Raw genomic sequence first — 137,666 nt, 5'->3', positions numbered from 1 at the left:
CCCGAACCTTTTAGTTCCTGAAGAGAAGTTCCTGAACCTTTTAGTTCTAAGAGAAGTCCCTGAACCTTTTAGTTCTTTGAAGAGATGTCTCTGAACCTTGTAGTTCCTGAAGAGAAGTCCATGAACCTTTTAGTTCTGTGAGGAGAAGTCCCTGAACCTTTTAGTTCTTGCAAGAGAAGTCCATGAACTTTTGAGTTCTAAGACGAGAAGTCCCTGAACCATTTAGTTCTGAGAAGAGAAGTCCCTGAACCTTTTCGTTCTATGAAGAGAAGTCCCTGAACCTTTTAGTTCCTGAAGAGAAGTTCCTGAACCTTTTAGTTCCTGAAGAGAAGTCCATGAACCTTTTAATTCTATGACGAGAATTCCCTGAACCTTTTAGTTCTTGGAAGAGAAGTCCCTGAACCTTTTAGTTCTGACAAGAGAAGTCCCTGAACCTTTTAGTTCTATGAAGAGAAGTCCCTCAAACTTTTGGTTCCTGAAGAGAAGTCCCTGAAACTTTTAGTTCTTGGAAGAGAAGTCCCTGAACCTTTTTGTTCTGAGAAGAGAAGTCCATGAACCTTTTAGTTCTATGAAGAGAAGTTCCTGAACCTTTTAGTTCCTGCAGAGAAGTCCCTGAACCTTTTATTTCTATGAAGAGAAGTCCCTGAACATTTTAGTTCCTGAAGAGAAGTCCATGAACCTTTTAGGTCTATGAAGAGAAGTCCCTGAACCTTTTAGTCCTGGGAAGAGAAGTTCCTGAACCTTTTAGTTCTGAGAAGAGAAGTCCCTGAACCTTTTAGTTCTATGAAGAGAAGTACCTGAACCTTTTAGTTCTGTGAAGAGAAGTCCCTGAACCTTTAAGTTCCTGAAGAGAAGTCCGTGAACCTTTTAGTTCTATGAAGAGATGTCCCTGAACCTTTTAGTTCCTGAAGAGAAGTCCCTGAACCTTTAGTTCTATGAGGAGAAGTCCCTGAACCTTTTAGTTCTATGAAGAGATGTCCCGGAACCTTTAGTTCTATAAAGAGATGTCCCTGAACCTTTTAGTTCCTGAAGAGAAGTCCCTGAACCTTTTAGTTCTATGAGGAGAAGTCCCTGAACCTTTTAGTTAAATGAAGAGAAGTCCCTGAACCTTTTAGTTCTAAGAAGAGAAGTCCCTGAAACTTTTAGTTCTTTGACGAAGAGTCCCTGAACCTTTTAGTTCCTGACGAGAAGTCCCTGAACATTTTAGATCTATGAAGAGAAGTCCCCGAACCTTTTAGTTCCTGAAGAGAAGTTCCTGAACCTTTTAGTTCTAAGAGAAGTCCCTGAACCTTTTAGTTCTTTGAAGAGATGTCTCTGAACCTTGTAGTTCCTGAAGAGAAGTCCATGAACCTTTTAGTTCTGTGAGGAGAAGTCCCTGAACCTTTTAGTTCTTGCAAGAGAAGTCCATGAACTTTTGAGTTCTAAGACGAGAAGTCCCTGAACCATTTAGTTCTGAGAAGAGAAGTCCCTGAACCTTTTCGTTCTATGAAGAGAAGTCCCTGAACCTTTTAGTTCCTGAAGAGAAGTTCCTGAACCTTTTAGTTCCTGAAGAGAAGTCCATGAACCTTTTAATTCTATGACGAGAATTCCCTGAACCTTTTAGTTCTTGGAAGAGAAGTCCCTGAACCTTTTAGTTCTGACAAGAGAAGTCCCTGAACCTTTTAGTTCTATGAAGAGAAGTCCCTCAAACTTTTGGTTCCTGAAGAGAAGTCCCTGAAACTTTTAGTTCTTGGAAGAGAAGTCCCTGAACCTTTTTGTTCTGAGAAGAGAAGTCCCTGAACCTTTTAGTTCTTGGAAGAGAAGTCCCTGAACCTTTTTGTTCTGAGAAGAGAAGTCCATGAACCTTTTAGTTCTATGAAGAGAAGTTCCTGAACCTTTTAGTTCCTGCAGTGAAGTCCCTGAACCTTTTATTAATATGAAGAGATGTCCCTGAACCTTTTAGTTCCTGAAGAGAAGTCCATGAACGTATTAGGTCTATGAAGAGAAGTCCCTGAACCGTTTAGTTCTGGGAAGAGACGTTCCTGAACCTTTTAGTTCTGACAAGAGAAGTCCCTGAACCTTTTAGTTCTATGAAGAGAAGTCCCTGAACCTTTTAGTTCCTGAAGAGAAGTCCCTGAACCTTTTAGTTCTTGGAAGAGAAGTCCCTGAACCTTTTAGTTCTGAGAAGAGAAGTCCCTGAACCCTTTAGTTCTTGGAAGAGAAGTCCCTGAACCTTTTTGTTCTGAGAAGAGAAGTCCATGAACCTTTTAGTTCTATGAAGAGAAGTTCCTGAACCTTTTAGTTCCTGCAGAGAAGTCCCTGAACCTTTTATTTCTATGAAGAGAAGTCCCTGAACATTTTAGTTCCTGAAGAGAAGTCCATGAACCTTTTAGGTCTATGAAGAGAAGTCCCTGAACCTTTTAGTCCTGGGAAGAGAAGTTCCTGAACCTTTTAGTTCTGAGAAGAGAAGTCCCTGAACCTTTTAGTTCTATGAAGAGAAGTACCTGAACCTTTTAGTTCTGTGAAGAGAAGTCCCTGAACCTTTGAGTTCCTGAAGAGAAGTCCGTGAACCTTTTAGTTCTATGAAGAGATGTCCCTGAACCTTTTAGTTCCTGAAGAGAAGTCCCTGAACCTTTAGTTCTATGAGGAGAAGTCCCTGAACCTTTTAGTTCTATGAAGAGATGTCCCGGAACCTTTAGTTCTATAAAGAGATGTCCCTGAACCTTTTAGTTCCTGAAGAGAAGTCCCTGAACCTTTTAGTTCTATGAGGAGAAGTCCCTGAACCTTTTAGTTATATGAAGAGTAGTCCCTGAACCTTTTAGTTCTGAGAAGTGAAGTCCATGAACCTTTTAGTTCTATGAAGAGAAGTCCCTGAACCTTTTAGTTCTATGAAGAGACTGAAACTTTTAGTTCTGAGAAGAGAAGTCCCTGAACCTTTTAGTTATATGAAGAGAAGTCCCTGAACCTTTTAGTTCTAAGAAGAGAAGTCCCTGAAACTTTTAGTTCTATGACGAAGAGTCCCTGAACCTTTTAGATCTATGAAGAGAAGTCCCCGAACCTTTTAGTTCCTGAAGAGAAGTTCCTGAACCTTTTAGTTCTAAGAGAAGTCCCTGAACCTTTTAGTTCTTTGAAGAGATGTCTCTGAACGTTGTAGTTCCTGAAGAGAAGTCCATGAACCTTTTAGTTCTGTGAGGAGAAGTCCCTGAACCTTTTAGTTCTTGCAAGTGAAGTCCATGAACTTTTGAGTTCTAAGACGAGAAGTCCCTGAACCATTTAGTTCTGAGAAGAGAAGTCCCTGAACCTTTTCGTTCTATGAAGAGAAGTCCCTGAACCTTTTAGTTCCTGAAGAGAAGTTCCTGAACCTTTTAGTTCCTGAAGAGAAGTCCATGAACCTTTTAATTCTATGACGAGAATTCCCTGAACCTTTTAGTTCTTGGAAGAGAAGTCCCTGAACCTTTTAGTTCTGACAAGAGAAGTCCCTGAACCTTTTAGTTCTATGAAGAGAAGTCCCTGAACCTTTTGGTTCCTGAAGAGAAGTCCCTGAAACTTTTAGTTCTTGGAAGAGAAGTCCCTGAACCTTTTTGTTCTGAGAAGAAAAGTCCCTGAACCTTTTAGTTCTTGGAAGAGAAGTCCCTGAACCTTTTTGTTCTGAGAAGAGAAGTCCATGAACCTTTTAGTTCTATGAAGAGAAGTTCCTGAACCTTTTAGTTCCTGCAGTGAAGTCCCTGAACCTTTTATTTCTATGAAGAGATGTCCCTGAACCTTTTAGTTCCTGAAGAGAAGTCCATGAACGTATTAGGTCTATGAAGAGAAGTCCCTGAACCGTTTAGTTCTGGGAAGAGACGTTCCTGAACCTTTTAGTTCTGAGAAGAGAAGTCCCTGAACCTTTTAGTTCTATGAAGAGAAGTACCTGCACCTTTTAGTTCCTGAAGAGAAGTTCCTGAACCGTTTAGTTCCTGAAGAGAAGTCCATGAACCTTTTAATTCTATGACGAGAATTCCCTGAACCTTTTAGTTCTTGGAAGAGAAGTCCCTTAACCTTTTAGTTCTGACAAGAGAAGTCCCTGAACCTTTTAGTTCTATGAAGAGAAGTACCTGAACCTTTTAGTTCTATGAAGAGAAGTCCCTGAACCTTTTAGTTCCTGAAGAGAAGTTCCTGAACCGTTTAGTTCCTGAAGAGAAGTCCATGAACCTTTTAATTCTATGACGAGAATTCCCTGAACCTTTTTGTTCTTGGAAGAGAAGTCCCTGAACCTTTTAGTTCTGACAAGAGAAGTCCCTGAACCTTTTAGTTCTATGAAGAGAAGTCCCTGAACCTTTTAGTTCCTGAAGAGAAGTCCCTGAACCTTTTAGTTCTTGGAAGAGAAGTCCCTGAACCTTTTAGTTCTGAGAAGGGAAGTCCCTGAACCTTTTAGTTCTATGAAGAGAAGTACCTGAACCTTTTAGTTCTATGAAGAGAAGTCCCTGAACCTTTTAGTTCTATGAAGAGAAGTACCTGAACCTTTTAGTTCTATGAAGAGAAGTCCCTGAACCGTTTAGTTCCTGAAGAGAAGTCCATGAACCTTTTAATTCTATGACGAGAATTCCCTGAACCTTTTTGTTCTTGGAAGAGAAGTCCCTGAACCTTTTAGTTCTGACAAGAGAAGTCCCTGAACCTTTTAGTTCTATGAAGAGAAGTCCCTGAACCTTTTAGTTCCTGAAGAGAAGTCCCTGAACCTTTTAGATCTATGAAGAGAAGTCCTCGAACCTTTTAGTTCCTGAAGAGAAGTTCCTGAACCTTTTAGTTCTAAGAGAAGTCCCTGAACCTTTTAGTTCTTTGAAGAGATGTCTCTGAACGTTGTAGTTCCTGAAGAGAAGTCCATGAACCTTTTAGTTCTGTGAGGAGAAGTCCCTGAACCTTTTAGTTCTTGCAAGAGAAGTCCATGAACTTTTGAGTTCTAAGACGAGAAGTCCCTGAACCATTTAGTTCTGAGAAGAGAAGTCCCTGAACCTTTTCGTTCTATGAAGAGAAGTCCCTGAACCTTTTAGTTCCTGAAGAGAAGTTCCTGAACCTTTTAGTTCCTGAAGAGAAGTCCATGAACCTTTTAATTCTATGACGAGAATTCCCTGAACCTTTTAGTTCTTGGAAGAGAAGTCCCTGAACCTTTTAGTTCTGACAAGAGAAGTCCCTGAACCTTTTAGTTCTATGAAGAGAAGTCCCTAAACCTTTTGGTTCCTGAAGAGAAGTCCCTGAAACTTTTAGTTCTTGGAAGAGAAGTCCCTGAACCTTTTTGTTCTGAGAAGAGAAGTCCCTGAACCTTTTAGTTCTTGGAAGAGAAGTCCCTGAACCTTTTTGTTCTGAGAAGAGAAGTCCATGAACCTTTTAGTTCTATGAAGAGAAGTTCCTGAACCTTTTAGTTCCTGCAGTGAAGTCCCTGAACCTTTTATTTCTATGAAGAGAAGTCCCTGAACCTTTTAGTTCCTGAAGAGAAGTCCATGAACCTTTTAGTTCTATGACGAAGAGTCCCTGAACCTTTTAGTTCCTGACGAGAAGTCCCTGAACCTTTTAGATCTATGAAGAGAAGTCCCCGAACCTTTTAGTTCCTGAAGAGAAGTTCCTGAACCTTTTAGTTCTAAGAGAAGTCCCTGAACCTTTTAGTTCTTTGAAGAGATGTCTCTGAACGTTGTAGTTCCTGAAGAGAAGTCCATGAACCTTTTAGTTCTGTGAGGAGAAGTCCCTGAACCTTTTAGTTCTTGCAAGAGAAGTCCATGAACTTTTGAGTTCTAAGACGAGAAGTCCCTGAACCATTTAGTTCTGAGAAGAGAAGTCCCTGAACCTTTTCGTTCTATGAAGAGAAGTCCCTGAACCTTTTAGTTCCTGAAGAGAAGTTCCTGAACCTTTTAGTTCCTGAAGAGAAGTCCATGAATCTTTTAATTCTATGAAGAGAAGTCCCCGAACCTTTTAGTTCCTGAAGAGAAGTTCCTGAACCTTTTAGTTCTAAGAGAAGTCCCCGAACCTTTTAGTTCCTGAAGAGAAGTTCCTGAACCTTTTAGTTCTAAGAGAAGTCCCTGAAACTTTTAGTTCTATGACGAAGAGTCCCTGAACCTTTTAGTTCCTGACGAGAAGTCCCTGAACCTTTTAGATCTATGAAGAGAAGTCCCCGAACCTTTTAGTTCCTGAAGAGAAGTTCCTGAACCTTTTAGTTCTAAGAGAAGTCCCTGAACCTTTTAGTTCTTGGAAGAGAAGTCCCTGAACCTTTTTGTTCTGAGAAGAGAAGTCCATGAACCTTTTAGTTCTATGAAGAGAAGTTCCTGAACCTTTTAGTTCCTGCAGTGAAGTCCCTGAACCTTTTATTTCTATGAAGAGAAGTCCCTGAACCTTTTAGTTCCTGAAGAGAAGTCCCTGAAACTTTTAGTTCTATGACGAAGAGTCCCTGAACCTTTTAGTTCCTGACGAGAAGTCCCTGAACCTTTTAGATCTATGAAGAGAAGTCCCCGAACCTTTTAGTTCCTGAAGAGAAGTTCCTGAACCTTTTAGTTCTAAGAGAAGTCCCTGAACCTTTTAGTTCTTTGAAGAGATGTCTCTGAACGTTGTAGTTCCTGAAGAGAAGTCCATGAACCTTTTAGTTCTGTGAGGAGAAGTCCCTGAACCTTTTAGTTCTTGCAAGAGAAGTCCATGAACTTTTGAGTTCTAAGACGAGAAGTCCCTGAACCATTTAGTTCTGAGAAGAGAAGTCCCTGAACCTTTTCGTTCTATGAAGAGAAGTCCCTGAACCTTTTAGTTCCTGAAGAGAAGTTCCTGAACCTTTTAGTTCCTGAAGAGAAGTCCATGAACCTTTTAATTCTATGACGAGAATTCCCTGAACCTTTTAGTTCTTGGAAGAGAAGTCCCTGAACCTTTTAGTTCTGACAAGAGAAGTCCCTGAACCTTTTAGTTCTATGAAGAGAAGTCCCTGAACCTTTTGGTTCCTGAAGAGAAGTCCCTGAAACTTTTAGTTCTTGGAAGAGAAGTCCCTGAACCTTTTTGTTCTGAGAAGAGAAGTCCCTGAACCTTTTAGTTCTTGGAAGAGAAGTCCCTGAACCTTTTTGTTCTGAGAAGAGAAGTCCATGAACCTTTTAGTTCTATGAAGAGAAGTTCCTGAACCTTTTAGTTCCTGCAGTGAAGTCCCTGAACCTTTTATTTCTATGAAGAGAAGTCCCTGAACCTTTTAGTTCCTGAAGAGAAGTCCATGAACCTTTTAGGTCTATGAAGAGAAGTCCCTGAACCTTTTAGTCCTGGGAAGAGAAGTTCCTGAACCTTTTAGTTCTGAGAAGAGAAGTCCCTGAACCTTTTAGTTCTATGAAGAGAAGTACCTGAACCTTTTAGTTCTGTGAAGAGAAGTCCCTGAACCTTTAAGTTCCTGAAGAGAAGTCCGTGAACCTTTTAGTTCTATGAAGAGATGTCCCTGAACCTTTTAGTTCCTGAAGAGAAGTCCCTGAACCTTTAGTTCTATGAGGAGAAGTCCCTGAACCTTTTAGTTCTATGAAGAGATGTCCCGGAACCTTTAGTTCTATAAAGAGATGTCCCTGAACCTTTTAGTTCCTGAAGAGAAGTCACTGAACCTTTTAGTTCTATGAGGAGAAGTCCCTGAACCTTTTAGTTATATGAAGAGTAGTCCCTGAACCTTTTAGTTCTGAGAAGAGAAGTCCATGAACCTTTTAGTTCTATGAAGAGAAGTCCCTGAACCTTTTAGTTCTATGAAGAGACTGAAACTTTTAGTTCTGAGAAGAGAAGTCCCTGAACCTTTTAGTTATATGAAGAGAAGTCCCTGAACCTTTTAGTTCTAAGAAGAGAAGTCCCTGAAACTTTTAGTTCTATGACGAAGATTCCCTGAACCTTTTAGATCTATGAAGAGAAGTCCCCGAACCTTTTAGTTCCTGAAGAGAAGTTCCTGAACCTTTTAGTTCTAAGAGAAGTCCCTGAACCTTTTAGTTCTTTGAAGAGATGTCTCTGAACGTTGTAGTTCCTGAAGAGAAGTCCATGAACCTTTTAGTTCTGTGAGGAGAAGTCCCTGAACCTTTTAGTTCTTGCAAGAGAAGTCCATGAACTTTTGAGTTCTAAGACGAGAAGTCCCTGAACCATTTAGTTCTGAGAAGAGAAGTCCCTGAACCTTTTCGTTCTATGAAGAGAAGTCCCTGAACCTTTTAGTTCCTGAAGAGAAGTTCCTGAACCTTTTAGTTCCTGAAGAGAAGTCCATGAACCTTTTAATTCTATGACGAGAATTCCCTGAACCTTTTAGTTCTTGGAAGAGAAGTCCCTGAACCTTTTAGATCTATGAAGAGAAGTCCCTGAACCTTTTGGTTCCTGAAGAGAAGTCCCTGAAACTTTTAGTTCTTGGAAGAGAAGTCCCTGAACCTTTTTGTTCTGAGAAGAGAAGTCCCTGAACCTTTTAGTTCTTGGAAGAGAAGTCCCTGAACCTTTTTGTTCTGAGAAGAGAAGTCCATGAACCTTTTAGTTCTATGAAGAGAAGTTCCTGAACCTTTTAGTTCCTGCAGTGAAGTCCCTGAACCTTTTATTTCTATGAAGAGATGTCCCTGAACCTTTTAGTTCCTGAAGAGAAGTCCATGAACGTATTAGGTCTATGAAGAGAAGTCCCTGAACCGTTTAGTTCTGGGAAGAGACGTTCCTGAACCTTTTAGTTCTGAGAAGAGAAGTCCCTGAACCTTTTAGTTCTATGAAGAGAAGTACCTGCACCTTTTAGTTCCTGAAGAGAAGTTCCTGAACCGTTTAGTTCCTGAAGAGAAGTCCATGAACCTTTTAATTCTATGACGAGAATTCCCTGAACCTTTTAGTTCTTGGAAGAGAAGTCCCTTAACCTTTTAGTTCTGACAAGAGAAGTCCCTGAACCTTTTAGTTCTATGAAGAGAAGTCCCTGAACCTTTTAGTTCCTGAAGAGAAGTCCCTGAACCTTTTTGTTCTTTGCAGAGAAGTCCCTGAACCTTTTAGTTCTGAGAAGAGAAGTCCCTGAACCCTTTAGTTCTTGGAAGAGAAGTCCCTGAACCTTTTTGTTCTGAGAAGAGAAGTCCATGAACCTTTTAGTTCTATGAAGAGAAGTCCCTGAACCTTTTAGTTCTGTGAAGAGAAGTCCCTGAGCCTTTTTGTTCTTTGCAGAGAAGTCCCTGAACCTTTTATTTCTATGAAGAGAAGTCCCTGAACCTTTTAGTTCTATGAAGAGAAGTCCCTGAACCTTTTAGTTCTATGAAGAGAAGTTCCTGAACCTTTTAGTTCCTGCAGAGAAGTCCCTGAACCTTTGATTTCTAAGAAGAGAAGTCCCTGAACCTTTTAGTTCCTGAAGAGAAGTCCATGAACCCTTTAGGTCTATGAAGAGAAGTCCCTGAACCTTTTAGTTCCTGAAGAGAAGTCCATGAACCTATTAGGTCTATGAAGAGAAGTCCCTGAACCTTTTAGTCCTGGGAAGAGAAGTTCCTGGACCTTTTAGTTCTATGAGGAGAAGTCCCTGAACCTTTTAGTTCTATGAAGAGTAGTCCCTGAACCATTTAGTTCTGAGAAGAGATGTCCATGAACCTTTTAGTTCTATGAAGAGAAGTCCCTGAACATTTTAGTTCTATGAAGAGACTGAACCTTTTAGTTCTGAGAAGAGAAGTCCCTGAACCTTTTAGTTATATGAAGAGAAGTCCCTGAACCTTTTAGTTCAAAGAAGAGAAGTCCCTGAACCTTTTAGTTCTATGAAGAGACTGAACCTTTTAGTTCTGAGAAGAGAAGTCCCTGAACCTTTTAGTTATATGAAGAGAAGTCCCTGAACCTTTTAGTTCCTGAAGAGAAGTTCCTGAAACTTTTAGTTCTAAGAGAAGTCCCTGAACCTTTTAGTTCTGAGAAGAGAAGTCCCTGAACCTTTTAGTTCTTGGAAGAGAAGTCCCTGAACCTTTTAGTTCTGACAAGAGAAGTCCCTGAACCTTTTAGTTCTATGAAGAGAAGTCCCTGAACCTTTTGGTTCCTGAAGAGAAGTCCCTGAACCTTTTAGTTCTTGGAAGAGAAGTCCCTGAACCTTTTAGTTCTTGGAAGAGAAGTCCCTGAACCTTTTTGTTCTTAGAAGAGAAGTCCCTGAACCTTTTTGTTCTGAGAAGAGAAGTCCATGAACCTTTTAGTTCTATGAAGAGAAGTTCCTGAACCTTTTAGTTCCTGCAGAGAAGTCCCTGAACCTTTTATTTCTATGAAGAGAAGTCCCTGAACCTTTTAGTTCCTGAAGAGAAGTCCATGAACCTTTTAGGTCTATGAAGAGAAGTCCCTGAACCTTTTAGTCCTGGGAAGAGAAGTTCCTGAACCTTTTAGTTCTGAGAAGAGAAGTCCCTGAACCTTTTAGTTCTATGAAGAGAAGTACCTGAACCTTTTAGTTCTGTGAAGAGAAGTCCCTGAACCTTTAAGTTCCTGAAGAGAAGTCCCTGAACCTTTTAGTTCTATGAAGAGATGTCCCTGAACCTTTTAGTTCCTGAAGAGAAGTCCCTGAACCTTTAGTTCTATGAGGAGAAGTCCCTGAACCTTTTAGTTCTATGAAGAGATGTCCCGGAACCTTTAGTTCTATAAAGAGATGTCCCTGAACATTTTAGTTCCTGAAGAGAAGTCCCTGAACCTTTTAGTTCTATGAGGAGAAGTCCCTGAACCTTTTAGTTATATGAAGAGTAGTCCCTGAACCTTTTAGTTCTGAGAAGAGAAGTCCATGAACCTTTTAGTTCTATGAAGAGAAGTCCCTGAACCTTTTAGTTCTATGAAGAGACTGAAACTTTTAGTTCTGAGAAGAGAAGTCCCTGAACCTTTTAGTTATATGAAGAGAAGTCCCTGAACCTTTTAGTTCTAAGAAGAGAAGTCCCTGAAACTTTTAGTTCTATGACGAAGAGTCCCTGAACCTTTTAGTTCCTGACGAGAAGTCCCTGAACCTTTTAGATCTATGAAGAGAAGTCCCCGAACCTTTTAGTTCCTGAAGAGAAGTTCCTGAACCTTTTAGTTCTAAGAGAAGTCCCTGAACCTTTTAGTTCTTTGAAGAGATGTCTCTGAACGTTGTAGTTCCTGAAGAGAAGTCCATGAACCTTTTAGTTCTGTGAGGAGAAGTCCCTGAACCTTTTAGTTCTTGCAAGAGAAGTCCATGAACTTTTGAGTTCTAAGACGAGAAGTCCCTGAACCATTTAGTTCTGAGAAGAGAAGTCCCTGAACCTTTTCGTTCTATGAAGAGAAGTCCCTGAACCTTTTAGTTCCTGAAGAGAAGTTCCTGAACCTTTTAGTTCCTGAAGAGAAGTCCATGAACCTTTTAATTCTATGACGAGAATTCCCTGAACCTTTTAGTTCTTGGAAGAGAAGTCCCTGAACCTTTTAGTTCTGACAAGAGAAGTCCCTGAACCTTTTAGTTCTATGAAGAGAAGTCCCTGAACCTTTTGGTTCCTGAAGAGAAGTCCCTGAAACTTTTAGTTCTTGGAAGAGAAGTCCCTGAACCTTTTTGTTCTGAGAAGAGAAGTCCCTGAACCTTTTAGTTCTTGGAAGAGAAGTCCCTGAACCTTTTTGTTCTGAGAAGAGAAGTCCATGAACCTTTTAGTTCTATGAAGAGAAGTTCCTGAACCTTTTAGTTCCTGCAGTGAAGTCCCTGAACCTTTTATTTCTATGAAGAGAAGTCCCTGAACCTTTTAGTTCCTGAAGAGAAGTCCATGAACCTTTTAGGTCTATGAAGAGAAGTCCCTGAACCTTTTAGTCCTGGGAAGAGAAGTTCCTGAACCTTTTAGTTCTGAGAAGAGAAGTCCCTGAACCTTTTAGTTCTATGAAGAGAAGTACCTGAACCTTTTAGTTCTGTGAAGAGAAGTCCCTGAACCTTTAAGTTCCTGAAGAGAAGTCCGTGAACCTTTTAGTTCTATGAAGAGATGTCCCTGAACCTTTTAGTTCCTGAAGAGAAGTCCCTGAACCTTTAGTTCTATGAGGAGAAGTCCCTGAACCTTTTAGTTCTATGAAGAGATGTCCCGGAACCTTTAGTTCTATAAAGAGATGTCCCTGAACATTTTAGTTCCTGAAGAGAAGTCCCTGAACCTTTTAGTTCTATGAGGAGAAGTCCCTGAACCTTTTAGTTATATGAAGAGTAGTCCCTGAACCTTTTAGTTCTGAGAAGAGAAGTCCATGAACCTTTTAGTTCTATGAAGAGAAGTCCCTGAACCTTTTAGTTCTATGAAGAGACTGAAACTTTTAGTTCTGAGAAGAGAAGTCCCTGAACCTTTTAGTTATATGAAGAGAAGTCCCTGAACCTTTTAGTTCTAAGAAGAGAAGTCCCTGAAACTTTTAGTTCTATGACGAAGAGTCCCTGAACCTTTTAGTTCCTGACGAGAAGTCCCTGAACCTTTTAGATCTATGAAGAGAAGTCCCCGAACCTTTTAGTTCCTGAAGAGAAGTTCCTGAACCTTTTAGTTCTAAGAGAAGTCCCTGAACCTTTTAGTTCTTTGAAGAGATGTCTCTGAACGTTGTAGTTCCTGAAGAGAAGTCCATGAACCTTTTAGTTCTGTGAGGAGAAGTCCCTGAACCTTTTAGTTCTTGCAAGAGAAGTCCATGAACTTTTGAGTTCTAAGACGAGAAGTCCCTGAACCATTTAGTTCTGAGAAGAGAAGTCCCTGAACCTTTTCGTTCTATGAAGAGAAGTCCCTGAACCTTTTAGTTCCTGAAGAGAAGTTCCTGAACCTTTTAGTTCCTGAAGAGAAGTCCATGAACCTTTTAATTCTATGACGAGAATTCCCTGAACCTTTTAGTTCTTGGAAGAGAAGTCCCTGAACCTTTTAGTTCTGACAAGAGAAGTCCCTGAACCTTTTAGTTCTATGAAGAGAAGTCCCTGAACCTTTTGGTTCCTGAAGAGAAGTCCCTGAAACTTTTAGTTCTTGGAAGAGAAGTCCCTGAACCTTTTTGTTCTGAGAAGAGAAGTCCCTGAACCTTTTAGTTCTTGGAAGAGAAGTCCCTGAACCTTTTTGTTCTGAGAAGAGAAGTCCATGAACCTTTTAGTTCTATGAAGAGAAGTTCCTGAACCTTTTAGTTCCTGCAGTGAAGTCCCTGAACCTTTTATTTCTATGAAGAGAAGTCCCTGAACCTTTTAGTTCCTGAAGAGAAGTCCATGAACCTTTTAGGTCTATGAAGAGAAGTCCCTGAACCTTTTAGTCCTGGGAAGAGAAGTTCCTGAACCTTTTAGTTCTGAGAAGAGAAGTCCCTGAACCTTTTAGTTCTATGAAGAGAAGTACCTGAACCTTTTAGTTCTGTGAAGAGAAGTCCCTGAACCTTTAAGTTCCTGAAGAGAAGTCCGTGAACCTTTTAGTTCTATGAAGAGATGTCCCTGAACCTTTTAGTTCCTGAAGAGAAGTCCCTGAACCTTTAGTTCTATGAGGAGAAGTCCCTGAACCTTTTAGTTCTATGAAGAGATGTCCCGGAACCTTTAGTTCTATAAAGAGATGTCCCTGAACATTTTAGTTCCTGAAGAGAAGTCCCTGAACCTTTTAGTTCTATGAGGAGAAGTCCCTGAACCTTTTAGTTATATGAAGAGTAGTCCCTGAACCTTTTAGTTCTGAGAAGAGAAGTCCATGAACCTTTTAGTTCTATGAAGAGAAGTCCCTGAACCTTTTAGTTCTATGAAGAGACTGAAACTTTTAGTTCTGAGAAGAGAAGTCCCTGAACCTTTTAGTTATATGAAGAGAAGTCCCTGAACCTTTTAGTTCTAAGAAGAGAAGTCCCTGAAACTTTTAGTTCTATGACGAAGAGTCCCTGAACCTTTTAGTTCCTGACGAGAAGTCCCTGAACCTTTTAGATCTATGAAGAGAAGTCCCCGAACCTTTTAGTTCCTGAAGAGAAGTTCCTGAACCTTTTAGTTCTAAGAGAAGTCCCTGAACCTTTTAGTTCTTTGAAGAGATGTCTCTGAACGTTGTAGTTCCTGAAGAGAAGTCCATGAACCTTTTAGTTCTGTGAGGAGAAGTCCCTGAACCTTTTAGTTCTTGCAAGAGAAGTCCATGAACTTTTGAGTTCTAAGACGAGAAGTCCCTGAACCATTTAGTTCTGAGAAGAGAAGTCCCTGAACCTTTTCGTTCTATGAAGAGAAGTCCCTGAACCTTTTAGTTCCTGAAGAGAAGTTCCTGAACCTTTTAGTTCCTGAAGAGAAGTCCATGAACCTTTTAATTCTATGACGAGAATTCCCTGAACCTTTTAGTTCTTGGAAGAGAAGTCCCTGAACCTTTTAGTTCTGACAAGAGAAGTCCCTGAACCTTTTAGTTCTATGAAGAGAAGTCCCTGAACCTTTTGGTTCCTGAAGAGAAGTCCCTGAAACTTTTAGTTCTTGGAAGAGAAGTCCCTGAACCTTTTTGTTCTGAGAAGAGAAGTCCCTGAACCTTTTAGTTCTTGGAAGAGAAGTCCCTGAACCTTTTTGTTCTGAGAAGAGAAGTCCATGAACCTTTTAGTTCTATGAAGAGAAGTTCCTGAACCTTTTAGTTCCTGCAGTGAAGTCCCTGAACCTTTTATTTCTATGAAGAGAAGTCCCTGAACCTTTTAGTTCCTGAAGAGAAGTCCATGAACCTTTTAGGTCTATGAAGAGAAGTCCCTGAACCTTTTAGTCCTGGGAAGAGAAGTTCCTGAACCTTTTAGTTCTGAGAAGAGAAGTCCCTGAACCTTTTAGTTCTATGAAGAGAAGTACCTGAACCTTTTAGTTCTGTGAAGAGAAGTCCCTGAACCTTTAAGTTCCTGAAGAGAAGTCCGTGAACCTTTTAGTTCTATGAAGAGATGTCCCTGAACCTTTTAGTTCCTGAAGAGAAGTCCCTGAACCTTTAGTTCTATGAGGAGAAGTCCCTGAACCTTTTAGTTCTATGAAGAGATGTCCCGGAACCTTTAGTTCTATAAAGAGATGTCCCTGAACCTTTTAGTTCCTGAAGAGAAGTCCCTGAACCTTTTAGTTCTATGAGGAGAAGTCCCTGAACCTTTTAGTTATATGAAGAGTAGTCCCTGAACCTTTTAGTTCTGAGAAGAGAAGTCCATGAACCTTTTAGTTCTATGAAGAGAAGTCCCTGAACCTTTTAGTTCTATGAAGAGACTGAAACTTTTAGTTCTGAGAAGAGAAGTCCCTGAACCTTTTAGTTATATGAAGAGAAGTCCCTGAACCTTTTAGTTCTAAGAAGAGAAGTCCCTGAAACTTTTAGTTCTATGACGAAGATTCCCTGAACCTTTTAGATCTATGAAGAGAAGTCCCCGAACCTTTTAGTTCCTGAAGAGAAGTTCCTGAACCTTTTAGTTCTAAGAGAAGTCCCTGAACCTTTTAGTTCTTTGAAGAGATGTCTCAGAACGTTGTAGTTCCTGAAGAGAAGTCCATGAACCTTTTAGTTCTGTGAGGAGAAGTCCCTGAACCTTTTAGTTCTTGCAAGAGAAGTCCATGAACTTTTGAGTTCTAAGACGAGAAGTCCCTGAACCATTTAGTTCTGAGAAGAGAAGTCCCTGAACCTTTTCGTTCTATGAAGAGAAGTCCCTGAACCTTTTAGTTCCTGAAGAGAAGTTCCTGAACCTTTTAGTTCCTGAAGAGAAGTCCATGAACCTTTTAATTCTATGACGAGAATTCCCTGAACCTTTTAGTTCTTGGAAGAGAAGTCCCTGAACCTTTTAGATCTATGAAGAGAAGTCCCTGAACCTTTTGGTTCCTGAAGAGAAGTCCCTGAAACTTTTAGTTCTTGGAAGAGAAGTCCCTGAACCTTTTTGTTCTGAGAAGAGAAGTCCCTGAACCTTTTAGTTCTTGGAAGAGAAGTCCCTGAACCTTTTTGTTCTGAGAAGAGAAGTCCATGAACCTTTTAGTTCTATGAAGAGAAGTTCCTGAACCTTTTAGTTCCTGCAGTGAAGTCCCTGAACCTTTTATTTCTATGAAGAGATGTCCCTGAACCTTTTAGTTCCTGAAGAGAAGTCCATGAACGTATTAGGTCTATGAAGAGAAGTCCCTGAACCGTTTAGTTCTGGGAAGAGACGTTCCTGAACCTTTTAGTTCTGAGAAGAGAAGTCCCTGAACCTTTTAGTTCTATGAAGAGAAGTACCTGCACCTTTTAGTTCCTGAAGAGAAGTTCCTGAACCGTTTAGTTCCTGAAGAGAAGTCCATGAACCTTTTAATTCTATGACGAGAATTCCCTGAACCTTTTAGTTCTTGGAAGAGAAGTCCCTTAACCTTTTAGTTCTGACAAGAGAAGTCCCTGAACCTTTTAGTTCTATGAAGAGAAGTCCCTGAACCTTTTAGTTCCTGAAGAGAAGTCCCTGAACCTTTTTGTTCTTTGCAGAGAAGTCCCTGAACCTTTTAGTTCTGAGAAGAGAAGTCCCTGAACCCTTTAGTTCTTGGAAGAGAAGTCCCTGAACCTTTTTGTTCTGAGAAGAGAAGTCCATGAACCTTTTAGTTCTATGAAGAGAAGTCCCTGAACCTTTTAGTTCTGTGAAGAGAAGTCCCTGAGCCTTTTTGTTCTTTGCAGAGAAGTCCCTGAACCTTTTATTTCTATGAAGAGAAGTCCCTGAACCTTTTAGTTCTATGAAGAGAAGTCCCTGAACCTTTTAGTTCTATGAAGAGAAGTTCCTGAACCTTTTAGTTCCTGCAGAGAAGTCCCTGAACCTTTGATTTCTAAGAAGAGAAGTCCCTGAACCTTTTAGTTCCTGAAGAGAAGTCCATGAACCCTTTAGGTCTATGAAGAGAAGTCCCTGAACCTTTTAGTTCCTGAAGAGAAGTCCATGAACCTATTAGGTCTATGAAGAGAAGTCCCTGAACCTTTTAGTCCTGGGAAGAGAAGTTCCTGGACCTTTTAGTTCTATGAGGAGAAGTCCCTGAACCTTTTAGTTCTATGAAGAGTAGTCCCTGAACCATTTAGTTCTGAGAAGAGATGTCCATGAACCTTTTAGTTCTATGAAGAGAAGTCCCTGAACATTTTAGTTCTATGAAGAGACTGAACCTTTTAGTTCTGAGAAGAGAAGTCCCTGAACCTTTTAGTTATATGAAGAGAAGTCCCTGAACCTTTTAGTTCAAAGAAGAGAAGTCCCTGAACCTTTTAGTTCTATGAAGAGACTGAACGTTTTAGTTCTGAGAAGAGAAGTCCCTGAACCTTTTAGTTATATGAAGAGAAGTCCCTGAACCTTTTAGTTCCTGAAGAGAAGTTCCTGAAACTTTTAGTTCTAAGAGAAGTCCCTGAACCTTTTAGTTCTGAGAAGAGAAGTCCCTGAACCTTTTAGTTCTTGGAAGAGAAGTCCCTGAACCTTTTAGTTCTGACAAGAGAAGTCCCTGAACCTTTTAGTTCTATGAAGAGAAGTCCCTGAACCTTTTGGTTCCTGAAGAGAAGTCCCTGAACCTTTTAGTTCTTGGAAGAGAAGTCCCTGAACCTTTTAGTTCTTGGAAGAGAAGTCCCTGAACCTTTTTGTTCTTAGAAGAGAAGTCCATGAACCTTTTAGTTCTATGAAGAGAAGTTCTTGAACCTTTTAGTTCCTGCAGTGAAGTCCCTGAACCTTTTATTTCTATGAAGAGAAGTCCCTGAACCTTTTAGTTCCTGAAGAGAAGTCCCTGAACCTTTTAGTTCTGGGAAGAGAAGTTCCTGAACCTTTTAGTTCTGAGAAGAGAAGTCCCTGAACCTTTTAGTTCTATGAAGAGAAGTACCTGAACCTTTTAGTTCTGTGAAGAGAAGTCCCTGAGCCTTTTTGTTCTTTGCAGAGAAGTCCCTGAACCTTTTATTTCTATGAAGAGAAGTCCCTGAACCTTTTAGTTCTATGAAGAGAAGTCCCTGAACCTTTTAGTTCTATGAAGAGAAGTTCCTGAACCTTTTAGTTCCTGCAGAGAAGTCCCTGAACCTTTGATTTCTAAGAAGAGAAGTCCCTGAACCTTTTAGTTCCTGAAGAGAAGTCCATGAACCCTTTAGGTCTATGAAGAGAAGTCCCTGAACCTTTTAGTTCCTGAAGAGAAGTCCATGAACCTATTAGGTCTATGAAGAGAAGTCCCTGAACCTTTTAGTCCTGGGAAGAGAAGTTCCTGAACCTTTTAGTTCTGAGAAGAGAAGTCCCTGAACCTTTTAGTTCTATGAAGAGAAGTACCTGAACCTTTTAGTTCTGTGAAGAGAAGTCCCTGGGCCTTTTAGTTCTTTGCAGAGAAGTCCCTGAACCTTTTATTTCTATGAAGAGAAGTCCCTGAACCTTTTAGTTCTATGAAGAGAAGTCCCTGAACCTTTTAGTTCCATGAAGAGAAGTTCCTGAACCTTTTAGTTCCTGAAGAGAAGTCCATGAACCTTTTAATTCTATGACGAGAATTCCCTGAACCTTTTAGTTCTTGGAAGAGAAGTCCCTGAACCTTTTAGTTCTGACAAGAGAAGTCCCTGAACCTTTTAGTTCTATGAAGAGAAGTCCCTGAACCTTTTAGATCTATGAAGAGAAGTCCCTGAACCTTTTAGTTCATGAAGAGAAATTCCTGAACCTTTTAGTACTAAGAGATGTCCCTGAACCTTTTAGTTCTTTGAAGAGATGTCTCTGCACCTTGTAGTTCCTGAAGAGAAGTCCATGAACCTTTTAGTTCTGTGAGGAGAAGTCCCTGAACCTTTTAGTTCTTGCAAGACAAGTCCATGAACTTTTGAGTTCTAAGACGAGAAGTCCCTGAACCATTTAGTTCTGAGAAGAGAAGTCCCTGAAGCTTTTCGTTCTATGAAGAGAAGTCCCTGAACCTTTTAGTTCCTGAAGAGAAGTCCCTGAACCTTTTAGTTCTTGGAAGAGAAGTCCCTGAACCTTTTAGTTCCTGAAGAGAAGTCCCTGAACCGTTTAGTTCCTGAAGAGAAGTCCATGAACCTTTTAATTCTATGACGAGAATTCCCTGAACCTTTTTGTTCTTGGAAGAGAAGTCCCTGAACCTTTTAGTTCTGACAAGAGAAGTCCCTGAACCTTTTAGTTCTATGAAGAGAAGTCCCTGAACCTTTTAGTTCCTGAAGAGAAGTCCCTGAACCTTTTAGTTCTTGGAAGAGAAGTCCCTGAACCTTTTAGTTCTGAGAAGGGAAGTCCCTGAACCTTTTAGTTCTTGGAAGAGAAGTCCCTGAACCTTTTTGTTCTGAGAAGAGAAGTCCATGAACCTTTTAGTTCTATGAAGAGAAGTTCCTGAACCTTTTAGTTCCTGCAGAGAAGTCCCTGAACCTTTTATTTCTATGAAGAGAAGTCCCTGAACCTTTTAGTTCCTGAAGAGAAGTCCATGAACCTTTTAGGTCTATGAAGAGAAGTCCCTGAACCTTTTAGTCCTGGGAAGAGAAGTTCCTGAACCTTTTAGTTCTGAGAAGAGAAGTCCCTGAACCTTTTAGTTCTATGAAGAGAAGTACCTGAACCTTTTAGTTCTGTGAAGAGAAGTCCCTGAACCTTTAAGTTCCTGAAGAGAAGTCCGTGAACCTTTTAGTTCTATGAAGAGATGTCCCTGAACCTTTTAGTTCCTGAAGAGAAGTCCCTGAACCTTTAGTTCTATGAGGAGAAGTCCCTGAACCTTTTAGTTCTATGAAGAGATGTCCCGGAACCTTTAGTTCTATAAAGAGATGTCCCTGAACATTTTAGTTCCTGAAGAGAAGTCCCTGAACCTTTTAGTTCTATGAGGAGAAGTCCCTGAACCTTTTAGTTATATGAAGAGTAGTCCCTGAACCTTTTAGTTCTGAGAAGAGAAGTCCATGAACCTTTTAGTTCTATGAAGAGAAGTCCCTGAACCTTTTAGTTCTATGAAGAGACTGAAACTTTTAGTTCTGAGAAGAGAAGTCCCTGAACCTTTTAGTTATATGAAGAGAAGTCCCTGAACCTTTTAGTTCTAAGAAGAGAAGTCCCTGAAACTTTTAGTTCTATGACGAAGAGTCCCTGAACCTTTTAGTTCCTGACGAGAAGTCCCTGAACCTTTTAGATCTATGAAGAGAAGTCCCCGAACCTTTTAGTTCCTGAAGAGAAGTTCCTGAACCTTTTAGTTCTAAGAGAAGTCCCTGAACCTTTTAGTTCTTTGAAGAGATGTCTCTGAACGTTGTAGTTCCTGAAGAGAAGTCCATGAACCTTTTAGTTCTGTGAGGAGAAGTCCCTGAACCTTTTAGTTCTTGCAAGAGAAGTCCATGAACTTTTGAGTTCTAAGACGAGAAGTCCCTGAACCATTTAGTTCTGAGAAGAGAAGTCCCTGAACCTTTTCGTTCTATGAAGAGAAGTCCCTGAACCTTTTAGTTCCTGAAGAGAAGTTCCTGAACCTTTTAGTTCCTGAAGAGAAGTCCATGAACCTTTTAATTCTATGACGAGAATTCCCTGAACCTTTTAGTTCTTGGAAGAGAAGTCCCTGAACCTTTTAGTTCTGACAAGAGAAGTCCCTGAACCTTTTAGTTCTATGAAGAGAAGTCCCTGAACCTTTTGGTTCCTGAAGAGAAGTCCCTGAAACTTTTAGTTCTTGGAAGAGAAGTCCCTGAACCTTTTTGTTCTGAGAAGAGAAGTCCCTGAACCTTTTAGTTCTTGGAAGAGAAGTCCCTGAACCTTTTTGTTCTGAGAAGAGAAGTCCATGAACCTTTTAGTTCTATGAAGAGAAGTTCCTGAACCTTTTAGTTCCTGCAGTGAAGTCCCTGAACCTTTTATTTCTATGAAGAGAAGTCCCTGAACCTTTTAGTTCCTGAAGAGAAGTCCATGAACCTTTTAGGTCTATGAAGAGAAGTCCCTGAACCTTTTAGTCCTGGGAAGAGAAGTTCCTGAACCTTTTAGTTCTGAGAAGAGAAGTCCCTGAACCTTTTAGTTCTATGAAGAGAAGTACCTGAACCTTTTAGTTCTGTGAAGAGAAGTCCCTGAACCTTTAAGTTCCTGAAGAGAAGTCCGTGAACCTTTTAGTTCTATGAAGAGATGTCCCTGAACCTTTTAGTTCCTGAAGAGAAGTCCCTGAACCTTTAGTTCTATGAGGAGAAGTCCCTGAACCTTTTAGTTCTATGAAGAGATGTCCCGGAACCTTTAGTTCTATAAAGAGATGTCCCTGAACCTTTTAGTTCCTGAAGAGAAGTCCCTGAACCTTTTAGTTCTATGAGGAGAAGTCCCTGAACCTTTTAGTTATATGAAGAGTAGTCCCTGAACCTTTTAGTTCTGAGAAGAGAAGTCCATGAACCTTTTAGTTCTATGAAGAGAAGTCCCTGAACCTTTTAGTTCTATGAAGAGACTGAAACTTTTAGTTCTGAGAAGAGAAGTCCCTGAACCTTTTAGTTATATGAAGAGAAGTCCCTGAACCTTTTAGTTCTAAGAAGAGAAGTCCCTGAAACTTTTAGTTCTATGACGAAGATTCCCTGAACCTTTTAGATCTATGAAGAGAAGTCCCCGAACCTTTTAGTTCCTGAAGAGAAGTTCCTGAACCTTTTAGTTCTAAGAGAAGTCCCTGAACCTTTTAGTTCTTTGAAGAGATGTCTCAGAACGTTGTAGTTCCTGAAGAGAAGTCCATGAACCTTTTAGTTCTGTGAGGAGAAGTCCCTGAACCTTTTAGTTCTTGCAAGAGAAGTCCATGAACTTTTGAGTTCTAAGACGAGAAGTCCCTGAACCATTTAGTTCTGAGAAGAGAAGTCCCTGAACCTTTTCGTTCTATGAAGAGAAGTCCCTGAACCTTTTAGTTCCTGAAGAGAAGTTCCTGAACCTTTTAGTTCCTGAAGAGAAGTCCATGAACCTTTTAATTCTATGACGAGAATTCCCTGAACCTTTTAGTTCTTGGAAGAGAAGTCCCTGAACCTTTTAGATCTATGAAGAGAAGTCCCTGAACCTTTTGGTTCCTGAAGAGAAGTCCCTGAAACTTTTAGTTCTTGGAAGAGAAGTCCCTGAACCTTTTTGTTCTGAGAAGAGAAGTCCCTGAACCTTTTAGTTCTTGGAAGAGAAGTCCCTGAACCTTTTTGTTCTGAGAAGAGAAGTCCATGAACCTTTTAGTTCTATGAAGAGAAGTTCCTGAACCTTTTAGTTCCTGCAGTGAAGTCCCTGAACCTTTTATTTCTATGAAGAGATGTCCCTGAACCTTTTAGTTCCTGAAGAGAAGTCCATGAACGTATTAGGTCTATGAAGAGAAGTCCCTGAACCGTTTAGTTCTGGGAAGAGACGTTCCTGAACCTTTTAGTTCTGAGAAGAGAAGTCCCTGAACCTTTTAGTTCTATGAAGAGAAGTACCTGCACCTTTTAGTTCCTGAAGAGAAGTTCCTGAACCGTTTAGTTCCTGAAGAGAAGTCCATGAACCTTTTAATTCTATGACGAGAATTCCCTGAACCTTTTAGTTCTTGGAAGAGAAGTCCCTTAACCTTTTAGTTCTGACAAGAGAAGTCCCTGAACCTTTTAGTTCTATGAAGAGAAGTCCCTGAACCTTTTAGTTCCTGAAGAGAAGTCCCTGAACCTTTTTGTTCTTTGCAGAGAAGTCCCTGAACCTTTTAGTTCTGAGAAGAGAAGTCCCTGAACCCTTTAGTTCTTGGAAGAGAAGTCCCTGAACCTTTTTGTTCTGAGAAGAGAAGTCCATGAACCTTTTAGTTCTATGAAGAGAAGTCCCTGAACCTTTTAGTTCTGTGAAGAGAAGTCCCTGAGCCTTTTTGTTCTTTGCAGAGAAGTCCCTGAACCTTTTATTTCTATGAAGAGAAGTCCCTGAACCTTTTAGTTCTATGAAGAGAAGTCCCTGAACCTTTTAGTTCTATGAAGAGAAGTTCCTGAACCTTTTAGTTCCTGCAGAGAAGTCCCTGAACCTTTGATTTCTAAGAAGAGAAGTCCCTGAACCTTTTAGTTCCTGAAGAGAAGTCCATGAACCCTTTAGGTCTATGAAGAGAAGTCCCTGAACCTTTTAGTTCCTGAAGAGAAGTCCATGAACCTATTAGGTCTATGAAGAGAAGTCCCTGAACCTTTTAGTCCTGGGAAGAGAAGTTCCTGGACCTTTTAGTTCTATGAGGAGAAGTCCCTGAACCTTTTAGTTCTATGAAGAGTAGTCCCTGAACCATTTAGTTCTGAGAAGAGATGTCCATGAACCTTTTAGTTCTATGAAGAGAAGTCCCTGAACATTTTAGTTCTATGAAGAGACTGAACCTTTTAGTTCTGAGAAGAGAAGTCCCTGAACCTTTTAGTTATATGAAGAGAAGTCCCTGAACCTTTTAGTTCAAAGAAGAGAAGTCCCTGAACCTTTTAGTTCTATGAAGAGACTGAACGTTTTAGTTCTGAGAAGAGAAGTCCCTGAACCTTTTAGTTATATGAAGAGAAGTCCCTGAACCTTTTAGTTCCTGAAGAGAAGTTCCTGAAACTTTTAGTTCTAAGAGAAGTCCCTGAACCTTTTAGTTCTGAGAAGAGAAGTCCCTGAACCTTTTAGTTCTTGGAAGAGAAGTCCCTGAACCTTTTAGTTCTGACAAGAGAAGTCCCTGAACCTTTTAGTTCTATGAAGAGAAGTCCCTGAACCTTTTGGTTCCTGAAGAGAAGTCCCTGAACCTTTTAGTTCTTGGAAGAGAAGTCCCTGAACCTTTTAGTTCTTGGAAGAGAAGTCCCTGAACCTTTTTGTTCTTAGAAGAGAAGTCCATGAACCTTTTAGTTCTATGAAGAGAAGTTCTTGAACCTTTTAGTTCCTGCAGTGAAGTCCCTGAACCTTTTATTTCTATGAAGAGAAGTCCCTGAACCTTTTAGTTCCTGAAGAGAAGTCCCTGAACCTTTTAGTTCTGGGAAGAGAAGTTCCTGAACCTTTTAGTTCTGAGAAGAGAAGTCCCTGAACCTTTTAGTTCTATGAAGAGAAGTACCTGAACCTTTTAGTTCTGTGAAGAGAAGTCCCTGAGCCTTTTTGTTCTTTGCAGAGAAGTCCCTGAACCTTTTATTTCTATGAAGAGAAGTCCCTGAACCTTTTAGTTCTATGAAGAGAAGTCCCTGAACCTTTTAGTTCTATGAAGAGAAGTTCCTGAACCTTTTAGTTCCTGCAGAGAAGTCCCTGAACCTTTGATTTCTAAGAAGAGAAGTCCCTGAACCTTTTAGTTCCTGAAGAGAAGTCCATGAACCCTTTAGGTCTATGAAGAGAAGTCCCTGAACCTTTTAGTTCCTGAAGAGAAGTCCATGAACCTATTAGGTCTATGAAGAGAAGTCCCTGAACCTTTTAGTCCTGGGAAGAGAAGTTCCTGAACCTTTTAGTTCTGAGAAGAGAAGTCCCTGAACCTTTTAGTTCTATGAAGAGAAGTACCTGAACCTTTTAGTTCTGTGAAGAGAAGTCCCTGGGCCTTTTAGTTCTTTGCAGAGAAGTCCCTGAACCTTTTATTTCTATGAAGAGAAGTCCCTGAACCTTTTAGTTCTATGAAGAGAAGTCCCTGAACCTTTTGGTTCCATGAAGAGAAGTTCCTGAACCTTTTAGTTCCTGAAGAGAAGTCCATGAACCTTTTAATTCTATGACGAGAATTCCCTGAACCTTTTAGTTCTTGGAAGAGAAGTCCCTGAACCTTTTAGTTCTGACAAGAGAAGTCCCTGAACCTTTTAGTTCTATGAAGAGAAGTCCCTGAACCTTTTAGATCTATGAAGAGAAGTCCCTGAACCTTTTAGTTCATGAAGAGAAATTCCTGAACCTTTTAGTACTAAGAGATGTCCCTGAACCTTTTAGTTCTTTGAAGAGATGTCTCTGCACCTTGTAGTTCCTGAAGAGAAGTCCATGAACCTTTTAGTTCTGTGAGGAGAAGTCCCTGAACCTTTTAGTTCTTGCAAGACAAGTCCATGAACTTTTGAGTTCTAAGACGAGAAGTCCCTGAACCATTTAGTTCTGAGAAGAGAAGTCCCTGAAGCTTTTCGTTCTATGAAGAGAAGTCCCTGAACCTTTTAGTTCCTGAAGAGAAGTCCCTGAACCTTTTAGTTCTTGGAAGAGAAGTCCCTGAACCTTTTAGTTCCTGAAGAGAAGTCCCTGAACCGTTTAGTTCCTGAAGAGAAGTCCATGAACCTTTTAATTCTATGACGAGAATTCCCTGAACCTTTTTGTTCTTGGAAGAGAAGTCCCTGAACCTTTTAGTTCTGACAAGAGAAGTCCCTGAACCTTTTAGTTCTATGAAGAGAAGTCCCTGAACCTTTTAGTTCCTGAAGAGAAGTCCCTGAACCTTTTAGTTCTTGGAAGAGAAGTCCCTGAACCTTTTAGTTCTGAGAAGGGAAGTCCCTGAACCTTTTAGTTCTTGGAAGAGAAGTCCCTGAACCTTTTTGTTCTGAGAAGAGAAGTCCATGAACCTTTTAGTTCTATGAAGAGAAGTTCCTGAACCTTTTAGTTCCTGCAGAGAAGTCCCTGAACCTTTTATTTCTATGAAGAGAAGTCCCTGAACCTTTTAGTTCCTGAAGAGAAGTCCATGAACCTTTTAGGTCTATGAAGAGAAGTCCCTGAACCTTTTAGTCCTGGGAAGAGAAGTTCCTGAACCTTTTAGTTCTGAGAAGAGAAGTCCCTGAACCTTTTAGTTCTATGAAGAGAAGTACCTGAACCTTTTAGTTCTGTGAAGAGAAGTCCCTGAACCTTTAAGTTCCTGAAGAGAAGTCCGTGAACCTTTTAGTTCTATGAAGAGATGTCCCTGAACCTTTTAGTTCCTGAAGAGAAGTCCCTGAACCTTTAGTTCTATGAGGAGAAGTCCCTGAACCTTTTAGTTCTATGAAGAGATGTCCCGGAACCTTTAGTTCTATAAAGAGATGTCCCTGAACATTTTAGTTCCTGAAGAGAAGTCCCTGAACCTTTTAGTTCTATGAGGAGAAGTCCCTGAACCTTTTAGTTATATGAAGAGTAGTCCCTGAACCTTTTAGTTCTGAGAAGAGAAGTCCATGAACCTTTTAGTTCTATGAAGAGAAGTCCCTGAACCTTTTAGTTCTATGAAGAGACTGAAACTTTTAGTTCTGAGAAGAGAAGTCCCTGAACCTTTTAGTTATATGAAGAGAAGTCCCTGAACCTTTTAGTTCTAAGAAGAGAAGTCCCTGAAACTTTTAGTTCTATGACGAAGAGTCCCTGAACCTTTTAGTTCCTGACGAGAAGTCCCTGAACCTTTTAGATCTATGAAGAGAAGTCCCCGAACCTTTTAGTTCCTGAAGAGAAGTTCCTGAACCTTTTAGTTCTAAGAGAAGTCCCTGAACCTTTTAGTTCTTTGAAGAGATGTCTCTGAACGTTGTAGTTCCTGAAGAGAAGTCCATGAACCTTTTAGTTCTGTGAGGAGAAGTCCCTGAACCTTTTAGTTCTTGCAAGAGAAGTCCATGAACTTTTGAGTTCTAAGACGAGAAGTCCCTGAACCATTTAGTTCTGAGAAGAGAAGTCCCTGAACCTTTTCGTTCTATGAAGAGAAGTCCCTGAACCTTTTAGTTCCTGAAGAGAAGTTCCTGAACCTTTTAGTTCCTGAAGAGAAGTCCATGAACCTTTTAATTCTATGACGAGAATTCCCTGAACCTTTTAGTTCTTGGAAGAGAAGTCCCTGAACCTTTTAGTTCTGACAAGAGAAGTCCCTGAACCTTTTAGTTCTATGAAGAGAAGTCCCTGAACCTTTTGGTTCCTGAAGAGAAGTCCCTGAAACTTTTAGTTCTTGGAAGAGAAGTCCCTGAACCTTTTTGTTCTGAGAAGAGAAGTCCCTGAACCTTTTAGTTCTTGGAAGAGAAGTCCCTGAACCTTTTTGTTCTGAGAAGAGAAGTCCATGAACCTTTTAGTTCTATGAAGAGAAGTTCCTGAACCTTTTAGTTCCTGCAGTGAAGTCCCTGAACCTTTTATTTCTATGAAGAGAAGTCCCTGAACCTTTTAGTTCCTGAAGAGAAGTCCATGAACCTTTTAGGTCTATGAAGAGAAGTCCCTGAACCTTTTAGTCCTGGGAAGAGAAGTTCCTGAACCTTTTAGTTCTGAGAAGAGAAGTCCCTGAACCTTTTAGTTCTATGAAGAGAAGTACCTGAACCTTTTAGTTCTGTGAAGAGAAGTCCCTGAACCTTTAAGTTCCTGAAGAGAAGTCCGTGAACCTTTTAGTTCTATGAAGAGATGTCCCTGAACCTTTTAGTTCCTGAAGAGAAGTCCCTGAACCTTTAGTTCTATGAGGAGAAGTCCCTGAACCTTTTAGTTCTATGAAGAGATGTCCCGGAACCTTTAGTTCTATAAAGAGATGTCCCTGAACCTTTTAGTTCCTGAAGAGAAGTCCCTGAACCTTGTAGTTCTATGAGGAGAAGTCCCTGAACCTTTTAGTTATATGAAGAGTAGTCCCTGAACCTTTTAGTTCTGAGAAGAGAAGTCCATGAACCTTTTAGTTCTATGAAGAGAAGTCCCTGAACCTTTTAGTTCTATGAAGAGACTGAAACTTTTAGTTCTGAGAAGAGAAGTCCCTGAACCTTTTAGTTATATGAAGAGAAGTCCCTGAACCTTTTAGTTCTAAGAAGAGAAGTCCCTGAAACTTTTAGTTCTATGACGAAGATTCCCTGAACCTTTTAGATCTATGAAGAGAAGTCCCCGAACCTTTTAGTTCCTGAAGAGAAGTTCCTGAACCTTTTAGTTCTAAGAGAAGTCCCTGAACCTTTTAGTTCTTTGAAGAGATGTCTCAGAACGTTGTAGTTCCTGAAGAGAAGTCCATGAACCTTTTAGTTCTGTGAGGAGAAGTCCCTGAACCTTTTAGTTCTTGCAAGAGAAGTCCATGAACTTTTGAGTTCTAAGACGAGAAGTCCCTGAACCATTTAGTTCTGAGAAGAGAAGTCCCTGAACCTTTTCGTTCTATGAAGAGAAGTCCCTGAACCTTTTAGTTCCTGAAGAGAAGTTCCTGAACCTTTTAGTTCCTGAAGAGAAGTCCATGAACCTTTTAATTCTATGACGAGAATTCCCTGAACCTTTTAGTTCTTGGAAGAGAAGTCCCTGAACCTTTTAGATCTATGAAGAGAAGTCCCTGAACCTTTTGGTTCCTGAAGAGAAGTCCCTGAAACTTTTAGTTCTTGGAAGAGAAGTCCCTGAACCTTTTTGTTCTGAGAAGAGAAGTCCCTGAACCTTTTAGTTCTTGGAAGAGAAGTCCCTGAACCTTTTTGTTCTGAGAAGAGAAGTCCATGAACCTTTTAGTTCTATGAAGAGAAGTTCCTGAACCTTTTAGTTCCTGCAGTGAAGTCCCTGAACCTTTTATTTCTATGAAGAGATGTCCCTGAACCTTTTAGTTCCTGAAGAGAAGTCCATGAACGTATTAGGTCTATGAAGAGAAGTCCCTGAACCGTTTAGTTCTGGGAAGAGACGTTCCTGAACCTTTTAGTTCTGAGAAGAGAAGTCCCTGAACCTTTTAGTTCTATGAAGAGAAGTACCTGCACCTTTTAGTTCCTGAAGAGAAGTTCCTGAACCGTTTAGTTCCTGAAGAGAAGTCCATGAACCTTTTAATTCTATGACGAGAATTCCCTGAACCTTTTAGTTCTTGGAAGAGAAGTCCCTTAACCTTTTAGTTCTGACAAGAGAAGTCCCTGAACCTTTTAGTTCTATGAAGAGAAGTCCCTGAACCTTTTAGTTCCTGAAGAGAAGTCCCTGAACCTTTTTGTTCTTTGCAGAGAAGTCCCTGAACCTTTTAGTTCTGAGAAGAGAAGTCCCTGAACCCTTTAGTTCTTGGAAGAGAAGTCCCTGAACCTTTTTGTTCTGAGAAGAGAAGTCCATGAACCTTTTAGTTCTATGAAGAGAAGTCCCTGAACCTTTTAGTTCTGTGAAGAGAAGTCCCTGAGCCTTTTTGTTCTTTGCAGAGAAGTCCCTGAACCTTTTATTTCTATGAAGAGAAGTCCCTGAACCTTTTAGTTCTATGAAGAGAAGTCCCTGAACCTTTTAGTTCTATGAAGAGAAGTTCCTGAACCTTTTAGTTCCTGCAGAGAAGTCCCTGAACCTTTGATTTCTAAGAAGAGAAGTCCCTGAACCTTTTAGTTCCTGAAGAGAAGTCCATGAACCCTTTAGGTCTATGAAGAGAAGTCCCTGAACCTTTTAGTTCCTGAAGAGAAGTCCATGAACCTATTAGGTCTATGAAGAGAAGTCCCTGAACCTTTTAGTCCTGGGAAGAGAAGTTCCTGGACCTTTTAGTTCTATGAGGAGAAGTCCCTGAACCTTTTAGTTCTATGAAGAGTAGTCCCTGAACCATTTAGTTCTGAGAAGAGATGTCCATGAACCTTTTAGTTCTATGAAGAGAAGTCCCTGAACATTTTAGTTCTATGAAGAGACTGAACCTTTTAGTTCTGAGAAGAGAAGTCCCTGAACCTTTTAGTTATATGAAGAGAAGTCCCTGAACCTTTTAGTTCAAAGAAGAGAAGTCCCTGAACCTTTTAGTTCTATGAAGAGACTGAACGTTTTAGTTCTGAGAAGAGAAGTCCCTGAACCTTTTAGTTATATGAAGAGAAGTCCCTGAACCTTTTAGTTCCTGAAGAGAAGTTCCTGAAACTTTTAGTTCTAAGAGAAGTCCCTGAACCTTTTAGTTCTGAGAAGAGAAGTCCCTGAACCTTTTAGTTCTTGGAAGAGAAGTCCCTGAACCTTTTAGTTCTGACAAGAGAAGTCCCTGAACCTTTTAGTTCTATGAAGAGAAGTCCCTGAACCTTTTGGTTCCTGAAGAGAAGTCCCTGAACCTTTTAGTTCTTGGAAGAGAAGTCCCTGAACCTTTTAGTTCTTGGAAGAGAAGTCCCTGAACCTTTTTGTTCTTAGAAGAGAAGTCCATGAACCTTTTAGTTCTATGAAGAGAAGTTCTTGAACCTTTTAGTTCCTGCAGTGAAGTCCCTGAACCTTTTATTTCTATGAAGAGAAGTCCCTGAACCTTTTAGTTCCTGAAGAGAAGTCCCTGAACCTTTTAGTTCTGGGAAGAGAAGTTCCTGAACCTTTTAGTTCTGAGAAGAGAAGTCCCTGAACCTTTTAGTTCTATGAAGAGAAGTACCTGAACCTTTTAGTTCTGTGAAGAGAAGTCCCTGAGCCTTTTTGTTCTTTGCAGAGAAGTCCCTGAACCTTTTATTTCTATGAAGAGAAGTCCCTGAACCTTTTAGTTCTATGAAGAGAAGTCCCTGAACCTTTTAGTTCTATGAAGAGAAGTTCCTGAACCTTTTAGTTCCTGCAGAGAAGTCCCTGAACCTTTGATTTCTAAGAAGAGAAGTCCCTGAACCTTTTAGTTCCTGAAGAGAAGTCCATGAACCCTTTAGGTCTATGAAGAGAAGTCCCTGAACCTTTTAGTTCCTGAAGAGAAGTCCATGAACCTATTAGGTCTATGAAGAGAAGTCCCTGAACCTTTTAGTCCTGGGAAGAGAAGTTCCTGAACCTTTTAGTTCTGAGAAGAGAAGTCCCTGAACCTTTTAGTTCTATGAAGAGAAGTACCTGAACCTTTTAGTTCTGTGAAGAGAAGTCCCTGGGCCTTTTAGTTCTTTGCAGAGAAGTCCCTGAACCTTTTATTTCTATGAAGAGAAGTCCCTGAACCTTTTAGTTCTATGAAGAGAAGTCCCTGAACCTTTTAGTTCCATGAAGAGAAGTTCCTGAACCTTTTAGTTCCTGAAGAGAAGTCCATGAACCTTTTAATTCTATGACGAGAATTCCCTGAACCTTTTAGTTCTTGGAAGAGAAGTCCCTGAACCTTTTAGTTCTGACAAGAGAAGTCCCTGAACCTTTTAGTTCTATGAAGAGAAGTCCCTGAACCTTTTAGATCTATGAAGAGAAGTCCCTGAACCTTTTAGTTCATGAAGAGAAATTCCTGAACCTTTTAGTACTAAGAGATGTCCCTGAACCTTTTAGTTCTTTGAAGAGATGTCTCTGCACCTTGTAGTTCCTGAAGAGAAGTCCATGAACCTTTTAGTTCTGTGAGGAGAAGTCCCTGAACCTTTTAGTTCTTGCAAGACAAGTCCATGAACTTTTGAGTTCTAAGACGAGAAGTCCCTGAACCATTTAGTTCTGAGAAGAGAAGTCCCTGAAGCTTTTCGTTCTATGAAGAGAAGTCCCTGAACCTTTTAGTTCCTGAAGAGAAGTCCCTGAACCTTTTAGTTCTTGGAAGAGAAGTCCCTGAACCTTTTAGTTCCTGAAGAGAAGTCCCTGAACCGTTTAGTTCCTGAAGAGAAGTCCATGAACCTTTTAATTCTATGACGAGAATTCCCTGAACCTTTTTGTTCTTGGAAGAGAAGTCCCTGAACCTTTTAGTTCTGACAAGAGAAGTCCCTGAACCTTTTAGTTCTATGAAGAGAAGTCCCTGAACCTTTTAGTTCCTGAAGAGAAGTCCCTGAACCTTTTAGTTCTTGGAAGAGAAGTCCCTGAACCTTTTAGTTCTGAGAAGGGAAGTCCCTGAACCTTTTAGTTCTTGGAAGAGAAGTCCCTGAACCTTTTTGTTCTGAGAAGAGAAGTCCATGAACCTTTTAGTTCTATGAAGAGAAGTTCCTGAACCTTTTAGTTCCTGCAGAGAAGTCCCTGAACCTTTTATTTCTATGAAGAGAAGTCCCTGAACCTTTTAGTTCCTGAAGAGAAGTCCATGAACCTTTTAGGTCTATGAAGAGAAGTCCCTGAACCTTTTAGTCCTGGGAAGAGAAGTTCCTGAACCTTTTAGTTCTGAGAAGAGAAGTCCCTGAACCTTTTAGTTCTATGAAGAGAAGTACCTGAACCTTTTAGTTCTGTGAAGAGAAGTCCCTGAACCTTTAAGTTCCTGAAGAGAAGTCCGTGAACCTTTTAGTTCTATGAAGAGATGTCCCTGAACCTTTTAGTTCCTGAAGAGAAGTCCCTGAACCTTTAGTTCTATGAGGAGAAGTCCCTGAACCTTTTAGTTCTATGAAGAGATGTCCCGGAACCTTTAGTTCTATAAAGAGATGTCCCTGAACATTTTAGTTCCTGAAGAGAAGTCCCTGAACCTTTTAGTTCTATGAGGAGAAGTCCCTGAACCTTTTAGTTATATGAAGAGTAGTCCCTGAACCTTTTAGTTCTGAGAAGAGAAGTCCATGAACCTTTTAGTTCTATGAAGAGAAGTCCCTGAACCTTTTAGTTCTATGAAGAGACTGAAACTTTTAGTTCTGAGAAGAGAAGTCCCTGAACCTTTTAGTTATATGAAGAGAAGTCCCTGAACCTTTTAGTTCTAAGAAGAGAAGTCCCTGAAACTTTTAGTTCTATGACGAAGAGTCCCTGAACCTTTTAGTTCCTGACGAGAAGTCCCTGAACCTTTTAGATCTATGAAGAGAAGTCCCCGAACCTTTTAGTTCCTGAAGAGAAGTTCCTGAACCTTTTAGTTCTAAGAGAAGTCCCTGAACCTTTTAGTTCTTTGAAGAGATGTCTCTGAACGTTGTAGTTCCTGAAGAGAAGTCCATGAACCTTTTAGTTCTGTGAGGAGAAGTCCCTGAACCTTTTAGTTCTTGCAAGAGAAGTCCATGAACTTTTGAGTTCTAAGACGAGAAGTCCCTGAACCATTTAGTTCTGAGAAGAGAAGTCCCTGAACCTTTTCGTTCTATGAAGAGAAGTCCCTGAACCTTTTAGTTCCTGAAGAGAAGTTCCTGAACCTTTTAGTTCCTGAAGAGAAGTCCATGAACCTTTTAATTCTATGACGAGAATTCCCTGAACCTTTTAGTTCTTGGAAGAGAAGTCCCTGAACCTTTTAGTTCTGACAAGAGAAGTCCCTGAACCTTTTAGTTCTATGAAGAGAAGTCCCTGAACCTTTTGGTTCCTGAAGAGAAGTCCCTGAAACTTTTAGTTCTTGGAAGAGAAGTCCCTGAACCTTTTTGTTCTGAGAAGAGAAGTCCCTGAACCTTTTAGTTCTTGGAAGAGAAGTCCCTGAACCTTTTTGTTCTGAGAAGAGAAGTCCATGAACCTTTTAGTTCTATGAAGAGAAGTTCCTGAACCTTTTAGTTCCTGCAGTGAAGTCCCTGAACCTTTTATTTCTATGAAGAGAAGTCCCTGAACCTTTTAGTTCCTGAAGAGAAGTCCATGAACCTTTTAGGTCTATGAAGAGAAGTCCCTGAACCTTTTAGTCCTGGGAAGAGAAGTTCCTGAACCTTTTAGTTCTGAGAAGAGAAGTCCCTGAACCTTTTAGTTCTATGAAGAGAAGTACCTGAACCTTTTAGTTCTGTGAAGAGAAGTCCCTGAACCTTTAAGTTCCTGAAGAGAAGTCCGTGAACCTTTTAGTTCTATGAAGAGATGTCCCTGAACCTTTTAGTTCCTGAAGAGAAGTCCCTGAACCTTTAGTTCTATGAGGAGAAGTCCCTGAACCTTTTAGTTCTATGAAGAGATGTCCCGGAACCTTTAGTTCTATAAAGAGATGTCCCTGAACCTTTTAGTTCCTGAAGAGAAGTCCCTGAACCTTTTAGTTCTATGAGGAGAAGTCCCTGAACCTTTTAGTTATATGAAGAGTAGTCCCTGAACCTTTTAGTTCTGAGAAGAGAAGTCCATGAACCTTTTAGTTCTATGAAGAGAAGTCCCTGAACCTTTTAGTTCTATGAAGAGACTGAAACTTTTAGTTCTGAGAAGAGAAGTCCCTGAACCTTTTAGTTATATGAAGAGAAGTCCCTGAACCTTTTAGTTCTAAGAAGAGAAGTCCCTGAAACTTTTAGTTCTATGACGAAGATTCCCTGAACCTTTTAGATCTATGAAGAGAAGTCCCCGAACCTTTTAGTTCCTGAAGAGAAGTTCCTGAACCTTTTAGTTCTAAGAGAAGTCCCTGAACCTTTTAGTTCTTTGAAGAGATGTCTCTGAACGTTGTAGTTCCTGAAGAGAAGTCCATGAACCTTTTAGTTCTGTGAGGAGAAGTCCCTGAACCTTTTAGTTCTTGCAAGAGAAGTCCATGAACTTTTGAGTTCTAAGACGAGAAGTCCCTGAACCATTTAGTTCTGAGAAGAGAAGTCCCTGAACCTTTTCGTTCTATGAAGAGAAGTCCCTGAACCTTTTAGTTCCTGAAGAGAAGTTCCTGAACCTTTTAGTTCCTGAAGAGAAGTCCATGAACCTTTTAATTCTATGACGAGAATTCCCTGAACCTTTTAGTTCTTGGAAGAGAAGTCCCTGAACCTTTTAGTTCTGACAAGAGAAGTCCCTGAACCTTTTAGTTCTATGAAGAGAAGTCCCTGAACCTTTTGGTTCCTGAAGAGAAGTCCCTGAAACTTTTAGTTCTTGGAAGAGAAGTCCCTGAACCTTTTTGTTCTGAGAAGAGAAGTCCCTGAACCTTTTAGTTCTTGGAAGAGAAGTCCCTGAACCTTTTTGTTCTGAGAAGAGAAGTCCATGAACCTTTTAGTTCTATGAAGAGAAGTTCCTGAACCTTTTAGTTCCTGCAGTGAAGTCCCTGAACCTTTTATTTCTATGAAGAGAAGTCCCTGAACCTTTTAGTTCCTGAAGAGAAGTCCATGAACCTTTTAGGTCTATGAAGAGAAGTCCCTGAACCTTTTAGTCCTGGGAAGAGAAGTTCCTGAACCTTTTAGTTCTGAGAAGAGAAGTCCCTGAACCTTTTAGTTCTATGAAGAGAAGTACCTGAACCTTTTAGTTCTGTGAAGAGAAGTCCCTGAACCTTTAAGTTCCTGAAGAGAAGTCCGTGAACCTTTTAGTTCTATGAAGAGATGTCCCTGAACCTTTTAGTTCCTGAAGAGAAGTCCCTGAACCTTTAGTTCTATGAGGAGAAGTCCCTGAACCTTTTAGTTCTATGAAGAGATGTCCCGGAACCTTTAGTTCTATAAAGAGATGTCCCTGAACCTTTTAGTTCCTGAAGAGAAGTCCCTGAACCTTTTAGTTCTATGAGGAGAAGTCCCTGAACCTTTTAGTTATATGAAGAGTAGTCCCTGAACCTTTTAGTTCTGAGAAGAGAAGTCCATGAACCTTTTAGTTCTATGAAGAGAAGTCCCTGAACCTTTTAGTTCTATGAAGAGACTGAAACTTTTAGTTCTGAGAAGAGAAGTCCCTGAACCTTTTAGTTAGATGAAGAGAAGTCCCTGAACCTTTTAGTTCTAAGAAGAGAAGTCCCTGAAACTTTTAGTTCTATGACGAAGATTCCCTGAACCTTTTAGATCTATGAAGAGAAGTCCCCGAACCTTTTAGTTCCTGAAGAGAAGTTCCTGAACCTTTTAGTTCTAAGAGAAGTCCCTGAACCTTTTAGTTCTTTGAAGAGATGTCTCTGAACGTTGTAGTTCCTGAAGAGAAGTCCATGAACCTTTTAGTTCTGTGAGGAGAAGTCCCTGAACCTTTTAGTTCTTGCAAGAGAAGTCCATGAACTTTTGAGTTCTAAGACGAGAAGTCCCTGAACCATTTAGTTCTGAGAAGAGAAGTCCCTGAACCTTTTCGTTCTATGAAGAGAAGTCCCTGAACCTTTTAGTTCCTGAAGAGAAGTTCCTGAACCTTTTAGTTCCTGAAGAGAAGTCCATGAACCTTTTAATTCTATGACGAGAATTCCCTGAACCTTTTAGTTCTTGGAAGAGAAGTCCCTGAACCTTTTAGTTCTGACAAGAGAAGTCCCTGAACCTTTTAGTTCTATGAAGAGAAGTCCCTGAACCTTTTGGTTCCTGAAGAGAAGTCCCTGAAACTTTTAGTTCTTGGAAGAGAAGTCCCTGAACCTTTTTGTTCTGAGAAGAGAAGTCCCTGAACCTTTTAGTTCTTGGAAGAGAAGTCCCTGAACCTTTTTGTTCTGAGAAGAGAAGTCCATGAACCTTTTAGTTCTATGAAGAGAAGTTCCTGAACCTTTTAGTTCCTGCAGTGAAGTCCCTGAACCTTTTATTTCTATGAAGAGATGTCCCTGAACCTTTTAGTTCCTGAAGAGAAGTCCATGAACGTATTAGGTCTATGAAGAGAAGTCCCTGAACCGTTTAGTTCTGGGAAGAGACGTTCCTGAACCTTTTAGTTCTGAGAAGAGAAGTCCCTGAACCTTTTAGTTCTATGAAGAGAAGTACCTGCACCTTTTAGTTCCTGAAGAGAAGTTCCTGAACCGTTTAGTTCCTGAAGAGAAGTCCATGAACCTTTTAATTCTATGACGAGAATTCCCTGAACCTTTTAGTTCTTGGAAGAGAAGTCCCTTAACCTTTTAGTTCTGACAAGAGAAGTCCCTGAACCTTTTAGTTCTATGAAGAGAAGTCCCTGAACCTTTTAGTTCCTGAAGAGAAGTCCCTGAACCTTTTTGTTCTTTGCAGAGAAGTCCCTGAACCTTTTAGTTCTGAGAAGAGAAGTCCCTGAACCCTTTAGTTCTTGGAAGAGAAGTCCCTGAACCTTTTTGTTCTGAGAAGAGAAGTCCATGAACCTTTTAGTTCTATGAAGAGAAGTCCCTGAACCTTTTAGTTCTGTGAAGAGAAGTCCCTGAGCCTTTTTGTTCTTTGCAGAGAAGTCCCTGAACCTTTTATTTCTATGAAGAGAAGTCCCTGAACCTTTTAGTTCTATGAAGAGAAGTCCCTGAACCTTTTAGTTCTATGAAGAGAAGTTCCTGAACCTTTTAGTTCCTGCAGAGAAGTCCCTGAACCTTTGATTTCTAAGAAGAGAAGTCCCTGAACCTTTTAGTTCCTGAAGAGAAGTCCATGAACCCTTTAGGTCTATGAAGAGAAGTCCCTGAACCTTTTAGTTCCTGACGAGAAGTCCATGAACCTATTAGGTCTATGAAGAGAAGTCCCTGAACCTTTTAGTCCTGGGAAGAGAAGTTCCTGGACCTTTTAGTTCTATGAGGAGAAGTCCCTGAACCTTTTAGTTCTATGAAGAGTAGTCCCTGAACCATTTAGTTCTGAGAAGAGATGTCCATGAACCTTTTAGTTCTATGAAGAGAAGTCCCTGAACATTTTAGTTCTATGAAGAGACTGAACCTTTTAGTTCTGAGAAGAGAAGTCCCTGAACCTTTTAGTTATATGAAGAGAAGTCCCTGAACCTTTTAGTTCAAAGAAGAGAAGTCCCTGAACCTTTTAGTTCTATGAAGAGACTGAACCTTTTAGTTCTGAGAAGAGAAGTCCCTGAACCTTTTAGTTATATGAAGAGAAGTCCCTGAACCTTTTAGTTCCTGAAGAGAAGTTCCTGAAACTTTTAGTTCTAAGAGAAGTCCCTGAACCTTTTAGTTCTGAGAAGAGAAGTCCCTGAACCTTTTAGTTCTTGGAAGAGAAGTCCCTGAACCTTTTAGTTCTGACAAGAGAAGTCCCTGAACCTTTTAGTTCTATGAAGAGAAGTCCCTGAACCTTTTGGTTCCTGAAGAGAAGTCCCTGAACCTTTTAGTTCTTGGAAGAGAAGTCCCTGAACCTTTTAGTTCTTGGAAGAGAAGTCCCTGAACCTTTTTGTTCTTAGAAGAGAAGTCCATGAACCTTTTAGTTCTATGAAGAGAAGTTCTTGAACCTTTTAGTTCCTGCAGTGAAGTCCCTGAACCTTTTATTTCTATGAAGAGAAGTCCCTGAACCTTTTAGTTCCTGAAGAGAAGTCCCTGAACCTTTTAGTTCTGGGAAGAGAAGTTCCTGAACCTTTTAGTTCTGAGAAGAGAAGTCCCTGAACCTTTTAGTTCTATGAAGAGAAGTACCTGAACCTTTTAGTTCTGTGAAGAGAAGTCCCTGAGCCTTTTTGTTCTTTGCAGAGAAGTCCCTGAACCTTTTATTTCTATGAAGAGAAGTCCCTGAACCTTTTAGTTCTATGAAGAGAAGTCCCTGAACCTTTTAGTTCTATGAAGAGAAGTTCCTGAACCTTTTAGTTCCTGCAGAGAAGTCCCTGAACCTTTGATTTCTAAGAAGAGAAGTCCCTGAACCTTTTAGTTCCTGAAGAGAAGTCCATGAACCCTTTAGGTCTATGAAGAGAAGTCCCTGAACCTTTTAGTTCCTGAAGAGAAGTCCATGAACCTATTAGGTCTATGAAGAGAAGTCCCTGAACCTTTTAGTCCTGGGAAGAGAAGTTCCTGAACCTTTTAGTTCTGAGAAGAGAAGTCCCTGAACCTTTTAGTTCTATGAAGAGAAGTACCTGAACCTTTTAGTTCTGTGAAGAGAAGTCCCTGGGCCTTTTAGTTCTTTGCAGAGAAGTCCCTGAACCTTTTATTTCTATGAAGAGAAGTCCCTGAACCTTTTAGTTCTATGAAGAGAAGTCCCTGAACCTTTTAGTTCCATGAAGAGAAGTTCCTGAACCTTTTAGTTCCTGAAGAGAAGTCCATGAACCTTTTAATTCTATGACGAGAATTCCCTGAACCTTTTAGTTCTTGGAAGAGAAGTCCCTGAACCTTTTAGTTCTGACAAGAGAAGTCCCTGAACCTTTTAGTTCTATGAAGAGAAGTCCCTGAACCTTTTAGATCTATGAAGAGAAGTCCCTGAACCTTTTAGTTCATGAAGAGAAATTCCTGAACCTTTTAGTACTAAGAGATGTCCCTGAACCTTTTAGTTCTTTGAAGAGATGTCTCTGCACCTTGTAGTTCCTGAAGAGAAGTCCATGAACCTTTTAGTTCTGTGAGGAGAAGTCCCTGAACCTTTTAGTTCTTGCAAGACAAGTCCATGAACTTTTGAGTTCTAAGACGAGAAGTCCCTGAACCATTTAGTTCTGAGAAGAGAAGTCCCTGAAGCTTTTCGTTCTATGAAGAGAAGTCCCTGAACCTTTTAGTTCCTGAAGAGAAGTCCCTGAACCTTTTAGTTCTTGGAAGAGAAGTCCCTGAACCTTTTAGTTCCTGAAGAGAAGTCCCTGAACCGTTTAGTTCCTGAAGAGAAGTCCATGAACCTTTTAATTCTATGACGAGAATTCCCTGAACCTTTTTGTTCTTGGAAGAGAAGTCCCTGAACCTTTTAGTTCTGACAAGAGAAGTCCCTGAACCTTTTAGTTCTATGAAGAGAAGTCCCTGAACCTTTTAGTTCCTGAAGAGAAGTCCCTGAACCTTTTAGTTCTTGGAAGAGAAGTCCCTGAACCTTTTAGTTCTGAGAAGGGAAGTCCCTGAACCTTTTAGTTCTTGGAAGAGAAGTCCCTGAACCTTTTTGTTCTGAGAAGAGAAGTCCATGAACCTTTTAGTTCTATGAAGAGAAGTTCCTGAACCTTTTAGTTCCTGCAGAGAAGTCCCTGAACCTTTTATTTCTATGAAGAGAAGTCCCTGAACCTTTTAGTTCCTGAAGAGAAGTCCATGAACCTTTTAGGTCTATGAAGAGAAGTCCCTGAACCTTTTAGTCCTGGGAGGAGAAGTTCCTGAACCTTTTAGTTCTGAGAAGAGAAGTCCCTGAACCTTTTAGTTCTATGAAGAGAAGTACCTGAACCTTTTAGTTCTGTGAAGAGAAGTCCCTGAACCTTTAAGTTCCTGAAGAGAAGTCTGTGAACCTTTTAGTTCTATGAAGAGATGTCCCTGAACCTTTTAGTTCCTGAAGAGAAGTCCCTGAACCTTTAGTTCTATGAGGAGAAGTCCCTGAACCTTTTAGTTCTATGAAGAGATGTCCCGGAACCTTTAGTTCTATAAAGAGATGTCCCTGAACATTTTAGTTCCTGAAGAGAAGTCCCTGAACCTTTTAGTTCTATGAGGAGAAGTCCCTGAACCTTTTAGTTATATGAAGAGTAGTCCCTGAACCTTTTAGTTCTGAGAAGAGAAGTCCATGAACCTTTTAGTTCTATGAAGAGAAGTCCCTGAACCTTTTAGTTCTATGAAGAGACTGAAACTTTTAGTTCTGAGAAGAGAAGTCCCTGAACCTTTTAGTTATATGAAGAGAAGTCCCTGAACCTTTTAGTTCTAAGAAGAGAAGTCCCTGAAACTTTTAGTTCTATGACGAAGAGTCCCTGAACCTTTTAGTTCCTGACGAGAAGTCCCTGAACCTTTTAGATCTATGAAGAGAAGTCCCCGAACCTTTTAGTTCCTGAAGAGAAGTTCCTGAACCTTTTAGTTCTAAGAGAAGTCCCTGAACCTTTTAGTTCTTTGAAGAGATGTCTCTGAACGTTGTAGTTCCTGAAGAGAAGTCCATGAACCTTTTAGTTCTGTGAGGAGAAGTCCCTGAACCTTTTAGTTCTTGCAAGAGAAGTCCATGAACTTTTGAGTTCTAAGACGAGAAGTCCCTGAACCATTTAGTTCTGAGAAGAGAAGTCCCTGAACCTTTTCGTTCTATGAAGAGAAGTCCCTGAACCTTTTAGTTCCTGAAGAGAAGTTCCTGAACCTTTTAGTTCCTGAAGAGAAGTCCATGAACCTTTTAATTCTATGACGAGAATTCCCTGAACCTTTTAGTTCTTGGAAGAGAAGTCCCTGAACCTTTTAGTTCTGACAAGAGAAGTCCCTGAACCTTTTAGTTCTATGAAGAGAAGTCCCTGAACCTTTTGGTTCCTGAAGAGAAGTCCCTGAAACTTTTAGTTCTTGGAAGAGAAGTCCCTGAACCTTTTTGTTCTGAGAAGAGAAGTCCCTGAACCTTTTAGTTCTTGGAAGAGAAGTCCCTGAACCTTTTTGTTCTGAGAAGAGAAGTCCATGAACCTTTTAGTTCTATGAAGAGAAGTTCCTGAACCTTTTAGTTCCTGCAGTGAAGTCCCTGAACCTTTTATTTCTATGAAGAGAAGTCCCTGAACCTTTTAGTTCCTGAAGAGAAGTCCATGAACCTTTTAGGTCTATGAAGAGAAGTCCCTGAACCTTTTAGTCCTGGGAAGAGAAGTTCCTGAACCTTTTAGTTCTGAGAAGAGAAGTCCCTGAACCTTTTAGTTCTATGAAGAGAAGTACCTGAACCTTTTAGTTCTGTGAAGAGAAGTCCCTGAACCTTTAAGTTCCTGAAGAGAAGTCCGTGAACCTTTTAGTTCTATGAAGAGATGTCCCTGAACCTTTTAGTTCCTGAAGAGAAGTCCCTGAACCTTTAGTTCTATGAGGAGAAGTCCCTGAACCTTTTAGTTCTATGAAGAGATGTCCCGGAACCTTTAGTTCTATAAAGAGATGTCCCTGAACCTTTTAGTTCCTGAAGAGAAGTCCCTGAACCTTTTAGTTCTATGAGGAGAAGTCCCTGAACCTTTTAGTTATATGAAGAGTAGTCCCTGAACCTTTTAGTTCTGAGAAGAGAAGTCCATGAACCTTTTAGTTCTATGAAGAGAAGTCCCTGAACCTTTTAGTTCTATGAAGAGACTGAAACTTTTAGTTCTGAGAAGAGAAGTCCCTGAACCTTTTAGTTATATGAAGAGAAGTCCCTGAACCTTTTAGTTCTAAGAAGAGAAGTCCCTGAAACTTTTAGTTCTATGACGAAGATTCCCTGAACCTTTTAGATCTATGAAGAGAAGTCCCCGAACCTTTTAGTTCCTGAAGAGAAGTTCCTGAACCTTTTAGTTCTAAGAGAAGTCCCTGAACCTTTTAGTTCTTTGAAGAGATGTCTCTGAACGTTGTAGTTCCTGAAGAGAAGTCCATGAACCTTTTAGTTCTGTGAGGAGAAGTCCCTGAACCTTTTAGTTCTTGCAAGAGAAGTCCATGAACTTTTGAGTTCTAAGACGAGAAGTCCCTGAACCATTTAGTTCTGAGAAGAGAAGTCCCTGAACCTTTTCGTTCTATGAAGAGAAGTCCCTGAACCTTTTAGTTCCTGAAGAGAAGTTCCTGAACCTTTTAGTTCCTGAAGAGAAGTCCATGAACCTTTTAATTCTATGACGAGAATTCCCTGAACCTTTTAGTTCTTGGAAGAGAAGTCCCTGAACCTTTTAGTTCTGACAAGAGAAGTCCCTGAACCTTTTAGTTCTATGAAGAGAAGTCCCTGAACCTTTTGGTTCCTGAAGAGAAGTCCCTGAAACTTTTAGTTCTTGGAAGAGAAGTCCCTGAACCTTTTTGTTCTGAGAAGAGAAGTCCCTGAACCTTTTAGTTCTTGGAAGAGAAGTCCCTGAACCTTTTTGTTCTGAGAAGAGAAGTCCATGAACCTTTTAGTTCTATGAAGAGAAGTTCCTGAACCTTTTAGTTCCTGCAGTGAAGTCCCTGAACCTTTTATTTCTATGAAGAGATGTCCCTGAACCTTTTAGTTCCTGAAGAGAAGTCCATGAACGTATTAGGTCTATGAAGAGAAGTCCCTGAACCGTTTATTTCTGGGAAGAGACGTTCCTGAACCTTTTAGTTCTGAGAAGAGAAGTCCCTGAACCTTTTAGTTCTATGAAGAGAAGTACCTGCACCTTTTAGTTCCTGAAGAGAAGTTCCTGAACCGTTTAGTTCCTGAAGAGAAGTCCATGAACCTTTTAATTCTATGACGAGAATTCCCTGAACCTTTTAGTTCTTGGAAGAGAAGTCCCTTAACCTTTTAGTTCTGACAAGAGAAGTCCCTGAACCTTTTAGTTCTATGAAGAGAAGTCCCTGAACCTTTTAGTTCCTGAAGAGAAGTCCCTGAACCTTTTAGTTCTTGGAAGAGAAGTCCCTGAACCTTTTAGTTCTGAGAAGAGAAGTCCCTGAACCCTTTAGTTCTTGGAAGAGAAGTCCCTGAACCTTTTTGTTCTGAGAAGAGAAGTCCATGAACCTTTTAGTTCTATGAAGAGAAGTTCCTGAACCTTTTAGTTCCTGCAGAGAAGTCCCTGAACCTTTTATTTCTATGAAGAGAAGTCCCTGAACATTTTAGTTCCTGAAGAGAAGTCCATGAACCTTTTAGGTCTATGAAGAGAAGTCCCTGAACCTTTTAGTCCTGGGAAGAGAAGTTCCTGAACCTTTTAGTTCTGAGAAGAGAAGTCCCTGAACCTTTTAGTTCTATGAAGAGAAGTACCTGAACCTTTTAGTTCTGTGAAGAGAAGTCCCTGAACCTTTAAGTTCCTGAAGAGAAGTCCGTGAACCTTTTAGTTCTATGAAGAGATGTCCCTGAACCTTTTAGTTCCTGAAGAGAAGTCCCTGAACCTTTAGTTCTATGAGGAGAAGTCCCTGAACCTTTTAGTTCTATGAAGAGATGTCCCGGAACCTTTAGTTCTATAAAGAGATGTCCCTGAACCTTTTAGTTCCTGAAGAGAAGTCCCTGAACCTTTTAGTTCTATGAGGAGAAGTCCCTGAACCTTTTAGTTAAATGAAGAGAAGTCCCTGAACCTTTTAGTTCTAAGAAGAGAAGTCCCTGAAACTTTTAGTTCTTTGACGAAGAGTCCCTGAACCTTTTAGTTCCTGACGAGAAGTCCCTGAACATTTTAGATCTATGAAGAGAAGTCCCCGAACCTTTTAGTTCCTGAAGAGAAGTTCCTGAACCTTTTAGTTCTAAGAGAAGTCCCTGAACCTTTTAGTTCTTTGAAGAGATGTCTCTGAACCTTGTAGTTCCTGAAGAGAAGTCCATGAACCTTTTAGTTCTGTGAGGAGAAGTCCCTGAACCTTTTAGTTCTTGCAAGAGAAGTCCATGAACTTTTGAGTTCTAAGACGAGAAGTCCCTGAACCATTTAGTTCTGAGAAGAGAAGTCCCTGAACCTTTTCGTTCTATGAAGAGAAGTCCCTGAACCTTTTAGTTCCTGAAGAGAAGTCCATGAACCTTTTAATTCTATGACGAGAATTCCCTGAACCTTTTAGTTCTTGGAAGAGAAGTCCCTGAACCTTTTAGTTCTGACAAGAGAAGTCCCTGAACCTTTTAGTTCTATGAAGAGAAGTCCCTCAAACTTTTGGTTCCTGAAGAGAAGTCCCTGAAACTTTTAGTTCTTGGAAGAGAAGTCCCTGAACCTTTTTGTTCTGAGAAGAGAAGTCCCTGAACCTTTTAGTTCTTGGAAGAGAAGTCCCTGAACCTTTTTGTTCTGAGAAGAGAAGTCCATGAACCTTTTAGTTCTATGAAGAGAAGTTCCTGAACCTTTTAGTTCCTGCAGTGAAGTCCCTGAACCTTTTATTAATATGAAGAGATGTCCCTGAACCTTTTAGTTCCTGAAGAGAAGTCCATGAACGTATTAGGTCTATGAAGAGAAGTCCCTGAACCGTTTAGTTCTGGGAAGAGACGTTCCTGAACCTTTTAGTTCTGAGAAGAGAAGTCCCTGAACCTTTTAGTTCTATGAAGAGAAGTACCTGCACCTTTTAGTTCCTGAAGAGAAGTTCCTGAACCGTTTAGTTCCTGAAGAGAAGTCCATGAACCTTTTAATTCTATGACGAGAATTCCCTGAACCTTTTAGTTCTTGGAAGAGAAGTCCCTTAACCTTTTAGTTCTGACAAGAGAAGTCCCTGAACCTTTTAGTTCTATGAAGAGAAGTCCCTGAACCTTTTAGTTCCTGAAGAGAAGTCCCTGAACCTTTTAGTTCTTGGAAGAGAAGTCCCTGAACCTTTTAGTTCTGAGAAGAGAAGTCCCTGAACCCTTTAGTTCTTGGAAGAGAAGTCCCTGAACCTTTTTGTTCTAAGAAGAGAAGTTCCTGAACCTTTTAGTTCCTGCAGAGAAGTCCCTGAACCTTTTATTTCTATGAAGAGAAGTCCCTGAACATTTTAGTTCCTGAAGAGAAGTCCATGAACCTTTTAGGTCTATGAAGAGAAGTCCCTGAACCTTTTAGTCCTGGGAAGAGAAGTTCCTGAACCTTTTAGTTCTGAGAAGAGAAGTCCCTGAACCTTTTAGTTCTATGAAGAGAAGTACCTGAACCTTTTAGTTCTGTGAAGAGAAGTCCCTGAACCTTTAAGTTCCTGAAGAGAAGTCCGTGAACCTTTTAGTTCCTGAAGAGAAGTCCCTGAACCTTTAGTTCTATGAGGAGAAGTCCCTGAACCTTTTAGTTCTATGAAGAGATGTCCCGGAACCTTTAGTTCTATAAAGAGATGTCCCTGAACCTTTTAGTTCCTGAAGAGAAGTCCCTGAACCTTTTAGTTCTATGAGGAGAAGTCCCTGAACCTTTTAGTTATATGAAGAGTAGTCCCTGAACCTTTTAGTTCTGAGAAGTGAAGTCCATGAACCTTTTAGTTCTATGAAGAGAAGTCCCTGAACCTTTTAGTTCTATGAAGAGACTGAAACTTTTAGTTCTGAGAAGAGAAGTCCCTGAACCTTTTAGTTATATGAAGAGAAGTCCCTGAACCTTTTAGTTCTAAGAAGAGAAGTCCCTGAAACTTTTAGTTCTATGACGAAGAGTCCCTGAACCTTTTAGATCTATGAAGAGAAGTCCCCGAACCTTTTAGTTCCTGAAGAGAAGTTCCTGAACCTTTTAGTTCTAAGAGAAGTCCCTGAACCTTTTAGTTCTTTGAAGAGATGTCTCTGAACGTTGTAGTTCCTGAAGAGAAGTCCATGAACCTTTTAGTTCTGTGAGGAGAAGTCCCTGAACCTTTTAGTTCTTGCAAGAGAAGTCCATGAACTTTTGAGTTCTAAGACGAGAAGTCCCTGAACCATTTAGTTCTGAGAAGAGAAGTCCCTGAACCTTTTCGTTCTATGAAGAGAAGTCCCTGAACCTTTTAGTTCCTGAAGAGAAGTTCCTGAACCTTTTAGTTCCTGAAGAGAAGTCCATGAACCTTTTAATTCTATGACGAGAATTCCCTGAACCTTTTAGTTCTTGGAAGAGAAGTCCCTGAACCTTTTAGTTCTGACAAGAGAAGTCCCTGAACCTTTTAGTTCTATGAAGAGAAGTCCCTGAACCTTTTGGTTCCTGAAGAGAAGTCCCTGAAACTTTTAGTTCTTGGAAGAGAAGTCCCTGAACCTTTTTGTTCTGAGAAGAAAAGTCCCTGAACCTTTTAGTTCTTGGAAGAGAAGTCCCTGAACCTTTTTGTTCTGAGAAGAGAAGTCCATGAACCTTTTAGTTCTATGAAGAGAAGTTCCTGAACCTTTTAGTTCCTGCAGTGAAGTCCCTGAACCTTTTATTTCTATGAAGAGATGTCCCTGAACCTTTTAGTTCCTGAAGAGAAGTCCATGAACGTATTAGGTCTATGAAGAGAAGTCCCTGTACCGTTTAGTTCTGGGAAGAGACGTTCCTGAACCTTTTAGTTCTGAGAAGAGAAGTCCCTGAACCTTTTAGTTCTATGAAGAGAAGTACCTGCACCTTTTAGTTCCTGAAGAGAAGTTCCTGAACCGTTTAGTTCCTGAAGAGAAGTCCATGAACCTTTTAATTCTATGACGAGAATTCCCTGAACCTTTTAGTTCTTGGAAGAGAAGTCCCTTAACCTTTTAGTTCTGACAAGAGAAGTCCCTGAACCTTTTAGTTCTATGAAGAGAAGTCCCTGAACCTTTTAGTTCCTGAAGAGAAGTCCCTGAACCTTTTAGTTCTTGGAAGAGAAGTCCCTGAACCTTTTAGTTCTGAGAAGAGAAGTCCCTGAACCCTTTAGTTCTTGGAAGAGAAGTCCCTGAACCTTTTTGTTCTGAGAAGAGAAGTCCATGAACCTTTTAGTTCTATGAAGAGAAGTTCCTGAACCTTTTAGTTCCTGCAGAGAAGTCCCTGAACCTTTAATTTCTATGAAGAGAAGTCCCTGAACATTTTAGTTCCTGAAGAGAAGTCCATGAACCTTTTAGGTCTATGAAGAGAAGTCCCTGAACCTTTTAGTCCTGGGAAGAGAAGTTCCTGAACCTTTTAGTTCTGAGAAGAGAAGTCCCTGAACCTTTTAGTTCTATGAAGAGAAGTACCTGAACCTTTTAGTTCTGTGAAGAGAAGTCCCTGAACCTTTAATTTCCTGAAGAGAAGTCCGTGAACCTTTTAGTTCTATGAAGAGATGTCCCTGAACCTTTTAGTTCCTGAAGAGAAGTCCCTGAACCTTTAGTTCTATGAGGAGAAGTCCCTGAACCTTTTAGTTCGATGAAGAGATGTCCCGGAACCTTTAGTTCTATAAAGAGATGTCCCTGAACCTTTTAGTTCCTGAAGAGAAGTCCCTGAACCTTTTAGTTCTATGAGGAGAAGTCCCTGAACCTTTTAGTTAAATGAAGAGAAGTCCCTGAACCTTTTAGTTCTAAGAAGAGAAGTCCCTGAAACTTTTAGTTCTTTGACGAAGAGTCCCTGAACCTTTTAGTTCCTGACGAGAAGTCCCTGAACATTTTAGATCTATGAAGAGAAGTCCCCGAACCTTTTAGTTCCTGAAGAGAAGTTCCTGAACCTTTTAGTTCTAAGAGAAGTCACTGAACCTTTTAGTTCTTTGAAGAGATGTCTCTGAACCTTGTAGTTCCTGAAGAGAAGTCCATGAACCTTTTAGTTCTGTGAGGAGAAGTCCCTGAACCTTTTAGTTCTTGCAAGAGAAGTCCATGAACTTTTGAGTTCTAAGACGAGAAGTCCCTGAACCATTTAGTTCTGAGAAGAGAAGTCCCTGAACCTTTTCGTTCTATGAAGCGAAGTCCCTGAACCTTTTAGTTCCTGAAGAGAAGTTCCTGAACCTTTTAGTTCCTGAAGAGAAGTCCATGAACCTTTTAATTCTATGACGAGAATTCCCTGAACCTTTTAGTTCTTGGAAGAGAAGTCCCTGAACCTTTTAGTTCTGACAAGAGAAGTCCCTGAACCTTTTAGTTCTATGAAGAGAAGTCCCTGAACCTTTTGGTTCCTGAAGAGAAGTCCCTGAAACTTTTAGTTCTTGGAAGAGAAGTCCCTGAACCTTTTTGTTCTGAGAAGAGAAGTCCATGAACCTTTTAGTTCTATGAAGAGAAGTTCCTGAACCTTTTAGTTCCTGCAGTGAAGTCCCTGAACCTTTTATTTCTATGAAGAGAAGTCCCGGAACCTTTAGGTCTATGAAGAGATGTCCCTGAACCTTTTAGTTCCTGAAGAGAAGTTCCTGAACCTTTTAGTTCCTGAAGAGAAGTCCATGAACCTTTTAATTCTATGACGAGAATTCCCTGAACCTTTTAGTTCTTGGAAGAGAAGTCCCTGAACCTTTTAGTTCTGACAAGAGAAGTCCCTGAACCTTTTAGTTCTATGAAGAGAAGTCCCTGAACCTTTTGGTTCCTGAAGAGAAGTCCCTGAACCTTTTAGTTCTTGGAAGAGACGTCCCTGAACCTTTTTGTTCTGAGAAGAGAAGTCCATGAACCTTTTAGTTCTATGAAGAGAAGTTCCTGAACCTTTTAGTTCCTGCAGAGAAGTCCCTGAACCTTTTATTTCTATGAAGAGAAGTCCCTGAACCTTTTAGTTCCTGAAGAGAAGTCCATGAACCTATTAGGTCTATGAAGAGAAGTCCCTGAACCTTTTAGTTCTGGGAAGAGAAGTTCCTGAACCTTTTAGTTCTGAGAAGAGAAGTCCCTGAACCTTTTAGTTCTATGAAGAGAAGTACCTGAACCTTTTAGTTCTGTGAAGAGAAGTCCCTGAACCTTTAAGTTCCTGAAGAGAAGTCCGTGAACCTTTTACTTCTATGAAGAGAAGTCCCTGAACCTTTAGTTCTATGAGAAGAAGTCCCTGAACCTTTAGTTCTATGAGGAGAAGTCCCTGAACCTTTTAGTTCTATGAGGAGAAGTCCCTGAACCTTTTAGTTACATGAAGAGTAGTCCCTGAACCTTTTAGTTCTATGAAGAGAAGTCCCTGAACCTTTTAGTTCTATGAAGAGACTGAACCTTTTAGTTCTGAGAAGAGAAGTCCCTGAACCTTTTAGTTATATGAAGAGAAGTCCCTGAACCTTTTAGTTCTAAGAAGAGAAGTCCCTGAAACTTTTAGTTCTATGACGAAGAGTCCCTGAACCTTTTAGTTCCTGACGAGAAGTCCCTGAACCTTTTAGATCTATGAAGAGAAGTCCCTGAACCTTTTAGTTCCTGAAGAGATGTTCCTGAACCTTTTAGTACTAAGAGAAGTCCCTGAACCTTTTAGTTCTTTGAAGAGATGTCTCTGAACCTTGTAGTTCCTGAAGAGAAGTCCATGAACCTTTTAGTTCTGTGAGGAAAAGTCCCTGAACCTTTTAGTTCTTGCAAGAGAAGTCCATGAACTTTTGAGTTCTAAGACGAGAAGTCCCTGAACCATTTAGTTCTGAGAAGAGAAGTCCCTGAACCTTTTCGTTCTATGAAGAGAAGTCCCTGAACCTTTTAGTTCCTGAAGAGAAGTTCCTGAACCGTTTAGTTCCTGAAGAGAAGTCCATGAACCTTTTAATTCTATGACGAGAATTCCCTGAACCTTTTAGTTCTTGGAAGAGAAGTCCCTGAACCTTTTAGTTCTGACAAGAGAAGTCCCTGAACCTTTTAGTTCTATGAAGAGAAGTCCCTGAACCTTTTAGTTCCTGAAGAGAAGTCCCTGAACCTTTTAGTTCTTGGAAGAGACGTCCCTGAACCTTTGAGTTCTGAGAAGAGAAGTCCCTGAACCTTTTAGTTCTTGGATGAGAAGTCCCTGAACCTTTTTGTTCTGAGAAGAGAAGTCCATGAACCTTTTAGTTCTATGAAGAGAAGTTCCTGAACCTTTTAGTTCTATGAAGAGAAGTTCCTGAACCTTTTAGTTCCTGCAGAGAAGTCCCTGAACCTTTTATTTCTATGAAGAGAAGTCCATGAACCTTTTAGGTCTATGAAGAGAAGTCCCTGAACCTTTTAGTCCTTGGAAGAGAAGTTCCTGAACCTTTTAGTTCTGAGAAGAGAAGTCCCTGAACCTTTTAGTTCTATGAAGAGAAGTACCTGAACCTTTTAGTTCTGTGAAGAGAAGTCCCTGAACCTTTAAGTTCCTGAAGAGAAGTCCGTGAACCTTTTAGTTCTATGAAGAGATGGCCCTGAACCTTTTAGTTCCTGAAGAGAAGTCCCTGAACCTTTAGTTCTATGAGGAGAAGTCCCTGAACCTTTTAGTTCTATGAAGAGATGTCCCGGAACCTTTAGTTCTATAAAGAGATGTCCCTGAACCTTTTAGTTCCTGAAGAGAAGTCCCTGAACCTTTTAGTTCTATGAGGAGAAGTCCCTGAACCTTTTAGTTATATGAGGAGTATTCCCTGAACCTTTTAGTTGTGAGAAGAGAAGTCCATGAACCTTTTAGTTCTATGAAGAGAAGTCCCTGAACCTTTTAGTTCTATGAAGAGACTGAAACTTTTAGCTCTGAGAAGAGAAGTCCCTGAACCTTTTAGTTATATGAAGAGAAGTCCCTGAACCTTTTAGTTCTAAGAAGAGAAGTCCCTGAAACTTTTAGTTCTATGACGAAGAGTCCCTGAACCTTTTAGTTCCTGACGAGAAGTCCCTGAACCTTTTAGATCTATGAAGAGAAGTCCCCGAACCTTTTAGTTCCTGAAGAGAAGTTCCTGAACCTTTTAGTTCTAAGAGAAGTCCCTGAACATTTTAGTTCTTTGAAGCGGTGTCTCTGAACCTTGTAGTTCCTGAAGAGAAGTCCATGAACCTTTTAGTTCTGTGAGGAGAAGTCCCTGAACCTTTTAGTTCTTGCAAGAGAAGTCCATGAACTTTTGAGTTCTAAGACGAGAAGTCCCTGAACCATTTAGTTCTGAGAAGAGAAGTCCCTGAACCTTTTCGTTCTATGAAGAGAAGTCCCTGAACCTTTTAGTTCCTGAAGAGAAGTTCCTGAACCTTTTAGTTCCTGAAGAGAAGTCCATGAACCTTTTAATTCTATGACGAGAATTCCCTGAACCTTTTAGTTCTTGGAAGAGAAGTCCCTGAACCTTTTAGTTCTGACAAGAGAAGTCCCTGAACCTTTAAGTTCTATGAAGAGAAGTCCCTGAACCTTTTGGTTCCTGAAGAGAAGTCCCTGAAACTTTTTGTTCTGAGAAGAGAAGTCCCTGAACCTTTTAGTTCTTGGAAGAGAAGTCCCTGAACCTTTTTGTTCTGAGAAGAGAAGTCCATGAACCTTTTAGTTCTATGAAGAGAAGTTCCTGAACCTTTTAGTTCCTGCAGTGAAGTCCCTGAACCTTTTATTTCTATGAAGAGATGTCCCTGAACCTTTTAGTTCCTGAAGAGAAGCTCATGAACCTATTAGGTCTATGAAGAGAAGTCCCTGAACCTTTTAGTTCTGGGAAGAGAAGTTCCTGAACCTTTTAGTTCTGAGAAGAGAAGTCCCTGAACCTTTTAGTTCTATGAAGAGAAGTACCTGAACCTTTTAGTTCTGTGAAGAGAAGTCCCTGAACCTTTAGTTCTATGAGGAGAAGTCCCTGAACCTTTAGTTCTATGAGGAGAAGTCCCTGAACCTTTTAGTTCTATGAAGAGAAGTCCCGGAACCTTTAGTTCTATGAAGAGATGTCCCTGAACCTTTTAGTTCCTGAAGAGAAGTTCCTGAACCTTTTAGTTCCTGAAGAGAAGTCCATGAACCTTTTAATTCTATGACGAGAATTCCCTGAACCTTTTAGTTCTTGGAAGAGAAGTCCCTGAACCTTTTAGTTCTGACAAGAGAAGTCCCTGAACCTTTTAGTTCTATGAAGAGAAGTCCCTGAACCTTTTGGTTCCTGAAGAGAAGTCCCTGAACCTTTTAGTTCTTGGAAGAGACGTCCCTGAACCTTTTTGTTCTGAGAAGAGAAGTCCATGAACCTTTTAGTTCTATGAAGAGAAGTTCCTGAACCTTTTAGTTCCTGCAGAGAAGTCCCTGAACCTTTTATTTCTATGAAGAGAAGTCCCTGAACCTTTTAGTTCCTGAAGAAAAGTCCATGAACCTATTAGGTCTATGAAGAGAAGTCCCTGAACCTTTTAGTTCTGGGAAGAGAAGTTCCTGAACCTTTTAGTTCTGAGAAGAGAAGTCCCTGAACCTTTTAGTTCTATGAAGAGAAGTACCTGAACCTTTTAGTTCTGTGAAGAGAAGTCCCTGAACCTTTAAGTTCCTGAAGAGAAGTCCGTGAACCTTTTAGTTCTATGAAGAGAAGTCCCTGAACCTTTAGTTCTATGAGAAGAAGTCCCTGAACCTTTAGTTCTATGAGGAGAAGTCCCTGAACCTTTTAGTTCTATGAAGAGATGTCCCGGAACCTTTAGTTCTATGAAGAGATGTCCCTGAACCTTTTAGTTCCTGAAGAGAAGTCCCTGAACCTTTTAGTTCTATGAGGAGAAGTCCCTGAACCTTTTAGTTACATGAAGAGTAGTCCCTGAACCTTTTAGTTCTGAGAAGAGAAGTCCATGAACCTTTTAGTTCTATGAAGAGAAGTCCCTGAACCTTTTAGTTCTATGAAGAGACTGAACCTTTTAGTTCTGAGAAGAGAAGTCCATGAACCTTTTAATTCTATGACGAGAATTCCCTGAACCTTTTAGTTCTTGGAAGAGAAGTCCCTTAACCTTTTAGTTCTGACAAGAGAAGTCCCTGAACCTTTTAGTTCTATGAAGAGAAGTCCCTGAACCTTTTAGTTCCTGAAGAGAAGTCCCTGAACCTTTTTGTTCTTTGCAGAGAAGTCCCTGAACCTTTTAGTTCTGAGAAGAGAAGTCCCTGAACCCTTTAGTTCTTGGAAGAGAAGTCCCTGAACCTTTTTGTTCTGAGAAGAGAAGTCCATGAACCTTTTAGTTCTATGAAGAGAAGTCCCTGAACCTTTTAGTTCTGTGAAGAGAAGTCCCTGAGCCTTTTTGTTCTTTGCAGAGAAGTCCCTGAACCTTTTATTTCTATGAAGAGAAGTCCCTGAACCTTTTAGTTCTATGAAGAGAAGTCCCTGAACCTTTTAGTTCTATGAAGAGAAGTTCCTGAACCTTTTAGTTCCTGCAGAGAAGTCCCTGAACCTTTGATTTCTAAGAAGAGAAGTCCCTGAACCTTTTAGTTCCTGAAGAGAAGTCCATGAACCCTTTAGGTCTATGAAGAGAAGTCCCTGAACCTTTTAGTTCCTGACGAGAAGTCCATGAACCTATTAGGTCTATGAAGAGAAGTCCCTGAACCTTTTAGTCCTGGGAAGAGAAGTTCCTGGACCTTTTAGTTCTATGAGGAGAAGTCCCTGAACCTTTTAGTTCTATGAAGAGTAGTCCCTGAACCATTTAGTTCTGAGAAGAGATGTCCATGAACCTTTTAGTTCTATGAAGAGAAGTCCCTGAACATTTTAGTTCTATGAAGAGACTGAACCTTTTAGTTCTGAGAAGAGAAGTCCCTGAACCTTTTAGTTATATGAAGAGAAGTCCCTGAACCTTTTAGTTCAAAGAAGAGAAGTCCCTGAACCTTTTAGTTCTATGAAGAGACTGAACCTTTTAGTTCTGAGAAGAGAAGTCCCTGAACCTTTTAGTTATATGAAGAGAAGTCCCTGAACCTTTTAGTTCCTGAAGAGAAGTTCCTGAAACTTTTAGTTCTAAGAGAAGTCCCTGAACCTTTTAGTTCTGAGAAGAGAAGTCCCTGAACCTTTTAGTTCTTGGAAGAGAAGTCCCTGAACCTTTTAGTTCTGACAAGAGAAGTCCCTGAACCTTTTAGTTCTATGAAGAGAAGTCCCTGAACCTTTTGGTTCCTGAAGAGAAGTCCCTGAACCTTTTAGTTCTTGGAAGAGAAGTCCCTGAACCTTTTAGTTCTTGGAAGAGAAGTCCCTGAACCTTTTTGTTCTTAGAAGAGAAGTCCATGAACCTTTTAGTTCTATGAAGAGAAGTTCTTGAACCTTTTAGTTCCTGCAGTGAAGTCCCTGAACCTTTTATTTCTATGAAGAGAAGTCCCTGAACCTTTTAGTTCCTGAAGAGAAGTCCCTGAACCTTTTAGTTCTGGGAAGAGAAGTTCCTGAACCTTTTAGTTCTGAGAAGAGAAGTCCCTGAACCTTTTAGTTCTATGAAGAGAAGTACCTGAACCTTTTAGTTCTGTGAAGAGAAGTCCCTGAGCCTTTTTGTTCTTTGCAGAGAAGTCCCTGAACCTTTTATTTCTATGAAGAGAAGTCCCTGAACCTTTTAGTTCTATGAAGAGAAGTCCCTGAACCTTTTAGTTCTATGAAGAGAAGTTCCTGAACCTTTTAGTTCCTGCAGAGAAGTCCCTGAACCTTTGATTTCTAAGAAGAGAAGTCCCTGAACCTTTTAGTTCCTGAAGAGAAGTCCATGAACCCTTTAGGTCTATGAAGAGAAGTCCCTGAACCTTTTAGTTCCTGAAGAGAAGTCCATGAACCTATTAGGTCTATGAAGAGAAGTCCCTGAACCTTTTAGTCCTGGGAAGAGAAGTTCCTGAACCTTTTAGTTCTGAGAAGAGAAGTCCCTGAACCTTTTAGTTCTATGAAGAGAAGTACCTGAACCTTTTAGTTCTGTGAAGAGAAGTCCCTGGGCCTTTTAGTTCTTTGCAGAGAAGTCCCTGAACCTTTTATTTCTATGAAGAGAAGTCCCTGAACCTTTTAGTTCTATGAAGAGAAGTCCCTGAACCTTTTAGTTCCATGAAGAGAAGTTCCTGAACCTTTTAGTTCCTGAAGAGAAGTCCATGAACCTTTTAATTCTATGACGAGAATTCCCTGAACCTTTTAGTTCTTGGAAGAGAAGTCCCTGAACCTTTTAGTTCTGACAAGAGAAGTCCCTGAACCTTTTAGTTCTATGAAGAGAAGTCCCTGAACCTTTTAGATCTATGAAGAGAAGTCCCTGAACCTTTTAGTTCATGAAGAGAAATTCCTGAACCTTTTAGTACTAAGAGATGTCCCTGAACCTTTTAGTTCTTTGAAGAGATGTCTCTGCACCTTGTAGTTCCTGAAGAGAAGTCCATGAACCTTTTAGTTCTGTGAGGAGAAGTCCCTGAACCTTTTAGTTCTTGCAAGACAAGTCCATGAACTTTTGAGTTCTAAGACGAGAAGTCCCTGAACCATTTAGTTCTGAGAAGAGAAGTCCCTGAAGCTTTTCGTTCTATGAAGAGAAGTCCCTGAACCTTTTAGTTCCTGAAGAGAAGTCCCTGAACCTTTTAGGTCTTGGAAGAGAAGTCCCTGAACCTTTTAGTTCCTGAAGAGAAGTCCCTGAACCGTTTAGTTCCTGAAGAGAAGTCCATGAACCTTTTAATTCTATGACGAGAATTCCCTGAACCTTTTTGTTCTTGGAAGAGAAGTCCCTGAACCTTTTAGTTCTGACAAGAGAAGTCCCTGAACCTTTTAGTTCTATGAAGAGAAGTCCCTGAACCTTTTAGTTCCTGAAGAGAAGTCCCTGAACCTTTTAGTTCTTGGAAGAGAAGTCCCTGAACCTTTTAGTTCTGAGAAGGGAAGTCCCTGAACCTTTTAGTTCTTGGAAGAGAAGTCCCTGAACCTTTTTGTTCTGAGAAGAGAAGTCCATGAACCTTTTAGTTCTATGAAGAGAAGTTCCTGAACCTTTTAGTTCCTGCAGAGAAGTCCCTGAACCTTTTATTTCTATGAAGAGAAGTCCCTGAACCTTTTAGTTCCTGAAGAGAAGTCCATGAACCTTTTAGGTCTATGAAGAGAAGTCCCTGAACCTTTTAGTCCTGGGAGGAGAAGTTCCTGAACCTTTTAGTTCTGAGAAGAGAAGTCCCTGAACCTTTTAGTTCTATGAAGAGAAGTACCTGAACCTTTTAGTTCTGTGAAGAGAAGTCCCTGAACCTTTAAGTTCCTGAAGAGAAGTCTGTGAACCTTTTAGTTCTATGAAGAGATGTCCCTGAACCTTTTAGTTCCTGAAGAGAAGTCCCTGAACCTTTAGTTCTATGAGGAGAAGTCCCTGAACCTTTTAGTTCTATGAAGAGATGTCCCGGAACCTTTAGTTCTATAAAGAGATGTCCCTGAACATTTTAGTTCCTGAAGAGAAGTCCCTGAACCTTTTAGTTCTATGAGGAGAAGTCCCTGAACCTTTTAGTTATATGAAGAGTAGTCCCTGAACCTTTTAGTTCTGAGAAGAGAAGTCCATGAACCTTTTAGTTCTATGAAGAGAAGTCCCTGAACCTTTTAGTTCTATGAAGAGACTGAAACTTTTAGTTCTGAGAAGAGAAGTCCCTGAACCTTTTAGTTATATGAAGAGAAGTCCCTGAACCTTTTAGTTCTAAGAAGAGAAGTCCCTGAAACTTTTAGTTCTATGACGAAGAGTCCCTGAACCTTTTAGTTCCTGACGAGAAGTCCCTGAACCTTTTAGATCTATGAAGAGAAGTCCCCGAACCTTTTAGTTCCTGAAGAGAAGTTCCTGAACCTTTTAGTTCTAAGAGAAGTCCCTGAACCTTTTAGTTCTTTGAAGAGATGTCTCTGAACGTTGTAGTTCCTGAAGAGAAGTCCATGAACCTTTTAGTTCTGTGAGGAGAAGTCCCTGAACCTTTTAGTTCTTGCAAGAGAAGTCCATGAACTTTTGAGTTCTAAGACGAGAAGTCCCTGAACCATTTAGTTCTGAGAAGAGAAGTCCCTGAACCTTTTCGTTCTATGAAGAGAAGTCCCTGAACCTTTTAGTTCCTGAAGAGAAGTTCCTGAACCTTTTAGTTCCTGAAGAGAAGTCCATGAACCTTTTAATTCTATGACGAGAATTCCCTGAACCTTTTAGTTCTTGGAAGAGAAGTCCCTGAACCTTTTAGTTCTGACAAGAGAAGTCCCTGAACCTTTTAGTTCTATGAAGAGAAGTCCCTGAACCTTTTGGTTCCTGAAGAGAAGTCCCTGAAACTTTTAGTTCTTGGAAGAGAAGTCCCTGAACCTTTTTGTTCTGAGAAGAGAAGTCCCTGAACCTTTTAGTTCTTGGAAGAGAAGTCCCTGAACCTTTTTGTTCTGAGAAGAGAAGTCCATGAACCTTTTAGTTCTATGAAGAGAAGTTCCTGAACCTTTTAGTTCCTGCAGTGAAGTCCCTGAACCTTTTATTTCTATGAAGAGAAGTCCCTGAACCTTTTAGTTCCTGAAGAGAAGTCCATGAACCTTTTAGGTCTATGAAGAGAAGTCCCTGAACCTTTTAGTCCTGGGAAGAGAAGTTCCTGAACCTTTTAGTTCTGAGAAGAGAAGTCCCTGAACCTTTTAGTTCTATGAAGAGAAGTACCTGAACCTTTTAGTTCTGTGAAGAGAAGTCCCTGAACCTTTAAGTTCCTGAAGAGAAGTCCGTGAACCTTTTAGTTCTATGAAGAGATGTCCCTGAACCTTTTAGTTCCTGAAGAGAAGTCCCTGAACCTTTAGTTCTATGAGGAGAAGTCCCTGAACCTTTTAGTTCTATGAAGAGATGTCCCGGAACCTTTAGTTCTATAAAGAGATGTCCCTGAACCTTTTAGTTCCTGAAGAGAAGTCCCTGAACCTTTTAGTTCTATGAGGAGAAGTCCCTGAACCTTTTAGTTATATGAAGAGTAGTCCCTGAACCTTTTAGTTCTGAGAAGAGAAGTCCATGAACCTTTTAGTTCTATGAAGAGAAGTCCCTGAACCTTTTAGTTCTATGAAGAGACTGAAACTTTTAGTTCTGAGAAGAGAAGTCCCTGAACCTTTTAGTTATATGAAGAGAAGTCCCTGAACCTTTTAGTTCTAAGAAGAGAAGTCCCTGAAACTTTTAGTTCTATGACGAAGATTCCCTGAACCTTTTAGATCTATGAAGAGAAGTCCCCGAACCTTTTAGTTCCTGAAGAGAAGTTCCTGAACCTTTTAGTTCTAAGAGAAGTCCCTGAACCTTTTAGTTCTTTGAAGAGATGTCTCTGAACGTTGTAGTTCCTGAAGAGAAGTCCATGAACCTTTTAGTTCTGTGAGGAGAAGTCCCTGAACCTTTTAGTTCTTGCAAGAGAAGTCCATGAACTTTTGAGTTCTAAGACGAGAAGTCCCTGAACCATTTAGTTCTGAGAAGAGAAGTCCCTGAACCTTTTCGTTCTATGAAGAGAAGTCCCTGAACCTTTTAGTTCCTGAAGAGAAGTTCCTGAACCTTTTAGTTCCTGAAGAGAAGTCCATGAACCTTTTAATTCTATGACGAGAATTCCCTGAACCTTTTAGTTCTTGGAAGAGAAGTCCCTGAACCTTTTAGTTCTGACAAGAGAAGTCCCTGAACCTTTTAGTTCTATGAAGAGAAGTCCCTGAACCTTTTGGTTCCTGAAGAGAAGTCCCTGAAACTTTTAGTTCTTGGAAGAGAAGTCCCTGAACCTTTTTGTTCTGAGAAGAGAAGTCCCTGAACCTTTTAGTTCTTGGAAGAGAAGTCCCTGAACCTTTTTGTTCTGAGAAGAGAAGTCCATGAACCTTTTAGTTCTATGAAGAGAAGTTCCTGAACCTTTTAGTTCCTGCAGTGAAGTCCCTGAACCTTTTATTTCTATGAAGAGATGTCCCTGAACCTTTTAGTTCCTGAAGAGAAGTCCATGAACGTATTAGGTCTATGAAGAGAAGTCCCTGAACCGTTTATTTCTGGGAAGAGACGTTCCTGAACCTTTTAGTTCTGAGAAGAGAAGTCCCTGAACCTTTTAGTTCTATGAAGAGAAGTACCTGCACCTTTTAGTTCCTGAAGAGAAGTTCCTGAACCGTTTAGTTCCTGAAGAGAAGTCCATGAACCTTTTAATTCTATGACGAGAATTCCCTGAACCTTTTAGTTCTTGGAAGAGAAGTCCCTTAACCTTTTAGTTCTGACAAGAGAAGTCCCTGAACCTTTTAGTTCTATGAAGAGAAGTCCCTGAACCTTTTAGTTCCTGAAGAGAAGTCCCTGAACCTTTTAGTTCTTGGAAGAGAAGTCCCTGAACCTTTTAGTTCTGAGAAGAGAAGTCCCTGAACCCTTTAGTTCTTGGAAGAGAAGTCCCTGAACCTTTTTGTTCTGAGAAGAGAAGTCCATGAACCTTTTAGTTCTATGAAGAGAAGTTCCTGAACCTTTTAGTTCCTGCAGAGAAGTCCCTGAACCTTTTATTTCTATGAAGAGAAGTCCCTGAACATTTTAGTTCCTGAAGAGAAGTCCATGAACCTTTTAGGTCTATGAAGAGAAGTCCCTGAACCTTTTAGTCCTGGGAAGAGAAGTTCCTGAACCTTTTAGTTCTGAGAAGAGAAGTCCCTGAACCTTTTAGTTCTATGAAGAGAAGTACCTGAACCTTTTAGTTCTGTGAAGAGAAGTCCCTGAACCTTTAAGTTCCTGAAGAGAAGTCCGTGAACCTTTTAGTTCTATGAAGAGATGTCCCTGAACCTTTTAGTTCCTGAAGAGAAGTCCCTGAACCTTTAGTTCTATGAGGAGAAGTCCCTGAACCTTTTAGTTCTATGAAGAGATGTCCCGGAACCTTTAGTTCTATAAAGAGATGTCCCTGAACCTTTTAGTTCCTGAAGAGAAGTCCCTGAACCTTTTAGTTCTATGAGGAGAAGTCCCTGAACCTTTTAGTTAAATGAAGAGAAGTCCCTGAACCTTTTAGTTCTAAGAAGAGAAGTCCCTGAAACTTTTAGTTCTTTGACGAAGAGTCCCTGAACCTTTTAGTTCCTGACGAGAAGTCCCTGAACATTTTAGATCTATGAAGAGAAGTCCCCGAACCTTTTAGTTCCTGAAGAGAAGTTCCTGAACCTTTTAGTTCTAAGAGAAGTCCCTGAACCTTTTAGTTCTTTGAAGAGATGTCTCTGAACCTTGTAGTTCCTGAAGAGAAGTCCATGAACCTTTTAGTTCTGTGAGGAGAAGTCCCTGAACCTTTTAGTTCTTGCAAGAGAAGTCCATGAACTTTTGAGTTCTAAGACGAGAAGTCCCTGAACCATTTAGTTCTGAGAAGAGAAGTCCCTGAACCTTTTCGTTCTATGAAGAGAAGTCCCTGAACCTTTTAGTTCCTGAAGAGAAGTCCATGAACCTTTTAATTCTATGACGAGAATTCCCTGAACCTTTTAGTTCTTGGAAGAGAAGTCCCTGAACCTTTTAGTTCTGACAAGAGAAGTCCCTGAACCTTTTAGTTCTATGAAGAGAAGTCCCTCAAACTTTTGGTTCCTGAAGAGAAGTCCCTGAAACTTTTAGTTCTTGGAAGAGAAGTCCCTGAACCTTTTTGTTCTGAGAAGAGAAGTCCCTGAACCTTTTAGTTCTTGGAAGAGAAGTCCCTGAACCTTTTTGTTCTGAGAAGAGAAGTCCATGAACCTTTTAGTTCTATGAAGAGAAGTTCCTGAACCTTTTAGTTCCTGCAGTGAAGTCCCTGAACCTTTTATTAATATGAAGAGATGTCCCTGAACCTTTTAGTTCCTGAAGAGAAGTCCATGAACGTATTAGGTCTATGAAGAGAAGTCCCTGAACCGTTTAGTTCTGGGAAGAGACGTTCCTGAACCTTTTAGTTCTGAGAAGAGAAGTCCCTGAACCTTTTAGTTCTATGAAGAGAAGTACCTGCACCTTTTAGTTCCTGAAGAGAAGTTCCTGAACCGTTTAGTTCCTGAAGAGAAGTCCATGAACCTTTTAATTCTATGACGAGAATTCCCTGAACCTTTTAGTTCTTGGAAGAGAAGTCCCTTAACCTTTTAGTTCTGACAAGAGAAGTCCCTGAACCTTTTAGTTCTATGAAGAGAAGTCCCTGAACCTTTTAGTTCCTGAAGAGAAGTCCCTGAACCTTTTAGTTCTTGGAAGAGAAGTCCCTGAACCTTTTAGTTCTGAGAAGAGAAGTCCCTGAACCCTTTAGTTCTTGGAAGAGAAGTCCCTGAACCTTTTTGTTCTAAGAAGAGAAGTTCCTGAACCTTTTAGTTCCTGCAGAGAAGTCCCTGAACCTTTTATTTCTATGAAGAGAAGTCCCTGAACATTTTAGTTCCTGAAGAGAAGTCCATGAACCTTTTAGGTCTATGAAGAGAAGTCCCTGAACCTTTTAGTCCTGGGAAGAGAAGTTCCTGAACCTTTTAGTTCTGAGAAGAGAAGTCCCTGAACCTTTTAGTTCTATGAAGAGAAGTACCTGAACCTTTTAGTTCTGTGAAGAGAAGTCCCTGAACCTTTAAGTTCCTGAAGAGAAGTCCGTGAACCTTTTAGTTCCTGAAGAGAAGTCCCTGAACCTTTAGTTCTATGAGGAGAAGTCCCTGAACCTTTTAGTTCTATGAAGAGATGTCCCGGAACCTTTAGTTCTATAAAGAGATGTCCCTGAACCTTTTAGTTCCTGAAGAGAAGTCCCTGAACCTTTTAGTTCTATGAGGAGAAGTCCCTGAACCTTTTAGTTATATGAAGAGTAGTCCCTGAACCTTTTAGTTCTGAGAAGTGAAGTCCATGAACCTTTTAGTTCTATGAAGAGAAGTCCCTGAACCTTTTAGTTCTATGAAGAGACTGAAACTTTTAGTTCTGAGAAGAGAAGTCCCTGAACCTTTTAGTTATATGAAGAGAAGTCCCTGAACCTTTTAGTTCTAAGAAGAGAAGTCCCTGAAACTTTTAGTTCTATGACGAAGAGTCCCTGAACCTTTTAGATCTATGAAGAGAAGTCCCCGAACCTTTTAGTTCCTGAAGAGAAGTTCCTGAACCTTTTAGTTCTAAGAGAAGTCCCTGAACCTTTTAGTTCTTTGAAGAGATGTCTCTGAACGTTGTAGTTCCTGAAGAGAAGTCCATGAACCTTTTAGTTCTGTGAGGAGAAGTCCCTGAACCTTTTAGTTCTTGCAAGAGAAGTCCATGAACTTTTGAGTTCTAAGACGAGAAGTCCCTGAACCATTTAGTTCTGAGAAGAGAAGTCCCTGAACCTTTTCGTTCTATGAAGAGAAGTCCCTGAACCTTTTAGTTCCTGAAGAGAAGTTCCTGAACCTTTTAGTTCCTGAAGAGAAGTCCATGAACCTTTTAATTCTATGACGAGAATTCCCTGAACCTTTTAGTTCTTGGAAGAGAAGTCCCTGAACCTTTTAGTTCTGACAAGAGAAGTCCCTGAACCTTTTAGTTCTATGAAGAGAAGTCCCTGAACCTTTTGGTTCCTGAAGAGAAGTCCCTGAAACTTTTAGTTCTTGGAAGAGAAGTCCCTGAACCTTTTTGTTCTGAGAAGAAAAGTCCCTGAACCTTTTAGTTCTTGGAAGAGAAGTCCCTGAACCTTTTTGTTCTGAGAAGAGAAGTCCATGAACCTTTTAGTTCTATGAAGAGAAGTTCCTGAACCTTTTAGTTCCTGCAGTGAAGTCCCTGAACCTTTTATTTCTATGAAGAGATGTCCCTGAACCTTTTAGTTCCTGAAGAGAAGTCCATGAACGTATTAGGTCTATGAAGAGAAGTCCCTGTACCGTTTAGTTCTGGGAAGAGACGTTCCTGAACCTTTTAGTTCTGAGAAGAGAAGTCCCTGAACCTTTTAGTTCTATGAAGAGAAGTACCTGCACCTTTTAGTTCCTGAAGAGAAGTTCCTGAACCGTTTAGTTCCTGAAGAGAAGTCCATGAACCTTTTAATTCTATGACGAGAATTCCCTGAACCTTTTAGTTCTTGGAAGAGAAGTCCCTTAACCTTTTAGTTCTGACAAGAGAAGTCCCTGAACCTTTTAGTTCTATGAAGAGAAGTCCCTGAACCTTTTAGTTCCTGAAGAGAAGTCCCTGAACCTTTTAGTTCTTGGAAGAGAAGTCCCTGAACCTTTTAGTTCTGAGAAGAGAAGTCCCTGAACCCTTTAGTTCTTGGAAGAGAAGTCCCTGAACCTTTTTGTTCTGAGAAGAGAAGTCCATGAACCTTTTAGTTCTATGAAGAGAAGTTCCTGAACCTTTTAGTTCCTGCAGAGAAGTCCCTGAACCTTTAATTTCTATGAAGAGAAGTCCCTGAACATTTTAGTTCCTGAAGAGAAGTCCATGAACCTTTTAGGTCTATGAAGAGAAGTCCCTGAACCTTTTAGTCCTGGGAAGAGAAGTTCCTGAACCTTTTAGTTCTGAGAAGAGAAGTCCCTGAACCTTTTAGTTCTATGAAGAGAAGTACCTGAACCTTTTAGTTCTGTGAAGAGAAGTCCCTGAACCTTTAATTTCCTGAAGAGAAGTCCGTGAACCTTTTAGTTCTATGAAGAGATGTCCCTGAACCTTTTAGTTCCTGAAGAGAAGTCCCTGAACCTTTAGTTCTATGAGGAGAAGTCCCTGAACCTTTTAGTTCGATGAAGAGATGTCCCGGAACCTTTAGTTCTATAAAGAGATGTCCCTGAACCTTTTAGTTCCTGAAGAGAAGTCCCTGAACCTTTTAGTTCTATGAGGAGAAGTCCCTGAACCTTTTAGTTAAATGAAGAGAAGTCCCTGAACCTTTTAGTTCTAAGAAGAGAAGTCCCTGAAACTTTTAGTTCTTTGACGAAGAGTCCCTGAACCTTTTAGTTCCTGACGAGAAGTCCCTGAACATTTTAGATCTATGAAGAGAAGTCCCCGAACCTTTTAGTTCCTGAAGAGAAGTTCCTGAACCTTTTAGTTCTAAGAGAAGTCACTGAACCTTTTAGTTCTTTGAAGAGATGTCTCTGAACCTTGTAGTTCCTGAAGAGAAGTCCATGAACCTTTTAGTTCTGTGAGGAGAAGTCCCTGAACCTTTTAGTTCTTGCAAGAGAAGTCCATGAACTTTTGAGTTCTAAGACGAGAAGTCCCTGAACCATTTAGTTCTGAGAAGAGAAGTCCCTGAACCTTTTCGTTCTATGAAGCGAAGTCCCTGAACCTTTTAGTTCCTGAAGAGAAGTTCCTGAACCTTTTAGTTCCTGAAGAGAAGTCCATGAACCTTTTAATTCTATGACGAGAATTCCCTGAACCTTTTAGTTCTTGGAAGAGAAGTCCCTGAACCTTTTAGTTCTGACAAGAGAAGTCCCTGAACCTTTTAGTTCTATGAAGAGAAGTCCCTGAACCTTTTGGTTCCTGAAGAGAAGTCCCTGAAACTTTTAGTTCTTGGAAGAGAAGTCCCTGAACCTTTTTGTTCTGAGAAGAGAAGTCCATGAACCTTTTAGTTCTATGAAGAGAAGTTCCTGAACCTTTTAGTTCCTGCAGTGAAGTCCCTGAACCTTTTATTTCTATGAAGAGAAGTCCCGGAACCTTTAGGTCTATGAAGAGATGTCCCTGAACCTTTTAGTTCCTGAAGAGAAGTTCCTGAACCTTTTAGTTCCTGAAGAGAAGTCCATGAACCTTTTAATTCTATGACGAGAATTCCCTGAACCTTTTAGTTCTTGGAAGAGAAGTCCCTGAACCTTTTAGTTCTGACAAGAGAAGTCCCTGAACCTTTTAGTTCTATGAAGAGAAGTCCCTGAACCTTTTGGTTCCTGAAGAGAAGTCCCTGAACCTTTTAGTTCTTGGAAGAGACGTCCCTGAACCTTTTTGTTCTGAGAAGAGAAGTCCATGAACCTTTTAGTTCTATGAAGAGAAGTTCCTGAACCTTTTAGTTCCTGCAGAGAAGTCCCTGAACCTTTTATTTCTATGAAGAGAAGTCCCTGAACCTTTTAGTTCCTGAAGAGAAGTCCATGAACCTATTAGGTCTATGAAGAGAAGTCCCTGAACCTTTTAGTTCTGGGAAGAGAAGTTCCTGAACCTTTTAGTTCTGAGAAGAGAAGTCCCTGAACCTTTTAGTTCTATGAAGAGAAGTACCTGAACCTTTTAGTTCTGTGAAGAGAAGTCCCTGAACCTTTAAGTTCCTGAAGAGAAGTCCGTGAACCTTTTACTTCTATGAAGAGAAGTCCCTGAACCTTTAGTTCTATGAGAAGAAGTCCCTGAACCTTTAGTTCTATGAGGAGAAGTCCCTGAACCTTTTAGTTCTATGAGGAGAAGTCCCTGAACCTTTTAATTACATGAAGAGTAGTCCCTGAACCTTTTAGTTCTATGAAGAGAAGTCCCTGAACCTTTTAGTTCTATGAAGAGACTGAACCTTTTAGTTCTGAGAAGAGAAGTCCCTGAACCTTTTAGTTATATGAAGAGAAGTCCCTGAACCTTTTAGTTCTAAGAAGAGAAGTCCCTGAAACTTTTAGTTCTATGACGAAGAGTCCCTGAACCTTTTAGTTCCTGACGAGAAGTCCCTGAACCTTTTAGATCTATGAAGAGAAGTCCCTGAACCTTTTAGTTCCTGAAGAGATGTTCCTGAACCTTTTAGTACTAAGAGAAGTCCCTGAACCTTTTAGTTCTTTGAAGAGATGTCTCTGAACCTTGTAGTTCCTGAAGAGAAGTCCATGAACCTTTTAGTTCTGTGAGGAAAAGTCCCTGAACCTTTTAGTTCTTGCAAGAGAAGTCCATGAACTTTTGAGTTCTAAGACGAGAAGTCCCTGAACCATTTAGTTCTGAGAAGAGAAGTCCCTGAACCTTTTCGTTCTATGAAGAGAAGTCCCTGAACCTTTTAGTTCCTGAAGAGAAGTTCCTGAACCGTTTAGTTCCTGAAGAGAAGTCCATGAACCTTTTAATTCTATGACGAGAATTCCCTGAACCTTTTAGTTCTTGGAAGAGAAGTCCCTGAACCTTTTAGTTCTGACAAGAGAAGTCCCTGAACCTTTTAGTTCTATGAAGAGAAGTCCCTGAACCTTTTAGTTCCTGAAGAGAAGTCCCTGAACCTTTTAGTTCTTGGAAGAGACGTCCCTGAACCTTTGAGTTCTGAGAAGAGAAGTCCCTGAACCTTTTAGTTCTTGGATGAGAAGTCCCTGAACCTTTTTGTTCTGAGAAGAGAAGTCCATGAACCTTTTAGTTCTATGAAGAGAAGTTCCTGAACCTTTTAGTTCTATGAAGAGAAGTTCCTGAACCTTTTAGTTCCTGCAGAGAAGTCCCTGAACCTTTTATTTCTATGAAGAGAAGTCCATGAACCTTTTAGGTCTATGAAGAGAAGTCCCTGAACCTTTTAGTCCTTGGAAGAGAAGTTCCTGAACCTTTTAGTTCTGAGAAGAGAAGTCCCTGAACCTTTTAGTTCTATGAAGAGAAGTACCTGAACCTTTTAGTTCTGTGAAGAGAAGTCCCTGAACCTTTAAGTTCCTGAAGAGAAGTCCGTGAACCTTTTAGTTCTATGAAGAGATGGCCCTGAACCTTTTAGTTCCTGAAGAGAAGTCCCTGAACCTTTAGTTCTATGAGGAGAAGTCCCTGAACCTTTTAGTTCTATGAAGAGATGTCCCGGAACCTTTAGTTCTATAAAGAGATGTCCCTGAACCTTTTAGTTCCTGAAGAGAAGTCCCTGAACCTTTTAGTTCTATGAGGAGAAGTCCCTGAACCTTTTAGTTATATGAGGAGTATTCCCTGAACCTTTTAGTTGTGAGAAGAGAAGTCCATGAACCTTTTAGTTCTATGAAGAGAAGTCCCTGAACCTTTTAGTTCTATGAAGAGACTGAAACTTTTAGCTCTGAGAAGAGAAGTCCCTGAACCTTTTAGTTATATGAAGAGAAGTCCCTGAACCTTTTAGTTCTAAGAAGAGAAGTCCCTGAAACTTTTAGTTCTATGACGAAGAGTCCCTGAACCTTTTAGTTCCTGACGAGAAGTCCCTGAACCTTTTAGATCTATGAAGAGAAGTCCCCGAACCTTTTAGTTCCTGAAGAGAAGTTCCTGAACCTTTTAGTTCTAAGAGAAGTCCCTGAACATTTTAGTTCTTTGAAGCGGTGTCTCTGAACCTTGTAGTTCCTGAAGAGAAGTCCATGAACCTTTTAGTTCTGTGAGGAGAAGTCCCTGAACCTTTTAGTTCTTGCAAGAGAAGTCCATGAACTTTTGAGTTCTAAGACGAGAAGTCCCTGAACCATTTAGTTCTGAGAAGAGAAGTCCCTGAACCTTTTCGTTCTATGAAGAGAAGTCCCTGAACCTTTTAGTTCCTGAAGAGAAGTTCCTGAACCTTTTAGTTCCTGAAGAGAAGTCCATGAACCTTTTAATTCTATGACGAGAATTCCCTGAACCTTTTAGTTCTTGGAAGAGAAGTCCCTGAACCTTTTAGTTCTGACAAGAGAAGTCCCTGAACCTTTAAGTTCTATGAAGAGAAGTCCCTGAACCTTTTGGTTCCTGAAGAGAAGTCCCTGAAACTTTTTGTTCTGAGAAGAGAAGTCCCTGAACCTTTTAGTTCTTGGAAGAGAAGTCCCTGAACCTTTTTGTTCTGAGAAGAGAAGTCCATGAACCTTTTAGTTCTATGAAGAGAAGTTCCTGAACCTTTTAGTTCCTGCAGTGAAGTCCCTGAACCTTTTATTTCTATGAAGAGATGTCCCTGAACCTTTTAGTTCCTGAAGAGAAGCTCATGAACCTATTAGGTCTATGAAGAGAAGTCCCTGAACCTTTTAGTTCTGGGAAGAGAAGTTCCTGAACCTTTTAGTTCTGAGAAGAGAAGTCCCTGAACCTTTTAGTTCTATGAAGAGAAGTACCTGAACCTTTTAGTTCTGTGAAGAGAAGTCCCTGAACCTTTAGTTCTATGAGGAGAAGTCCCTGAACCTTTAGTTCTATGAGGAGAAGTCCCTGAACCTTTTAGTTCTATGAAGAGAAGTCCCGGAACCTTTAGTTCTATGAAGAGATGTCCCTGAACCTTTTAGTTCCTGAAGAGAAGTTCCTGAACCTTTTAGTTCCTGAAGAGAAGTCCATGAACCTTTTAATTCTATGACGAGAATTCCCTGAACCTTTTAGTTCTTGGAAGAGAAGTCCCTGAACCTTTTAGTTCTGACAAGAGAAGTCCCTGAACCTTTTAGTTCTATGAAGAGAAGTCCCTGAACCTTTTGGTTCCTGAAGAGAAGTCCCTGAACCTTTTAGTTCTTGGAAGAGACGTCCCTGAACCTTTTTGTTCTGAGAAGAGAAGTCCATGAACCTTTTAGTTCTATGAAGAGAAGTTCCTGAACCTTTTAGTTCCTGCAGAGAAGTCCCTGAACCTTTTATTTCTATGAAGAGAAGTCCCTGAACCTTTTAGTTCCTGAAGAAAAGTCCATGAACCTATTAGGTCTATGAAGAGAAGTCCCTGAACCTTTTAGTTCTGGGAAGAGAAGTTCCTGAACCTTTTAGTTCTGAGAAGAGAAGTCCCTGAACCTTTTAGTTCTATGAAGAGAAGTACCTGAACCTTTTAGTTCTGTGAAGAGAAGTCCCTGAACCTTTAAGTTCCTGAAGAGAAGTCCGTGAACCTTTTAGTTCTATGAAGAGAAGTCCCTGAACCTTTAGTTCTATGAGAAGAAGTCCCTGAACCTTTAGTTCTATGAGGAGAAGTCCCTGAACCTTTTAGTTCTATGAAGAGATGTCCCGGAACCTTTAGTTCTATGAAGAGATGTCCCTGAACCTTTTAGTTCCTGAAGAGAAGTCCCTGAACCTTTTAGTTCTATGAGGAGAAGTCCCTGAACCTTTTAGTTACATGAAGAGTAGTCCCTGAACCTTTTAGTTCTGAGAAGAGAAGTCCATGAACCTTTTAGTTCTATGAAGAGAAGTCCCTGAACCTTTTAGTTCTATGAAGAGACTGAACCTTTTAGTTCTGAGAAGAGAAGTCCATGAACCTTTTAGTTCTATGAAGAGAAGTCCATGAACCTTTTAGTTCTATGAAGAGATGTCCATGAACCTTTTAATTCTATGACGAGAATTCCCTGAACCTTTTAGTTCTTGGAAGAGAAGTCCCTGAACCTTTTAGTTCTGACAAGAGAAGTCCCTGAACCTTTTAGTTCTATGAAGAGAAGTCCCTGAACCTTTTAGTTCCTGAAGAGAAGACCCTGAACCTTTTAGTTCTTGGAAGAGACGTCCCTGAACATTTTAGTTCTGAGAAGAGAAGTCCCTGAACCTTTTAGTTCTTGGAAGAGAAGTCCCTGAACCTTTTTGTTCTGAGAAGAGAAGTCCATGAACCTTTTAGTTCTATGAAGAGAAGTTCCTGAACCTTTTAGTTCCTGCAGAGAAGTCCCTGAACCTTTTATTTCTATGAAGAGAAGTCCCTGAACCTTTTAGTTCCTGAAGAGAAGTCCATGAACCTTTTAGGTCTATGAAGAGAAGTCCCTGAACTTTTTAGTCCTTGGAAGAGAAGTTCCTGAACCTTTTAGTTCTGAGAAGAGAAGTCCCTGAACCTTTTCGTTCTATGAAGAGAAGTCCCTGAACCTTTTAGTTCCTGAAGAGAAGTTCCTGAACCTTTTAGTTCCTGAAGAGAAGTCCATGAACCTTTTAATTCTATGACGAGAATTCCCTGAACCTTTTAGTTCTTGGAAGAGAAGTCCCTGAACCTTTTAGTTCTGACAAGAGAAGTCCCTGAACCTTTTAGTTCTATGAAGAAAACTGAAAAACTGAATTTCCCCTCGCGGGATTAATACAGTATATGAAAAAAAAAAAAAAAAAAAAAAAAAAAAAAAAAAAAAAAAAATTATATGAAGAGAAGTCCCTGAACCTTTTAGTTCTAAGAAGAGAAGTCCCTGAACCTTTAGTTCTATGAGGAGAAGTCCCTGAACCTTTAGTTCTATGAGGAGAAGTCCCTGAACCTTTTAGTTCTATGAAGAGAAGTCCCGGAACCTTTAGTTCTATGAAGAGATGTCCCTGAACCTTTTAGTTCTATGAGAAGTCCCTGAACCTTTTAGCTCTATGAAGAGTAGTCCCTGAACCTTTTAGTTCGGAGAAGAGAAGTCCATGAACCTTTTAGTTCTATGAAGAGAAGTCCCTGAACCTTTTAGTTCTATGAAGAGACTGAACCTTTTAGTTCTGAGAAGAGAAGTCCCTGAACCTTTTAGTTATGGGCGGCAGTAGCTCAGTCTGTAGGGACTTGGGTTGGGAACCGGAGGGTCGCCGGATCAAGTCCCGTCACGGACCAAGTCCGGAAATTGGTCTGGTAGCTGGAGAGGTGCCAGTCCACTTCCTGAGCATTGCCGAGGTGCCCCTGAGCAAGGCACCGAACCCCAACAACTGCTCTGGGGCGCTCTCTGTGGGCAGCCCCCTCACTCTGAGACCTCTCCATTAATGCAGAGTGAAAACTGAAAACTGAATTTCCCCTCGCGGGATTAATGAAGTATATGAAAAAAAAAAAAAAAAAAAAAAGTTATATGAAGAGAAGTCCCTGAACCTTTTAGTTCTAAGAAGAGAAGTCCCTGAACCTTTTAGTTCTTTGAAGAGATGTCTCTGAACCTTTTAGTTCCTGAAGAGAAGTCCATGAACCTTTTAGTTCTAACACGAGAAGTCCCTGAACCATTTAGTTCTGAGAAGAGAAGTCCCTGAACCTTTTCGTTCTAAGAAGAGAAGTCCCTGAACCTTTTCGTTCTATGAAGAGAAGTCCCTGAACCTATAGCTCTATGAAGAGAAGTCCCTGAACCTTTTAGTTCTATGAAGAGACGTCCCTGAACCTTTTAGTTCTGAGAAGAGAAGTCCCTGAACCTTTTAGTTCCTGAAGAGAAGTCCGTGAACCTTTTAGTTCTATGAAGAAAACTGAAAAACTGAATTTCCCCTCGAGGGATTAATAAAGTATATGAAAAAAAAAAAAAAAAAAAAAAAAAGTTATATGAAGAGAAGACCCTGAACCTTTTAGTTCTAAGAAGAGAAGTCCCCGAACCTTTTGTTCTATGAGGAGAAGTCCCTGAACCTTTAGTTCTATGAGGAGAAGTCCCTGAACCTTTTAGTTCTATGAAGAGAAGTCCCGGAACCTTTAGTTCTATGAAGAGATGTCCCTGAACCTTTTAGTTCCTGAAGAGAAGTCCCTGAACCTTTTAGTTCTATGAGAAGTCCCTGAACCTTTTAGTTCTATGAAGAGTAGTCCCTGAACCTTTTAGTTCTGAGAAGAGAAGTCCCTGAACCTTTTAGTTCTAAGAAGAGAAGTCCCTGAAACTTTTAGTTCTATGACGAAGAGTCCCTGAACCTTTTAGTTCCTGAAGAGAAGTTCCTGAACCTTTTAGTTCTAAGAGAAGTCCCTGAACCTTTTAGTTCTTTGAAGAGAAGTCCCTGAACCTTTTCGTTCTGAGAAGAGAAGTCCCTGAACCTTTTCGTTCTATGAAGAGAAGTCCCTGAACCTTTTAGTTCCTGAAGAGAAGTTCCTGAACCTTTTAGTTCCTGAAGAGAAGTCCATGAACCTTTTAATTCTATGACGAGGATTCCCTGAACCTTTTAGTTCTTGGAAGAGAAGTCCCTGAACCTTTTAGTTCTTGGAAGAGAAGTCCCTGAACCTTTTAGTTCTGACAAGAGAAGTCCCTGAACCTTTTAGTTCTTGGAAGAGAAGTCCCTGAACCTTTTTGTTCCTGAAGAGAAGTCCATGAACCTTTTAGGTCTATGAAGAGAAGTCCCTGAACCTTTTAGTCCTGGGAAGAGAAGTTCCTGAACCTTTTAGTTCTGAGAAGAGAAGTCCCTGAACCTTTTAGTTCTGTGAAGAGAAGTAACTGAACCTTTTAGTTCTGTGAAGAGAAGTCCCTGAACCTTTAAGTTCCTGAAGAGAAGTCTGTGAACCTTTTAGTTCTATGAAGAGAAGTCCCTGAACCTTTAGTTCTATGAGGAGAAGTCCCTGAACCTTTAGTTCTATGAGGAGAAGTCCCTGAACCTTTTAGTTCTATGAGGAGAAGTCCCTGAACCTTTTAGTTCTATGAAGAGTAGTCCCTGAACCATGTAGTTCTGAGAAGAGATGTCCATGAACCTTTTAGTTCTATGAAGAGAAGTCCCTGAACCTTTTAGTTCTATGAAGAGACTGAACCTTTTAGTTCTGAGAAGAGAAGTCCCTGAACCTTTTAGTTATATGAAGAGAAGTCCCTGAACCTTTTAGTTCTAAGAAGAGAAGTCCCTGAAACTTTTAGTTCTATGACGAAGAGTCCCTGAAACTTTTAGTTCCTGACGAGAAGTCCCTGAACCTTTTAGATCTATGAAGAGAAGTCCCTGAACCTTTTAGTTCCTGAAGAGAAGTTCCTGAAACTTTTAGTTCTAAGAGAAGTCCCTGAACCCTTTAGTTCTGAGAAGAGAAGTCCCTGAACCTTTTAGTTCTTGGAAGAGAAGTCCCTGAACCTTTTAGTTCTGACAAGAGAAGTCCCTGAACCTTTTAGTTCTATGAAGAGAAGTCCCTGAACCTTTTTGTTCTGAGAAGAGAAGTCCATGAACCTTTTAGTTCTATGAAGAGAAGTTCCTGAACCTTTTATTTCTATGAAGAGAAGTCCCTGAACCTTTTAGTTCCTGAAGAGAAGTCCCTGAACCTATTAGGTCTATGACGAGAAGTCCCTGAACCTTTTAGTTCTGGGAAAAGAAGTCCCTGAACCTTTTATTTCTATGAAGAGAAGTCCCTGAACCTTTTAGTTCTATGAAGAGAAGTCCCTGAACCTTTTAGTTTGATGAAGAGAAGTTCCTGAACCTTTTAGTTCCTGCAGAGATGTCCCTGAACCTTTTAGTTCTATGAAGAGTAGTCCCTGAACCATATAGTTCTGAGAAGAGATGTCCATGAACCTTTTAGTTCTATGAAGAGAAGTCCCTGAACCTTTTAGTTCTATGAAGAGACTGAACCTTTTAGTTCTGAGAAGAGAAGTCCCTGAACCTTTTAGTTATATGAAGAGAAGTCCCTGAACCTTTTAGTTCTAAGAAGAGAAGTCCCTGAAACTTTTAGTTCTATGACGAAGAGTCCCTGAAACTTTTAGTTCCTGACGAGAAGTCCCTGAACCTTTTAGATCTATGAAGAGAAGTCCCTGAACCTTTTAGTTCCTGAAGAGAAGTTCCTGAAACTTTTAGTTCTAAGAGAAGTCCCTGAACCCTTTAGTTCTGAGAAGAGAAGTCCCTGAACCTTTTAGTTCTTGGAAGAGAAGTCCCTGAACCTTTTAGTTCTGACAAGAGAAGTCCCTGAACCTTTTAGTTCTATGAAGAGAAGTCCCTGAACCTTTTTGTTCTGAGAAGAGAAGTCCATGAACCTTTTAGTTCTATGAAGAGAAGTTCCTGAACCTTTTATTTCTATGAAGAGAAGTCCCTGAACCTTTTAGTTCCTGAAGAGAAGTCCATGAACCTATTAGTTCTGGGAAAAGAAGTCCCTGAACCTTTTATTTCTATGAAGAGAAGTCCCTGAACCTTTTAGTTCTATGAAGAGAAGTCCCTGAACCTTTTAGTTTGATGAAGAGAAGTTCCTGAACCTTTTAGTTCCTGCAGAGATGTCCCTGAACCTTTTATTTCTATGAAGAGAAGTCCCTGAACCTTTTTTTTCCTGAAGAGAAGTCCATGAACCTTTTAGGTCTATGAAGAGAAGTCCCTGAACCTTTTAGTTCCTGAAGAGAAGTCCATGAACCTATTAGGTCTATGAAGAGAAGTCCCTGAACCTTTTAGTTCTGGGAAGAGAAGTTCCTGAACCTTTTAGTTCTGAGAAGAGAAGTCCCTGAACCTTTTTGTTCTATGGAGAGAAGTACCTGAACCTTTTAGTTCTGTGAAGAGAAGTCCCTGGGCCTTTTAGTTCTTTGCAGAGAAGTCCCTGAACCTTTTATTTCTATGAAGAGAAGTCCATGAACCTATTAGGTCTATGAAGAGAAGTCCCTGAACCTTTTAGTTCTGGGAAGAGAAGTTCCTGAACCTTTTAGTTCTGAGAAGAGAAGTCCCTGAACCTTTTAGTTCTAAGAAGAGAAGTCCCTGAAACTTTTAGTTCTATGACGAAGAGTCCCTGAACCTTTTAGTTCCTGACGAGAAGTCCCTGAACCTTTTAGATCTATGAAGAGAAGTCCCTGAACATTTTAGTTCCTGAAGAGAAGTTCCTGAACCTTTTAGTTCTAAGAGAAGTCCCTGAACCTTTTAGTTCTTTGAAGAGATGTCTCTGAACCTTGTAGTTCCTGAAGAGAAGTCCATGAACCTTTTAGTTCTGTGAGGAGAAGTCCCTGAACCTTTTAGTTCTTGCAAGAGAAGTCCATTAACTTTTGAGTTCTAAGACGAGAAGTCCCTGAACCATTTAGTTCTGAGAAGAGAAGTCCCTGAACCTTTTAGTTCTTGGAAGAGAAGTCCCTGAACCTTTTAGTTCTATGAAGAGAAGTCCCTGAACCTTTTGGTTCCTGAAGAGAAGTCCCTGAACCTTTTAGTTCTTGGAAGAGAAGTCCCTGAACCTTTTAGTTCTTGGAAGAGAAGTCCCTGAACCTTTTTGTTCTGAGAAGAGAAGTCCATGAACCTTTTAGTTCTATGAAGAGAAGTTCTTGAACCTTTTAGTTCCTGCAGTGAAGTCCCTGAACCTTTTATTTCTATGAAGAGAAGTCCCTGAACCTTTTAGTTCCTGAAGAGAAGTCCATGAACCTATTAGGTCTATGAAGAGAAGTCCCTGAACCTTTTAGTTCTGGGAAGAGAAGTCCCTGAGCCTTTTTGTTCTTTGCAGAGAAGTCCCTGAACCTTTTATTTCTATGAAGAGAAGTCCCTGAACCTTTTAGTTCTATGAAGAGAAGTCCCTGAACCTTTTAGTTCTATGAAGAGAAGTTCCTGAACCTTTTAGTTCCTGCAGAGAAGTCCCTGAACCTTTTATTTCTAAGAAGAGAAGTCCCTGAACCTTTTAGTTCCTGAAGAGAAGTCCATGAACCCTTTAGGTCTATGAAGAGAAGTCCCTGAACCTTTTAGTTCCTGAAGAGAAGTCCATGAACCTATTAGGTCTATGAAGAGAAGTCCCTGAACCTTTTAGTCCTGGGAAGAGAAGTTCCTGAACCTTTTAGTTCTGAGAAGAGAAGTCCCTGAACCTTTTAGTTCTATGAAGAGAAGTACCTGAACCTTTTAGTTCTGTGAAGAGAAGTCCCTGGGCCTTTTATTTCTTTGCAGAGAAGTCCCTGAACCTTTTATTTCTATGAAGAGAAGTCCCTGAACCTTTTAGATCTATGAAGAGAAGTCCCTGAACCTTTTAGTTCATGAAGAGAAGTTCCTTAACCTTTTAGTACTAAGAGAAGTCACTGAACCTTTTAGTTCTTTGAAGAGATGTCTCTGCACCTTGTATTTCCTGGAAGAGAAGTCCATGAACCTTTTAGTTCTGTGAGGAGAAGTCCCTGAACCTTTTAGTTCTTGCAAGAGAAGTCCATGAACTTTTGAGTTCTAAGACGAGAAGTCCCTGAACCATTTAGTTCTGAGAAGAGAAGTCCCTGAACCTTTTCGTTCTATGAAGAGAAGTCCCTGAACCTTTTAGTTCCTGAAGAGAAGTCCATGAACCTTTTAATTCTATGACGAGAATTCCCTGAACCTTTTAGTTCTTGGAAGAGAAGTCCCTGAACCTTTTAGTTCTATGAAGAGAAGTCCCTGAACCTTTTAGTTCTGAGAAGAGAAGTCCCTGAACCTTTTAGTTCTTGGAAGAGAAGTCCCTGAACCTTTTTGTTCTGAGAAGAGAAGTCCATGAACCTTTTTGTTCCTGAAGAGAAGTCCATGAACCTTTTAGGTCTATGAAGAGAAGTCCCTGAACCTTTTAGTCCTGGGAAGAGAAGTTCCTGAACCTTTTAGTTCTGAGAAGAGAAGTCCCTGAACCTTTTAGTTCTATGAAGAGAAGTACCTGAACCTTTTAGTTCTGTGAAGAGAAGTCCCTGAACCTTTAAGTTCCTGAAGAGAAGTCCGTGAACCTTTTAGTTCTATGAAGAGATGTCCCTGAACCTTTTAGTTCCTGAAGAGAAGTCCCTGAACCTTTAGTTCTATGAGGAGAAGTCCCTGAACCTTTTAGTTCTTGCAAGAGAAGTCCATGAACTTTTGAGTTCTAAGACGAGAAGTCCCTGAACCATTTAGTTCTGAGAAGAGAAGTCCATGAACCTTTTAGTTCTATGAAGAGATGTCCCGGAACCTTTAGTTCTATAAAGAGATGTCCCTGAACCTTTTAGTTCCTGAAGAGAAGTCCCTGAACCTTTTAGTTCTATGAGGAGAAGTCCCTGAACCTTTTAGTTATATGAAGAGTAGTCCCTGAACCTTTTAGTTCTGAGAAGAGAAGTCCATGAACCTTTTAGTTCTATGAAGAGAAGTCCCTGAACCTTTTAGTTCTATGAAGAGACTGAAACTTTTAGTTCTGAGAAGAGAAGTCCCTGAACCTTTTAGTTATATGAAGAGAAGTCCCTGAACCTTTTAGTTCTAAGAAGAGAAGTCCCTGAAACTTTTAGTTCTATGACGAAGAGTCCCTGAACCTTTTAGTTCCTGACGAGAAGTCCCTGAACCTTTTAGATCTATGAAGAGAAGTCCCCGAACCTTTTAGTTCCTGAAGAGAAGTTCCTGAACCTTTTAGTTCTAAGAGAAGTCCCTGAACCTTTTAGTTCTTTGAAGAGATGTCTCTGAACGTTGTAGTTCCTGAAGAGAAGTCCATGAACCTTTTAGTTCTGTGAGGAGAAGTCCCTGAACCTTTTAGTTCTTGCAAGAGAAGTCCATGAACGTTTGAGTTCTAAGACGAGAAGTCCCTGAACCATTTAGTTCTCAGAAGAGAAGTCCCTGAACCTTTTCGTTCTATGAAGAGAAGTCCCTGAACCTTTTAGTTCCTGAAGAGAAGTTCCTGAACCTTTTAGTTCCTGAAGAGAAGTCCATGAACCTTTTAATTCTATGACGAGAATTCCCTGAACCTTTTAGTTCTTGGAAGAGAAGTCCCTGAACCTTTTAGTTCTGACAAGAGAAGTCCCTGAACCTTTTAGTTCTATGAAGAGAAGTCCCTGAACTTTTTGGTTCCTGAAGAGAAGTCCCTGAAACTTTTAGTTCTTGGAAGAGAAGTCCCTGAACCTTTTTTGTTCTGAGAAGAGAAGTCCCTGAAACTTTTAGTTCTTGGAAGAGAAGTCCCTGAACCTTTTTGTTCTGAGAAGAGAAGTCCATGAACCTTTTAGTTCTATGAAGAGAAGTTCCTGAACCTTTTAGTTCCTGCAGTGAAGTCCCTGAACCTTTTATTTCTATGAAGAGATGTCCCTGAACCTTTTAGTTCCTGAAGAGAAGTCCATGAACCTATTAGGTCTATGAAGAGAAGTCCCTGAACCTTTTAGTTCTGGGAAGAGACGTTCCTGAACCTTTTAGTTCTGAGAAGAGAAGTCCCTGAACCTTTTAGTTCCATGAAGAGAAGTACCTGAACCTTTTAGTTCCTGAAGAGAAGTTCCTGAACCGTTTAGTTCCTGAAGAGAAGTCCATGAACCTTTTAATTCTATGACGAGAATTCCCTGAACCTTTTAGTTCTTGGAAGAGAAGTCCCTTAACCTTTTAGTTCTGACAAGAGAAGTCCCTGAACCTTTTAGTTCTATGAAGAGAAGTCCCTGAACCTTTTAGTTCCTGAAGAGAAGTCCCTGAACCTTTTAGTTCTTGGAAGAGAAGTCCCTGAACCTTTTAGTTCCTGAAGAGAAGTCCCTGAACCTTTTAGTTCTTGGAAGAGAAGTCCCTGAACCTTTTTGTTCTGAGAAGAGAAGTCCATGAACCTTTTAGTTCTATGAAGAGAAGTTCCTGAACCTTTTAGTTCCTGCAGAGAAGTCCCTGAACCTTTTATTTCTATGAAGAGAAGTCCCTGAACCTTTTAGTTCCTGAAGAGAAGTCCCTGAACCTTTTAGTTCTATGAAGAGAAGTACCTGAACCTTTTAGTTCTGTGAAGAGAAGTCCCTGAACCTTTAAGTTCCTGAAGAGAAGTCCGTGAACCTTTTAGTTCTATGAAGAGATGTCCCTGAACCTTTTAGTTCCTGAAGAGAAGTCCCTGAACCTTTAGTTCTATGAGGAGAAGTCCCTGAACCTTTTAGTTCTATGAAGAGATGTCCCGGAACCTTTAGTTCTATAAAGAGATGTCCCTGAACCTTTTAGTTCCTGAAGAGAAGTCCCTGAACCTTTTAGTTCTATGAGGAGAAGTCCCTGAACCTTTTAGTTAAATGAAGAGAAGTCCCTGAACCTTTTAGTTCTAAGAAGAGAAGTCCCTGAAACTTTTAGTTCTTTGACGAAGAGTCCCTGAACCTTGTAGTTCCTGACGAGAAGTCCCTGAACCTTTTAGATCTATGAAGAGAAGTCCCCGAACCTTTTAGTTCCTGAAGAGAAGTTCCTGAACCTTTTAGTTCTAAGAGAAGTCCCTGAACCTTTTAGTTCTTTGAAGAGATGTCTCTGAACCTTGTAGTTCCTGAAGAGAAGTCCATGAACCTTTTAGTTCTGTGAGGAGAAGTCCCTGAACCTTTTAGTTCTTGCAAGAGAAGTCCATGAACTTTTGAGTTCTAAGACGAGAAGTCCCTGAACCATTTAGTTCTGAGAAGAGAAGTCCCTGAACCTTTTCGTTCCTGAAGAGAAGTTCCTGAACCTTTTAGTTCCTCAAGAGAAGTCCATGAACCTTTTAATTCTATGACGAGAATTCCCTGAACCTTTTAGTTCTTGGAAGAGAAGTCCCTGAACCTTTTAGTTCTGACAAGAGAAGTCCCTGAAACTTTTAGTTCTTGGAAGAGAAGTCCCTGAACCTTTTAGTTCTGAGAAGAGAAGTCCATGAACCTTTTAGTTCTATGAAGAGAAGTTCCTGAACCTTTTAGTTCCTGCAGTGAAGTCCCTGAACCTTTTATTTCTATGAAGAGATGTCCCTGAACCTTTTAGTTCCTGAAGAGAAGTCCATGAACCTATTAGGTCTATGAAGAGAAGTCCCTGAACCTTTTAGTTCTGGGAAGAGACGTTCCTGAACCTTTTAGTTCTGAGAAGAGAAGTCCCTGAACCTTTTAGTTCTATGAAGAGAAGTACCTGAACCTTTTAGTTCTGTGAAGAGAAGTCCCTGAACCTTTAGTTCTATGAGGAGAAGTCCCTGAACCTTTAGTTCTATGAGGAGAAGTCCCTGAACCTTTTAGTTCTATGAAGAGAAGTCCCGGAACCTTTAGTTCTATGAAGAGATGTCCCTGAACCTTTTAGTTCCTGAAGAGAAGTTCCTGAACCTTTTAGTTCCTGAAGAGAAGTCCATGAACCTTTTAATTCTATGACGAGAATTCCCTGAACCTTTTAGTTCTTGGAAGAGAAGTCCCTGAACCTTTTAGTTCAGACAAGAGAAGTCCCTGAACCTTTTAGTTCTATGAAGAGAAGTCCCTGAACCTTTTGGTTCCTGAAGAGAAGTCCCTGAACCTTTTAGTTCTTGGAAGAGACGTCCCTGAACCTTTTTGTTCTGAGAAGAGAAGTCCATGAACCTTTTAGTTCTATGAAGAGAAGTTCCTGAACCTTTTAGTTCCTGCAGAGAAGTCCCTGAACCTTTTATTTCTATGAAGAGAAGTCCCTGAACCTTTTAGTTCCTGAAGAGAAGTCCATGAACCTATTAGGTCTATGAAGAGAAGTCCCTGAACCTTTTAGTTCTGGGAAGAGAAGTTCCTGAACCTTTTAGTTCTGAGAAGAGAAGTCCCTGAACCTTTTAGTTCTATGAAGAGAAGTACCTGAACCTTTTAGTTCTGTGAAGAGAAGTCCCTGAACCTTTAAGTTCCTGAAGAGAAGTCCGTGAACCTTTTAGTTCTATGAAGAGAAGTCCCTGAACCTTTAGTTCTATGAGAAGAAGTCCCTGAACCTTTAGTTCTATGAGGAGAAGTCCCTGAACCTTTTAGTTCTATGAAGAGATGTCCCGGAACCTTTAGTTCTATGAAGAGATGTCCCTGAACCTTTTAGTTCCTGAAGAGAAGTCCCTGAACCTTTTAGTTCTATGAGGAGAAGTCCCTGAACCTTTTAGTTACATGAAGAGTAGTCCCTGAACCTTTTAGTTCTGAGAAGAGAAGTCCATGAACCTTTTAGTTCTATGAAGAGAAGTCCCTGAACCTTTTAGTTCTATGAAGAGACTGAACCTTTTAGTTCTGAGAAGAGAAGTCCATGAACCTTTTAGTTCTATGAAGAGAAGTCCATGAACCTTTTAGTTCTATGAAGAGATGTCCATGAACCTTTTAATTCTATGACGAGAATTCCCTGAACCTTTTAGTTCTTGGAAGAGAAGTCCCTGAACCTTTTAGTTCTGACAAGAGAAGTCCCTGAACCTTTTAGTTCTATGAAGAGAAGTCCCTGAACCTTTTAGTTCCTGAAGAGAAGTCCCTGAACCTTTTAGTTCTTGGAAGAGACGTCCCTGAACCTTTTAGTTCTGAGAAGAGAAGTCCCTGAACCTTTTAGTTCTTGGAAGAGAAGTCCCTGAACCTTTTTGTTCTGAGAAGAGAAGTCCATGAACCTTTTAGTTCTATGAAGAGAAGTTCCTGAACCTTTTAGTTCCTGCAGAGAAGTCCCTGAACCTTTTATTTCTATGAAGAGAAGTCCCTGAACCTTTTAGTTCCTGAAGAGAAGTCCATGAACCTTTTAGGTCTATGAAGAGAAGTCCCTGAACCTTTTAGTCCTTGGAAGAGAAGTTCCTGAACCTTTTAGTTCTGAGAAGAGAAGTCCCTGAACCTTTTAGTTCTATGAAGAGAAGTACCTGAACCTTTTAGTTCTGTGAAGAGAAGTCCCTGAACCTTTAAGTTCCTGAAGAGAAGTCCGTGAACCTTTTAGTTCTATGAAGAGATGTCCCTGAACCTTTTAGTTCCTGAATAGAAGTCCCTGAACCTTTAGTTCTATGAGGAGAAGTCCCTGAACCTTTTAGTTCTATGAAGAGATGTCCCGGAACCTTTAGTTCTATAAAGAGATGTCCCTGAACCTTTTAGTTCCTGAAGAGAAGTCCCTGAACCTTTTAGTTCTATGAGGAGAAGTCCCTGAACCTTTTAGTTATATGAAGAGTATTCCCTGAACCTTTTAGTTCTGAGAAGAGAAGTCCATGAACCTTTTAGTTCTATGAAGAGAAGTCCCTGAACCTTTTAGTTCTATGAAGAGACTGAAACTTTTAGTTCTGAGAAGAGAAGTCCCTGAACCTTTTAGTTATATGAAGAGAAGTCCCTGAACCTTTTAGTTCTAAGAAGAGAAGTCCCTGAAACTTTTAGTTCTATGACGAAGAGTCCCTGAACCTTTTAGTTCCTGACGAGAAGTCCCTGAACCTTTTAGATCTATGAAGAGAAGTCCCCGAACCTTTTAGTTCCTGAAGAGAAGTTCCTGAACCTTTTAGTTCTAAGAGAAGTCCCTGAACATTTTAGTTCTTTGAAGCGGTGTCTCTGAACCTTGTAGTTCCTGAAGAGAAGTCCATGAACCTTTTAGTTCTGTGAGGAGAAGTCCCTGAACCTTTTAGTTCTTGCAAGAGAAGTCCATGAACTTTTGAGTTCTAAGACGAGAAGTCCCTGAACCATTTAGTTCTGAGAAGAGAAGTCCCTGAACCTTTTCGTTCTATGAAGAGAAGTCCCTGAACCTTTTAGTTCCTGAAGAGAAGTTCCTGAACCTTTTAGTTCCTGAAGAGAAGTCCATGAACCTTTTAATTCTATGACGAGAATTCCCTGAACCTTTTAGTTCTTGGAAGAGAAGTCCCTGAACCTTTTAGTTCTGACAAGAGAAGTCCCTGAACCTTTTAGTTCTATGAAGAGAAGTCCCTGAACCTTTTGGTTCCTGAAGAGAAGTCCCTGAAACTTTTAATTCTTGGAAGAGAAGTCCCTGAACCTTTTTGTTCTGAGAAGAGAAGTCCCTGAACCTTTTAGTTCTTGGAAGAGAAGTCCCTGAACCTTTTTGTTCTGAGAAGAGAAGTCCATGAACCTTTTAGTTCTATGAAGAGAAGTTCCTGAACCTTTTAGTTCCTGCAGTGAAGTCCCTGAACCTTTTATTTCTATGAAGAGATGTCCCTGAACCTTTTAGTTCCTGAAGAGAAGCTCATGAACCTATTAGGTCTATGAAGAGAAGTCCCTGAACCTTTTAGTTCTGGGAAGAGAAGTTCCTGAACCTTTTAGTTCTGAGAAGAGAAGTCCCTGAACCTTTTAGTTCTATGAAGAGAAGTACCTGAACCTTTTAGTTCTGTGAAGAGAAGTCCCTGAACCTTTAGTTCTATGAGGAGAAGTCCCTGAACCTTTAGTTCTATGAGGAGAAGTCCCTGAACCTTTTAGTTCTATGAAGAGAAGTCCCGGAACCTTTAGTTCTATGAAGAGATGTCCCTGAACCTTTTAGTTCCTGAAGAGAAGTCCCTGAACCTTGTAGTTCTATGAGAAGTCCCTGAACCTTTTAGTTCTATGAAGAGTAGTCCCTGAACCTTTTAGTTCTGAGAAGAGAAGTCCATGAACCTTTTAGTTCTATGAAGAGAAGTCCCTGAACCTTTTAGTTCTATGAAGAGACTGAACCTTTTAGTTCTGAGAAGAGAAGTCCCTGAACCTTTTAGTTATGGGCGGCAGTAGCTCAGTCTGTAGGGACTTGGGTTGGGAACCGGAGGGTCGCCGGTTCAAGTCCCGGCACGGACCAAGTCAGGTAATTGGTCTGGTAGATGGAGAGGTGCCAGTCCACTTCCTGAGCATTGCCGAGGTGCCCCTGAGCAAGGCACCGAACCCCAACAACTGCTCTGGGGCGCTCTCTGTGGGCAGCCCCCTCACTCTGAGACCTCTCCATTAATGCAGAGTGAAAACTGAAAACTGAATTTCCCCTCGCGGGATTAATGAAGTATATGAAAAAAAAAAAAAAAAAAAAAGTTATATGAAGAGAAGTCCCTGAACCTTTTAGTTCTAAGAAGAGAAGTCCCTGAAACTTTTAGTTCTATGACGAAGAGTCCCTGAACCTTTTAGATCCTGAAGAGAAGTCCCTGATCGTTTTAGATCTCTGAAGAGAAGTCCCTGAACCTTTTAGTTCCTGAAGAGAAGTTCCTGAACCTTTTAGTTCTAAGAGAAGTCCCTGAACCTTTTAGTTCTGAGAAGAGAAGTCCCTGAACCTTTTCGTTCTGAGAAGAGAAGTCCCTGAACCTTTTCGTTCTATGAAGAGAAGTCCCTGAACCTTTTAGTTCCTGAAGAGAAGTTCCTGAACCTTTTAGTTCCTGAAGAGAAGTCCATGAACCTTTTAATTCTATGACGAGGATTCCCTGAACCTTTTAGTTCTTGGAAGAGAAGTCCCTGAACCTTTTAGTTCTTGGAAGAGAAGTCCCTGAACCTTTTAGTTCTGACAAGAGAAGTCCCTGAACCTTTTAGTTCTTGGAAGAGAAGTCCCTGAACCTTTTTGTTCCTGAAGAGAAGTCCATGAACCTTTTAGGTCTATGAAGAGCAGTCCCTGAACCTTTTAGTCCTGGGAAGAGAAGTTCCTGAACCTTTTAGTTCTGAGAAGAGAAGTGCCTGAACCTTTTAGTTCTGTGAAGAGAAGTAACTGAACCTTTTAGTTCTGTGAAGAGAAGTCCCTGAACCTTTAAGTTCCTGAAGAGAAGTCTGTGAACATTTTAGTTCTATGAAGAGAAGTCCCTGAACCTTTAGTTCTATGAGGAGAAGTCCCTGAACCTTTAGTTCTATGAGGAGAAGTCCCTGAACCTTTTAGTTCTATGAAGAGATGTCCCGGAACCTTTAATTCTATGAAGAGATGTCCCTGAACCTTTTAGTTCCTGAAGAGAAGTCCCTGGACCTTTTAGTTCTATGAGGAGAAGTCCCTGAACCTTTTAGTTCTATGAAGAGTAGTCCCTGAACCATTTAGTTCTGAGAAGAGATGTCCATGAACCTTTTAGTTCTATGAAGAGAAGTCCCTGAACCTTTTAGTTCTATGAAGAGACTGAACCTTTTAGTTCTGAGAAGAGAAGTCCCTGAACCTTTTAGTTATATGAAGAGAAGTCCCTGAACCTTTTAGTTCTAAGAAGAGAAGTCCCTGAACCTTTTAGTTCTATGAAGAGACTGAACCTTTTAGTTCTGAGAAGAGAAGTCCCTGAACCTTTTAGTTATATGAAGAGAAGTCCCTGAACCTTTTAGTTCCTGAAGAGAAGTTCCTGAAACTTTTAGTTCTAAGAGAAGTCCCTGAACCTTTTAGTTCTGAGAAGAGAAGTCCCTGAACCTTTTAGTTCTTGGAAGAGAAGTCCCTGAACCTTTTAGTTCTGACAAGAGAAGTCCCTGAACCCTTTAGTTCTATGAAGAGAAGTCCCTGAACCTTTTGGTTCCTGAAGAGAAGTCCCTGAACCTTTTATTTCTATGAAGAGAAGTCCCTGAACCTTTTAGTTCTTGGAAGAGAAGTCCCTGAACCTTTTTGTTCTGAGAAGAGAAGTCCATGAACCTTTTAGTTCTATGAAGAGAAGTTCTTGAACCTTTTAGTTCCTGCAGTGAAGTCCCTGAACCTTTTATTTCTATGAAGAGAAGTCCCTGAACCTTTTAGTTCCTGAAGAGAAGTCCCTGAACCTTTTAGTTCTGGGAAGAGAAGTTCCTGAACCTTTTAGTTCTGAGAAGAGAAGTCCCTGAACCTTTTAGTTCTATGAAGAGAAGTACCTGAACCTTTTAGTTCTGTGAAGAGAAGTCCCTGAGCCTTTTTGTTCTTTGCAGAGAAGTCCCTGAACCTTTTATTTCTATGAAGAGAAGTCCCTGAACCTTTTAGTTCTATGAAGAGAAGTCCCTGAACCTTTTAGTTCTATGAAGAGAAGTTCCTGAACCTTTTAGTTCCTGCAGAGAAGTCCCTGAACCTTTGATTTCTAAGAAGAGAAGTCCCTGAACCTTTTAGTTCCTGAAGAGAAGTCCATGAACCCTTTAGGTCTATGAAGAGAAGTCCCTGAACCTTTTAGTTCCTGAAGAGAAGTCCATGAACCTATTAGGTCTATGAAGAGAAGTCCCTGAACCTTTTAGTCCTGGGAAGAGAAGTTCCTGAACCTTTTAGTTCTGAGAAGAGAAGTCCCTGAACCTTTTAGTTCTATGAAGAGAAGTACCTGAACCTTTTAGTTCTGTGAAGAGAAGTCCCTGGGCCTTTTAGTTCTTTGCAGAGAAGTCCCTGAACCTTTTATTTCTATGAAGAGAAGTCCCTGAACCTTTTAGTTCTATGAAGAGAAGTCCCTGAACCTTTTAGTTCCATGAAGAGAAGTTCCTGAACCTTTTAGTTCCTGAAGAGAAGTCCATGAACCTTTTAATTCTATGACGAGAATTCCCTGAACCTTTTAGTTCTTGGAAGAGAAGTCCCTGAACCTTTTAGTTCTGACAAGAGAAGTCCCTGAACCTTTTAGTTCTATGAAGAGAAGTCCCTGAACCTTTTAGTTCTTGGAAGAGAAGTCCCTGAACCTTTTAGTTCTGACAAGAGAAGTCCCTGAACCTTTTAGTTCTATGAAGAGAAGTCCCTGAACCTTTTGGTTCCTGAAGAGAAGTCCCTGAACCTTTTAGTTCTTGGAAGAGAAGTCCCTGAACCTTTTAGTTCTTGGAAGAGAAGTCCCTGAACCTTTTTGTTCTGAGAAGAGAAGTCCATGAACCTTTTAGTTCTATGAAGAGAAGTTCTTGAACCTTTTAGTTCCTGCAGTGAAGTCCCTGAACCTTTTATTTCTATGAAGAGAAGTCCCTGAACCTTTTAGTTCCTGAAGAGAAGTCCCTGAACCTTTTAGTTCTCGGAAGAGAAGTTCCTGAACCTTTTAGTTCTGAGAAGAGAAGTCCCTGAACCTTTTAGTTCTATGAAGAGAAGTACCTGAACCTTTTAGTTCTGTGAAGAGAAGTCCCTGAGCCTTTTTGTTCTTTGCAGAGAAGTCCCTGAACCTTTACTTCTATGAAGAGAAGTCCCTGAACCTTTTAGTTCTATGAAGAGAAGTCCCTGAACCTTTTAGTTCTATGAAGAGAAGTTCCTGAACCTTTTAGTTCCTGCAGAGAAGTCCCTGAACCTTTGATTTCTAAGAAGAGAAGTCCCTGAACCTTTTAGTTCCTGAAGAGAAGTCCATGAACCCTTTAGGTCTATGAAGAGAAGTCCCTGAACCTTTTAGTTCCTGAAGAGAAGTCCATGAACCTATTAGGTCTATGAAGAGAAGTCCCTGAACCTTTTAGTCCTGGGAAGAGAAGTTCCTGAACCTTTTAGTTCTGAGAAGAGAAGTCCCTGAACCTTTTAGTTCTATGAAGAGAAGTACCTGAACCTTTTAGTCCTGTGAAGAGAAGTCCCTGGGCCTTTTAGTTCTTTGCAGAGAAGTCCCTGAACCTTTTATTTCTATGAAGAGAAGTCCCTGAACCTTTTAGTTCTATGAAGAGAAGTCCCTGAACCTTTTAGTTCCATGAAGAGAAGTTCCTGAACCTTTTAGTTCCTGAAGAGAAGTCCATGAACCTTTTAATTCTATGACGAGAATTCCCTGAACCTTTTAGTTCTTGGAAGAGAAGTCCCTGAACCTTTTAGTTCTGACAAGAGAAGTCCCTGAACCTTTTAGTTCTATGAAGAGAAGTCCCTGAACCTTTTAGATCTATGAAGAGAAGTCCCTGAACCTTTTAGTTCATGAAGAGAAATTCCTGAACCTTTTAGTACTAAGAGAAGTCCCTGAACCTTTTAGTTCCTGAAGAGAAGTCCCTGAACCTTTTAGTTCTTGGAAGAGAAGTCCCTGAACCTTTTAGTTCTGAGAAGGGAAGTCCCTGAACCTTTTAGTTCTTGGAAGAGAAGTCCCTGAACCTTTTTGTTCTGAGAAGAGAAGTCCATGAACCTTTTAGTTCTATGAAGAGAAGTTCCTGAACCTTTTAGTTCCTGCAGAGAAGTCCCTGAACCTTTTATTTCTATGAAGAGAAGTCCCTGAACCTTTTAGTTCCTGAAGAGAAGTCCATGAACCTTTTAGGTCTATGAAGAGAAGTCCCTGAACCTTTTAGTCCTGGGAAGAGAAGTTCCTGAACCTTTTAGTTCTGAGAAGAGAAGTCCCTGAACCTTTTAGTTCTATGAAGAGAAGTACCTGAACCTTTTAGTTCTGTGAAGAGAAGTCCCTGAACCTTTAAGTTCCTGAAGAGAAGTCCGTGAACCTTTTAGTTCTATGAAGAGATGTCCCTGAACCTTTTAGTTCCTGAAGAGAAGTCCCTGAACCTTTAGTTCTATGAGGAGAAGTCCCTGAACCTTTTAGTTCTTGCAAGAGAAGTCCATGAACTTTTGAGTTCTATGAAGAGATGTCCCGGAACCTTTAGTTCTATAAAGAGATGTCCCTGAACCTTTTAGTTCCTGAAGAGAAGTCCCTGAACCTTTTAGTTCTATGAGGAGAAGTCCCTGAACCTTTTAGTTATATGAAGAGTAGTCCCTGAACCTTTTAGTTCTGAGAAGAGAAGTCCATGAACCTTTTAGTTCTATGAAGAAAAGTCCCTGAACCTTTTAGTTCTATGAAGAGACTGAAACTTTTAGTTCTGAGAAGAGAAGTCCCTGAACCTTTTAGTTCTAAGAAGAGAAGTCCCTGAAACTTTTAGTTCTATGACGAAGAGTCCCTGAACCTTTTAGTTCCTGACGAGAAGTCCCTGAACCTTTTAGATCTATGAAGAGAAGTCCCCGAACCTTTTAGTTCCTGAAGAGAAGTTCCTGAACCTTTTAGTTCTAAGAGAAGTCCCTGAACCTTTTAGTTCTTTGAAGAGATGTCTCTGAACGTTGTAGTTCCTGAAGAGAAGTCCATGAACCTTTTAGTTCTGTGAGGAGAAGTCCCTGAACCTTTTAGTTCTTGCAAGAGAAGTCCATGAACGTTTGAGTTCTAAGACGAGAAGTCCCTGAACCATTTAGTTCTCAGAAGAGAAGTCCCTGAACCTTTTCGTTCTATGAAGAGAAGTCCCTGAACCTTTTAGTTCCTGAAGAGAAGTTCCTGAACCTTTTAGTTCCTGAAGAGAAGTCCATGAACCTTTTAATTCTATGACGAGAATTCCCTGAACCTTTTAGTTCTTGGAAGAGAAGTCCCTGAACCTTTTAGTTCTGACAAGAGAAGTCCCTGAACCTTTTAGTTCTATGAAGAGAAGTCCCTGAACTTTTTGGTTCCTGAAGAGAAGTCCCTGAAACTTTTAGTTCTTGGAAGAGAAGTCCCTGAACCTTTTTTGTTCTGAGAAGAGAAGTCCCTGAACCTTTTAGTTCTTGGAAGAGAAGTCCCTGAACCTTTTAGTTCTTGGAAGAGAAGTCCCTGAACCTTTTAGTTCTGACAAGAGAAGTACCTGAACCTTTTAGTTCTTGGAAGAGAAGTCCCTGAACCTTTTTGTTCCTGAAGAGAAGTCCATGAACCTTTTAGGTCTATGAAGAGAAGTCCCTGAACCTTTTAGTCCTGGGAAGAGAAGTTCCTGAACCTTTTAGTTCAGAGAAGAGAAGTGCCTGAACCTTTTAGTTCTGTGAAGAGAAGTAACTGAACCTTTTAGTTCTGTGAAGAGAAGTCCCTGAACCTTTAAGTTCCTGAAGAGAAGTCTGTGAACCTTTTAGTTCTATGAAGAGAAGTCCCTGAACCTTTAGTTCTATGAGGAGAAGTCCCTGAACCTTTAGTTCTATGAGGAGAAGTCCCTGAACCTTTTAGTTCTATGAAGAGATGTCCCGGAACCTTTAGTTCTATGAAGAGATGTCCCTGAACCTTTTAGTTCCTGAAGAGAAGTCCCTGGACCTTTTAGTTCTATGAGGAGAAGTCCCTGAACCATTTAGTTCTGAGAAGAGATGTCCATGAACCTTTTAGTTCTATGAAGAGAAGTCCCTGAACCTTTTAGTTCTATGAAGAGACTGAACCTTTTAGTTCTGAGAAGAGAAGTCCCTGAACCTTTTAGTTATATGAAGAGAAGTCCCTGAACCTTTTAGTTCTAAGAAGAGAAGTCCCTGAACCTTTTAGTTCTATGAAGAGACTGAACCTTTTAGTTCTGAGAAGAGAAGTCCCTGAACCTTTTAGTTATATGAAGAGAAGTCCCTGAACCTTTTAGTTCCTGAAGAGAAGTTCCTGAAACGTTTAGTTCTAAGAGAAGTGACTGAACCTTTTAGTTCTAAGAAGAGAAGTCCCTGAACCTTTTAGTTCTTGGAAGAGAAGTCCCTGAACCTTTTAGTTCTGACAAGAGAAGTCCCTGAACCTTTTAGTTCTATGAAGAGAAGTCCCTGAACCTTTTGGTTCCTGAAGAGAAGTCCCTGAACCTTTTAGTTCTTGGAAGAGAAGTCCCTGAACCTTTTAGTTCTTGGAAGAGAAGTCCCTGAACCTTTTTGTTCTGAGAAGAGAAGTCCATGAACCTTTTAGTTCTATGAAGAGAAGTTCTTGAACCTTTTAGTTCCTGCAGTGAAGTCCCTGAACCTTTTATTTCTATGAAGAGAAGTCCCTGAACCTTTTAGTTCCTGAAGAGAAGTCCCTGAACCTTTTAGTTCTGGGAAGAGAAGTTCCTGAACCTTTTAGTTTTATGAAGAGAAGTACCTGAACCTTTTAGTTCTGTGAAGAGAAGTCCCTGAGCCTTTTTGTTCTTTGCAGAGAAGTCCCTGAACCTTTTATTTCTATGAAGAGAAGTCCCTGAACCTTTTAGTTCTATGAAGAGAAGTCCCTGAACCTTTTAGTTCTATGAAGAGAAGTTCCTGAACCTTTTAGTTCCTGCAGAGAAGTCCCTGAACTTTTGATTTCTAAGAAGAGAAGTCCCTGAACCTTTTAGTTCCTGAAGAGAAGTCCATGAACCCTTTAGGTCTATGAAGAGAAGTCCCTGAACCTTTTAGTTCCTGAAGAGAAGTCCATGAACCTATTAGGTCTATGAAGAGAAGTCCCTGAACCTTTAGTTCTATGAGGAGAAGTCCCTGAACCTTTAGTTCTATGAGGAGAAGTCCCTGAACCTTTTAGTTCTATGAAGAGATGTCCCGGAACCTTTAGTTCTATGAAGAGATGTCCCTGAACCTTTTAGTTCCTGAAGAGAAGTCCCTGGACCTTTTAGTTCTATGAGGAGAAGTCCCTGAACCTTTTAGTTCTATGAAGAGTAGTCCCTGAACCATTTAGTTCTGAGAAGAGATGTCCATGAACCTTTTAGTTCTATGAAGAGAAGTCCCTGAACCTTTTAGTTCTTGGAAGAGAAGTCCCTGAACCTTTTTGTTCTGAGAAGAGAAGTCCATGAACCTTTTAGTTCTATGAAGAGAAGTTCTTGAACCTTTTAGTTCCTGCAGTGAAGTCCCTGAACCTTTTATTTCTATGAAGAGAAGTCCCTGAACCTTTTAGTTCTGGGAAGAGAAGTTCCTGAACCTTTTAGTTTTATGAAGAGAAGTACCTGAACCTTTTAGTTCTGTGAAGAGAAGTCCCTGAGCCTTTTTGTTCTTTGCAGAGAAGTCCCTGAACCTTTTATTTCTATGAAGAGAAGTCCCTGAACCTTTTAGTTCTATGAAGAGAAGTCCCTGAACCTTTTAGTTCTATGAAGAGAAGTTCCTGAACCTTTTAGTTCCTGCAGAGAAGTCCCTGAACTTTTGATTTCTAAGAAGAGAAGTCCCTGAACCTTTTAGTTCCTGAAGAGAAGTCCATGAACCCTTTAGGTCTATGAAGAGAAGTCCCTGAACCTTTTAGTTCCTGAAGAGAAGTCCATGAACCTATTAGGTCTATGAAGAGAAGTCCCTGAACCTTTAGTTCTATGAGGAGAAGTCCCTGAACCTTTAGTTCTATGAGGAGAAGTCCCTGAACCTTTTAGTTCTATGAAGAGATGTCCCGGAACCTTTAGTTCTATGAAGAGATGTCCCTGAACCTTTTAGTTCCTGAAGAGAAGTCCCTGGACCTTTTAGTTCTATGAGGAGAAGTCCCTGAACCTTTTAGTTCTATGAAGAGTAGTCCCTGAACCATTTAGTTCTGAGAAGAGATGTCCATGAACCTTTTAGTTCTATGAAGAGAAGTCCCTGAACCTTTTAGTTCTATGAAGAGACTGAACCTTTTAGTTCTGAGAAGAGAAGTCCCTGAACCTTTTAGTTATATGAAGAGAAGTCCCTGAACCTTTTAGTTCTAAGAAGATAAGTCCCTGAACCTTTTAGTTCTATGAAGAGACTGAACCTTTTAGTTCTGAGAAGAGAAGTCCCTGAACCTTTTAGTTATATGAAGAGAAGTCCCTGAACCTTTTAGTTCCTGAAGAGAAGTTCCTGAAACTTTTAGTTCTAAGAGAAGTCCCTGAACCTTTTAGTTCTGAGAAGAGAAGTCCCTGAACCTTTTAGTTCTTGGAAGAGAAGTCCCTGAACCTTTTAGTTCTGACAAGAGAAGTCCCTGAACCTTTTAGTTCTATGAAGAGAAGTCCCTGAACCTTTTGGTTCCTGAAGAGAAGTCCCTGAACCTTTTAGTTCTTGGAAGAGAAGTCCCTGAACCTTTTAGTTCTTGGAAGAGAAGTCCCTGAACCTTTTTGTTCTGAGAAGAGAAGTCCATGAACCTTTTAGTTCTATGAAGAGAAGTTCTTGAACCTTTTAGTTCCTGCAGTGAAGTCCCTGAACCTTTTATTTCTATGAAGAGAAGTCCCTGAACCTTTTAGTTCCTGAAGAGAAGTCCCTGAACCATTTAGTTCTGGGAAGAGAAGTTCCTGAACCTTTTAGTTCTATGAAGAGAAGTACCTGAACCTTTTAGTTCTGTGAAGAGAAGTCCCTGAGCCTTTTTGTTCTTTGCAGAGAAGTCCCTGAACCTTTTATTTCTATGAAGAGAAGTCCCTGAACCTTTTAGTTCTATGAAGAGAAGTCCCTGAACCTTTTAGTTCTATGAAGAGAAGTTCCTGAACCTTTTAGTTCCTGCAGAGAAGTCCCTGAACTTTTGATTTCTAAGAAGAGAAGTCCCTGAACCTTTTAGTTCCTGAAGAGAAGTCCATGAACCCTTTAGGTCTATGAAGAGAAGTCCCTGAACCTTTTAGTTCCTGAAGAGAAGTCCATGAACCTATTAGGTCTATGAAGAGAAGTCCCTGAACCTTTTAGTCCTGGGAAGAGAAGTTCCTGAACCTTTTAGTTCTGAGAAGAGAAGTCCCTGAACCTTTTAGTTCTATGAAGAGAAGTACCTGAACCTTTTAGTTCTGTGAAGAGAAGTCCCTGGGCCTTTTAGTTCTTTGCAGAGAAGTCCCTGAACCTTTTATTTCTATGAAGAGAAGTCCCTGAACCTTTTAGTTCCATGAAGAGAAGTTCCTGAACCTTTTAGTTCCTGAAGAGAAGTCCATGAACCTTTTAATTCTATGACGAGAATTCCCTGAACCTTTTAGTTCTTGGAAGAGAAGTCCCTGAACCTTTTAGTTCTGACAAGAGAAGTCCCTGAACCTTTTAGTTCTATGAAGAGAAGTCCCTGAACCTTTTAGATCTATGAAGAGAAGTCCCTGAACCTTTTAGTTCATGAAGAGAAATTCCTGAACCTTTTAGTACTAAGAGAAGTCCCTGAACCTTTTAGTTCTTTGAAGAGATGTCTCTGCACCTTGTAGTTCCTGAAGAGAAGTCCATGAACCTTTTAGTTCTGTGAGGAGAAGTCCCTGAACCTTTTAGTTCTTGCAAGAGAAGTCCATGAACTTTTGAGTTCTAAGACGAGAAGTCCCTGAACCATTTAGTTCTGAGAAGAGAAGTCCCTGAAGCTTTTCGTTCTATGAAGAGAAGTCCCTGAACCTTTTAGTTCCTGAAGAGAAGTTCCTGAACCGTTTAGTTCCTGAAGAGAAGTCCATGAACCTTTTAATTCTATGACGAGAATTCCCTGAACCTTTTTGTTCTTGGAAGAGAAGTCCCTGAACCTTTTAGTTCTGACAAGAGAAGTCCCTGAACCTTTTAGTTCTATGAAGAGAAGTCCCTGAACCTTTTAGTTCCTGAAGAGAAGTCCCTGAACCTTTTAGTTCTTGGAAGAGAAGTCCCTGAACCTTTTAGTTCTGAGAAGGGAAGTCCCTGAACCTTTTAGTTCTTGGAAGAGAAGTCCCTGAACCTTTTTGTTCTGAGAAGAGAAGTCCATGAACCTTTTAGTTCTATGAAGAGAAGTTCCTGAACCTTTTAGTTCCTGCAGAGAAGTCCCTGAACCTTTTATTTCTATGAAGAGAAGTCCCTGAACCTTTTAGTTCCTGAAGAGAAGTCCATGAACCTTTTAGTTCATGAAGAGAAATTCCTGAACCTTTTAGTACTAAGAGAAGTCCCTGAACCTTTTAGTTCTTTGAAGAGATGTCTCTGCACCTTGTAGTTCCTGAAGAGAAGTCCATGAACCTTTTAGTTCTGTGAGGAGAAGTCCCTGAACCTTTTAGTTCTTGCAAGAGAAGTCCATGAACTTTTGAGTTCTAAGACGAGAAGTCCCTGAACCATTTAGTTCTGAGAAGAGAAGTCCCTGAAGCTTTTCGTTCTATGAAGAGAAGTCCCTGAACCTTTTAGTTCCTGAAGAGAAGTTCCTGAACCGTTTAGTTCCTGAAGAGAAGTCGATGAACCTTTTAATTCTATGACGAGAATTCCCTGAACCTTTTTGTTCTTGGAAGAGAAGTCCCTGAACCTTTTAGTTCTGACAAGAGAAGTCCCTGAACCTTTTAGTTCTATGAAGAGATGTCCCTGAACCTTTTAGTTCCTGAAGAGAAGTCCCTGAACCTTTTAGTTCTTGGAAGAGAAGTCCCTGAACCTTTTAGTTCTGAGAAGGGAAGTCCCTGAACCTTTTAGTTCTTGGAAGAGAAGTCCCTGAACCTTTTTGTTCTGAGAAGAAAAGTCCATGAACCTTTTAGTTCTATGAAGAGAAGTTCCTGAACCTTTTAGTTCCTGCAGAGAAGTCCCTGAACCTTTTATTTCTATGAAGAGAAGTCCCTGAACCTTTTAGTTCCTGAAGAGAAGTCCATGAACCTTTTAGGTCTATGAAGAGAAGTCCCTGAACCTTTTAGTCCTGGGAAGAGAAGTTCCTGAACCTTTTAGTTCTGAGAAGAGAAGTCCCTGAACCTTTTAGTTCTATGAAGAGAAGTACCTGAACCTTTTAGTTCTGTGAAGAGAAGTCCCTGAACCTTTAAGTTCCTGAAGAGAAGTCCGTGAACCTTTTAGTTCTATGAAGAGATGTCCCTGAACCTTTTAGTTCCTGAAGAGAAGTCCCTGAACCTTTAGTTCTATGAGGAGAAGTCCCTGAACCTTTTAGTTCTTGCAAGAGAAGTCCATGAACTTTTGAGTTCTATGAAGAGATGTCCCGGAACCTTTAGTTCTATAAAGAGATGTCCCTGAACCTTTTAGTTCCTGAAGAGAAGTCCCTGAACCTTTTAGTTCTATGAGGAGAAGTCCCTGAACCTTTTAGTTATATGAAGAGTAGTCCCTGAACCTTTTAGTTCTGAGAAGAGAAGTCCATGAACCTTTTAGTTCTATGAAGAGAAGTCCCTGAACCTTTTAGTTCTATGAAGAGACAGAAACTTTTAGTTCTGAGAAGAGAAGTCCCTGAACCTTTTAGTTATATGAAGAGAAGTCCCTGAACCTTTTAGTTCTAAGAAGAGAAGTCCCTGAAACTTTTAGTTCTGTGACGAAGAGTCCCTGAACCTTTTAGTTCCTGACGAGAAGTCCCTGAACCTTTTAGATCTATGAAGAGAAGTCCCCGAACCTTTTAGTTCCTGAAGAGAAGTTCCTGAACCTTTTAGTTCTAAGAGAAGTCCCTGAACCTTTTAGTTCTTTGAAGAGATGTCTCTGAACGTTGTAGTTCCGGAAGAGAAGTCCATGAACCTTTTAGTTCTGTGAGGAGAAGTCCCTGAACCTTTTAGTTCTTGCAAGAGAAGTCCATGAACGTTTGAGTTCTAAGACGAGAAGTCCCTGAACCATTTAGTTCTCAGAAGAGAAGTCCCTGAACCTTTTCGTTCTATGAAGAGAAGTCCCTGAACCTTTTAGTTCCTGAAGAGAAGTTCCTGAACCTTTTAGTTCCTGAAGAGAAGTCCATGAACCTTTTAATTCTATGACGAGAATTCCCTGAACCTTTTAGTTCTTGGAAGAGAAGTCCCTGAACCTTTTAGTTCTGACAAGAGAAGTCCCTGAACCTTTTAGTTCTATGAAGAGAAGTCCCTGAACTTTTTGGTTCCTGAAGAGAAGTCCCTGAAACTTTTAGTTCTTGGAAGAGAAGTCCCTGAACCTCTAAGTTCCTGAAGAGAAGTCCGTGAACCTTTTAGTTCTATGAAGAGATGTCCCTGAACCTTTTAGTTCCTGAAGAGAAGTCCCTGAACCTTTAGTTCTATGAGGAGAAGTCCCTGAACCTTTTAGTTCTTGCAAGAGAAGTCCATGAACTTTTGAGTTCTATGAAGAGATGTCCCGGAACCTTTAGTTCTATAAAGAGATGTCCCTGAACCTTTTAGTTCCTGAAGAGAAGTCCCTGAACCTTTTAGTTCTATGAGGAGAAGTCCCTGAACCTTTTAGTTATATGAAGAGTAGTCCCTGAACCTTTTAGTTCTGAGAAGAGAAGTCCATGAACCTTTTAGTTCTATGAAGAGAAGTCCCTGAACCTTTTAGTTCTATGAAGAGACTGAAACTTTTAGTTCTGAGAAGAGAAGTCCCTGAACCTTTTAGTTATATGAAGAGAAGTCCCTGAACCTTTTAGTTCTAAGAAGAGAAGTCCCTGAAACTTTTAGTTCTGTGACGAAGAGTCCCTGAACCTTTTAGTTCCTGACGAGAAGTCCCTGAACCTTTTAGATCTATGAAGAGAAGTCCCCGAACCTTTTAGTTCCTGAAGAGAAGTTCCTGAACCTTTTAGTTCTAAGAGAAGTCCCTGAACCTTTTAGTTCTTTGAAGAGATGTCTCTGAACGTTGTAGTTCCTGAAGAGAAGTCCATGAACCTTTTAGTTCTGTGAGGAGAAGTCCCTGAACCTTTTAGTTCTTGCAAGAGAAGTCCATGAACGTTTGAGTTCTAAGACGAGAAGTCCCTGAACCATTTAGTTCTCAGAAGAGAAGTCCCTGAACCTTTTCGTTCTATGAAGAGAAGTCCCTGAACCTTTTAGTTCCTGAAGAGAAGTTCCTGAACCTTTTAGTTCCTGAAGAGAAGTCCATGAACCTTTTAATTCTATGACGAGAATTCCCTGAACCTTTTAGTTCTTGGAAGAGAAGTCCCTGAACCTTTTAGTTCTGACAAGAGAAGTCCCTGAACCTTTTAGTTCTATGAAGAGAAGTCCCTGAACTTTTTGGTTCCTGAAGAGAAGTCCCTGAAACTTTTAGTTCTTGGAAGAGAAGTCCCTGAACCTTTTTTGTTCTGAGAAGAGAAGTCCCTGAACCTTTTAGTTCTTGGAAGAGAAGTCCCTGAACCTTTTAGTTCTTGGAAGAGAAGTCCCTGAACCTTTTAGTTCTGACAAGAGAAGTCCCTGAACCTTTTAGTTCTTGGAAGAGAAGTCCCTGAACCTTTTTGTTCCTGAAGAGAAGTCCATGAACCTTTTAGGTCTATGAAGAGAAGTCCCTGAACCTTTTAGTCCTGGGAAGAGAAGTTCCTGAACCTTTTAGTTCAGAGAAGAGAAGTGCCTGAACCTTTTAGTTCTGTGAAGAGAAGTAACTGAACCTTTTAGTTCTGTGAAGAGAAGTCCCTGAACCTTTAAGTTCCTGAAGAGAAGTCTGTGAACCTTTTAGTTCTATGAAGAGAAGTCCCTGAACCTTTAGTTCTATGAGGAGAAGTCCCTGAACCTTTAGTTCTATGAGGAGAAGTCCCTGAACCTTTTAGTTCTATGAAGAGATGTCCCGGAACCTTTAGTTCTATGAAGAGATGTCCCTGAACCTTTTAGTTCCTGAAGAGAAGTCCCTGGACCTTTTAGTTCTATGAGGAGAAGTCCCTGAACCTTTTAGTTCTATGAAGAGTAGTCCCTGAACCATTTAGTTCTGAGAAGAGATGTCCATGAACCTTTTAGTTCTATGAAGAGAAGTCCCTGAACCTTTTAGTTCTATGAAGAGACTGAACCTTTTAGTTCTGAGAAGAGAAGTCCCTGAACCTTTTAGTTATATGAAGAGAAGTCCCTGAACCTTTTAGTTCTAAGAAGAGAAGTCCCTGAACCTTTTAGTTCTATGAAGAGACTGAACCTTTTAGTTCTGAGAAGAGAAGTCCCTGAACCTTTTAGTTATATGAAGAGATGTCCCTGAACCTTTTAGTTCCTGAAGAGAAGTTCCTGAAACTTTTAGTTCTAAGAGAAGTCCCTGAACCTTTTAGTTCTGAGAAGAGAAGTCCCTGAACCTTTTAGTTCTTGGAAGAGAAGTCCCTGAACCTTTTAGTTCTGACAAGAGAAGTCCCTGAACCTTTTAGTTCTATGAAGAGAAGTCCCTGAACCTTTTGGTTCCTGAAGAGAAGTCCCTGAACCTTTTAGTTCTTGGAAGAGAAGTCCCTGAACCTTTTAGTTCTTGGAAGAGAAGTCCCTGAACCTTTTTGTTCTGAGAAGAGAAGTCCATGAACCTTTTAGTTCTATGAAGAGAAGTTCTTGAACCTTTTAGTTCCTGCAGTGAAGTCCCTGAACCTTTTATTTCTATGAAAAGAAGTCCCTGAACCTTTTAGTTCCTGAAGAGAAGTCCCTGAACCTTTTAGTTCTGGGAAGAGAAGTTCCTGAACCTTTTAGTTCTATGAAGAGAAGTACCTGAACCTTTTAGTTCTGTGAAGAGAAGTCCCTGAGCCTTTTTGTTCTTTGCAGAGAAGTCCCTGAACCTTTTATTTCTATGAAGAGAAGTCCCTGAACCTTTTAGTTCTATGAAGAGAAGTCCCTGAACCTTTTAGTTCTATGAAGAGAAGTTCCTGAACCTTTTAGTTCCTGCAGAGAAGTCCCTGAACTTTTGATTTCTAAGAAGAGAAGTCCCTGAACCTTTTAGTTCCTGAAGAGAAGTCCATGAACCCTTTAGGTCTATGAAGAGAAGTCCCTGAACCTTTTAGTTCCTGAAGAGAAGTCCATGAACCTATTAGGTCTATGAAGAGAAGTCCCTGAACCTTTAGTTCTATGAGGAGAAGTCCCTGAACCTTTAGTTCTATGAGGAGAAGTCCCTGAACCTTTTAGTTCTATGAAGAGATGTCCCGGAACCTTTAGTTCTATGAAGAGATGTCCCTGAACCTTTTAGTTCCTGAAGAGAAGTCCCTGGACCTTTTAGTTCTATGAGGAGAAGTCCCTGAACCTTTTAGTTCTATGAAGAGTAGTCCCTGAACCATTTAGTTCTGAGAAGAGATGTCCATGAACCTTTTAGTTCTATGAAGAGAAGTCCCTGAACCTTTTAGTTCTATGAAGAGACTGAACCTTTTAGTTCTGAGAAGAGAAGTCCCTGAACCTTTTAGTTATATGAAGAGAAGTCCCTGAACCTTTTAGTTCTAAGAAGAGAAGTCCCTGAACCTTTTAGTTCTATGAAGAGACTGAACCTTTTAGTTCTGAGAAGAGAAGTCCCTGAACCTTTTAGTTATATGAAGAGAAGTCCCTGAACCTTTTAGTTCCTGAAGAGAAGTTCCTGAAACTTTTAGTTCTAAGAGAAGTCCCTGAACCTTTTAGTTCTGAGAAGAGAAGTCCCTGAACCTTTTAGTTCTTGGAAGAGAAGTCCCTGAACCTTTTAGTTCTGACAAGAGAAGTCCCTGAACCTTTTAGTTCTATGAAGAGAAGTCCCTGAACCTTTTGGTTCCTGAAGAGAAGTCCCTGAACCTTTTAGTTCTTGGAAGAGAAGTCCCTGAACCTTTTAGTTCTTGGAAGAGAAGTCCCTGAACCTTTTTGTTCTGAGAAGAGAAGTCCATGAACCTTTTAGTTCTATGAAGAGAAGTTCTTGAACCTTTTAGTTCCTGCAGTGAAGTCCCTGAACCTTTTATTTCTATGAAGAGAAGTCCCTGAACCTTTTAGTTCCTGAAGAGAAGTCCCTGAACCATTTAGTTCTGGGAAGAGAAGTTCCTGAACCTTTTAGTTCTATGAAGAGAAGTACCTGAACCTTTTAGTTCTGTGTAGAGAAGTCCCTGAGCCTTTTTGTTCTTTGCAGAGAAGTCCCTGAACCTTTTATTTCTATGAAGAGAAGTCCCTGAACCTTTTAGTTCTATGAAGAGAAGTCCCTGAACCTTTTAGTTCTATGAAGAGAAGTTCCTGAACCTTTTAGTTCCTGCAGAGAAGTCCCTGAACTTTTGATTTCTAAGAAGAGAAGTCCCTGAACCTTTTAGTTCCTGAAGAGAAGTCCATGAACCCTTTAGGTCTATGAAGAGAAGTCCCTGAACCTTTTAGTTCCTGAAGAGAAGTCCATGAACCTATTAGGTCTATGAAGAGAAGTCCCTGAACCTTTTAGTCCTGGGAAGAGAAGTTCCTGAACCTTTTAGTTCTGAGAAGAGAAGTCCCTGAACCTTTTAGTTCTATGAAGAGAAGTACCTGAACCTTTTAGTTCTGTGAAGAGAAGTCCCTGGGCCTTTTAGTTCTTTGCAGAGAAGTCCCTGAACCTTTTATTTCTATGAAGAGAAGTCCCTGAACCTTTTAGTTCTATGAAGAGAAGTCCCTTAACCTTTTAGTTCCATGAAGAGAAGTTCCTGAACCTTTTAGTTCCTGAAGAGAAGTCCATGAACCTTTTAATTCTATGACGAGAATTCCCTGAACCTTTTAGTTCTTGGAAGAGAAGTCCCTGAACCTTTTAGTTCTGACAAGAGAAGTCCCTGAACCTTTTAGTTCTATGAAGAGAAGTCCCTGAACCTTTTAGTTCATGAAGAGAAATTCCTGAACCTTTTAGTACTAAGAGAAGTCCCTGAACCTTTTAGTTCTTTGAAGAGATGTCTCTGCACCTTGTAGTTCCTGAAGAGAAGTCCCTGAACCTTTTAGTTCTATGAAGAGAAGTCCCTGAACCTTTTGGTTCCTGAAGAGAAGTCCCTGAACCTTTTAGTTCTTGGAAGAGAAGTCCCTGAACCTTTTAGTTCTTGGAAGAGAAGTCCCTGAACCTTTTTGTTCTGAGAAGAGAAGTCCATGAACCTTTTAGTTCTATGAAGAGAAGTTCTTGAACCTTTTAGTTCCTGCAGTGAAGTCCCTGAACCTTTTATTTCTATGAAGAGAAGTCCCTGAACCTTTTAGTTCCTGAAGAGAAGTCCCTGAACCTTTTAGTTCTGGGAAGAGAAGTTCCTGAACCTTTTAGTTCTGAGAAGAGAAGTCCCTGAACCTTTTAGTTCTATGAAGAGAAGTACCTGAACCTTTTAGTTCTGTGAAGAGAAGTCCCTGAACCTTTTAGTTCTATGAAGAGAAGTTCCTGAACCTTTTAGTTCCTGCAGAGAAGTCCCTGAACCTTTGATTTCTAAGAAGAGAAGTCCCTGAACCTTTTAGTTCCTGAAGAGAAGTCCATGAACCCTTTAGGTCTATGAAGAGAAGTCCCTGAACCTTTTAGTTCCTGAAGAGAAGTCCATGAACCTATTAGGTCTATGAAGAGAAGTCCCTGAACCTTTTAGTCCTGGGAAGAGAAGTTCCTGAACCTTTTAGTTCTGAGAAGAGAAGTCCCTGAACCTTTTAGTTCTATGAAGAGAAGTACCTGAACCTTTTAGTTCTGTGAAGAGAAGTCCCTGGGCCTTTTAGTTCTTTGCAGAGAAGTCCCTGAACCTTTTATTTCTATGAAGAGAAGTCCCTGAACCTTTTAGTTCTATGAAGAGAAGTCCCTGAACCTTTTAGTTCCATGAAGAGAAGTTCCTGAACCTTTTAGTTCCTGAAGAGAAGTCCATGAACCTTTTAATTCTATGACGAGAATTCCCTGAACCTTTTAGTTCTTGGAAGAGAAGTCCCTGAACCTTTTAGTTCTGACAAGAGAAGTCCCTGAACCTTTTAGTTCTATGAAGAGAAGTCCCTGAACCTTTTAGTTCTTGGAAGAGAAGTCCCTGAACCTTTTAGTTCTGACAAGAGAAGTCCCTGAACCTTTTAGTTCTATGAAGAGAAGTCCCTGAACCTTTTGGTTCCTGAAGAGAAGTCCCTGAACCTTTTAGTTCTTGGAAGAGAAGTCCCTGAACCTTTTAGTTCTTGGAAGAGAAGTCCCTGAACCTTTTTGTTCTGAGAAGAGAAGTCCATGAACCTTTTAGTTCTATGAAGAGAAGTTCTTGAACCTTTTAGTTCCTGCAGTGAAGTCCCTGAACCTTTTATTTCTATGAAGAGAAGTCCCTGAACCTTTTAGTTCCTGAAGAGAAGTCCCTGAACCTTTTAGTTCTCGGAAGAGAAGTTCCTGAACCTTTTAGTTCTGAGAAGAGAAGTCCCTGAACCTTTTAGTTCTATGAAGAGAAGTACCTGAACCTTTTAGTTCTGTGAAGAGAAGTCCCTGAGCCTTTTTGTTCTTTGCAGAGAAGTCCCTGAACCTTTACTTCTATGAAGAGAAGTCCCTGAACCTTTTAGTTCTATGAAGAGAAGTCCCTGAACCTTTTAGTTCTATGAAGAGAAGTTCCTGAACCTTTTAGTTCCTGCAGAGAAGTCCCTGAACCTTTGATTTCTAAGAAGAGAAGTCCCTGAACCTTTTAGTTCCTGAAGAGAAGTCCATGAACCCTTTAGGTCTATGAAGAGAAGTCCCTGAACCTTTTAGTTCCTGAAGAGAAGTCCATGAACCTATTAGGTCTATGAAGAGAAGTCCCTGAACCTTTTAGTCCTGGGAAGAGAAGTTCCTGAACCTTTTAGTTCTGAGAAGAGAAGTCCCTGAACCTTTTAGTTCTATGAAGAGAAGTACCTGAACCTTTTAGTCCTGTGAAGAGAAGTCCCTGGGCCTTTTAGTTCTTTGCAGAGAAGTCCCTGAACCTTTTATTTCTATGAAGAGAAGTCCCTGAACCTTTTAGTTCTATGAAGAGAAGTCCCTGAACCTTTTAGTTCCATGAAGAGAAGTTCCTGAACCTTTTAGTTCCTGAAGAGAAGTCCATGAACCTTTTAATTCTATGACGAGAATTCCCTGAACCTTTTAGTTCTTGGAAGAGAAGTCCCTGAACCTTTTAGTTCTGACAAGAGAAGTCCCTGAACCTTTTAGTTCTATGAAGAGAAGTCCCTGAACCTTTTAGATCTATGAAGAGAAGTCCCTGAACCTTTTAGTTCATGAAGAGAAATTCCTGAACCTTTTAGTACTAAGAGAAGTCCCTGAACCTTTTAGTTCCTGAAGAGAAGTCCCTGAACCTTTTAGTTCTTGGAAGAGAAGTCCCTGAACCTTTTAGTTCTGAGAAGGGAAGTCCCTGAACCTTTTAGTTCTTGGAAGAGAAGTCCCTGAACCTTTTTGTTCTGAGAAGAGAAGTCCATGAACCTTTTAGTTCTATGAAGAGAAGTTCCTGAACCTTTTAGTTCCTGCAGAGAAGTCCCTGAACCTTTTATTTCTATGAAGAGAAGTCCCTGAACCTTTTAGTTCCTGAAGAGAAGTCCATGAACCTTTTAGGTCTATGAAGAGAAGTCCCTGAACCTTTTAGTCCTGGGAAGAGAAGTTCCTGAACCTTTTAGTTCTGAGAAGAGAAGTCCCTGAACCTTTTAGTTCTATGAAGAGAAGTACCTGAACCTTTTAGTTCTGTGAAGAGAAGTCCCTGAACCTTTAAGTTCCTGAAGAGAAGTCCGTGAACCTTTTAGTTCTATGAAGAGATGTCCCTGAACCTTTTAGTTCCTGAAGAGAAGTCCCTGAACCTTTAGTTCTATGAGGAGAAGTCCCTGAACCTTTTAGTTCTTGCAAGAGAAGTCCATGAACTTTTGAGTTCTATGAAGAGATGTCCCGGAACCTTTAGTTCTATAAAGAGATGTCCCTGAACCTTTTAGTTCCTGAAGAGAAGTCCCTGAACCTTTTAGTTCTATGAGGAGAAGTCCCTGAACCTTTTAGTTATATGAAGAGTAGTCCCTGAACCTTTTAGTTCTGAGAAGAGAAGTCCATGAACCTTTTAGTTCTATGAAGAAAAGTCCCTGAACCTTTTAGTTCTATGAAGAGACTGAAACTTTTAGTTCTGAGAAGAGAAGTCCCTGAACCTTTTAGTTCTAAGAAGAGAAGTCCCTGAAACTTTTAGTTCTATGACGAAGAGTCCCTGAACCTTTTAGTTCCTGACGAGAAGTCCCTGAACCTTTTAGATCTATGAAGAGAAGTCCCCGAACCTTTTAGTTCCTGAAGAGAAGTTCCTGAACCTTTTAGTTCTAAGAGAAGTCCCTGAACCTTTTAGTTCTTTGAAGAGATGTCTCTGAACGTTGTAGTTCCTGAAGAGAAGTCCATGAACCTTTTAGTTCTGTGAGGAGAAGTCCCTGAACCTTTTAGTTCTTGCAAGAGAAGTCCATGAACGTTTGAGTTCTAAGACGAGAAGTCCCTGAACCATTTAGTTCTCAGAAGAGAAGTCCCTGAACCTTTTCGTTCTATGAAGAGAAGTCCCTGAACCTTTTAGTTCCTGAAGAGAAGTTCCTGAACCTTTTAGTTCCTGAAGAGAAGTCCATGAACCTTTTAATTCTATGACGAGAATTCCCTGAACCTTTTAGTTCTTGGAAGAGAAGTCCCTGAACCTTTTAGTTCTGACAAGAGAAGTCCCTGAACCTTTTAGTTCTATGAAGAGAAGTCCCTGAACTTTTTGGTTCCTGAAGAGAAGTCCCTGAAACTTTTAGTTCTTGGAAGAGAAGTCCCTGAACCTTTTTTGTTCTGAGAAGAGAAGTCCCTGAACCTTTTAGTTCTTGGAAGAGAAGTCCCTGAACCTTTTAGTTCTTGGAAGAGAAGTCCCTGAACCTTTTAGTTCTGACAAGAGAAGTCCCTGAACCTTTTAGTTCTTGGAAGAGAAGTCCCTGAACCTTTTTGTTCCTGAAGAGAAGTCCATGAACCTTTTAGGTCTATGAAGAGAAGTCCCTGAACCTTTTAGTCCTGGGAAGAGAAGTTCCTGAACCTTTTAGTTCAGAGAAGAGAAGTGCCTGAACCTTTTAGTTCTGTGAAGAGAAGTAACTGAACCTTTTAGTTCTGTGAAGAGAAGTCCCTGAACCTTTAAGTTCCTGAAGAGAAGTCTGTGAACCTTTTAGTTCTATGAAGAGAAGTCCCTGAACCTTTAGTTCTATGAGGAGAAGTCCCTGAACCTTTAGTTCTATGAGGAGAAGTCCCTGAACCTTTTAGTTCTATGAAGAGATGTCCCGGAACCTTTAGTTCTATGAAGAGATGTCCCTGAACCTTTTAGTTCCTGAAGAGAAGTCCCTGGACCTTTTAGTTCTATGAGGAGAAGTCCCTGAACCTTTTAGTTCTATGAAGAGTAGTCCCTGAACCATTTAGTTCTGAGAAGAGATGTCCATGAACCTTTTAGTTCTATGAAGAGAAGTCCCTGAACCTTTTAGTTCTATGAAGAGACTGAACCTTTTAGTTCTGAGAAGAGAAGTCCCTGAACCTTTTAGTTATATGAAGAGAAGTCCCTGAACCTTTTAGTTCTAAGAAGAGAAGTCCCTGAACCTTTTAGTTCTATGAAGAGACTGAACCTTTTAGTTCTGAGAAGAGAAGTCCCTGAACCTTTTAGTTATATGAAGAGAAGTCCCTGAACCTTTTAGTTCCTGAAGAGAAGTTCCTGAAACGTTTAGTTCTAAGAGAAGTGACTGAACCTTTTAGTTCTAAGAAGAGAAGTCCCTGAACCTTTTAGTTCTTGGAAGAGAAGTCCCTGAACCTTTTAGTTCTGACAAGAGAAGTCCCTGAACCTTTTAGTTCTATGAAGAGAAGTCCCTGAACCTTTTGGTTCCTGAAGAGAAGTCCCTGAACCTTTTAGTTCTTGGAAGAGAAGTCCCTGAACCTTTTAGTTCTTGGAAGAGAAGTCCCTGAACCTTTTTGTTCTGAGAAGAGAAGTCCATGAACCTTTTAGTTCTATGAAGAGAAGTTCTTGAACCTTTTAGTTCCTGCAGTGAAGTCCCTGAACCTTTTATTTCTATGAAGAGAAGTCCCTGAACCTTTTAGTTCCTGAAGAGAAGTCCCTGAACCTTTTAGTTCTGGGAAGAGAAGTTCCTGAACCTTTTAGTTTTATGAAGAGAAGTACCTGAACCTTTTAGTTCTGTGAAGAGAAGTCCCTGAGCCTTTTTGTTCTTTGCAGAGAAGTCCCTGAACCTTTTATTTCTATGAAGAGAAGTCCCTGAACCTTTTAGTTCTATGAAGAGAAGTCCCTGAACCTTTTAGTTCTATGAAGAGAAGTTCCTGAACCTTTTAGTTCCTGCAGAGAAGTCCCTGAACTTTTGATTTCTAAGAAGAGAAGTCCCTGAACCTTTTAGTTCCTGAAGAGAAGTCCATGAACCCTTTAGGTCTATGAAGAGAAGTCCCTGAACCTTTTAGTTCCTGAAGAGAAGTCCATGAACCTATTAGGTCTATGAAGAGAAGTCCCTGAACCTTTAGTTCTATGAGGAGAAGTCCCTGAACCTTTAGTTCTATGAGGAGAAGTCCCTGAACCTTTTAGTTCTATGAAGAGATGTCCCGGAACCTTTAGTTCTATGAAGAGATGTCCCTGAACCTTTTAGTTCCTGAAGAGAAGTCCCTGGACCTTTTAGTTCTATGAGGAGAAGTCCCTGAACCTTTTAGTTCTATGAAGAGTAGTCCCTGAACCATTTAGTTCTGAGAAGAGATGTCCATGAACCTTTTAGTTCTATGAAGAGAAGTCCCTGAACCTTTTAGTTCTTGGAAGAGAAGTCCCTGAACCTTTTTGTTCTGAGAAGAGAAGTCCATGAACCTTTTAGTTCTATGAAGAGAAGTTCTTGAACCTTTTAGTTCCTGCAGTGAAGTCCCTGAACCTTTTATTTCTATGAAGAGAAGTCCCTGAACCTTTTAGTTCCTGAAGAGAAGTCCCTGAACCTTTTAGTTCTGGGAAGAGAAGTTCCTGAACCTTTTAGTTTTATGAAGAGAAGTACCTGAACCTTTTAGTTCTGTGAAGAGAAGTCCCTGAGCCTTTTTGTTCTTTGCAGAGAAGTCCCTGAACCTTTTATTTCTATGAAGAGAAGTCCCTGAACCTTTTAGTTCTATGAAGAGAAGTCCCTGAACCTTTTAGTTCTATGAAGAGAAGTTCCTGAACCTTTTAGTTCCTGCAGAGAAGTCCCTGAACTTTTGATTTCTAAGAAGAGAAGTCCCTGAACCTTTTAGTTCCTGAAGAGAAGTCCATGAACCCTTTAGGTCTATGAAGAGAAGTCCCTGAACCTTTTAGTTCCTGAAGAGAAGTCCATGAACCTATTAGGTCTATGAAGAGAAGTCCCTGAACCTTTAGTTCTATGAGGAGAAGTCCCTGAACCTTTAGTTCTATGAGGAGAAGTCCCTGAACCTTTTAGTTCTATGAAGAGATGTCCCGGAACCTTTAGTTCTATGAAGAGATGTCCCTGAACCTTTTAGTTCCTGAAGAGAAGTCCCTGGACCTTTTAGTTCTATGAGGAGAAGTCCCTGAACCTTTTAGTTCTATGAAGAGTAGTCCCTGAACCATTTAGTTCTGAGAAGAGATGTCCATGAACCTTTTAGTTCTATGAAGAGAAGTCCCTGAACCTTTTAGTTCTATGAAGAGACTGAACCTTTTAGTTCTGAGAAGAGAAGTCCCTGAACCTTTTAGGGAAGAGAAGTTCCTGAACCTTTTAGTTCTGAGAAGAGAAGTCCCTGAACCTTTTAGTTCCTGAAGAGAAGTCCATGAACCTATTAGGTCTATGAAGAGAAGTCCCTGAACCTTTAGTTCTATGAGGAGAAGTCCCTGAACCTTTAGTTCTATGAGGAGAAGTCCCTGAACCTTTTAGTTCTATGAAGAGATGTCCCGGAACCTTTAGTTCTATGAAGAGATGTCCCTGAACCTTTTAGTTCCTGAAGAGAAGTCCCTGGACCTTTTAGTTCTATGAGGAGAAGTCCCTGAACCTTTTAGTTCTATGAAGAGTAGTCCCTGAACCATTTAGTTCTGAGAAGAGATGTCCATGAACCTTTTAGTTCTATGAAGAGAAGTCCCTGAACCTTTTAGTTCTTGGAAGAGAAGTCCCTGAACCTTTTTGTTCTGAGAAGAGAAGTCCATGAACCTTTTAGTTCTATGAAGAGAAGTTCTTGAACCTTTTAGTTCCTGCAGTGAAGTCCCTGAACCTTTTATTTCTATGAAGAGAAGTCCCTGAACCTTTTAGTTCCTGAAGAGAAGTCCCTGAACCTTTTAGTTCTGGGAAGAGAAGTTCCTGAACCTTTTAGTTTTATGAAGAGAAGTACCTGAACCTTTTAGTTCTGTGAAGAGAAGTCCCTGAGCCTTTTTGTTCTTTGCAGAGAAGTCCCTGAACCTTTTATTTCTATGAAGAGAAGTCCCTGAACCTTTTAGTTCTATGAAGAGAAGTCCCTGAACCTTTTAGTTCTATGAAGAGAAGTTCCTGAACCTTTTAGTTCCTGCAGAGAAGTCCCTGAACTTTTGATTTCTAAGAAGAGAAGTCCCTGAACCTTTTAGTTCCTGAAGAGAAGTCCATGAACCCTTTAGGTCTATGAAGAGAAGTCCCTGAACCTTTTAGTTCCTGAAGAGAAGTCCATGAACCTATTAGGTCTATGAAGAGAAGTCCCTGAACCTTTAGTTCTATGAGGAGAAGTCCCTGAACCTTTAGTTCTATGAGGAGAAGTCCCTGAACCTTTTAGTTCTATGAAGAGATGTCCCGGAACCTTTAGTTCTATGAAGAGATGTCCCTGAACCTTTTAGTTCCTGAAGAGAAGTCCCTGGACCTTTTAGTTCTATGAGGAGAAGTCCCTGAACCTTTTAGTTCTATGAAGAGTAGTCCCTGAACCATTTAGTTCTGAGAAGAGATGTCCATGAACCTTTTAGTTCTATGAAGAGAAGTCCCTGAACCTTTTAGTTCTATGAAGAGACTGAACCTTTTAGTTCTGAGAAGAGAAGTCCCTGAACCTTTTAGTTATATGAAGAGAAGTCCCTGAACCTTTTAGTTCTAAGAAGATAAGTCCCTGAACCTTTTAGTTCTATGAAGAGACTGAACCTTTTAGTTCTGAGAAGAGAAGTCCCTGAACCTTTTAGTTATATGAAGAGAAGTCCCTGAACCTTTTAGTTCCTGAAGAGAAGTTCCTGAAACTTTTAGTTCTAAGAGAAGTCCCTGAACCTTTTAGTTCTGAGAAGAGAAGTCCCTGAACCTTTTAGTTCTTGGAAGAGAAGTCCCTGAACCTTTTAGTTCTGACAAGAGAAGTCCCTGAACCTTTTAGTTCTATGAAGAGAAGTCCCTGAACCTTTTGGTTCCTGAAGAGAAGTCCCTGAACCTTTTAGTTCTTGGAAGAGAAGTCCCTGAACCTTTTAGTTCTTGGAAGAGAAGTCCCTGAACCTTTTTGTTCTGAGAAGAGAAGTCCATGAACCTTTTAGTTCTATGAAGAGAAGTTCTTGAACCTTTTAGTTCCTGCAGTGAAGTCCCTGAACCTTTTATTTCTATGAAGAGAAGTCCCTGAACCTTTTAGTTCCTGAAGAGAAGTCCCTGAACCATTTAGTTCTGGGAAGAGAAGTTCCTGAACCTTTTAGTTCTATGAAGAGAAGTACCTGAACCTTTTAGTTCTGTGAAGAGAAGTCCCTGAGCCTTTTTGTTCTTTGCAGAGAAGTCCCTGAACCTTTTATTTCTATGAAGAGAAGTCCCTGAACCTTTTAGTTCTATGAAGAGAAGTCCCTGAACCTTTTAGTTCTATGAAGAGAAGTTCCTGAACCTTTTAGTTCCTGCAGAGAAGTCCCTGAACTTTTGATTTCTAAGAAGAGAAGTCCCTGAACCTTTTAGTTCCTGAAGAGAAGTCCATGAACCCTTTAGGTCTATGAAGAGAAGTCCCTGAACCTTTTAGTTCCTGAAGAGAAGTCCATGAACCTATTAGGTCTATGAAGAGAAGTCCCTGAACCTTTTAGTCCTGGGAAGAGAAGTTCCTGAACCTTTTAGTTCTGAGAAGAGAAGTCCCTGAACCTTTTAGTTCTATGAAGAGAAGTACCTGAACCTTTTAGTTCTGTGAAGAGAAGTCCCTGGGCCTTTTAGTTCTTTGCAGAGAAGTCCCTGAACCTTTTATTTCTATGAAGAGAAGTCCCTGAACCTTTTAGTTCCATGAAGAGAAGTTCCTGAACCTTTTAGTTCCTGAAGAGAAGTCCATGAACCTTTTAATTCTATGACGAGAATTCCCTGAACCTTTTAGTTCTTGGAAGAGAAGTCCCTGAACCTTTTAGTTCTGACAAGAGAAGTCCCTGAACCTTTTAGTTCTATGAAGAGAAGTCCCTGAACCTTTTAGATCTATGAAGAGAAGTCCCTGAACCTTTTAGTTCATGAAGAGAAATTCCTGAACCTTTCAGTACTAAGAGAAGTCCCTGAACCTTTTAGTTCTTTGAAGAGATGTCTCTGCACCTTGTAGTTCCTGAAGAGAAGTCCATGAACCTTTTAGTTCTGTGAGGAGAAGTCCCTGAACCTTTTAGTTCTTGCAAGAGAAGTCCATGAACTTTTGAGTTCTAAGACGAGAAGTCCCTGAACCATTTAGTTCTGAGAAGAGAAGTCCCTGAAGCTTTTCGTTCTATGAAGAGAAGTCCCTGAACCTTTTAGTTCCTGAAGAGAAGTTCCTGAACCGTTTAGTTCCTGAAGAGAAGTCCATGAACCTTTTAATTCTATGACGAGAATTCCCTGAACCTTTTTGTTCTTGGAAGAGAAGTCCCTGAACCTTTTAGTTCTGACAAGAGAAGTCCCTGAACCTTTTAGTTCTATGAAGAGAAGTCCCTGAACCTTTTAGTTCCTGAAGAGAAGTCCCTGAACCTTTTAGTTCTTGGAAGAGAAGTCCCTGAACCTTTTAGTTCTGAGAAGGGAAGTCCCTGAACCTTTTAGTTCTTGGAAGAGAAGTCCCTGAACCTTTTTGTTCTGAGAAGAGAAGTCCATGAACCTTTTAGTTCTATGAAGAGAAGTTCCTGAACCTTTTAGTTCCTGCAGAGAAGTCCCTGAACCTTTTATTTCTATGAAGAGAAGTCCCTGAACCTTTTAGTTCCTGAAGAGAAGTCCATGAACCTTTTAGTTCATGAAGAGAAATTCCTGAACCTTTTAGTACTAAGAGAAGTCCCTGAACCTTTTAGTTCTTTGAAGAGATGTCTCTGCACCTTGTAGTTCCTGAAGAGAAGTCCATGAACCTTTTAGTTCTGTGAGGAGAAGTCCCTGAACCTTTTAGTTCTTGCAAGAGAAGTCCATGAACTTTTGAGTTCTAAGACGAGAAGTCCCTGAACCATTTAGTTCTGAGAAGAGAAGTCCCTGAAGCTTTTCGTTCTATGAAGAGAAGTCCCTGAACCTTTTAGTTCCTGAAGAGAAGTTCCTGAACCGTTTAGTTCCTGAAGAGAAGTCCATGAACCTTTTAATTCTATGACGAGAATTCCCTGAACCTTTTTGTTCTTGGAAGAGAAGTCCCTGAACCTTTTAGTTCTGACAAGAGAAGTCCCTGAACCTTTTAGTTCTATGAAGAGAAGTCCCTGAACCTTTTAGTTCCTGAAGAGAAGTCCCTGAACCTTTTAGTTCTTGGAAGAGAAGTCCCTGAACCTTTTAGTTCTGAGAAGGGAAGTCCCTGAACCTTTTAGTTCTTGGAAGAGAAGTCCCTGAACCTTTTTGTTCTGAGAAGAAAAGTCCATGAACCTTTTAGTTCTATGAAGAGAAGTTCCTGAACCTTTTAGTTCCTGCAGAGAAGTCCCTGAACCTTTTATTTCTATGAAGAGAAGTCCCTGAACCTTTTAGTTCCTGAAGAGAAGTCCATGAACCTTTTAGGTCTATGAAGAGAAGTCCCTGAACCTTTTAGTCCTGGGAAGAGAAGTTCCTGAACCTTTTAGTTCTGAGAAGAGAAGTCCCTGAACCTTTTAGTTCTATGAAGAGAAGTACCTGAACCTTTTAGTTCTGTGAAGAGAAGTCCCTGAACCTTTAAGTTCCTGAAGAGAAGTCCGTGAACCTTTTAGTTCTATGAAGAGATGTCCCTGAACCTTTTAGTTCCTGAAGAGAAGTCCCTGAACCTTTAGTTCTATGAGGAGAAGTCCCTGAACCTTTTAGTTCTTGCAAGAGAAGTCCATGAACTTTTGAGTTCTATGAAGAGATGTCCCGGAACCTTTAGTTCTATAAAGAGATGTCCCTGAACCTTTTAGTTCCTGAAGAGAAGTCCCTGAACCTTTTAGTTATATGAAGAGTAGTCCCTGAACCTTTTAGTTCTGAGAAGAGAAGTCCATGAACCTTTTAGTTCTATGAAGAGAAGTCCCTGAACCTTTTAGTTCTATGAAGAGACTGAAACTTTTAGTTCTGAGAAGAGAAGTCCCTGAACCTTTTAGTTATATGAAGAGAAGTCCCTGAACCTTTTAGTTCTAAGAAGAGAAGTCCCTGAAACTTTTAGTTCTGTGACGAAGAGTCCCTGAACCTTTTAGTTCCTGACGAGAAGTCCCTGAACCTTTTAGATCTATGAAGAGAAGTCCCCGAACCTTTTAGTTCCTGAAGAGAAGTTCCTGAACCTTTTAGTTCTAAGAGAAGTCCCTGAACCTTTTAGTTCTTTGAAGAGATGTCTCTGAACGTTGTAGTTCCTGAAGAGAAGTCCATGAACCTTTTAGTTCTGTGAGGAGAAGTCCCTGAACCTTTTAGTTCTTGCAAGAGAAGTCCATGAACGTTTGAGTTCTAAGACGAGAAGTCCCTGAACCATTTAGTTCTCAGAAGAGAAGTCCCTGAACCTTTTCGTTCTATGAAGAGAAGTCCCTGAACCTTTTAGTTCCTGAAGAGAAGTTCCTGAACCTTTTAGTTCCTGAAGAGAAGTCCATGAACCTTTTAATTCTATGACGAGAATTCCCTGAACCTTTTAGTTCTTGGAAGAGAAGTCCCTGAACCTTTTAGTTCTGACAAGAGAAGTCCCTGAACCTTTTAGTTCTATGAAGAGAAGTCCCTGAACTTTTTGGTTCCTGAAGAGAAGTCCCTGAAACTTTTAGTTCTTGGAAGAGAAGTCCCTGAACCTTTAAGTTCCTGAAGAGAAGTCCGTGAACCTTTTAGTTCATGAAGAGATGTCCCTGAACCTTTTAGTTCCTGAAGAGAAGTCCCTGAACCTTTAGTTCTATGAGGAGAAGTCCCTGAACCTTTTAGTTCTTGCAAGAGAAGTCCATGAACTTTTGAGTTCTATGAAGAGATGTCCCGGAACCTTTAGTTCTATAAAGAGATGTCCCTGAACCTTTTAGTTCCTGAAGAGAAGTCCCTGAACCTTTTAGTTCTATGAGGAGAAGTCCCTGAACCTTTTAGTTATATGAAGAGTAGTCCCTGAACCTTTTAGTTCTGAGAAGAGAAGTCCATGAACCTTTTAGTTCTATGAAGAGAAGTCCCTGAACCTTTTAGTTCTATGAAGAGACTGAAACTTTTAGTTCTGAGAAGAGAAGTCCCTGAACCTTTTAGTTATATGAAGAGAAGTCCCTGAACCTTTTAGTTCTAAGAAGAGAAGTCCCTGAAACTTTTAGTTCTGTGACGAAGAGTCCCTGAACCTTTTAGTTCCTGACGAGAAGTCCCTGAACCTTTTAGATCTATGAAGAGAAGTCCCCGAACCTTTTAGTTCCTGAAGAGAAGTTCCTGAACCTTTTAGTTCTAAGAGAAGTCCCTGAACCTTTTAGTTCTTTGAAGAGATGTCTCTGAACGTTGTAGTTCCTGAAGAGAAGTCCATGAACCTTTTAGTTCTGTGAGGAGAAGTCCCTGAACCTTTTAGTTCTTGCAAGAGAAGTCCATGAACGTTTGAGTTCTAAGACGAGAAGTCCCTGAACCATTTAGTTCTCAGAAGAGAAGTCCCTGAACCTTTTCGTTCTATGAAGAGAAGTCCCTGAACCTTTTAGTTCCTGAAGAGAAGTTCCTGAACCTTTTAGTTCCTGAAGAGAAGTCCATGAACCTTTTAATTCTATGACGAGAATTCCCTGAACCTTTTAGTTCTTGGAAGAGAAGTCCCTGAACCTTTTAGTTCTGACAAGAGAAGTCCCTGAACCTTTTAGTTCTATGAAGAGAAGTCCCTGAACTTTTTGGTTCCTGAAGAGAAGTCCCTGAAACTTTTAGTTCTTGGAAGAGAAGTCCCTGAACCTTTTTTGTTCTGAGAAGAGAAGTCCCTGAACCTTTTAGTTCTTGGAAGAGAAGTCCCTGAACCTTTTAGTTCTTGGAAGAGAAGTCCCTGAACCTTTTAGTTCTGACAAGAGAAGTCCCTGAGCCTTTTTGTTCTTTGCAGAGAAGTCCCTGAACCTTTTATTTCTATGAAGAGAAGTCCCTGAACCTTTTAGTTCTATGAAGAGAAGTCCCTGAACCTTTTAGTTCTATGAAGAGAAGTTCCTGAACCTTTTAGTTCCTGCAGAGAAGTCCCTGAACTTTTGATTTCTAAGAAGAGAAGTCCCTGAACCTTTTAGTTCCTGAAGAGAAGTCCATGAACCCTTTAGGTCTATGAAGAGAAGTCCCTGAACCTTTTAGTTCCTGAAGAGAAGTCCATGAACCTATTAGGTCTATGAAGAGAAGTCCCTGAACCTTTAGTTCTATGAGGAGAAGTCCCTGAACCTTTAGTTCTATGAGGAGAAGTCCCTGAACCTTTTAGTTCTATGAAGAGATGTCCCGGAACCTTTAGTTCTATGAAGAGATGTCCCTGAACCTTTTAGTTCCTGAAGAGAAGTCCCTGGACCTTTTAGTTCTATGAGGAGAAGTCCCTGAACCTTTTAGTTCTATGAAGAGTAGTCCCTGAACCATTTAGTTCTGAGAAGAGATGTCCATGAACCTTTTAGTTCTATGAAGAGAAGTCCCTGAACCTTTTAGTTCTATGAAGAGACTGAACCTTTTAGTTCTGAGAAGAGAAGTCCCTGAACCTTTTAGTTATATGAAGAGAAGTCCCTGAACCTTTTAGTTCTAAGAAGATAAGTCCCTGAACCTTTTAGTTCTATGAAGAGACTGAACCTTTTAGTTCTGAGAAGAGAAGTCCCTGAACCTTTTAGTTATATGAAGAGAAGTCCCTGAACCTTTTTGTTCCTGAAGAGAAGTTCCTGAAACTTTTAGTTCTAAGAGAAGTCCCTGAACCTTTTAGTTCTGAGAAGAGAAGTCCCTGAACCTTTTAGTTCTTGGAAGAGAAGTCCCTGAACCTTTTAGTTCTGACAAGAGAAGTCCCTGAACCTTTTAGTTCTATGAAGAGAAGTCCCTGAACCTTTTGGTTCCTGAAGAGAAGTCCCTGAACCTTTTAGTTCTTGGAAGAGAAGTCCCTGAACCTTTTAGTTCTTGGAAGAGAAGTCCCTGAACCTTTTTGTTCTGAGAAGAGAAGTCCATGAACCTTTTAGTTCTATGAAGAGAAGTTCTTGAACCTTTTAGTTCCTGCAGTGAAGTCCCTGAACCTTTTATTTCTATGAAGAGAAGTCCCTGAACCTTTTAGTTCCTGAAGAGAAGTCCCTGAACCATTTAGTTCTGGGAAGAGAAGTTCCTGAACCTTTTAGTTCTATGAAGAGAAGTACCTGAACCTTTTAGTTCTGTGAAGAGAAGTCCCTGAGCCTTTTTGTTCTTTGCAGAGAAGTCCCTGAACCTTTTATTTCTATGAAGAGAAGTCCCTGAACCTTTTAGTTCTATGAAGAGAAGTCCCTGAACCTTTTAGTTCTATGAAGAGAAGTTCCTGAACCTTTTAGTTCCTGCAGAGAAGTCCCTGAACTTTTGATTTCTAAGAAGAGAAGTCCCTGAACCTTTTAGTTCCTGAAGAGAAGTCCATGAACCCTTTAGGTCTATGAAGAGAAGTCCCTGAACCTTTTAGTTCCTGAAGAGAAGTCCATGAACCTATTAGGTCTATGAAGAGAAGTCCCTGAACCTTTTAGTCCTGGGAAGAGAAGTTCCTGAACCTTTTAGTTCTGAGAAGAGAAGTCCCTGAACCTTTTAGTTCTATGAAGAGAAGTACCTGAACCTTTTAGTTCTGTGAAGAGAAGTCCCTGGGCCTTTTAGTTCTTTGCAGAGAAGTCCCTGAACCTTTTATTTCTATGAAGAGAAGTCCCTGAACCTTTTAGTTCCTGAAGAGAAGTCCATGAACCTTTTAATTCTATGACGAGAATTCCCTGAACCTTTTAGTTCTTGGAAGAGAAGTCCCTGAACCTTTTAGTTCTGACAAGAGAAGTCCCTGAACCTTTTAGTTCTATGAAGAGAAGTCCCTGAACCTTTTAGATCTATGAAGAGAAGTCCCTGAACCTTTTAGTTCATGAAGAGAAATTCCTGAACCTTTTAGTACTAAGAGAAGTCCCTGAACCTTTTAGTTCCTGAAGAGAAGTTCCTGAACCGTTTAGTTCCTGAAGAGAAGTCCATGAACCTTTTAATTCTATGACGAGAATTCCCTGAACCTTTTTGTTCTTGGAAGAGAAGTCCCTGAACCTTTTAGTTCTGACAAGAGAAGTCCCTGAACCTTTTAGTTCTATGAAGAGAAGTCCCTGAACCTTTTAGTTCCTGAAGAGAAGTCCCTGAACCTTTTAGTTCTTGGAAGAGAAGTCCCTGAACCTTTTAGTTCTGAGAAGGGAAGTCCCTGAACCTTTTAGTTCTTGGAAGAGAAGTCCCTGAACCTTTTTGTTCTGAGAAGAGAAGTCCATGAACCTTTTAGTTCTATGAAGAGAAGTTCCTGAACCTTTTAGTTCCTGCAGAGAAGTCCCTGAACCTTTTATTTCTATGAAGAGAAGTCCCTGAACCTTTTAGTTCCTGAAGAGAAGTCCATGAACCTTTTAGTTCATGAAGAGAAATTCCTGAACCTTTTAGTACTAAGAGAAGTCCCTGAACCTTTTAGTTCTTTGAAGAGATGTCTCTGCACCTTGTAGTTCCTGAAGAGAAGTCCATGAACCTTTTAGTTCTGTGAGGAGAAGTCCCTGAACCTTTTAGTTCTTGCAAGAGAAGTCCATGAACTTTTGAGTTCTAAGACGAGAAGTCCCTGAACCATTTAGTTCTGAGAAGAGAAGTCCCTGAAGCTTTTCGTTCTATGAAGAGAAGTCCCTGAACCTTTTAGTTCCTGAAGAGAAGTTCCTGAACCGTTTAGTTCCTGAAGAGAAGTCCATGAACCTTTTAATTCTATGACGAGAATTCCCTGAACCTTTTTGTTCTTGGAAGAGAAGTCCCTGAACCTTTTAGTTCTGACAAGAGAAGTCCCTGAACCTTTTAGTTCTATGAAGAGAAGTCCCTGAACCTTTTAGTTCCTGAAGAGAAGTCCCTGAACCTTTTAGTTCTTGGAAGAGAAGTCCCTGAACCTTTTAGTTCTGAGAAGGGAAGTCCCTGAACCTTTTAGTTCTTGGAAGAGAAGTCCCTGAACCTTTTTGTTCTGAGAAGAAAAGTCCATGAACCTTTTAGTTCTATGAAGAGAAGTTCCTGAACCTTTTAGTTCCTGCAGAGAAGTCCCTGAACCTTTTATTTCTATGAAGAGAAGTCCCTGAACCTTTTAGTTCCTGAAGAGAAGTCCATGAACCTTTTAGGTCTATGAAGAGAAGTCCCTGAACCTTTTAGTCCTGGGAAGAGAAGTTCCTGAACCTTTTAGTTCTGAGAAGAGAAGTCCCTGAACCTTTTAGTTCTATGAAGAGAAGTACCTGAACCTTTTAGTTCTGTGAAGAGAAGTCCCTGAACCTTTAAGTTCCTGAAGAGAAGTCCGTGAACCTTTTAGTTCTATGAAGAGATGTCCCTGAACCTTTTAGTTCCTGAAGAGAAGTCCCTGAACCTTTAGTTCTATGAGGAGAAGTCCCTGAACCTTTTAGTTCTTGCAAGAGAAGTCCATGAACTTTTGAGTTCTATGAAGAGATGTCCCGGAACCTTTAGTTCTATAAAGAGATGTCCCTGAACCTTTTAGTTCCTGAAGAGAAGTCCCTGAACCTTTTAGTTCTATGAGGAGAAGTCCCTGAACCTTTTAGTTATATGAAGAGTAGTCCCTGAACCTTTTAGTTCTGAGAAGAGAAGTCCATGAACCTTTTAGTTCTATGAAGAGAAGTCCCTGAACCTTTTAGTTCTATGAAGAGACTGAAACTTTTAGTTCTGAGAAGAGAAGTCCCTGAACCTTTTAGTTATATGAAGAGAAGTCCCTGAACCTTTTAGTTCTAAGAAGAGAAGTCCCTGAAACTTTTAGTTCTGTGACGAAGAGTCCCTGAACCTTTTAGTTCCTGACGAGAAGTCCCTGAACCTTTTAGATCTATGAAGAGAAGTCCCCGAACCTTTTAGTTCCTGAAGAGAAGTTCCTGAACCTTTTAGTTCTAAGAGAAGTCCCTGAACCTTTTAGTTCTTTGAAGAGATGTCTCTGAACGTTGTAGTTCCTGAAGAGAAGTCCATGAACCTTTTAGTTCTGTGAGGAGAAGTCCCTGAACCTTTTAGTTCTTGCAAGAGAAGTCCATGAACGTTTGAGTTCTAAGACGAGAAGTCCCTGAACCATTTAGTTCTCAGAAGAGAAGTCCCTGAACCTTTTCGTTCTATGAAGAGAAGTCCCTGAACCTTTTAGTTCCTGAAGAGAAGTTCCTGAACCTTTTAGTTCCTGAAGAGAAGTCCATGAACCTTTTAATTCTATGACGAGAATTCCCTGAACCTTTTAGTTCTTGGAAGAGAAGTCCCTGAACCTTTTAGTTCTGACAAGAGAAGTCCCTGAACCTTTTAGTTCTATGAAGAGAAGTCCCTGAACTTTTTGGTTCCTGAAGAGAAGTCCCTGAAACTTTTAGTTCTTGGAAGAGAAGTCCCTGAACCTTTTTTGTTCTGAGAAGAGAAGTCCCTGAACCTTTTAGTTCTTGGAAGAGAAGTCCCTGAACCTTTTAGTTCTTGGAAGAGAAGTCCCTGAACCTTTTAGTTCTGACAAGAGAAGTCCCTGAACCTTTTAGTTCTTGGAACAGAAGTCCCTGAACCTTTTTGTTCCTGAAGAGAAGTCCATGAACCTTTTAGGTCTATGAAGAGAAGTCTCTGAACCTTTTAGTCCTGGGAAGAGAAGTTCCTGAACCTTTTAGTTCTGAGAAGAGAAGTGCCTGAACCTTTTAGTTCTGTGAAGAGAAGTAACTGAACCTTTTAGTTCTGTGAAGAGAAGTCCCTGAACCTTTAAGTTTCTGAAGAGAAGTCTGTGAACCTTTTAGTTCTATGAAGAGAAGTCCCTGAACCTTTTAGTTCTATGAAGAGATGTCCCGGAACCTTTAGTTCTATGAAGAGATGTCCCTGAACCTTTTAGTTCCTGAAGAGAAGTCCCTGGACCTTTTAGTTCTATGAGGAGAAGTCCCTGAACCTTTTAGTTCTATGAAGAGTAGTCCCTGAACCATTTAGTTCTGAGAAGAGATGTCCATGAACCTTTTAGTTCTATGAAGAGTAGTCCCTGAACCATTTAGTTCTGAGAAGAGATGTCCATGAACCTTTTAGTTCTATGAAGAGAAGTCCCTGAACCTTTTAGTTCTATGAAGAGACTGAACCTTTTAGTTCTGAGAAGAGAAGTCCCTGAACCTTTTAGTTATATGAAGAGAAGTCCCTGAACCTTTTAGTTCTAAGAAGAGAAGTCCCTGAACCTTTTAGTTCTATGAAGAGACTGAACCTTTTAGTTCTGAGAAGAGAAGTCCCTGAACCTTTTAGTTATATGAAGAGAAGTCCCTGAACCTTTTAGTTCCTGAAGAGAAGTTCCTGAAGCTTTTAGTTCTAAGAGAAGTCCCTGAACCTTTTAGTTCTGAGAAGAGAAGTCCCTGAACCTTTTAGTTCTTGGAAGAGAAGTCCCTGAACCTTTTAGTTCTGACAAGAGAAGTCCCTGAACCTTTTAGTTCTATGAAGAGAAGTCCCTGAACCTTTTGGTTCCTGAAGAGAAGTCCCTGAACCTTTTAGTTCTTGGAAGAGAAGTCCCTGAACCTTTTAGTTCTTGGAAGAGAAGTCCCTGAACCTTTTTGTTCTGAGAAGAGAAGTCCATGAACCTTTTAGTTCTATGAAGAGAAGTTCTTGAACCTTTTAGTTCCTGCAGTGAAGTCCCTGAACCTTTTATTTCTATGAAGAGAAGTCCCTGAACCTTTTAGTTCCTGAAGAGAAGTCCCTGAACCTTTTAGTTCTGGGAAGAGAAGTTCCTGAACCTTTTAGTTCTATGAAGAGAAGTACCTGAACCTTTTAGTTCTGTGAAGAGAAGTCCCTGAGCCTTTTTGTTCTTTGCAGAGAAGTCCCTGAACCTTTTATTTCTATGAAGAGAAGTCCCTGAACCTTTTAGTTCTATGAAGAGAAGTCCCTGAACCTTTTAGTTCTATGAAGAGAAGTTCCTGAACCTTTTAGTTCCTGCAGAGAAGTCCCTGAACTTTTGATTTCTAAGAAGAGAAGTCCCTGAACCTTTTAGTTCCTGAAGAGAAGTCCATGAACCCTTTAGGTCTATGAAGAGAAGTCAATGAACCTTTTAGTTCCTGAAGAGAAGTCCATGAACCTATTAGGTCTATGAAGAGAAGTCCCTGAACCTTTTAGTCCTGGGAAGAGAAGTTCCTGAACCTTTTAGTTCTGAGAAGAGAAGTCCCTGAACCTTTTAGTTCTATGAAGAGAAGTACCTGAACCTTTTAGTTCTGTGAAGAGAAGTCCCTGGGCCTTTTAGTTCTTTGCAGAGAAGTCCCTGAACCTTTTATTTCTATGAAGAGAAGTCCCTGAACCTTTTAGTTCTATGAAGAGAAGTCCCTTAACCTTTTAGTTCCATGAAGAGAAGTTCCTGAACCTTTTAGTTCCTGAAGAGAAGTCCATGAACCTTTTAATTCTATGACGAGAATTCCCTGAACCTTTTAGTTCTTGGAAGAGAAGTCCCTGAACCTTTTAGTTCTGACAAGAGAAGTCCCTGAACCTTTTAGTTCTATGAAGAGAAGTCCCTGAACCTTTTAGATCTATGAAGAGAAGTCCCTGAACCTTTTAGTTCATGAAGAGAAATTCCTGAACCTTTTAGTACTAAGAGAAGTCCCTGAACCTTTTAGTTCTTTGAAGAGATGTCTCTGCACCTTGTAGTTCCTGAAGAGAAGTCCATGAACCTTTTAGTTCTGTGAGGAGAAGTCCCTGAACCTTTTAGTTCTTGCAAGAGAAGTCCATGAACTTTTGAGTTCTAAGACGAGAAGTCCCTGAACCATTTAGTTCTGAGAAGAGAAGTCCCTGAAGCTTTTCGTTCTATGAAGAGAAGTCCCAGAACCTTTTAGTTCCTGAAGAGAAGTTCCTGAACCGTTTAGTTCCTGAAGAGAAGTCCATGAACCTTTTAATTCTATGACGAGAATTCCCTGAACCTTTTTGTTCTTGGAAGAGAAGTCCCTGAACCTTTTAGTTCTGACAAGAGAAGTCCCTGAACCTTTTAGTTCTATGAAGAGAAGTCCCTGAACCTTTTAGTTCCTGAAGAGAAGTCCCTGAACCTTTTAGTTCTTGGAAGAGAAGTCCCTGAACCTTTTAGTTCTGAGAAGGGAAGTCCCTGAACCTTTTAGTTCTTGGAAGAGAAGTCCCTGAACCTTTTTGTTCTGAGAAGAGAAGTCCATGAACCTTTTAGTTCCTGCAGAGAAGTCCATGAACCTTTTAGGTCTATGAAGAGAAGTCCCTGAACCTTTTAGTCCTGGGAAGAGAAGTTCCTGAACCTTTTAGTTCTGAGAAGAGAAGTCCCTGAACCTTTTAGTTCTATGAAGAGAAGTACCCGAACCTTTTAGTTCTGTGAAGAGAAGTCCCTGAACCTTTAAGTTCCTGAAGAGAAGTCCGTGAACCTTTTAGTTCTATGAAGAGATGTCCCTGAACCTTTTAGTTCCTGAAGAGAAGTCCCTGAACCTTTAGTTCTATGAGGAGAAGTCCCTGAACCTTTTAGTTCTTGCAAGAGAAGTCCATGAACTTTTGAGTTCTAAGACGAGAAGTCCCTGAACCATTTAGTTCTGAGAAGAGAAGTCCATGAACCTTTTAGTTCTATGAAGAGATGTCCCGGAACCTTTAGTTCTATAAAGAGATGTCCCTGAACCTTTTAGTTCCTGAAGAGAAGTCCCTGAACCTTTTAGTTCTATGAGGAGAAGTCCCTGAACCTTTTAGTTATATGAAGAGTATTCCCTGAACCTTTTAGTTCTGAGAAGAGAAGTCCATGAACCTTTTAGTTCTATGAAGAGAAGTCCCTGAACCTTTTAGTTCTATGAAGAGACTGAAACTTTTAGTTCTGAGAAGAGAAGTCCCTGAACCTTTTAGTTATATGAAGAGAAGTCCCTGAACCTTTTAGTTCTAAGAAGAGACGTCCCTGAAACTTTTAGTTCTATGACGAAGAGTCCCTGAACCTTTTAGTTCCTGACGAGAAGTCCCTGAACCTTTTAGATCTATGAAGAGAAGTCCCCGAACCTTTTAGTTCCTGAAGAGAAGTTCCTGAACTTTTTAGTTCTAAGAGAAGTCCCTGAACCTTTTAGTTCTTTGAAGAGATGTCTCTGAACATTGTAGTTCCTGAAGAGAAGTCCATGAACCTTTTAGTTCTGTGAGGAGAAGTCCCTGAACCTTTTAGTTCTTGCAAGAGAAGTCCATGAACGTTTGAGTTCTAAGACGAGAAGTCCCTGAACCATTTAGTTCTCAGAAGAGAAGTCCCTGAACCTTTTCGTTCTATGAAGAGAAGTCCCTGAACCTTTTAGTTCCTGAAGAGAAGTTCCTGAACCTTTTAGTTCCTGAAGAGAAGTCCATGAACCTTTTAATTCTATGACGAGAATTCCCTGAACCTTTTAGTTCTTGGAAGAGAAGTCCCTGAACCTTTTAGTTCTGACAAGAGAAGTCCCTGAACCTTTTAGTTCTATGAAGAGAAGTCCCTGAACTTTTTGGTTCCTGAAGAGAAGTCCCTGAAACTTTTAGTTCTTGGAAGAGAAGTCCCTGAACCTTTTTTGTTCTGAGAAGAGAAGTCCCTGAACCTTTTAGTTCTTGGAAGAGAAGTCCCTGAACCTTTTTGTTCTGAGAAGAGAAGTCCATGAACCTTTTAGTTCTATGAAGAGAAGTTCCTGAACCTTTTAGTTCCTGCAGTGAAGTCCCTGAACCTTTTATTTCTATGAAGAGATGTCCCTGAACCTTTTAGTTCCTGAAGAGAAGTCCATGAACCTATTAGGTCTATGAAGAGAGGTCCCTGAACCTTTTAGTTCTGGGAAGAGACGTTCCTGAACCTTTTAGTTCTGAGAAGAGAAGTCCCTGAACCTTTTAGTTCCATGAAGAGAAGTCCCTGAACCTTTTAGTTCCTGAAGAGAAGTCCCTGAACCTTTTAGTTCTTGGAAGAGAAGTCCCTGAACCTTTTAGTTCTGAGAAGAGAAGTCCCTGAACCTTTTAGTTCTTGGAAGAGAAGTCCCTGAACCTTTTTGTTCTGAGAAGAGAAGTCCATGAACCTTTTAGTTCTATGAAGAGAAGTTCCTGAACCTTTTATTTCCTGCAGAGAAGTCCCTGAACCTTTTATTTCTATGAAGAGAAGTCCCTGAACCTTTTAGTTCCTGAAGAGAAGTCCATGAACCTTTTAGGTCTATGAAGAGAAGTCCCTGAACCTTTTAGTCCTGGGAAGAGAAGTTCCTGAACCTTTTAGTTCTGAGAAGAGAAGTCCCTGAACCTTTTAGTTCTATGAAGAGAAGTACCTGAACCTTTTAGTTCTGTGAAGAGAAGTCCCTGAACCTTTAAGTTCCTGAAGAGAAGTCCGTGAACCTTTTAGTTCTATGAAGAGATGTCCCTGAACCTTTTAGTTCCTGAAGAGAAGTCCCTGAACCTTTTAGTTCTATGAGGAGAAGTCCCTGAACCTTTTAGTTAAATGAAGAGAAGTCCCTGAACCTTTTAGTTCTAAGAAGAGAAGTCCCTGAAACTTTTAGTTCTTTGACGAAGAGTCCCTGAACCTTGTAGTTCCTGACGAGAAGTCCCTGAACCTTTTAGATCTATGAAGAGAAGTCCCCGAACCTTTTAGTTCCTGAAGAGAAGTTCCTGAACCTTTTAGTTCTAAGAGAAGTCCCTGAATCTTTTAGTTCTTTGAAGAGATGTCTCTGAACCTTGTAGTTCCTGAAGAGAAGTCCATGAACCTTTTAGTTCTGTGAGGAGAAGTCCCTGAACCTTTTAGTTCTTGCAAGAGAAGTCCATGAACTTTTGAGTTCTAAGACGAGAAGTCCCTGAACCATTTAGTTCTGAGAAGAGAAGTCCCTGAACCTTTTCGTTCTATGAAGAGAAGTCCCTGAACCTTTTAGTTCCTGAAGAGAAGTTCCTGAACCTTTTAGTTCCTGAAGAGAAGTCCATGAACCTTTTAATTCTATGACGAGAATTCCCTGAACCTTTTAGTTCTTGGAAGAGAAGTCCCTGAACCTTTTAGTTCTGACAAGAGAAGTCCCTGAAACTTTTAGTTCTTGGAAGAGAAGTCCCTGAACCTTTTTGTTCTGAGAAGAGAAGTCCCTGAACCTTTTAGTTCTGAGAAGAGAAGTCCATGAACCTTTTAGTTCTATGAAGAGAAGTTCCTGAACCTTTTAGTTCCTGCAGTGAAGTCCCTGAACCTTTTATTTCTATGAAGAGATGTCCCTGAACCTTTTAGTTCCTGAGGAGAAGTCCATGAACCTATTAGGTCTATGAAGAGAAGTCCCTGAACCTTTTAGTTCTGGGAAGAGACGTTCCTGAACCTTTTAGTTCTGAGAAGAGAAGTCCCTGAACCTTTTAGTTCTATGAAGAGAAGTACCTGAACCTTTTAGTTCTGTGAAGAGAAGTCCCTGAACCTTTAGTTCTATGAGGAGAAGTCCCTGAACCTTTAGTTCTATGAGGAGAAGTCCCTGAACCTTTTAGTTCTATGAAGAGAAGTCCCGGAACCTTTAGTTCTATGAAGAGATGTCCCTGAACCTTTTAGTTCCTGAAGAGAAGTTCCTGAACCTTTTAGTTCCTGAAGAGAAGTCCATGAACCTTTTAATTCTATGACGAGAATTCCCTGAACCTTTTAGTTCTTGGAAGAGAAGTCCCTGAACCTTTTAGTTCTGACAAGAGAAGTCCCTGAACCTTTTAGTTCTATGAAGAGAAGTCCCTGAACCTTTTGGTTCCTCTAGAGAAGTCCCTGAACCTTTTAGTTCTTGGAAGAGACGTCCCTGAACCTTTTTGTTCTGAGAAGAGAAGTCCATGAACCTTTTAGTTCTATGAAGAGAAGTTCCTGAACCTTTTAGTTCCTGCAGAGAAGTCCCTGAACCTTTTATTTCTATGAAGAGAAGTCCCTGAACCTTTTAGTTCCTGAAGAGAAGTCCATGAACCTATTAGGTCTATGAAGAGAAGTCCCTGAACCTTTTAGTTCTGGGAAGAGAAGTTCCTGAACCTTTTAGTTCTGAGAAGAGAAGTCCCTGAACCTTTTAGTTCTATGAAGAGAAGTACCTGAACCTTTTAGTTCTGTGAAGAGAAGTCCCTGAACCTTTAAGTTCCTGAAGAGAAGTCCGTGAACCTTTTAGTTCTATGAAGAGAAGTCCCTGAACCTTTTAGTTCTATGAAGAGATGTCCCGGAACCTTTAGTTCTATGAAGAGATGTCCCTGAACCTTTTAGTTCCTGAAGAGAAGTCCCTGAACCTTTTAGTTCTATGAGGAGAAGTCCCTGAACCTTTTAGTTACATGAAGAGTAGTCCCTGAACCTTTTAGTTCTGAGAAGAGAAGTCCATGAACCTTTTAGTTCTATGAAGAGAAGTCCTTGAACCTTTTAGTTCTATGAAGAGACTGAACCTTTTAGTTCTGAGAAGAGAAGTCCCTGAACCTTTTAGTTATATGAAGAGAAGTCCCTGAACCTTTTAGTTCTAAGAAGAGAAGTTCCTGAAACTTTTAGTTCTATGACGAAGAGTCCCTGAACCTTTTAGTTCCTGACGAGAAGTCCCTGAACCTTTTAGATCTATGAAGAGAAGTCCCTGAACCTTTTAGTTTCTGAAGAGATGTTCCTGAACCTTTTAGTACTAAGAGAAGTCCCTGAACCTTTTAGTTCTTTGAAGAGATGTCCCTGAACCTTGTAGTTCCTGAAGAGAAGTCCATGAACCTTTTAGTTCTGTGAGGAAAAGTCCCTGAACCTTTTAGTTCTTGCAAGAGAAGTCCATGAACTTTTGAGTTCTAAGACGAGAAGTCCCTGAACCATTTAGTTCTGAGAAGAGAAGTCCCTGAACCTTTTCGTTCTATGAAGAGAAGTCCCTGAACCTTTTAGTTCCTGAAGAGAAGTTCCTGAACCGTTTAGTTCCTGAAGAGATGTCCATGAACCTTTTAATTCTATGACGAGAATTCCCTGAACCTTTTAGTTCTTGGAAGAGAAGTCCCTGAACCTTTTAGTTCTGACAAGAGAAGTCCCTGAACCTTTTAGTTCTATGAAGAGAAGTCCCTGAACCTTTTAGTTCCTGAAGAGAAGTCCCTGAACCTTTTATTTCTATGAAGAGAAGTCCCTGAACCTTTTTGTTCTGAGAAGAGAAGTCCATGAACCTTTTAGTTCTATGAAGAGAAGTTCCTGAACCTTTTAGTTCCTGCAGAGAAGTCCCTGAACCTTTTATTTCTATGAAGAGAAGTCCCTGAACCTTTTAGTTCCTGAAGAGAAGTCCATGAACCTTTTAGGTCTATGAAGAGAAGTCCCTGAACCTTTTAGTCCTTGGAAGAGAAGTTCCTGAACCTTTTAGTTCTGAGAAGAGAAGTCCCTGAACCTTTTAGTTCTATGAAGAGAAGTACCTGAACCTTTTAGTTCTGTGAAGAGAAGTCCCTGAACCTTTAAGTTCCTGAAGAGAAGTCCGTGAACCTTTTAGTTCTATAAAGAGATGTCCCTGAACCTTTTAGTTCCTGAAGAGAAGTCCCTGAACCTTTTAGTTCTATGAGGAGAAGTCCCTGAACCTTTTAGTTATATGAAGAGTATTCCCTGAACCTTTTAGTTCTGAGAAGAGAAGTCCATGAACCTTTTAGTTCTATGAAGAGAAGTCCCTGAACCTTTTAGTTCTATGAAGAGACTGAAACTTTTAGTTCTGAGAAGAGAAGTCCCTGAACCTTTTAGTTATATGAAGAGAAGTCCCTGAACCTTTTAGTTCTAAGAAGAGAAGTCCCTGAAACTTTTAGTTCTATGACGAAGAGTCCCTGAACCTTTTAGTTCCTGACGAGAAGTCCCTGAACCTTTTAGATCTATGAAGAGAAGTCCCCGAACCTTTTAGTTCTTTGAAGCGGTGTCTCTGAACCTTGTAGTTCCTGAAGAGAAGTCCATGAACCTTTTAGTTCTGTGAGGAGAAGTCCCTGAACCTTTTAGTTCTTGCAAGAGAAGTCCATGAACTTTTGAGTTCTAAGACGAGAAGTCCCTGAACCATTTAGTTCTGAGAAGAGAAGTCCCTGAACCTTTTCGTTCTATGAAGAGAAGTCCCTGAACCTTTTAGTTCCTGAAGAGAAGTTCCTGAACCTTTTAGTTCCTGAAGAGAAGTCCATGAACCTTTTAATTCTATGACGAGAATTCCCTGAACCTTTTAGTTCTTGGAAGAGAAGTCCCTGAACCTTTTAGTTCTGACAAGAGAAGTCCCTGAACCTTTTAGTTCTATGAAGAGAAGTCCCTGAACCTTTTGGTTCCTGAAGAGAAGTCCCTGAAACTTTTAGTTCTTGGAAGAGAAGTCCCTGAACCTTTTTGTTCTGAGAAGAGAAGTCCCTGAACCTTTTAGTTCTTGGAAGAGAAGTCCCTGAACCTTTTTGTTCTGAGAAGAGAAGTCCATGAACCTTTTAGTTCTATGAAGAGAAGTTCCTGAACCTTTTAGTTCCTGCAGTGAAGTCCCTGAACCTTTTATTTCTATGAAGAGATGTCCCTGAACCTTTTAGTTCCTGAAGAGAAGCTCATGAACCTATTAGGTCTATGAAGAGAAGTCCCTGAACCTTTTAGTTCTGGGAAGAGAAGTTCCTGAACCTTTTAGTTCTGAGAAGAGAAGTCCCTGAACCTTTTGAGTTCTATGAAGAGAAGTACCTGAACCTTTTAGTTCTGTGAAGAGAAGTCCCTGAACCTTTAGTTCTATGAGGAGAAGTCCCTGAACCTTTAGTTCTATGAGGAGAAGTCCCTGAACCTTTTAGTTCTATGAAGAGAAGTCCCGGAACCTTTAGTTCTATGAAGAGATGTCCCTGAACCTTTTAGTTCCTGAAGAGAAGTCCCTGAACCTTTTAGTTCTATGAGAAGTCCCTGAACCTTTTAGTTCTGGGAAGAGTAGTCCCTGAACCTTTTAGTTCTGAGAAGAGAAGTCCATGAACCTTTTAGTTCTATGAAGAGAAGTCCCTGAACCTTTTAGTTCTATGAAGAGACTGAACCTTTTAGTTCTGAGAAGAGAAGTCCCTGAACCTTTTAGTTATGGGCGGCAGTAGCTCAGTCTGTAGGGACTTGGGTTGGGAACCGGAGGGTCGCCGGTTCAAGTCCCGGCACGGACCAAGTCCGGTAATTGGTCTGGTAGATGGAGAGGTGCCAGTCCACTTCCTGAGCATTGCCGAGGTGCCCCTGAGCAAGGCACCGAACCCCAACAACTGCTCTGGGGCGCTCTCTGTGGGCAGCCCCCTCACTCTGAGACCTCTCCATTAATGCAGAGTGAAAACTGAAAACTGAATTTCCCCTCGCGGGATTAATGAAGTATATGAAAAAAAAAAAAAAAAAAAAGTTATATGAAGAGAAGTCCCTGAACCTTTTAGTTCTAAGAAGAGAAGTCCCTGAAACTTTTAGTTCTATGACGAAGAGTCCCTGAACCTTTTAGTTCCTGAAGAGAAGTCCCTGATCGTTTTAGATCTCTGAAGAGAAGTCCCTGAACCTTTTAGTTCCTGAAGAGAAGTTCCTGAACCTTTTAGTTCTAAGAGAAGTCCCTGAACCTTTTAGTTCTTTGAAGAGATGTCTCTGAACCTTTTAGTTCCTGAAGAGAAGTCCATGAACCTTTTAGTTCTAACACGAGAAGTCCCTGAACCATTTAGTTCTGAGAAGAGAAGTCCCTGAACCTTTTCGTTCTGAGAAGAGAAGTCCCTGAACCTTTTCGTTCTATGAAGAGAAGTCCCTGAACCTTTTAGTTCCTGAAGAGAAGTTCCTGAACCTTTTAGTTCCTGAAGAGAAGTCCATGAACCTTTTAATTCTATGACGAGGATTCCCTGAACCTTTTAGTTCTTGGAAGAGAAGTCCCTGAAACTTTTAGTTCTTGGAAGAGAAGTCCCTGAACCTTTTAGTTCTGACAAGAGAAGTCCCTGAACCTTTTAGTTCTTGGAAGAGAAGTCCCTGAACCTTTTTGTTCCTGAAGAGAAGTCCATGAACCTTTTAGGTCTATGAAGAGAAGTCCCTGAACCTTTTAGTCCTGGGAAGAGATGTTCCTGAACCTTTTAGTTCTGAGAAGAGAAGTGCCTGAACCTTTTAGTTCTGTGAAGAGAAGTAACTGAACCTTTTAGTTCTGTGAAGAGAAGTCCCTGAACCTTTAAGTTCCTGAAGAGAAGTCTGTGAACCTTTTAGTTCTATGAAGAGAAGTCCCTGAACCTTTAGTTCTATGAGGAGAAGTCCCTGAACCTTTAGTTCTATGAGGAGAAGTCCCTGAACCTTTTAGTTCTATGAAGAGATGTCTCGGAACCTTTAGTTCTATGAAGAGATGTCCCTGAACCTTTTAGTTCCTGAAGAGAAGTCCCTGGACCTTTTAGTTCTATGAGGAGACGTCCCTGAACCTTTTAGTTCTATGAAGAGTAGTCCCTGAACCATTTAGTTCTGAGAAGAGATGTCCATGAACCTTTTAGTTCTATGAAGAGAAGTCCCTGAACCTTTTAGTTCTATGAAGAGACTGAACCTTTTAGTTCTGAGAAGAGAAGTCCCTGAACCTTTTAGTTATATGAAGAGAAGTCCCTGAACCTTTTAGTTCTAAGAAGAGAAGTCCCTGAACCTTTTAGTTCTATGAAGAGACTGAACCTTTTAGTTCTGAGAAGAGAAGTCCCTGAACCTTTTAGTTATATGAAGAGAAGTCCCTGAACCTTTTAGTTCCTGAAGAGAAGTTCCTGAAACTTTTAGTTCTAAGAGAAGTCCCTGAACCTTTTAGTTCTGAGAAGAGAAGTCCCTGAACCTTTTAGTTCTTGGAAGAGAAGTCCCTGAACCTTTTAGTTCTGACAAGAGAAGTCCCTGAACCTTTTAGTTCTATGAAGAGAAGTCCCTGAACCTTTTGGTTCCTGAAGAGAAGTCCCTGAACCTTTTAGTTCTTGGAAGAGAAGTCCCTGAACCTTTTAGTTCTTGGAAGAGAAGTCCCTGAACCTTTTTGTTCTGAGAAGAGAAGTCCATGAACCTTTTAGTTCTATGAAGAGAAGTTCTTGAACCTTTTAGTTCCTGCAGTGAAGTCCCTGAACCTTTTATTTCTATGAAGAGAAGTCCCTGAACCTTTTAGTTCCTGAAGAGAAGTCCCTGAACCTTTTAGTTCTGGGAAGAGAAGTTCCTGAACCTTTTAGTTCTGAGAAGAGAAGTCCCTGAACCTTTTAGTTCTATGAAGAGAAGTACCTGAACCTTTTAGTTCTGTGAAGAGAAGTCCCTGAGCCTTTTTGTTCTTTGCAGAGAAGTCCCTGAACCTTTTATTTCTATGAAGAGAAGTCCCTGAACCTTTTAGTTCTATGAAGAGAAGTCCCTGAACCTTTTAGTTCTATGAAGAGAAGTTCCTGAACCTTTTAGTTCCTGCAGAGAAGTCCCTGAACCTTTGATTTCTAAGAAGAGAAGTCCCTGAACCTTTTAGTTCCTGAAGAGAAGTCCATGAACCCTTTAGGTCTATGAAGAGAAGTCCCTGAACCTTTTAGTTCCTGAAGAGAAGTCCATGAACCTATTAGGTCTATGAAGAGAAGTCCCTGAACCTTTTAGTCCTGGGAAGAGAAGTTCCTGAACCTTTTAGTTCTATGAGGAGAAGTCCCTGAACCTTTTAGTTCTATGAAGAGTCGTCCCTGAACCATTTAGTTCTGAGAAGAGATGTCCATGAACCTTTTAGTTCTATGAAGAGAAGTCCCTGAACCTTTTAGTTCTATGAAGAGACTGAACCTTTTAGTTCTGAGAAGAGAAGTCCCTGAACCTTTTAGTTATATGAAGAGAAGTCCCTGAACCTTTTAGTTCTAAGAAGAGAAGTCCCTGAACCTTTTAGTTCTATGAAGAGACTGAACCTTTTAGTTCTGAGAAGAGAAGTCCCTGAACCTTTTAGTTATATGAAGAGAAGTCCCTGAACCTTTTAGTTCCTGAAGAGAAGTTCCTGAAACTTTTAGTTCTAAGAGAAGTCCCTGAACCTTTTAGTTCTGAGAAGAGAAGTCCCTGAACCTTTTAGTTCTTGGAAGAGAAGTCCCTGAACCTTTTAGTTCTGACAAGAGAAGTCGCTGAACCTTTTAGTTCTATGAAGAGAAGTCCCTGAACCTTTTGGTTCCTGAAGAGAAGTCCCTGAACCTTTTAGTTCTGTGAAGAGAAGTCCCTGAACCTTTTAGTTCTTGGAAGAGAAGTCCCTGAACCTTTTTGTTCTGAGAAGAGAAGTCCATGAACCTTTTAGTTCTATGAAGAGAAGTTCTTGAACCTTTTAGTTCCTGCAGTGAAGTCCCTGAACCTTTTATTTCTATGAAGAGAAGTCCCTGAACCTTTTAGTTCCTGAAGAGAAGTCCCTGAACCTTTTAGTTCTGGGAAGAGAAGTTCCTGAACCTTTTAGTTCTGAGAAGAGAAGTCCCTGAACCTTTTAGTTCTATGAAGAGAAGTACCTGAACCTTTTAGTTCTGTGAAGAGAAGTCCCTGAGCCTTTTTGTTCTTTGCAGAGAAGTCCCTGAACCTTTTATTTCTATGAAGAGAAGTCCCTGAACCTTTTAGTTCTATGAAGAGAAGTCCCTGAACCTTTTAGTTCTATGAAGAGAAGTTCCTGAACCTTTTAGTTCCTGCAGAGAAGTCCCTGAACCTTTGATTTCTAAGAAGAGAAGTCCCTGAACCTTTTAGTTCCTGAAGAGAAGTCCATGAACCCTTTAGGTCTATGAAGAGAAGTCCCTGAACCTTTTAGTTCCTGAAGAGAAGTCCATGAACCTATTAGGTCTATGAAGAGAAGTCCCTGAACCTTTTAGTCCTGGGAAGAGAAGTTCCTGAACCTTTTAGTTCTGAGAAGAGAAGTCCCTGAACCTTTTAGTTCTATGAAGAGAAGTACCTGAACCTTTTAGTTCTGTGAAGAGAAGTCCCTGGGCCTTTTAGTTCTTTGCAGAGAAGTCCCTGAACCTTTTATTTCTATGAAGAGAAGTCCCTGAACCTTTTAGTTCTATGAAGAGAAGTCCCTGAACCTTTTAGTTCCATGAAGAGAAGTTCCTGAACCTTTTAGTTCCTGAAGAGAAGTCCATGAACCTTTTAATTCTATGACGAGAATTCCCTGAACCTTTTAGTTCTTGGAAGAGAAGTCCCTGAACCTTTTAGTTCTGACAAGAGAAGTCCCTGAACCTTTTAGTTCTATGAAGAGAAGTCCCTGAACCTTTTAGATCTATGAAGAGAAGTCCCTGAACCTTTTAGTTCATGAAGAGAAATTCCTGAACCTTTTAGTACTAAGAGAAGTCCCTGAACGTTTTAGTTCTTTGAAGAGATGTCTCTGCACCTTGTAGTTCCTGAAGAGAAGTCCATGAACCTTTTAGTTCTGTGAGGAGAAGTCCCTGAACCTTTTAGTTCTTGCAAGAGAAGTCCATGAACTTTTGAGTTCTAAGACGAGAAGTCCCTGAACCATTTAGTTCTGAGAAGAGAAGTCCCTGAAGCTTTTCGTTCTATGAAGAGAAGTCCCTGAACCTTTTAGTTCCTGAAGAGAAGTTCCTGAACCGTTTAGTTCCTGAAGAGAAGTCCATGAACCTTTTAATTCTATGACGAGAATTCCCTGAACCTTTTTGTTCTTGGAAGAGAAGTCCCTGAACCTTTTAGTTCTGACAAGAGAAGTCCCTGAACCTTTTAGTTCTATGAAGAGAAGTCCCTGAACCTTTTAGTTCCTGAAGAGAAGTCCCTGAACCTTTTAGTTCTTGGAAGAGAAGTCCCTGAACCTTTTAGTTCTGAGAAGGGAAGTCCCTGAACCTTTTAGTTCTTGGAAGAGAAGTCCCTGAACCTTTTTGTTCTGAGAAGAGAAGTCCATGAACCTTTTAGTTCTATGAAGAGAAGTTCCTGAACCTTTTAGTTCCTGCAGAGAAGTCCCTGAACCTTTTATTTCTATGAAGAGAAGTCCCTGAACCTTTTAGTTCCTGAAGAGAAGTCCATGAACCTTTTAGGTCTATGAAGAGAAGTCCCTGAACCTTTTAGTCCTGGGAAGAGAAGTTCCTGAACCTTTTAGTTCTGAGAAGAGAAGTCCCTGAACCTTTTAGTTCTATGAAGAGAAGTACCTGAACCTTTTAGTTCTGTGAAGAGAAGTCCCTGAACCTTTAAGTTCCTGAAGAGAAGTCCGTGAACCTTTTAGTTCTATGAAGAGATGTCCCTGAACCTTTTAGTTCCTGAAGAGAAGTCCCTGAACCTTTAGTTCTATGAGGAGAAGTCCCTGAACCTTTTAGTTCTATGAAGAGATGTCCCGGAACCTTTAGTTCTATAAAGAGATGTCCCTGAACATTTTAGTTCCTGAAGAGAAGTCCCTGAACCTTTTAGTTCTATGAGGAGAAGTCCCTGAACCTTTTAGTTATATGAAGAGTAGTCCCTGAACCTTTTAGTTCTGAGAAGAGAAGTCAATGAACCTTTTAGTTCTATGAAGAGAAGTCCCTGAACCTTTTAGTTCTATGAAGAGACTGAAACTTTTAGTTCTGAGAAGAGAAGTCCCTGAACCTTTTAGTTATATGAAGAGAAGTCCCTGTACCTTTTAGTTCTAAGAAGAGAAGTCCCTGAAACTTTTAGTTCTATGACGAAGAGTCCCTGAACCTTTTAGTTCCTGACGAGAAGTCCCTGAACCTTTTAGATCTATGAAGAGAAGTCCCCGAACCTTTTAGTTCCTGAAGAGAAGTTCCTGAACCTTTTAGTTCTAAGAGAAGTCCCTGAACCTTTTAGTTCTTTGAAGAGATGTCTCTGAACGTTGTAGTTCCTGAAGAGAAGTCCCTGAACCTTTTAGTTCCTGAAGAGAAGTTCCTGAACCGTTTAGTTCCTGAAGAGAAGTCCATGAACCTTTTAATTCTATGACGAGAATTCCCTGAACCTTTTTGTTCTTGGAAGAGAAGTCCCTGAACCTTTTAGTTCTGACAAGAGAAGTCCCTGAACCTTTTAGTTCTATGAAGAGAAGTCCCTGAACCTTTTAGTTCCTGAAGAGAAGTCCCTGAACCTTTTAGTTCTTGGAAGAGAAGTCCCTGAACCTTTTAGTTCTGAGAAGGGAAGTCCCTGAACCTTTTAGTTCTTGGAAGAGAAGTCCCTGAACCTTTTTGTTCTGAGAAGAGAAGTCCATGAACCTTTTAGTTCTATGAAGAGAAGTTCCTGAACCTTTTAGTTCCTGCAGAGAAGTCCCTGAACCTTTTATTTCTATGAAGAGAAGTCCCTGAACCTTTTAGTTCCTGAAGAGAAGTCCATGAACCTTTTAGGTCTATGAAGAGAAGTCCCTGAACCTTTTAGTCCTGGGAAGAGAAGTTCCTGAACCTTTTAGTTCTGAGAAGAGAAGTCCCTGAACCTTTTAGTTCTATGAAGAGAAGTACCTGAACCTTTTAGTTCTGTGAAGAGAAGTCCCTGAACCTTTAAGTTCCTGAAGAGAAGTCCGTGAACCTTTTAGTTCAATGAAGAGATGTCCCTGAACCTTTTAGTTCCTGAAGAGAAGTCCCTGAACCTTTAGTTCTATGAGGAGAAGTCCCTGAACCTTTTAGTTCTATGAAGAGATGTCCCGGAACCTTTAGTTCTATAAAGAGATGTCCCTGAACATTTTAGTTCCTGAAGAGAAGTCCCTGAACCTTTTAGTTCTATGAGGAGAAGTCCCTGAACCTTTTAGTTATATGAAGAGTAGTCCCTGAACCTTTTAGTTCTGAGAAGAGAAGTCCATGAACCTTTTAGTTCTATGAAGAGAAGTCCCTGAACCTTTTAGTTCTATGAAGAGACTGAAACTTTTAGTTCTGAGAAGAGAAGTCCCTGAACCTTTTAGTTATATGAAGAGAAGTCCCTGAACCTTTTAGTTCTAAGAAGAGAAGTCCCTGAAACTTTTAGTTCTATGACGAAGAGTCCCTGAACCTTTTAGTTCCTGACGAGAAGTCCCTGAACCTTTTAGATCTATGAAGAGAAGTCCCCGAACCTTTTAGTTCCTGAAGAGAAGTTCCTGAACCTTTTAGTTCTAAGAGAAGTCCCTGAACCTTTTAGTTCTTTGAAGAGATGTCTCTGAACGTTGTAGTTCCTGAAGAGAAGTCCATGAACCTTTTAGTTCTGTGAGGAGAAGTCCCTGAACCTTTTAGTTCTTGCAAGAGAAGTCCATGAACTTTTGAGTTCTAAGACGAGAAGTCCCTGAACCATTTAGTTCTGAGAAGAGAAGTCCCTGAACCTTTTCGTTCTATGAAGAGAAGTCCCTGAACCTTTTAGTTCCTGAAGAGAAGTTCCTGAACCTTTTAGTTCCTGAAGAGAAGTCCATGAACCTTTTAATTCTATGACGAGAATTCCCTGAACCTTTTAGTTCTTGGAAGAGAAGTCCCTGAACCTTTTAGTTCTGACAAGAGAAGTCCCTGAACCTTTTAGTTCTATGAAGAGAAGTCCCTGAACCTTTTGGTTCCTGAAGAGAAGTCCCTGAAACTTTTAGTTCTTGGAAGAGAAGTCCCTGAACCTTTTTGTTCTGAGAAGAGAAGTCCCTGAACCTTTTAGTTCTTGGAAGAGAAGTCCCTGAACCTTTTTGTTCTGAGAAGAGAAGTCCATGAACCTTTTAGTTCTATGAAGAGAAGTTCCTGAACCTTTTAGTTCCTGCAGTGAAGTCCCTGAACCTTTTATTTCTATGAAGAGAAGTCCCTGAACCTTTTAGTTCCTGAAGAGAAGTCCATGAACCTTTTAGGTCTATGAAGAGAAGTCCCTGAACCTTTTAGTCCTGGGAAGAGAAGTTCCTGAACCTTTTAGTTCTGAGAAGAGAAGTCCCTGAACCTTTTAGTTCTATGAAGAGAAGTACCTGAACCTTTTAGTTCTGTGAAGAGAAGTCCCTGAACCTTTAAGTTCCTGAAGAGAAGTCCGTGAACCTTTTAGTTCTATGAAGAGATGTCCCTGAACCTTTTAGTTCCTGAAGAGAAGTCCCTGAACCTTTAGTTCTATGAGGAGAAGTCCCTGAACCTTTTAGTTCTATGAAGAGATGTCCCGGAACCTTTAGTTCTATAAAGAGATGTCCCTGAACCTTTTAGTTCCTGAAGAGAAGTCCCTGAACCTTTTAGTTCTATGAGGAGAAGTCCCTGAACCTTTTAGTTATATGAAGAGTAGTCCCTGAACCTTTTAGTTCTGAGAAGAGAAGTCCATGAACCTTTTAGTTCTATGAAGAGAAGTCCCTGAACCTTTTAGTTCTATGAAGAGACTGAAACTTTTAGTTCTGAGAAGAGAAGTCCCTGAACCTTTTAGTTATATGAAGAGAAGTCCCTGAACCTTTTAGTTCTAAGAAGAGAAGTCCCTGAAACTTTTAGTTCTATGACGAAGATTCCCTGAACCTTTTAGATCTATGAAGAGAAGTCCCCGAACCTTTTAGTTCCTGAAGAGAAGTTCCTGAACCTTTTAGTTCTAAGAGAAGTCCCTGAACCTTTTAGTTCTTTGAAGAGATGTCTCTGAACGTTGTAGTTCCTGAAGAGAAGTCCATGAACCTTTTAGTTCTGTGAGGAGAAGTCCCTGAACCTTTTAGTTCTTGCAAGAGAAGTCCATGAACTTTTGAGTTCTAAGACGAGAAGTCCCTGAACCATTTAGTTCTGAGAAGAGAAGTCCCTGAACCTTTTCGTTCTATGAAGAGAAGTTCCTGAACCTTTTAGTTCCTGCAGTGAAGTCCCTGAACCTTTTATTTCTATGAAGAGATGTCCCTGAACCTTTTAGTTCCTGAAGAGAAGTCCATGAACGTATTAGGTCTATGAAGAGAAGTCCCTGAACCGTTTAGTTCTGGGAAGAGACGTTCCTGAACCTTTTAGTTCTGAGAAGAGAAGTCCCTGAACCTTTTAGTTCTATGAAGAGAAGTACCTGCACCTTTTAGTTCCTGAAGAGAAGTTCCTGAACCGTTTAGTTCCTGAAGAGAAGTCCATGAACCTTTTAATTCTATGACGAGAATTCCCTGAACCTTTTAGTTCTTGGAAGAGAAGTCCCTTAACCTTTTAGTTCTGACAAGAGAAGTCCCTGAACCTTTTAGTTCTATGAAGAGAAGTCCCTGAACCTTTTAGTTCCTGAAGAGAAGTCCCTGAACCTTTTTGTTCTTTGCAGAGAAGTCCCTGAACCTTTTAGTTCTGAGAAGAGAAGTCCCTGAACCCTTTAGTTCTTGGAAGAGAAGTCCCTGAACCTTTTTGTTCTGAGAAGAGAAGTCCATGAACCTTTTAGTTCTATGAAGAGAAGTCCCTGAACCTTTTAGTTCTGTGAAGAGAAGTCCCTGAGCCTTTTTGTTCTTTGCAGAGAAGTCCCTGAACCTTTTATTTCTATGAAGAGAAGTCCCTGAACCTTTTAGTTCTATGAAGAGAAGTCCCTGAACCTTTTAGTTCTATGAAGAGAAGTTCCTGAACCTTTTAGTTCCTGCAGAGAAGTCCCTGAACCTTTGATTTCTAAGAAGAGAAGTCCCTGAACCTTTTAGTTCCTGAAGAGAAGTCCATGAACCCTTTAGGTCTATGAAGAGAAGTCCCTGAACCTTTTAGTTCCTGAAGAGAAGTCCATGAACCTATTAGGTCTATGAAGAGAAGTCCCTGAACCTTTTAGTCCTGGGAAGAGAAGTTCCTGGACCTTTTAGTTCTATGAGGAGAAGTCCCTGAACCTTTTAGTTCTATGAAGAGTAGTCCCTGAACCATTTAGTTCTGAGAAGAGATGTCCATGAACCTTTTAGTTCTATGAAGAGAAGTCCCTGAACCTTTTAGTTCTATGAAGAGACTGAACCTTTTAGTTCTGAGAAGAGAAGTCCCTGAACCTTTTAGTTATATGAAGAGAAGTCCCTGAACCTTTTAGTTCTAAGAAGAGAAGTCCCTGAACCTTTTAGTTCTATGAAGAGACTGAACCTTTTAGTTCTGAGAAGAGAAGTCCCTGAACCTTTTAGTTATATGAAGAGAAGTCCCTGAACCTTTTAGTTCCTGAAGAGAAGTTCCTGAAACTTTTAGTTCTAAGAGAAGTCCCTGAACCTTTTAGTTCTGAGAAGAGAAGTCCCTGAACCTTTTAGTTCTTGGAAGAGAAGTCCCTGAACCTTTTAGTTCTGACAAGAGAAGTCCCTGAACCTTTTAGTTCTATGAAGAGAAGTCCCTGAACCTTTTGGTTCCTGAAGAGAAGTCCCTGAACCTTTTAGTTCTTGGAAGAGAAGTCCCTGAACCTTTTAGTTCTTGGAAGAGAAGTCCCTGAACCTTTTTGTTCTGAGAAGAGAAGTCCATGAACCTTTTAGTTCTATGAAGAGAAGTTCTTGAACCTTTTAGTTCCTGCAGTGAAGTCCCTGAACCTTTTATTTCTATGAAGAGAAGTCCCTGAACCTTTTAGTTCCTGAAGAGAAGTCCCTGAACCTTTTAGTTCTGGGAAGAGAAGTTCCTGAACCTTTTAGTTCTGAAAAGAGAAGTCCCTGGGCCTTTTAGTTCTTTGCAGAGAAGTCCCTGAACCTTTTATTTCTATGAAGAGAAGTCCCTGAACCTTTTAGTTCTATGAAGAGAAGTCCCTGAACCTTTTAGTTCCATGAAGAGAAGTTCCTGAACCTTTTAGTTCCTGAAGAGAAGTCCATGAACCTTTTAATTCTATGACGAGAATTCCCTGAACCTTTTTGTTCTTGGAAGAGAAGTCCCTGAACCTTTTAGTTCTGACAAGAGAAGTCCCTGAACCTTTTAGTTCTATGAAGAGAAGTCCCTGAACCTTTTAGTTCCTGAAGAGAAGTCCCTGAACCTTTTAGTTCTTGGAAGAGAAGTCCCTGAACCTTTTAGTTCTGAGAAGGGAAGTCCCTGAACCTTTTAGTTCTTGGAAGAGAAGTCCCTGAACCTTTTTGTTCTGAGAAGAGAAGTCCATGAACCTTTTAGTTCTATGAAGAGAAGTTCCTGAACCTTTTAGTTCCTGCAGAGAAGTCCCTGAACCTTTTATTTCTATGAAGAGAAGTCCCTGAACCTTTTAGTCCTGGGAAGAGAAGTTCCTGAACCTTTTAGTTCTGAGAAGAGAAGTCCCTGAACCTTTTAGTTCTATGAAGAGAAGTACCTGAACCTTTTAGTTCTGTGAAGAGAAGTCCCTGAACCTTTAAGTTCCTGAAGAGAAGTCCGTGAACCTTTTAGTTCTATGAAGAGATGTCCCTGAACCTTTTAGTTCCTGAAGAGAAGTCCCTGAACCTTTAGTTCTATGAGGAGAAGTCCCTGAACCTTTTAGTTCTATGAAGAGATGTCCCGGAACCTTTAGTTCTATAAAGAGATGTCCCTGAACATTTTAGTTCCTGAAGAGAAGTCCCTGAACCTTTTAGTTCTATGAGGAGAAGTCCCTGAACCTTTTAGTTATATGAAGAGTAGTCCCTGAACCTTTTAGTTCTGAGAAGAGAAGTCCATGAACCTTTTAGTTCTATGAAGAGAAGTCCCTGAACCTTTTAGTTCTATGAAGAGACTGAAACTTTTAGTTCTGAGAAGAGAAGTCCCTGAACCTTTTAGTTATATGAAGAGAAGTCCCTGAACCTTTTAGTTCTAAGAAGAGAAGTCCCTGAAACTTTTAGTTCTATGACGAAGAGTCCCTGAACCTTTTAGTTCCTGACGAGAAGTCCCTGAACCTTTTAGATCTATGAAGAGAAGTCCCCGAACCTTTTAGTTCCTGAAGAGAAGTTCCTGAACCTTTTAGTTCTAAGAGAAGTCCCTGAACCTTTTAGTTCTTTGAAGAGATGTCTCTGAACGTTGTAGTTCCTGAAGAGAAGTCCATGAACCTTTTAGTTCTGTGAGGAGAAGTCCCTGAACCTTTTAGTTCTTGCAAGAGAAGTCCATGAACTTTTGAGTTCTAAGACGAGAAGTCCCAGAACCATTTAGTTCTGAGAAGAGAAGTCCCTGAACCTTTTCGTTCTATGAAGAGAAGTCCCTGAACCTTTTAGTTCTTGGAAGAGAAGTCCCTGAACCTTTTAGTTCTATGAAGAGAAGTCCCTGAACCTTTTGGTTCCTGAAGAGAAGTCCCTGAACCTTTTAGTTCTTGGAAGAGAAGTCCCTGAACCTTTTAGTTCTTGGAAGAGAAGTCCCTGAACCTTTTTGTTCTGAGAAGAGAAGTCCATGAACCTTTTAGTTCTATGAAGAGAAGTTCTTGAACCTTTTAGTTCCTGCAGTGAAGTCCCTGAACCTTTTATTTCTATGAAGAGAAGTCCCTGAACCTTTTAGTTCCTGAAGAGAAGTCCCTGAACCTTTTAGTTCTGGGAAGAGAAGTTCCTGAACCTTTTAGTTCTGAAAAGAGAAGTCCCTGAACCTTTTAGTTCTATGAAGAGAAGTACCT

Source organism: Symphodus melops (assembly GCF_947650265.1).
Source record: "Symphodus melops genome assembly, chromosome: 16".
Taxonomy (NCBI): Eukaryota; Metazoa; Chordata; class Actinopteri; order Labriformes; family Labridae; genus Symphodus; species Symphodus melops.
The sequence above is the reverse complement of the archived record's forward strand: the minus strand, read 5'-3'. Positions refer to the sequence as shown.